The 144,179-nt window shown below is 32.3% G+C and overlaps 3 protein-coding genes across 10 annotated transcripts; 1 reads left to right on the top strand and 2 right to left on the bottom strand.

The window, feature by feature from the left end:
* Positions 1-26,194: 26,194 nt before the first annotated feature.
* On the bottom strand, positions 26,195-92,204 carry LOC143079636 (uncharacterized). 8 transcript variants are annotated; one of them, XM_076255076.1, is made up of 4 exons: positions 92,146-92,204; positions 90,173-90,264; positions 31,141-32,375; positions 26,195-27,638 (listed from the first exon to the last, which is right to left on the bottom strand). In XM_076255076.1, exons 2-4 carry the CDS (start codon positions 90,180-90,182, stop codon positions 27,345-27,347), a joined length of 1,539 nt encoding a protein of 512 aa, XP_076111191.1. In that variant the 5' UTR covers positions 90,183-90,264; positions 92,146-92,204; the 3' UTR covers positions 26,195-27,344. The 8 variants fall into 8 exon arrangements, with proteins under 8 accessions (XP_076111191.1, XP_076111198.1, XP_076111192.1 ...); XM_076255083.1 differs by lacking the exons at positions 90,173-90,264; positions 92,146-92,204 and adding an exon at positions 66,431-66,565; XM_076255077.1 differs by lacking the exons at positions 90,173-90,264; positions 92,146-92,204 and adding an exon at positions 66,361-66,560.
* Positions 92,205-92,296: 92 nt separating this feature from the next.
* LOC143079637 (translocon-associated protein subunit alpha-like) lies at positions 92,297-106,011 on the top strand. Its single transcript, XM_076255085.1, has 9 exons — positions 92,297-92,480; positions 93,035-93,162; positions 93,790-93,883; positions 100,188-100,315; positions 101,222-101,353; positions 101,882-101,961; positions 102,299-102,377; positions 102,851-102,944; positions 104,108-106,011. Exons 1-9 carry the CDS (start codon positions 92,405-92,407, stop codon positions 104,185-104,187), a joined length of 891 nt encoding a protein of 296 aa, XP_076111200.1. The 5' UTR covers positions 92,297-92,404; the 3' UTR covers positions 104,188-106,011.
* An 11,773-nt stretch (positions 106,012-117,784) lies between these two features.
* Positions 117,785-120,076, bottom strand: LOC143078597 (apolipoprotein L3-like). Its single transcript, XM_076253453.1, has 2 exons — positions 120,067-120,076; positions 117,785-118,518 (listed from the first exon to the last, which is right to left on the bottom strand). The coding sequence occupies exons 1-2, from the start codon at positions 120,074-120,076 to the stop codon at positions 117,785-117,787; spliced, it is 744 nt and encodes a 247-aa protein (XP_076109568.1).
* Between the last annotated feature and the right edge of the window lie 24,103 nt (positions 120,077-144,179).

A 144,179-nucleotide genomic window follows, 5' to 3' on the forward strand; every position in this document is an offset into this window, starting at 1 on the left:
TAGATATAATTTAATTTTGGATGTAACACGTCTTCTGATTGGCTGACGTTATTTTGTTATCAGCCCATAGACATAATTTAGTCATGTGATCGTGACGTCATCAACGTTTTTCGTGGTTTTCTACGGTTTAAAATGGAATTTAGAATTAAATTTTAAGAAATGACTGTAATATTTTTCTGTCTTCGAAATAACATAAAAAATGTGGTGAACACTGTTAAATAACCCGCTATGCGCGTTATTCAGTGTGCACCAAATTTTTTATGTTATTTCTTCAGTCATTCCTTAAATAAAATATAAAAATATTTTGGTCTCACAAAATTGCATTATTTATTTACAAACACATATGTATCATTTATCACTGGTGTTAAACTAATAATGGTAACTATAATTACGACGCTCTCAATATGGCGACAGCAGAAATTGGTTTAATCAGTTCAGTCATTTTTTTGTCGAGCCTGCAACTTTTGTTGCAGAAAGCTCGACATAGGGATAGTGATCCGGCGGCGGCGGCGGCGGTGTTAGCTCACTTCTTAAAAGCTTTATATTTTAGAAGGTGGAAGACCTGGATGCTTCATACTTTGTATATAGATGCTTCATGTTACGAAGTTTCCGTCAGCCACATGTCCAATGTCCTTGACCTCATTTTCATGGTTCAGTGACCACTTGAAAAAAAAGTTCAGATTTTTTGTAATGTTGAATTCTCTCTTATTATAAGTAATAGGATAATTATATTTGATATGTGCGTACCTTGCAAGGTCCTCATGTCTGTCAGACAGTTTTCACTTGACCTCGACCTCATTTCATGGATCAGTGAACAAGGTTAAGTTTTGGTGGTCAAGTCCATATCTCAGATACTATAAGCAATAGGGCTAGTATATTCGGTGTATGGAAGGACTGTAAGGTGTACATGTCCAACTGGCAGGTGTCACCTGACCTTGACCTCATTTTCATGGTTCAGTGGTTAATAGTTAATTTTTTGTGTTTTGGTCTATTTTTCTCATACTATATGCAATAGGTCTACTATATTTGTTGTATGGAATGATTGTAAGGTGTACATGTCTAGCGGGCAGATGTCATGTGACCTTGACCTCATTTTCATGGTTCAGTGGTCAAAGTTAAGTTTTTGAGTTTCGGTCTTTTTATCTAATACTGTATGCCATAGGTCAACTATATTTGGTGTATGGCAATATTTTATGATCTTTATGTCAGTTGCACAGGTTTTATTTGACCGTGACCTCATTTTCACGGTTCATTACACAGTGTTAAGTTTTTGTGTTTTGGTCTATTTTTCTTAAAATATAAGTAATGGGTCAACTATATATGTTGTATAGAAGCATTGTTAGCTGTACATGTCTGCCTGGCTTGGTTCATCTGACCTTGACCTCATTTTCAAGGTTCATTGGTCTTTGTTTAGTTATCTTGGTTAATGTTAAGTTTATATGACAGTTACTTAGAACTATCAACATAATATCAATGATTAGTATAGAAGGCGAGACATTTCAGTGTGTGCAGTCTTGTCTCAAGTATAGCCTGTAAGCCTGTTGTTGGCAAAAGTTACTCAGCAGCAAGGTTTTTCTTTACCAATACCATCATATTTGAATCCTAACGGTGCACTATAATTGTCTGAGCGCTTAGAAAATTGAAAAAGGAAGCTGGAGAGTAAATTTAAACAGTGAAAGCCTAAGCCATTCAAAATCGACTAAATAAGAGAATTTAGTGATGATTAGTATTCTTGTCTACAATATTGGTGAGTGTCCATTGCTGCAAATGCACTACAGACTCTACAGACTCTTTACGGCCTCAAAGCAAAGAAGATATGATCAGACCATTTTTTGGCCCCTTTAATTCCATAATTAAAAAGTATTATATATCTCCTAGATAACATTCTTTATATATGGATAAGACATTAGTCTGTTTATTGTTATTTTGAGGGGTGGATCTAGCCAATTTTTAAAAGGGGGTTCCAACCATATGTCCCCATTCAGAAGCACAGATCATTAAAAAAGGAGGGTTACAACCCCTCTCCTGGATCTGCCACTGATTTTCGATTAGTCTTACAATTTGGCATAAGGGCTTCAAACATTTTACATTTAGTGCAACTCCGTAAAATGGCCTCATTTTGAGATCTTGTCATTAATATTTAAATATATGTAGTCGACAGCGTTATCCAAAATGCTATGAGTATGTAATGTGTGGTCATTAATGATGAATTTGCTGAAATAGGTCACTTTTTGAACCTAATGATATATGATAACGTTGGAAAAATAGGATGAAATGTATGACCAGATCATTGCTGACTGAATCAAAAGTGTCTGAAACTAATCAGGTGTTGCTTTTTTCAAAGATGCTAATAACATAGTCGTAAAATGCCACATGATTTGTCATATTTATTTATCTCTCCATGATATACCGTGTACCGTACTTTGACCTATAATGGTTTATTTTTACAAATTGTGACTTGGCTGAGAGTTGGCACTCATACCACATCTTCTTATATCTAAGCATGATAGCTATTGGTATATTTGTTTTGTTGAAAAATAGAAGTAAAAGTATGTATTTCTGCTATTCAGGATCGCAATATCAAATATTACATTCATATTTCGAAACAAGATAAAGTAATGGACTTGGGAACACTATGATATTACAAATGTGATGATTTCAGTTTTCCAATAGTAAATTTCCCTATTCGGAATAGAAATATACTTCTTATTGACAAGTGTAAGTCTATTATGCAATTCCAAACAATCTTGACGGAATTAAATATTTACCAGTTACAAATCGTATTACATTATACCAAGTATAATGTACCAATAATGAAACACCAATGACTTCATAATGATGGACATTAAATTGACATATATGTCTTTTAAATTGCATGGCTTATTTGACCTTCCTTATTTAATCAAAATTCCAGAAAAAAATACACAACAAACGTCTGCATCAGAAATGAACTTGAGAAGACATTTATTCTTTCACATTAAATTAACAAGCCAGTATTGGCAACCCAAATGTCATGATACACTTTGATTAATGTTGGCATTGTATTTCCTTATTTTGAAAGTCTAATTACTTTTAAATGATTTCGTCTAACGGTCGGTTTGTCTAATTGTTCTATTTTATAACGAGGCCAGTTTTCAGTTGATGGCAAAACCTTTCCAGTTTTTTTTTTTAATGACTTATATTATCTTCTTGTCCTGAATATGTTTGGAATATTTGCTGCTGAACTTTAAGCAATCAACAATAACTAAACAATTATTTATTTTACAAGTCTAACTTGCTACCGTTTTGATGATTTCGTTTACGGTTTGTCTTATTGTTCTTTTTGTAACGAGACAAGTTTTCAGATGTTTTCAAAACCTTTCCATTTATTGGTATTAATATCTACTCGTCCTGAATATATTTGGTATATTTGCTGCTGAACTTTAAGCAATCGGCAATAACAAAGCAATAATTTATTAAGTCTAACTTCCTTTGACGATACTTATATCACTCGTCCTGAATATGTGTGAAATATTTGCTGCTGAACTTTAAGTAATCAACAATAACAAAGCAATAATTTATTTAATATTTCTTTTATTAAGGGAGTTATAAGTACAGTCTCGAGCTGTAAGCAGCTTGCCATCAAATATAGTAAGGTTGACATACATCAATATTGATCTAACGATTAATCCAAAAACTATGTCACCTTAAAATGTTACGCAAATTCTTGTAGATATGCAACATAATTGAATGATTTCATAGTAAGAAAATTCCTGCGTCTGTGAAGAAGTATTTCGGCAGACGGCCAGTTGCAAGTGCCAAATCCTAAAATAACGGCACAGATTAAGTCATTCATTCGATTGGCTTCGACTTCAATTGTTGTGATTCATGAATACTGCATCTGCAGAATGCATATCTTACAGGTTGTTAGGTAAATGTCAAGGTCAGTGATACAATCTTGTGAAATTTCAGATATTCCTGTCGATATAAGTCATACGGTAACTAATTTTATTTCGTATTACAAAATTTGTGAGAAAGTGCGTTTGAACACAGGATTTTTAATAGATTCAGGTGTATTTCATTCTTGGTGCACCTGTTTAAACAGGTGAGAAATTTGTATACAAATGTAAAAATGACTAAGCTTTGCTGTTTTCTACCATGCCAACAATTTGTTAAATTCCTGTTGCTTGCAGTGTTTGTTTCTATTGTAATGCTTTATCACAGCGTTAAGACATTTCTCTCATAGATTCAGTTCCTTGTAATTTTCGGTTTACTTTATTGGTATTTTCTTAGGCACTTGCACGAGGCCAGCTTTTGTCAGAAGCGAATTATTCCGTATGCCTTCAGAATATACAAACATTGTCAAACTTGTCAATAAACGAATGAAAATCTGCTGTACACGATTGTAAGATCCATAGATATTGCAATTACAATTGTAAACACAGACACTTATCTGTTTCAGACTAAATCTAAAACAATAGCAATCGAAACACAAAACCTTTTGCATCTGCCATGTCGATGAGGGTTTGATTATATTCATATGAAAGTACCCCAAAAAATATAAATACAGTTCGTACGACGTCAAGGGTTAAACACGTTGGCGGTCATTGGCAATTGGGCTTTTGATCAACAAGAGATAAAGAAAATTTTCCGCTCTTTTTCAACTTTACCAAGACAACAAACATGGCTAGAACATCAATAGCTGAACGACATTTTTAAAAAAAATACCGTGGAACTAAAATAAGTCAAAGGAAACTATTGAACAGTTCTTAGTTAAACATATTGAACAAGCTGTTGTAAGCCGATGTCACTTTAGGTGTCAAACGTATATTCGATAAGTTTACATGATACATATGTTTACCACCCTGGGTCCTAGCTCTCGTAGTTGGAACATTACTGACCTCATTACTCAGTTCTTGGAGTAAAAAGCTTGAAATATCAAATCCGGTTTTTTGATTGTTTGAATTAGTCTGAAAATGAAAACTGTCACGCTCGAAATTTTATGACAGCAAGGCATGAACTCCCATGCATATTCTTTCGTGCATTAGAAACTCAGCTAACAAAATGTACCTGCAATTCTCACTTCACCGTTTTTATTCTTTTATTTGTTTGCTGATCAAGAAAACATCAATGAAGATAGATCATGCATTCATCTATATAAAAATAAGGAGATGTGGTATAATGGCCGATGAGACAACTATCCACGAAAGTTCCAATGAAGCAGCCTACTTATGTAACCTTGGGACATATATCTGTTGTTACCAATGCCGTGTTGTGGCGATAGGAAGTTCGTACATATAGATCTTTAAAGAACTGCAATTACAAGAAAATAGGAAAAGACAGGAAATCCTTATATTTACTTATATTTATGGTAATTGGACAGTCGAAGAACATAATTACGAACTTCGTCATTCAAATTATTGTGTTTCATAGTACGTTTGATTTCTGCATTGTGATTTAATCTGTAATGCTGGATTTACGTAAATGACATAGAAATTAAAAAAATAGACCAAATATACCAAAGGGACATTCAAAATCTTTGAAACGACGAGAAACTGACAACGCCAAGGCAAAAAATAATAAATAGAAAGACGACAATAAATGGAAAATTTTAACGACCTTAAGGTGGTACCTAACACTTTAACTAAAATTAATTTGGCTCGTTTAATTTTCTTAAAATTTTGAAAAAGTATTTACTTTGACCCCTTGACAAAAATATAAAAAATTTAAAAATTTTGAACCAACCGTTTAATCAGAAAAATTACACTGGTTACATAGCAGTTTGACAAACACTCATTTTGATCATTGAGAAGCTTAATATCCCTTTAACAAACCATCGTTATTAAAACGTTTAGCTGATTTTACAGAGTTATCTCCCTGTAGTGTTAGGTACCACCTTAACTGGCTATACAAACCTTTCCAGGTCGATTAGGAAGCCGACAAGTTAGATGAAGTTTATATATACCGCCATATTGGACTGTAAAATAGTAGTACACAATTGTTCTAGCTCTTTGCTTAATTCTGCAATTTTTTAGACAGATTGACAATTACTATTTAAGACTGTTAATTTGAATAAAGAATGATAAGTGATCTATTCCATTATTTAAACTGTTAAGATAAATAAAATATCAAATAATTGTTTGTTCGAATCAATGTTTTAACTTACCCATTTAAGGGGATATAACCCTTATTGTAATATTGTTTTTGAATGAATGTTAAAGAAATTTTCCGATTTTATAACAACTTTATTTGCGAAACCAAAAAAAAATGGTCAAAACAAATACATAGACAAAACAAGCCTTCGAAAAACACGACAATAACAGCTAGTATATACATGTTAAAAACTGTTATTTCCATGGATATAATTAGTGTCTTGTGTTGTTATGTTATGAGAAGTTATACCGTTGTTCTAGTATACTTATTTATACTTTCGATTGATAAGACCCTTGGACACTTTCATACAATGTATCTATACGGAACTCGTTCATTGCAAGTCTTCAAATGAGTAGCTGGCCACGGGAAAATAAAGAGATTTGGTATAATTGCCAATTACACAACTATTCATGAGAGTTCAACTAAAATGAAAGTGATATGTCAACTGTTTTCTCGGGTGGTTAGGTTCCAAAGAAAATGTACGTATGTAGTTTGGTTGTCAAAATTATCACAGAATGTATACCAATAAAGCTAACCCAGTCCAAAATTGCGTTTACTGACGGAGTTTCATAGTATGGATATCTGAGACCTTGTGAGTTCTAAAGTACCATGCTATTTTTGAAATTGAAATTTTAGTCAATATAATGACAGGTTTTATATACTGAATTCTGGGACGTCTTGTCATATATATCTCAACAACTGTGCAAGGGCTAACTGTATACGGCCAGTCAAGGTCGTTAAAACTTCGATCGTCGAACACTTTATACACAGTTTATAAAAAAAACCAGGTTACTGGTACGATCAGATAAATAAGCAGTTAAACGTATGCAATATGGAAATGATGCACCACAGACAAAGAAATCAGCCAAGTCCGAACTAAGTACAAAACGCCAGGATACTACAGAAATTCTTATTGAGATGCAAATACTGACATTCTGTGCGGGTATGAATAGTGCATCATTCAGAATCCAAACAAATCAGCAAACATTCTCTATGTAGGTGAAATAGTTTCTCTGGTTTGTTTTCGTAATCAGCTGAGATCGTGGGAGTTTGTAAATACCTGACGGAGCGATCATCTGAACTGTTAATTGATATAATTACCAGTGTACATTTCATACATATGATTCACGGTAATCACTTTCAGGAAAAGTCATTAATTGCAGAAATAGACGTCAAAAGCAACAACAATAGAGATAATGAAATAAACAGCTTGTAGTAGTGAATGTCTGTAGTAGAAGTGAATAACTTCAGACGTGGATTAAATGTCATCTAGAAAGCAGACTAACATCAGAAGGTATCCAAAATATAGGCAATAAATAAACTCATCATAGATATCAGGATTAAATTTTGTACGTCAAACGCGCATTTCGTCTACAAAGGACTCGTCAGTGACGCTCGAATAAAAAATGTCTAAATGGCTAAAGAAAAGTACGAAGTTGAAGAGCATATGGTACGTCTGCGAAGATGTACTTATCTTGTGACAAGATTTATTGAAAGAAAAAAATCATTTACTTTATTCTGTGTTATGAATACGTTTTCTCAAATACATTTTTTTTTTAATTTATGTACATTTTTTAAATGTTTGCTTTAAGGAGGGATAACTTGGATAATGTAATTTCATTGATATGAAAATAGAGAGATGTGGTATGCGTGACAATTAGACAGTTTTCCATCAGAGACGTAATAACGGGAATGTAAACAACAAAAGGACATTGTACAGCGTTCAGCAATACGAAAAAACAATTCGACTAGTAAAAACTCATCAAAGATATATAATAAAACGGAGTCCCCTACACGACAAACATGCGTAATATGAATTAATTAAAAGAGAAAAATCAACTACCTTATTCATATTATATAGATAAAAGGAGCCTTTCAGAATAATATATTCGAATGATCAAATTAGAGTTAACAAAGATCGTATTTACAGTTACGAGTTGAATTAACAACATCAATGTAAAAGGTACGATGCATTACCTGTTTGAAATGAGATTTCTGCAGTTGTAGCCACACTTTCAAAACAAAACAAACCCTTGTAAATATGAACGAATTTGGTGCAGGTTTTAAGTTGTTTTGGGTAGCAAATCCCTGACTTTATAAATAACCAATAATAATACAAAGATTACGTCCATAATTGATTTCTAAAACTCACTACAGTTCCTAAAGACACGAGAATAGCGAACGAATTGGGGGGAAAATTCACACCGTAAGATAGGTTCAAAGGGACATCTCTGTCAAAACAAAAGAAGAAAATCGACTCTAGGAATAAATAAATCTTCTTTTTTAGTCGTTTATTTTAGCAAGTCATGAAAATGGCAGTTGTCATCTTATATTTCGTTTTTGTGTGTGTTGCATTATCGTTTGTTTTTTGTTCATTTCAGTGTTTCTGTTGTTTCCACCTCAGGAATAGTAAGTAAGTAAGTAAGTATATCATTTATTATAGTGACATGTGTAGTATATATAATATTACATAATAAGAATACAATAGTTAAATAAATTTACACCCGGCCCGTTGGACCTATAAGTCACTTTAAACCTGATGTTCGAATTTGCATTTCGCAATGTGATTGTTACTTATAAAGAAGTTCCTTTCTTTTACAGAAATTGACTATTTAGCAGTTCGTCTTTGATGAAGTGTCATTAAATTAGCAAATGTTCTATTATCAATAAAATGTCTATCAAGGTTCACTGATTCAAATAACAATTGTCTTAAATTATGGTAAGCTTTACAGTACAAAAAGAAATGTTTTTCATCTTCAACAGATCCGTTATCGCAGAAAGTGCAAAATCGTTCATCAGGAGCCTCATTTCTAAATCGTCCAGTTTCAATGCGTAAGGGTAGAACAGAATACCACAGCGAAATTGTGCCATAACTGATCGTTCTTGTTTCTTAATGTTCATTTTGACGTAAAGGTCAGTCTCGTACTTCTGTTTAATAGAATGGAATAGATTACCTTAGCTGGATTTGACAAAACTTTTCGGAATTTTTGGTCCTCAATGCTCTTCAACTTTGTACTCTATTTTGCCTTTTAAACATTTTTTGATTCGAGCGTCACTAGTGAGTCTGTTTTAGACGAAACGCGCGTCTGGCGTAAAAATATAAAATTTATATTCTGGTGTCTATGGTGAGTTTTTTCGTTGTTTTCCTCTTATGATCTCTTAAAGTTGATGTGTTTCCCTCGATTTTAGTTTGGAACCCGGATTTGTTTTCGTCTCAATCGACTTTCAATAAACAGCGGTATATTACTGTTACCTTTATTTAGAATAGAGTTCCCGTGTTGTCAACTAGAAAGTGAATAGTTCCATTAAGTGTATTTACCAGTTTACCATTTTCATTATAAGAGAACGCTATTAAAATTTTGCAATGACATTTGTCAAAGAAGCATTTAATTGGAAAAGCTTCTGTTTGATAAGCTTTTGACTGGGAAATGCAATTTAAAGTCGAAAAGTCATAACTGTCAGCCGAATTGAAACGAGACCACCAATAGTACGTACATTTACTTAAAATATCCTACATTTTTTTTACATTAGGAAAATAATTAATTCCATTATTAACATATACTTCATTACAAAAATACATTAATAGTAGTCAGGGAACTAGTTAACTTTTTTAATGTATTTTAGGTAGCCAATACAAAGTAAGTACTTCCAACTGTTCAGCTATAGGAAGGGATAATACTATTGTTTTGACTTGTTAAGTGGAGCATTGCTTTGAAAGACTTTATAAAATTGTTAGCTGCTTTGTCGGCCAGTGCGATAACAAATTTAGCGTCATTTGAGTAATCCCAGCAAATGGTGTAATACTAATTATTAATTAACTACACTGTTATTGGACTTAATATGATGAAAACTGCCTATGCAATATAATGTGTAAACTAGGCCAATACAGAATAACTCGGCCAATACAGATTTTTTTTCTGTATTGGCCGAGTTATTTTATATTGGCCGAGTTGACACAAGTGCAGGAATTCGGAACGTCTCTGGATTTTACATCGAAAGTCACGATAAACAGAAACTGAAAGTAAACAGTTGTTTTGAAGACGCAGTTGTCATTTAGTTATCTTAAACATGCTGAAAATGTCAGTATGGCATACATTTCAGGCGAAAGACGGTCACATTCATTTAAAAGGTATTTTAAAAGCAGACGATAGAACTATTTCAGATTTAGGGAACGAGTAGATTATCACAAAGTTCATTTCTTGACGACCTCATAATTTCACGATTGTACACATCGATTTAAATTAGTTTCTGCATAACACATGCAAATTATAGCAGTACCTTTCCAATTACTATTTATGTGTTGCGTCTAAATTTAAGTTGTAACACTTTATAGTGACTGAAAAGGGTAGAAAAATTCATCAGATGAGAAAATGCTGAAGACACCTGGAAACAGCACCAGCTCTTTATGTATTGCATCTAATACAAAGAAACAAACTGAGATTTGGATAGTTCCACTTCAAGGTAAAAATATTTATCTCTTGAAATGATATTAAAAAAATATTGTAACACTGTAGTTAATTAATAAAGATATTATTACGTGTATTTCTGTATTGGCCTTGTTATTGGTCCTCGGCCAGCTGTATTGGCCTTCGGCTTCGCCTCAGGCCAATACAGCAAGCCTCGGACCAATAACGAGGCCAATACAGAAATACTTACGTAATAATATCATATTATTTTATTTGTATCTAAAAAATTTCGAAATGTGATATTCGAATATCCACACTTTTTTTTTATATAATATCAATAATAGACACAGTTTGGTTCTTTTTCAGAAAGTTCACAACTTCTCGGGCTTAAGCGATGTCATCATGTCAGTAAGGTCCCCTCTCGTTTAAGAGAACTATTTCTTGGATCGGTGATCAAGGTGGTGACGTTTTTGTGGGAAAGTTCATAACCTCACGATTTTAAACAAGTTTAAGGTTCCAGATAATGCACAGTTTCGTTACAGATGAGATTTTTTCTTGGATCATTGATCAACGTATTTTTTTTGGTGGTCAAGTCCGTATCTCAAATAATTTCAGCAATCGTCAACTAGAACCTCAGTGGCCGAGTGATCTAAGTGGTTTACCACTGTATCGCTAGCCTGTCAATACACAAGTTGTGTCTTTGAATCCCGGATTTGGCAGGTGTATTCAACTCTAATCTTATTTGATTATGATTGTCACTGTTACTACATGTTGTTGATGATTCTCTCTAGGCACTCCGGCTTCCTCCACCAATAATAACTTACCGTCACGAAAAAGACCATAGCCCTGAAAGTGGCGTTCAACACACATTTATCAATCAATAAATAGGACAACTATGTTCAGTGTATGGAATGATTGTAAGGTGTACATGTCGGATGCTTGGTAGGATTCATCGGATCTTGACCTTATTTTCATGAATCATTGGTAATTTATGCTTTAGTCCGTTTCTCAAATAATAAAAGCAATTTTATCAGCTGTAGCTGTATTGAAGTATGGTATGATTGCAAGGTGTTCGTGTCTGTCTGGCATGCTTCATTTTACCTTGACATCATTTTCATGGTTTATTAAGCAATGTTATGATGCTGTAGTTTGACCCTTTTCACAGATACTATAAGCAATTTAAATTTGATGTATGGAATGAATGTAAGGTGAACACGCTCGACTTGTTGATTCATTTGACATTGACCACATTTCCATGGTTCATTGGTCAATGCACATTTTTCAAGGTTATGTTTTTCTCTCTTTCTTTGATATTGTTAGCAATAGATCAATTCTATTCGGTGTATTGAATGGGTGCAGGGAGGCAGGGTCCATCTGGTCTAAAACTAATTTTATGATTCGTTGGCCAATATTCAGTTTTTCTTATTATAGTTCTGTTTCTCGGATGCTAACAAGCAATAGGCTAAATGTCTACGGTATTTGACATGATTTGTTGCTGTAATGGCGATATTTTTAAGTGACCAAGTGTCAATCATAGTTATAAAAGTGCCAAGACTTGTCCACTCTGAACTGAATAATGTGTCTATGAAGGTGATGTGTCTTCTTGTGGACTGTTACATAGTGAACCAACACGTTAAAAGCCGGTTCAGCGTTTCAGTCTGTATACAATGCAGGGTTCATATGCATATACCATTAACATGTTCAAGTCCTGTTACATATGTAATATTTGTAGCTGGACGTTAAACACGGCGTTAAACACCAAATCACCTATCTACCTTTGCAGTTGGGCGTTAAAACACTCTGTTTTTTGTCAATATACCTTTTGTATTTCTATTAATTAATACCTCGTTCACACTTTCATTTTATTCGAATTACGGGTGAATGCCGCATAAGAAAAGCTGGAGCACTTAGAAACCAGTTTTAACCTATCAAATGTAAACACGCCTGTCCCAACTCAGAAAAAGTCGTTTGTGATCTTACAGTGGTGTGTACTTTAGAGACGTAACTGTTAACGACAGATTTGTGAAAGTAAATATTAAATCTATTGAAGACTAGTCTAGACTAAGGATGATTTAAAGCTTGACATATGATATAAATACTGTCTATTGTTGAAGACCATACGTTAACTTTTGAGATTTCTGATTCGTTTTTTATTGTGTTGTTAGAGTGCTGTTGCATTGACATATATTTCAAGGCTTTCAATCATATTGACATTTAACACTGGATTAGAACGTGGAATAACTCTACAAATTGAGTATGAAGCTATACAAACGAGACTGCGACCAAACTACCGAGGAAGGCAAATGGAAAAGTTATTTTGAGGCTGAATTCTTTAAATTTTAAATATAACTTATGTTGAATTTATTACATAATGTTTATATCCAATGTTTATTCTTAACAATGCACTGGGACATATCCAAATAATTTAAATCTAAATTCTTAGCAGCCCTCTAATTAATCTATCATTTCATTAAATTGTAATGCCAAATACTCTGATAAATATTTAGTTTACGAGCAATTTTAAAATTACATGCTGAAAAACGAGCTCGAAAGATTAACAAGATTGCACTTAAATTCTATTTTTATTAAGTGTCTAGGTATTTATTCGTTTGTATATATATATGGTCTGTCCATCGTTGCCTTTCTTCTTGAGATTTATATGAGACCATATCATAATATCGTCTATCGGTTAGAAAGTTATAATAAGGTTAAATGCTAATTTTTAAATTCATAAAATACAAGAGCAGGTGACCATCACATTTTACATGAAGTGTTTCTTGCTAAAAATGTGATATCTTTTCTATTCTTATATTTGCATATTTTCGAAACGTAAACAAATGCATGCATATGCAATTTCATTTTGAATCTAAAAGTTAAATACAAACTTCTACAGAAATTTTAAAATGAAATCAGTATCTGATACCTGCCAACTATTCAAAATCTCCATGGTGGATTTTAAGAGCCAGAATGCATAAAATAATGCTCCTCTAATATTATCATACCTGTTTTAATCGACTATATTTCCATGAAATCATTCCACGTAAAATACGTCATATAGCCGAATTTGACGCTCTAGTTTCAAAGTAGATAGCTCGACATCTGATATGTCTTCTTCATATACAAACTAAATTCCTGTATATTCTTCATATGGGTTCATCTCTAAAACCACGACGTATACGCAAGATGGCAACTTTGCATGTATAAGTTTTATAAGTTTATAGTATAAGTTTTATTAGGATATGTTTATTTGTGTATTTCTCTGTCCGTAATGTTCTTGCATCTATTTGTACTGTAGTTCTGTCATGTAATGTTATCATTTTAGTGTTATATTTAACAATAACATAAAAGCGGGAGGTTTGGCTAGCCAAAAACTAGTTTCAACCCACCATTTTGTTCTTAAAATGTCCTGTACCAAGTCAGAAAAATGGAACGATTCATGGATTTGAATAGTAAGATGCTACTATACAAATCCTTGTTTTTTTTGTTGCACTTCAGTGTTTCTGTTGTTTCGTTGTTTTCCTCTTATGGTTGATGTTTTAACCTCAGTTTTAGTACATGCAACCCGGATTTGTTTTTCTCTCGATCGATTTATGACTTTCGAACAGCGGTATACTACTGTTACCTTTATTTATCGTCGAAAAAAAGCTATTGAGAGCTTGCATTTTCTATATAACTAGTTATTTTTTACAAACCCGACTTTAATCAAATCAAATGTATCGTATTTGATTTATCTTGTCGAAGACATAGCCAACAACATGGCTAAACTAGAGGCTCTAAAAAGCCTGTGTCGCTCACCTTGGTTTATGTGCATAAAGGACACAGGTGGATTCGTGACAAAATTGTGTTTTGGTGATGATGATATGTTTATAGATCTTACTTTACTGAACATTCTTGCTGCTTGTACACAATTATCTCTATCAATAATGAACTTGGCCCAATAGTTACAGAGGAAAATATTTTGTAAAAATTTACAAAATTTATGAAAATATTTAAAAATTGACTATAAAGGACAATAACTCCTTAAGGGGTCAATTGCAAATTTTGGTCATGTTGACTTATATTTTTAGGTTTTACTTTAGTTGACACAACACAGGTTTCTGACACATAATGAATGTGGTCTAAGAACTTAAACTAAAAAACTTTAAATTTTAAATTGGACATTACCTATTATGGTCCAATATATAAATACATGGTTAGATTCAGCATATCAAAGAACCCCAAGAATTCAATTTTTGATGAAATCAAATAAAGTTCAATTTTGGACCCTTTAGACCTCAATGTGGACCAATTTGATAACCGGGCCCAAACATCAAAACTCTAAATACATGGTTAGATTAAGCATATATCAAAGAACCCCATATATACAATTTTTGTTGAAATCAAACAAAGTTTAATTTTGGACCGCAATTTGGACCAACTTGAAAACTGGGCCTATAATAAAAAATCTAAACTCATGTACATGTTTAGATACAGCATATCAAAGAACCCCAAGGATTCAATTTTTGTTGATATCAAACAAAGTTTAATTTTGGACCCCGATTTGGACCAACTTGAAAACTGGGCCCATAGTAAAAAATCTAAGTACATGTTTAGATTCAGCATATCAAAGAACCCCACGAATTCAATTTTTGTTGAAATCAAACAAAGTTTAATTTTGGACCCCGATTTAGACCAACTTGAAAACTGGGCCAATAATCAAAAATCTAAGAACATGTTTAGATTCAGCATATCAAAGAACCCCAAGAATTCAATTTTTGTTAAAATCAAACTTAGTTTAATTTTGGACCCTTTGGACCTTAATGTAGACCAATTTGAAAACGGGACCAAAAATTAAGAATCTACATACACAGTTAGATTCGGTATATCAAAAAGTAAAATCACAAAAATACTGAACTCAGAGGAAAATCAATTCGGAAAGTCCATAATCACATGGCAAAATCAAATAACAAAACGCAACAAAAACGAATGGACGAGAACTGTCATATTCCTGACTTGGTACAGGCATTTTCAAATGTAGAAAATGGTGGATTGAACCTGGTTTTATAGCTAGCTAAACCTCTCACTTGTATGACAGTTGTATCACATTCCATTACATTGTCACCGATGCTTGAACAAAACAAAAAGACACAATAGTTAAAAATGTCAAAAATAGGGGTACAGCAGTCAACATTGTGTTATCATATTAATCACTATAAAAACAACAAATGTAACGAAGAAGCACACATCAAATTAACATCCTCATTTTGATTATATTATACGATTTTATTTGTCTATGTAAAATGCACCCATCAAGGAAGGAGGGTGTTGAGTACTAGTGTAAAATTGCGCGTTTGAAATTCGCACATGTAGACATGAAATGATTTTGTCGTTCAAAGTATGACGGGATGCATAAATACAGTCACGCAAAATAGATATAACAAAAACTGATCAAACAGTATAAAGTAATAATAAATAAAATAATAGTGTGGTTCAAAGTATGACGGGATACATAAGTACAGAGTCAGGTCAAATGTATATCCCAAAAAAGTGGGTTAACAGTAAAAGTACTATTAATAATTATCGGACCACAGATGAATTATCACGTTGTGATTGGTTAAATGCCGTCACGTGGTGACCCCTATGAGACCATATGGGGTTAGTAAGTTTCATATGGGGTTCATGACGCGTTAATGGCGACGTCATCTATTAATGTTGTTGTGTTTCATTGTTTATTTTTCAACAAAACGCCGCAGAAAAAGTCCAGCGTCCGATAATTTCGTTATACGGTTAACTACTGACCCCTACGGATCCATAGAGGGTGAATAAAATTCATAGGGGACTCGGCCTCCGGCCTCACCCCCTATGGATTTTACTAACCCTCTATGGATCCGTAGGGGGTCAGTAGCGAACCATATAACTTATATTATTGGACCACAGATGAATTATCACGTTGTGATTGGTTAAATGCCGTCACGTGGTGACCCCCTATGAGACCGTATGGGGTTAGTAAGTTTCATATGGGGTTCATGACGCGTTAATGGCGACGTCATCTATTAATGTTGTTGTGTTTCATTGTTTATTTTTCAACAAAACGCCGCACAAAAAGACCAGCGTCCGATAAATTCGTTATACGGTTAACTACTGACCCCCTACGGATCCATAGAGGGTGAATAAAATTCATAGGGGACTCGGCCTCCGGCCTCACCCCCTGTGGATTTTACTAAGCCTCTATGGATCCGTAGGGGGTCAGTAGCGAACCATATAACTTATAATAAAATAATTTTGTCATTCAAAGTATGACAAGATACATAGGTACAGAGTCACATCATAAAATAATTTTGTCGTTCAAAGTATGATGGGATACATAAGCACAGGGTTAAGTCAAAAAGGATATCTAAAAAAAAAAAAAAAACAGACTTAACAGTAAAAGTAATATTAATAAAGACAAATAAAAGAATAATATAACACGTTATTAAGATGATAAACAACGTCAGTACGCAAAATCTATACTTCAAGACAAAGACCCCAATTATTCAATTTTTGATGAAATCAAACAAAGTTTAATTTTGGACCGTTTGGGCCCCTTATTCCTAAACTGTTGGGACCAAAACTCCCAAAATCAATCCCAAACCTTCCTTTTATGGTCATAAACCTTGTGTTAAAATTTCATAGATTTCTATTCACTTATACTAAAGTTATAGTGCGAAAACCAAATGTCTTCGGACGACGACGACGCCAACGTGATACCAATATACGACCAAAAAAATTTTAATTTTTGCGTTCGTATAAAAACGGCATTTTACCCTATGCACTAGTTTTAGCCATGTCGGCAATCTTGGTTGGTTGGCCGGGTCACCGGACACATTTTTTAAACAAGATACCCAATGATGATTGTGGCAAAGTTTAAATTTGGCCCAGTAGTTTCAGGGGATAAGATTTTTGTAAAAAGTAACGACGACGGACGCAAAGTGATGAGAAAAGCTCAATTGGCCCTTCGGGCCAGGTGAGCTAAAAAGGAAAAAAATTACCTAACACTATAATCATGTCAGAAGTGAGAGCCTATTTAGTAACAGCTGGACAGCGCCGGTTTATTATCCCATCCGGCAGATACAGATAGATCTAAAAGATTTACATCTATTTTGCAAAGACCATATTTTTTTCATGTTTTCCATTTGTGGAACTTAATAATTTTGAACTGACTATGCGGTATGGGTTTATCTCATTGTTGAAAGCCTTACGGTGACTTATAGTTGTTAATTTCTGTCATTTGGTCTCTTGTGCATGGAGAGTTGTCTCATTGGCAATCAAACCACATCTTCTTTCTTTTACATGAAGACTTCCTTTTGAACCCCCCTTTGTTGACGGAATAATAATTGACTTATATAAATAAGGTTTAATTGGAAGTCTAGCCGTCATTATTGCCAATGAATGCTACAAAGAGTATATAGTTTTTGTAAGCTGTAACTCAAAGAGTAACGAATAATTAACTTATTAAATGGTAGTTATTGATGAAGTAAAATAAATGATAATCTCGTCTTCTGTTCTTTAGAATGAAAGAAATTGCTGCGTTTCTGAAAATCACCATATAAAACTAATCGAGTTACACGCTCAACGACATATAAATCAGTATTGCTATAATTGTTTTATGTTTAGCTTAAGTGCTTTAAAGTCTAAACAGTTGATATAAGTCTCATAATTTTCTAAACTACCATCGGAGCTACTGTTGCAATTGATGAAATTCTTGCAGAGGAAAATGTTCCAATCTATATGCCAGACACAAGAGGGCCTTCACGAAAACAGCACAATGCGACACAATATTGGTCTTGTTTAATGTTTTTTGTTAAACCAACTTGACCATAAAGAGAACAGTTACATATAAGCATCGTTGTTTCCGTGTTTTCGTGTCTTTAAACAGTTCCAATTTTCATATTGTCTGAAACCGTTAAACGTATCACTAGCCCAATATGCTGGTATGAATTGAGACTGTTATTATGTGTAATAGACGTATCAGACAGGAGTGATGACAGAGAGACCATGTAAACTGAATCTTCAATTAAAGATGATGAGACTGATAAATGTTAGTTAATCTAGGTTAAAGAAGACACGTTTTTCATGATAAATCAAGATTATATCATCCTCCGTATACACTAAATAGTTCATGAGACTGTTATACGTCACGGTAATCAAGGTCTCTTGATTTTACATTTTTTAGGGGTTCTATCTATAAACACGGATTACCTGTTTTAAAAAACTAATTCCGTCGAAAAGATACCTGCTTTTGATGGTTTAAAGGGGCATTAGCATACGAAATATAAACAAAAGATATGATTTTTTTTGTTCAATCAGTAATGACAGTGAAATAGTGAAATTGTTATTCTCTTTTAGTAGCCAGTTAGCTTCAATTTTGTAAAAATAAGCAAAGACACGTCGTTAATCAATTATTAATTCGCCATTGAATAGTTCGATTTCATTGAATCGGCATTGATGTGAGCTCTAATCAAACCCCTTAGCTAGAGATGGGCTACGCATAAAGTAGGCATGTTCAGCTATTAAAATCATGGGGAAACCATTTGGTTGACTTCGATCCGCAAAAACTCATTCTTATACAAGTAAAATGATGACAAACATATTTCAATTTTCATTGCTTCTTCTATAAACGATCATAAACAGATGCATTATGTAATAAAATTTGGTTTAGGTTGGGCATTAAACTGAAGATAACATCCGGAAACGTGGCCAAATATTGTCCCCATGGAACAATTTTAAGCCAGTTTTGTGAAGATGTTCTTCAAAGGTCCTAATTTTTGTCTGTAATCTGGACAGTCTGACGCATTTCAGATAGAATCCAACTTTGGCAAATAATGGCTAGAAAGATTTCACAATTGATTAACTATCATGATTGAATCAAAGTTGAAAACTATTATCAAAGATTCGTGTAAATGAGGTGAAGGTCAGATGAACCGTACCAGACGGACATGCAACGTGACCAAATATATCTCACCTTTTGCTTGTACATTTGTAACATCTAAAAAATAAACCAAACCCTGAAAAACTGGACATTGGCCAATGAACCATGAAAATGTCGCTAAGGTTAGATGTACACTGCCAGACATACACGAACACCATGTAATAATTCCATACACCATATATGATTGACATATTGCTTCAAGAATCAGCATTTACAACTGAATTATGCAAATATAGTCAAGGTCAGATGAAACCTGCCAGATAATTAAATATACACCCACAAACCAACTATAACTGACCTATAGGTTGTAATATCTTATAGACAGACCAAACCAAGAAAACTTAACAAATGAACCAAGGAAAAAAGGTCAAGGTCAAATGACACTTATCACACGAAGACATATACACCTTACAATCATTCTTATCATCTAAATACAGTTGCTTAACTGCTTATAGTATCTTAGAAACACACCAAAGCACAAACTGAATATTGAACAATAAACCATCAAAATGAGGTCAAGGTCAGATGAAACCTGCCAGATAATTAAATATACACCCACACACCAACTATAACCGACCTATTGGTTGTAATATCTTACAGACAGACCAAACCAAGAAAACTTAACAAATGAACCAAGGAAAAAAGGTCAAGGTCAAATGACACATCACACGAAGACATATACACCTTACAATCATTCTTAACATCTAAATACAGTTGCTTAACTGCTTATAGTATCTCAGAAACACACCAAAGCACAAACTGAATATTGAACAATAAACCATCAAAATGAGGTCAAGGTCAGATGAAACCTGCCAGATAATTAAATATACACCCACACACCCAACTATAACTGACCTATTGGTTGTAATATCTTATAGACAGACCAAACCAAGAAAACTTAACAAATGAACCAAGGAAAAGAGGTCAAGGTCAAATGACACTTATCAGACATAGACATATACACCTTACAATCATTCTTAACATCTAAATACAGTTGTTTAACTGCTTATAGTATCTTAGAAACACACCAAAGCACAAACTGAATATTGAACAATAAACCATCAAAATGAGGTCAAGGTCAGATAAAACCTGCCTGTCAGAAATTAACTTTACAATACTTTCATAAACTATACATAGCTAACCTCTTGGTATAGAATCTGAGATGGATACTTATCTATGAAAAAGGCCCCTCCCCCCTCCCCCCTTTGTGGGAAAAATTTGGTTGATTAATTAGGGAATCACTTAATCATGCACTCTCTTGGGCAGTCAGTGGGCCCTCCATTATGAAAATTTCTGGATCAACACAAATGCCCCCCAGGCAAGTGTTGCAATTTTCCAAGTTAAAAAGAGTTTTTAATATAGAAAGGTAAGTGACTCAATGCCCAAATTACACTCAAGTATGCAAGTATTGGTTCTTAGTATTGTTTACAAATTTTATAAAATTTGGACGAAGAAAACTTAAGTTAGAGTGTGGTTACAAAAACTAAACAAGTGGAAGGATGGTCAACAGCCTCCATTACCTAAGGAGGGGTCTTCAAAAAACTATAGCGACAGTTGCTGAACCATAAAAATAAGGTAAAGAACAATGGACATATAAAGGACAAAACTTTGTAAATTAAGGCATCGGTGTATGTACAATGTATACAATGATAAAACATATAGGTGTATCTATCTACTGAAATATAAAGCTTTATACAAATAATTAAAGTCCCCATCAAATTAACATCTCTTTGCTGTGCATTCTGTAACCTTTTTTGCAAGTGGACAAATAAGAACTGTTGTCTGGTTTATGAAATTTGTTGGAACAGGGGGCATTCGAACAAATAAAGACAAATTGTGATAAAAATCTTTTTTTTTATTTTGACACAACTACATTTATGAAATACTTTGTAAGTATTTCAAAAGTATTGAAGGTTTTAACCCTTCAACAAATCCATTACATATCATGGTTCAACGAAGTCAACAAATAACAACAATCTAATAATAGCACTTATGTAATACCCAGGAAATGATTCCAGGCTAACAATATAGTAGTAAAACAAAGAGATCTACGGGTAAGTTCATTGCGTACACCGGCTATATTCACTTTCCTCTAACCAGTCTGTGAATTATAACGTCTGCCCCATGAATAAAATACACTCATACAGGGTCTTTTTTATCATCTGTCATATAGTAAAACAGTTTACAAATAACATAAAAGAATGATTTAAAACTATACATTGGATAAAATTTCACTGTTTTGTAAGTCACACATCAGAAAATATCTTGCCTTCTGTATCTTAATGACAAATCTTTAAAATACAAATTTCAACTTTGGGGAAAATCCATTTTTATTTTTGTAACGTCAGCAACTTTTCACTGTGTGACCTGTAATACTTTGTAACATTTAAAAAAAATTAAGATAAATGATTTAATCTAGGATGTGAAAACAATATAAATGTATTTTGGTTACAAAATAAAAGAACTGATCCTTATAAAATTGCTAGTTTATGAGTGAAAATAAAATCATCTTCTGACTTCAAAGGATAAGTACAGTGAGTCATGTGACCAAAGTTTAATTCGATAGACTCTCAATTGATCGACATATAATTGCAATCCTATTAACACGCAATATGTGTTACATAACAATATATTTATGTTTTCAATCTATTTTTAAAAACTCATTGGGGACTTTTAAATTTATTCACACATACTTGATCATTAATCTATTCGCATTTCTCTAATAGTGGATGGCCATGCAATAGTTTATTTATATTCTCCTTGAAATCTAACACTTCTGAAGGATGCATGGTTAACTTTTTTGAAACAAATCTCATGATAAGAAAGCAACATTTAAAAAAAAAATCCAAATTAATGACAGTTGAAATAGAATTGATAAATCATTTAGACATCTTTAAAAAAAAATATTGAATGCAAATGTCAAATTTTTTTCTCTTTCTCGAAATGATGGTCTACCCAAAGGCACTTAAAGTAAAGGTTAATCATATGTTTTATTGATACAACCTCAAACCAAAACCAGCACACAGGGGAAAATTTCTATGCGTTTTAGAATAATTATTCCTGTAGCACTGAAAAACCACAAATCAGTGGATATAATATTCTACCACTTGACTTTCATCATCAAATTTTTACAGTATTTCAATGAAAGCATTGTGAAAAAATATTCAATAAAAAGTTCACCATGAGACCTAATTTTTGCATCTATAACCAAACAATTTTTATGTTGTCTTCAAATTTTTAAATTGCATTTAAATAAACTGTTAATTAAGGCTGGGAAGAGCTAACATATCATGTTCCAGATTAAGGCAACTTTTCTTTGTAAATGACAATTATATGTACAGTTCCCTGATTTGTAATGATAACATCAATGAAAAAAGGGAGATAACTTAAGCTATTGTCAAGGAAATGTCTAGTACTTATTCTACCTGATTTTGACATAGAAAAAATAGGTAAGTAACGGAGAAACATTCTACTAAAAAAATACCACTATAATTTACTGTTCAGTATCAATATGTTATATGTTTGGATGGAGATATTTATTATACAATAAGAAAGCAGTTACACATGTTACTTTTCCCTGAACAGAATGTCCCTCAATTACAAAGCAGATTATCCTATGCCAGGTCATATCAATGAAGTTATTATCATAAAAAAGATACTTTCTAGCCCAACAGCTAGTATACAAAATTTGTCTTACTGAAATTAAGATGAAACTATTCAATATTTTTTTTAGACTTAATAATCTGATATACAAGATGACAATTAAACACAAGTATTATAACAATTATAGTACCGTATATAAACAAGTTCATAAACCATTATTTTACAATCGTTGATTTGTGTAAGTCTTTAAAAGGTACATGTGTATGCAGATTGTTTGTTGATTTTATATTCAGGTAATTTGAATTTATTCTCTTTTATGATGTGCATGAAATAAATGAGTATAATATGTTGCAAAGAAATGCACAATTCTGATGTGATCGAAAACATTAAAAAATATTTTTTTTTATGTATTAATTTAATTTTCTAAGCTGCAAGAAATAAAACTTATAACTAAAGAGTTTATTATAAATTTCAAGCAAATTGATTTGTATTGAGTTTCTTCCCATTAACATAAAATCCCAGACCATAAGCATACCATGTACCAAAAGACCTTGATTATGTTTAAGCAAATACTTTGATATTTTGATTTCTTGAACACCCATGGGACTATCAAAAACTGTTTTAAATTAAGTTGTGTTCTAAATATTAAGTATTCAATAGTTTTTCATACACTTACTAAAAAAATTGTTTTAAAACAATGCATTGGTGTTCTTGTTATCAAAGCTAAAAGTTGTTTGTAATCACAGTTCCTATTACAATATCAAAACTTTAAAATAAAACTTTTTTTAATTTTAACAAAATTATATTGTAACCACTCCATCAAATAAAATACATATAACTGTTACAACTTAAAAGGCGGTCTCACTAATTAGCGACAACAAGAATTTTAGCGACAACAAGCGTCAACAAGCGACAACAAGCGACAACAAGAATTATTTTAGCGACAACAAGCGACAAGAAACTATTTAGCGACAAGAACACATTTTTTTTTAATTAAAATTAATTATTGTAATAAATATTAAAAGAACATTCGAAAGAAAATAATTTTAGCGACAAGAAAGTTAAAATTGATAGAATAAAATTAAACATTATTTACATAATTTTTTATCATCTATTATGAATAACAGCCAGTATTACGTTTAATTATTGTATTATGAGATTACTTTTCCTTGTGTTTTAGAACATATTATTTATCTTATAATTTGTTTTTTTAAAACTCTTTTCGTGCAATATGTATTAAGCTCGCAAAATGAATTACTTGTACATCATTGTCCTGAAAATATTGACACAAATTGTGAAATACAAAGAACTGAAACCAAACAGGAGGAAAAGAAAATTGAAATGTGAATGTTTTCATCTTTTTATTTATTTATTGCCTCATTAAACGATATTTATCATGTTTATGCATATTGATTGAAGATGAAAGGACATTAATGACAATCTTGAGTTTTCAACAGGTGTTCACTATTTACAATGATTGTATATTCTGGCGCGTGTAATTGTATAGTCTGACGCGTGTACAAAGTTGAAGGTGTTAATTGGATGTTATTGTAGCAATAAAACAGGGGACACGCGACTCGTTAATCTCATTTGATGTTCCACATTGTGTGTACTGTTATTACCTTAGGGCGAAGCTACATCTAATGTTGTTCCTATCAAGAACAATGAATTATACTGTTAGAAAGGAAATTATATTTCATGTTTTTGTTTCAATAAATCCTTCAAAGGAAAGTTGACTTTTTTTTTGTTTTTGTTTCAATTTTATAGCGTGTGCATTTCCTTTACTCTACCAAGCTGACTGAAGCCATTCAACTTTTATGTTTAGTATAAAGTAAATTGTCAGCATTTCAGTATTATTCTCGCAAAAGTACGTGCTCTGTATATGGTCCCCAAGGTAGAACCACGTCCTCGTCGTGGTGTCTGGAAACACGCTTAAATAATAAAGATGGCAAAACGTGACTGAGAGTTCTACAAATAAAGCAAGCATCGAATTGACATAACAAGAGTACACTTAGAGCATAGTATTAAGCAAATGAATCAAAATATTATATTCCATTATGCCCGCTCCATATATATCTCCATTCGTTTATTCATACTTTGACTTTGATGAAAACAGATACATACATTATCTTATACATATTCTTCATATTTAAAAATTTTAAAAAAGAAGCTCAATCTCTTTCTTTTTCACAAATGTTAAATTTCTTCATCTACCAATATATACTAATATAAACTTCACAATCTCTTTCTTTCTCACAAATCTTTCATTTCTTCGTCTATCTATATAATAAAACGTTTTAATTAGACATATCTGCTCGTATATTTAAAAAAATACATTAAATACAAATTTCTTTATATCTAATAAAAAAAAAAAGTTTTCTTGTCGCTAAATAGTCTTCTTGTCGCTTGTTGTCGCTAAAATATTTTTTGTTGTCGCTTCTTGTCGCTTGTTGACGCTTGTTGTCGCTTCTTGACGCTTGTTGTCGCTAATTAGTGAGACCCTTAAAAGGTGATTGTTACCATGACAATGAAAAACAGGTAACCATGACAACATCTTTTACAGAAAATATCTATAAATATCACAATATGATTACCACTATATAACAACACTGTCTTCTAATTCGATATCAGAAAAAAAGCTTTCAATTATTTTGTTCTTTCCAAATCAGTTTTAAAGGTTTCACAGATCTCTGAATTACAAATATCATTTTGTAGAAAAAACATATTTCACTTATTTTAATGCAACTGAAAAAAAAAATTAACTGCATACAATAACAAAATTTGAATGAAATATCATAAAAGCTTTCTAAAAACGTGATTTGCCATTTACAAATGAAAACAAGCTAAAATCAATTTGTAAACTTAACTTAAAATCTCATATCCTTCATATTAACAAACTTAACAAGCAAAAGATAGCCTTAAACAGTAAATAAAATAACAAATCTAAAAGTCTTGAGCACTTAATAGCAGTCTTTTTTTATGAATTTATGTTCAACTAAAACTTAATAAGAATATTCACGATTTTTTAGCTACTTTTTTTCATAAAAACAGTGAATAGTAGAAAATATGTATTCAGTGTATATTTTTAGTGTTTAGATTTTGTTAGTTGTTCATAATGTTTAATTGTTCTATCATTAACAGTCATTATTACCAATTTCAAATTTTGGGTTGTCTCCCTTAAAATCCATAACAAGTTGTTTAAAATCAAGTTGGTTTTGGAGCTTATCAATCCAGAAACCACTATGGTGACTTTTACATGTCTGCTGGTAAACATGAGCTGTTTTGAGTTGCTGTGTCTCACACGCCTTTACTTCTTTCTACCCATAGTAAAATTTCAAACTCCAAAAGCAGCAAAGTGACAATTTCGGAAAAATACATTTTTGAAAAGAAAAAATCTTAACACTGTCTAAGGCACTGTATTTTATAATTTTCTGAAAAGGCATTTCCATTTCAATAACTTTTAATTTTCACAAAGTATTTTGATTTGTTTTGTTTTCAGGTTTTCTACAATTTTTGATATTAAAATTGTCTGATGTAACATATCTTTAGAAACTTTGATTTGAATGCACATGCTTTGACGAAACCTGATGATAAAATTTCAAATCTTCCTTTCCTACCTAACCTCCTGTGAAATATAAAAAAAGATTTGTTCAAGGAATTCAGACAAGTATGGCAGCTATGTCATAAATTGTTTAAATACATGTACAAATGGAAACTATGAAAGATTGCAGTGTTAGAAATTCAATCAAATCAAAATACACTATATGCAGATCTGACTAAACCAAGATGCAGCTAATGACAGCCATTTTGTGCAAATGTGTGCATTTATATAAGACTGTATCTTTAAAACAGAAGATAACAATGAACCAATGTGTTTAGAAATGTTGATTATTATACATTTTGTATAAAAATTATATCCATAAGACCTATGTTAATACTAGTTATACTATTTTTTCCCTGCAAAGGGGTCGTATATTAAAAATGAATCAGCATATATGTCTTAATCATGTTAAAAATATATTTCGACATTCAGAGATTCATATTCTGATATAGTTTTAAGGTCTACATTGTGACCAAATAGGCCAGTAACAGTTTTTAAGGTCTGACAAAATGACCATATATGGTCAACCATACAGCATTTAGGGTCTATATAATGACCATATACGGTCAAAAGTATATATATTTTAAGGTCTGCAAAACGACCATGAAAGGTCTATTCAATCCAAAATATCAACATTTGTAAGGCTTGACCATTCTTATCTGTGTTGAGACCTGTTCAGGTCCAAGCCCTGGGTTGATATCCCTGATTTATTGCCCGAGACAGTTTCACCAAAACTATAAGCTGGATTATCACCAAGTTGTTGTTGCTGTTGTAAAAGTTCAGCAGCACGGTCCGCCACTTCCTTATGAGTCAGTGATATACATCTATCGCCGACAGAGAGTTTATGGCAATCAAGTCCATATCGTTGGAGTGTACGTTGTGGATCACAAGATGACCATCCTTGATGGAAAACAAAAAATGGATGTTCAACAGAAGCTTCAACAGTCACCTGAAAATAAAATGCAAAATAACTGATTAGCCTGTATATATAGGTATTGTTTTTGGTAATATTAGAAAGAATTAATAAGATTCAAATTATAGCATACTGACAGAGAATTTCTGTTGTCCAAAATATATTTATTGATGTTGTATTTTCTTTTATAATAATGGTGTTGTTTTGTACACTTTTTAAGCGTATGTTGAATCAGAATACAACATCCATGCTTTTTTTTCTCACCATAAAACCTATTCTTATGTTGGTACAGTCTCCAAATTAGAGACTAGAGGTGATCTTTTATCAGATGTTTATATAACTTTTCTTTTTTTCGATTTTTTATTTGAATTTGGAGTTGACAACTAAATAATTATCTTCGTAAATGTCATAGACCCAACAACACATGTAAAACCGTTGTCTACAGTTTATATAACAACAGAAGGACTCCAGACCTATATAACAGCAGCCTCTATATATGGCCCTGTAATATTTCCTATCCATAACAATGTAACAAGCTTACTTTGCATTTAGTTCAAGAGCATTTGCCTTTCAAAAGCGTATTTAAGGCGAAAGTTTACAGGGAATTTTGAAATAAAATTGAGAATGGAAATGGGGAATGTGTCAGAGACAACAACCCGACCATAGAGCTGACAACAGCAGAAGGTCACCAACAGGTCTTCAATGCAACGAGAAATGCTCGCACCCGGAGGCGTTCTTCAGCTGGCCCCATAACAAATATATACTATTGAAATGTATTTTAAAAAGGCATCGTTTACTGCAGGGACAAAAATTAAAGATTAAAATAGAATTTGTGAGTGGTAAACAAATAAATTCTGTAATGTGGTAAATATTTGTATGTTTTTTGTTTAGCTATAACACTTTCAAGGTTTTCACTAGTGTCACAAAATCTAGTGTTATTATGTAACACGTTTATTGAATAATGACTTGAATTAGAATAAAACTGAAGAATTAAAATTAAATTAAGGTTAATGTTCGAATAATAAGAGTTCATATATTGTTCTTAAATTATTTCATAACAATTGATGTACTTTTGCAAATTGTGTAACATGTTTCGATATTTCCTCATTTACTTTTAAAATACCAACACAAATGCTGAAAGCCAAAAGAATCCATGAATGTGTAATTTAGTGACGTGAAAACTCAGACAAATGCCTTTAAAAAAACTGTGAAAATTGTCAACATCAAATATATAACACAGTTTATTTAATACTATGAATCAATATAATGGGATATTATTGTCTGTGGTATCCCACAATGCAATGTTATTAGTACAGTTGTACTATCAATATCTATAAATTAAATTGTTATGTCACAACTTCACCAATGTTAAAACATCAACATCTTCTTCAAAAGAATTAAAAAAGAATATCATTTGTGATCATAAGAATTATTCTCTACTTTTCAACTGCTAAATACAGAACAAACTTCCAATTAAATGTGTGCAATATCATAATAGCCCATTTAGTCATGTAAATTGCAAGCAGCAATTTGGCTAACAAGCCTCTCTGATTTAATAAAACTAGCTGTACTAATTGTCCTTATTAAATTTCAACAGAGCGTGTAAAATTTGGTATCATGACAAAATGTATAATGTTACAACAACATCTTCATTTACAACCTAAATGAGAAGTCATAGAAGTCACGACTGACATTTTACATTGATTTGTATAAGTAAACTTAACATTCCACACCGGAAAGTTGGTAAATTTTTACATATACATGTATGTGCTATAAACAAGTAAAAATATTTACAACAGCATTTAATGCAGTCACCTAGAAAACAAATAAGACAAGGAATTTAAAGCATTTGCTAGTACTTTATGACAAGATAGATATAAATACACAAAACAATCTAAACCAATCTTAACTTACAAATTATATTATCCATGGTTTAGTCTTTTACAAATTGTTACTTAGATGAAAAGTTGTCTCATTGGCACTCATACCACATCTTTTTATATCTAATCAGGGTTATTTCAGATTGTGCCATGCAGGGTAGACAATTGTTCACCCTTTCAGTCTATACAATTAACTTCAGATGACTATTGAAAGTAGTGTTGGGATGCTGTCTCATTGACATTTAACCTACAACTACCTTGTAGTTCTTTGGTCTTGTTTTCTAGCAGTGAATAATTGACGTCAATGAATGAAACAAATCAAATAATTTGAAACCTGAAAAACACTGATGTGTTAATTAAACACTGTTGTTAATTATCACCTAAGCAGGTTTTTCTACTGTATTTTTACAACTTTTTCCAATTATTTACGTTTTCTGAGATTATTTTTCACAGAACGTATGGACAAATTTAACATGTAGGATTTTAACTGACACTAACACGTATCTACACTCCTTTGGATCAACTTACAGAAAAATGATTGATATTTCAACTTCAATGACGTAACATAAAACCTTTAAGATAATTTAAAACTAGACAAATAGCAATGAACCAGTGAAAATGAGTGATTATTTCACAGAGCTACCGTATTCACTGAGAAACCAATCTATAGCATAGAAACTTGAAACATTATAGACTGGCATGTACACCCTACAATACTCTTAAAATAATACTTTGTCTTTAGGCCAAATAAAAATATATGTGTGGTTCCAGTAACCCTACCTTCCCTACTTTTTTTGCCTCAAAAATAGCCTACCCTAAAGATTTTCATTAAGCACTGTAAAAGTCAGAATGTTGCTCCCATAGACTCAATGTAAAAAAAAAAACATAAAATAAAAAAAAATCCCTACCTACCTACCCTAACTTTTTTTCAAATGTAACTGGAACCACACATACTTTTTTATTTGGCCTTATGTGAGTTGTTTTTTGTGCTTTTTGACAATATAATGAGTCAAGTCATTTTCAAATGATTTTTACATTTTTTTTATGTTGTGTTGTTGCACCACTGTTCCATGTTAAAGGGAGGGTTGAGCGCTCACAATAACGTTTATTGCCACCACTTGTCCCAAATCAGGAGCTTGTTATTCATCGGTTGTTGTCTGTCTTATTTGTTTTTGGTTTATTGTTTTTGTCATTCATTAGGACTTGGATTTCTAGTTCCTAACAACATTTCAAATGATTTGGTGGATGCTAATAATCATCACTTTTTTGTGGTATCCATAAAATTGGCTTCTTTCCTATGAAATCCACCAAATTTTTTTGTTTTATAGAAGTCCCTAACAAACCAAATATCAAAAGTGTTGATAAATGTTTTCTCAGAGTAGCATCCAGACACCAATAACCAGAACATGCATACAAGTGAGAAACTATGCCCTTGTTGTCTCCAACTTAGACCTCTAAATCTATGGTCAACATCAGTATTGATAAATGTATATCAGAATATGGATTAACAATGTTATTACCTGTTAGTTTTACATATCTGCATGTTTATTTCAAGCAGATGATTATTTACTACCAAAATTTATGTATAAATGAATAATTCTTACATAACTACAACATATGTAATTTTATATAGATTTTTAATCAAACAATAACCATACCTGAACTTTATGTTCTCCAACAACAAATCCAAGGACTGCCGTCCCTCGCTCGTTATTTTCATCAATGCGTACAACAGAACTAGAGTCAATTTTGAGATCATTACTTATTTCAGCACTATGTACAAAATCTGCTGTTTGCAGATCCTCAACACGTTTCAATTCACCATTTGTGAGTTGTATTATAGAACCCTTCATAAAATGTGGCGGGAAATGTAAATTTGCAGAAGATCCATTATCTTCTTGGTGATTTGATGTGGAAACATTAAGAGGATCATATCTTGTTCTTTTGGCAGAAGGTTCACCATAATGTACATCCACCACAGAACTCTCGGGAGTACTGTCTGATGGGCGGGTCAAGATTCGATGTTTTAAACTTCCTTCTTTACCACTAGGCACTTTATAGTTCATATCTTTACTGTTTATTAATTCCCTCCTTGGAGGCGGGTCTTTGAAAGATACAGTTTTTGAACTGGATATTTCTACTGATGAAAGACTATGTGTACGTTCCTCTTTACCATAATTGTGTGGTATATTAGAGTCTATATCTCTTTCTGACGTATCTCCCGGGCTACGCCGGGATGACACATGCTGTCCCTGCCCTGAGGCAGACACAGACATTGATCGTTGATGTGGGCTATTCAGCATGGAGTACTGAGACCCATAGGTATTGCACGGCATTTGGGTTTGTGCTGCATGACTTCCCATGCTTTGTAGAACTGCAGAATAAGAATAAGAATCAACTTGTGGATAGTTTCGTGGAGGATATCCATATTGTGTAAAATAACTGTATGGTGACACAGGTCCTCCAGATGGTATCATTGAATAAGGCATTCCGGCTGATATAAGCCTTTGGTCAGCCACTGTCATTGGGGGTTTGAAGACACCAGCAGGACTACTGGCTAACATCATTGAATTTCGGGTGCTATTTATACCTTCAGATTGACGGGAAACATTGTTCGATTGCCAGTTTTCAGTTGTAGTACTACTTCCAGTCAGACTTTCTTTATCACCACCATTATTATTATTATTCATTAAACTGTTCGTAAAATCTACATTCCCTCTCACGTCAACTATCTTGCAAATGTTATTGTTTTGCTCGTCCTGCTCCCATGCATTGCGGTCACTGGAATGAGGTTCAGTTTTGATTGGCACTTTACATAATGACTTAACATGGGAATCGTAAGTCAATTTACCACTCTCGGTTAATCTGAAGGACGAATCATAGTCACCATCTTCTGAAATAATAGAAAGAAAAAGATAATTAAACAGATATTCTGTTCAAATGAAGTCCTTCAAAAGTCTTAAAAATCAATATATTCTATTAGCAGTTTCCTTAAATAATTCATGTGTAAAAAACAAACTAATAATACTTACTTGTGGTATTCATATTATATAAAAAAAAAAGAATTTGACATTTTCCAATGCTTAGTTCATTCACAAATTGCCAAGGCTATTTTTGATTTGGAGTTTGACATGCGTACCATAGTCAGGTATATGTTATTTAAGTGCCTTGTATGTGGTCTTTTATTGTTAGGTTGATGTCTCTCAGATATTTACCCTACTTTTAAATATATTCAGAGTTAATGGTAATGGTAACTTCTCATTTTTCTGCAGCTTTTTTTATTGTTCCACATGAAAGGAGGCTTCATGGTCATGGTAAATGAACTACTATACAAATATACATTTTTAAATTTGCCTGTGTGGACCTTAAACGATGAGTAATCAATGAATTATTTTATCGTCCAGATCTATTGTAAGTAACGTACCATATCAATAAACTATTATGAATTAAAAATTATTTTAATCAATATATATGTCTTGTTTTAATGTTTTACTGATTTTTGCCACAGTTGAGACTTTATTACACAAAGGCAAATTAATTCAATAATTCATGTGTTAGTTGAATTTCGTCCAATTTATTAATTTTTCATTCAAATTTTAATGCCAACAAACATTATACAGACCTATTAATAAAATTCAAAATAATCATCGATAAATTTTACAAAAATTGACTTAAATCACCTATAATAATGTGATCACAATCAAATATGTTGATTTTTGCTCCATAGAAATAAACAAGAGTGCAAGTAGGAATGCATATAAGAATTGTTAAAAAAATATTCTAGTACTGTTTTACATGAACAGCTGTGCATTCAGTCTTTTTTAAAAACATTATTTTTCTCTTATTTCTAAACCAATTTTTATGATGTCTTTTTTCTATTTGTATATTATTTCTGGTATTTGATTTTGTTGTTTGGTTGTTAGGTTGCCGTTCTTGGTGTTGGACAAAACACTATTTTTATTTATACTACATCGAGTCCTATATTCTCACACCTGATATTTAATGCAGCCAAAAATAAACTGTTTAGGTGCAAATCTAAAAGAAAGAATATGATAATATGCATAATAGTTTCTATTATCACAAATGCACCTAATAATAGGATTTAATGTAAAAATACATGAATTAAAAAAAATTATTTCAGGAACGATCACTTTTCACCAGATGAAATTACAATCATCATATATAACAATCAAAAGTGTTGTTTTTCCAATTAATTGCATGAAATTAGACATTAATTACTGATCCAGTCAATAAAGATATATGTAAAATGGAAAAGGAATAATAACTTGTGAACACCCACACTAAGTAATTACGTGTGACAGGTTACAATACAAAAGTGTGGGTGGAATATATTTGCTGATGTCCAGAAATTGATGGTCAAACAAGTAATACTAGTACTGAATTGATTTAGGGGGACAAATTCTGATAAATTTTTCGTATTCAAATCTAAAATGGTCAACTTGTTTTTCTCTGTCTGAAAGATAGAAGAAAAAAGTTTATTGCCAACAGTCTTGACACTGAGGCTACCCCTCCTCCCTTACATTAAAAAAATATTAAATTGGGAATGTGTCAATGCCAATGGGACACAGGTGATGCTCCTTCTTGTATACAATGTTATGAAGGGACATAACTCAGTGGCAGATCCAGGGGGGTGTTCCGGGGGTTGGAACCCCCCCTTTTTTGGCCGATCAATGCATTTGAATGGGAGCATATAGTTGGAACCCCTCCTTTACTCTGTGTTGGGACCCCCCCTTTTTAAAATGGCTGGATCCGCCACTGTAACTCAAGAAGCATGAAAGTGACGTAACCCAAATTTTTAATAATCTTTGTGTTTAAGTTTCATAACATTTGGTTGGGGCAAACTCAAGTTAGAGAACAGAAACTCAGCAATTTTTCCGTTTGTAAAAGACAAAACTCTAGAACAGTAAAAAAGACGCCACCAAAATCCCTACTGTTAACAGTCTAAGTAAATTCTTTTTCCGTTCAGCTTACTTTGAATTTCATACAGAAATCCCAACTCCATTAATTTACTGTTACTCAAAATATATCAAAATACTACATTTGTACATCATGTGGACTGAAAATACAACTTTTACTATAATTCATTCACAAGATTATAGTCTCGTCTGAGTTGCCATTCACAACAAAACCAATCTTGCTCCCTTCTAAACACCCCATTTTCTCTATAACCATTCTTAAGGTTTTTCCATTAATGTTCCAGACACAACATATTGATCAGAATTCCGGAACTAATATCTGCTATTGCTAATTCACCAGCTGAATTGACATCTTTGGTCAGAATACTATAATGGGCAATTCATCTCCCAATTTAATCAACTTGTAATACAGGAAAATTAAAGTCACAACAAATGATTCTCAATATTGCAGGCACGTAGCATTGGCCTAGAAATTGGTAAAGAAGTTGATTTTCTGATCAGCTGATATATATGGGAAGGGGGCAAGGTAGGTCCTGAACCTGAAATCCTGGGCTTAAAAACACAAAATCCTGAGGTCCCGAATTTTGATAAATTTACATCCTGACATCCCTTAATTTGACAATAAATAATCCCGGATCCCGAAAGGGTCAATCCAGAAACCCTGAGCCTAAAAACACCTGACCCCAGATTCCCTATCCCCCCTCATATATGCCGGTGTGCACTACTTCTATTTTTACAGAGGAGGATAGCGGTTTAAATTTAGGACGTTCATCTAAAAATTTGTTTTTTTTTTGTTTGAGTATCTTAAAGAATTCTCTTTTTCTCTATATATAAGTTGGTCCAATTTTTTTTTGCTATCAATTTTTTTTATTAGAACACTGGAAGGTATAAAAACAACTGAAGTGTATCCAATTCCAAGTAAAATTTATTCCATCTAATAATTAAGTTTGTCTGTAGTAGAATATATGCTCTATTTTGTGGTTTTATATTTCTTTCAAACAGAAAACTTGACACTAAAACGTAAACTTAATTACGTAAATGTTATAGAAACAAGTATATTGAAAAGGCAAATCAATTTAGCGGTTTCTACTCACAGCTCAACTGGAATATAATATGATTTGACTATCTTTCATAAACCTAATTGTCCATTTATAAAATGGATTTTTACTCTTTGCTAAGTACCAATTTATAATTTCAACCCTAATTTTCAAAAACTGAAGATTTTTCACTCGTTTTTCAGACTTTAAATTTAATATAATATTCCCACAATGATAAAAGTGCATGTAAAAACATTTGTCAAGAGAAAAAAAAAATCATTTTTTTTTAATATAAGTAAATTTAAATCTACATTTATACAATGTACCATATATTTTTCCTTGCTTTTGTGATCAGATATACAAACAAATACCTTTGTTTATGGCTAACAAATAATGATTTGGCAAATATTTTGCAGAGAAAAAAATGCTGTTTACCTTTTAAAACATTTGAAGAACGGGAAAAATATATCAATGGATTGTGTTCAAATTGGGTTGGCAAGGTAAAGATGTAACAAAACTTCAAGGAATATTATGTCCATATATAGGAGTAAGTTTTGAGAAAATGTTAATAGTTGATCAACAGGAAATAATTAATTATCGACTTTGTACAAGCACTTTAAAGTGAAAGTGGTGTGTTAATCATGTTTTACTGTTAGATAAAGAGAAAGGAAACAGGGAATGTGTGAAAAAAACAACAACCTGACCATAGAGAAGAAAATAGCGCAAGCCTGAAGGCCAACAATGGGTCTTCAACCCAGTAAAAAAATCCAGCACCCTTAGATGGACTTCAGCTAATTTCCCATATGTATGACAGTCATTTAAGAAAACAACAGCTACAATCTTGTGGTACCTACCGTAGTTATGCCCCTTAAGAGTATAGATCCCCCGCCAGGTCAAACAATAGATGGACAGATGGATATGTGTACAACATCCAGTGTAAAATTTTTACATGCAGAACAGGACAAGTCACATGTTGATATTATAAGAATATGCTTTGTACTTGACCATCTTGCGGAGCGACCATCTTGCGGAGCCACAAACTTGCTTAAGATCACAATGTTTGCAGGAAGAGAGACAGTCATTAATTAATATTTTTTGGGGTAAAAGTAGTTGGCAACCTAATGAGAAAAAAGTAAAATCACAAAAATACTGAACTTAGAGGAAAATCAATTTCGGAAAGTCCATAATCACATGGCAAAATCAAATAACAAAACGCATCAAAAACGAATGGACAAGAACTGTCATATTCCTGACTTAATTGGTACAGGCATTTTCAAATGTAGAAAATGGTGGATTAAACCTGGTTTTATAGCACTAACCCTCTCACTTTGATGACAGTCTCATCAAATTCCGTTATATTTACCTTGAGAGTTTCATCCGATCAGTCTCAATAACAAACAAGTTGAACACTGGAGTTGATAGGAGAGATCTATGGATCTGATAATTCAAGATTTACTATTTCCCAATCTCTGTTGGAGTGAATTTCAAAATAAGTGAGGTAATTTGTGCATCAGATTAAGGTTTTAAGAATAGTTTTTACCATGACCTCTTATACCATCAAGCTAAATAACTTTCAATTCAAATAATTTATCTGATTTTGTAGAAAAGTACAAACATGTCAAATGTGTTTTGAATATGAGATACACAAACCGAGACAAAAGTTAATCAGTAACATAGGGCTCATAAAAAGATGAAAAAGAAAATGAATCTGTCAAAAAAAAGATAAACACTGAACTGGTATTTTATCATGTTCAAGTTTTTCTTACTAGGTGGACAACTGACATTCAGTAGATTTCGCGAAGGCTGCTGATAGGTCAAAATAAGGAACATTCAATTCAAATACTGTGATTTCATTATTATTTGTGGGATACCACTTTTCGTGGTTTATGCGAGTACAGGTAAACCACAAACTTCAATAGTTAATGAAGTACAAATTTTCTATACACTTGTATGCAGACGTTTGCTAAACAACCAACGAAATAAAATATCCACAAAAAAATGCATGAAAATAAATGAATCCATAGTTTACTTCAAAGGAAAATAATCAGTTAATGATTTGTTGTCATAAATTTTAACCCTCATCCCATTCCATTTATAAGTAATGTAAATTTCTTAAAATGGCAACATTTTATAAATATATGAACACTTTTCCAACAGAATTTGCAGAATTTTCAATAAATGGAACAGACAAAACAAATATTAATAATCTTACCTAATTCTAAAAGGCATAAAATCCTTTGTTGTAATTTTAACACTGCTGAGAAAATGGAATTCTATCTAACTGTGACCCTACCTATATCTAGTGACATACCTGACATTTTAAATACCTATGTTATACCTATGTCTGTACTTGTTACAATCAATGGCTCATTCATGGTGTCTTGTGTATTGGATTTGTGTTCACTGTTGCATGCCCAAGATTAATAATAAAATTGTGTATTGAAGTTAACAGACTACCATGCAATTTGTATTATAACATAAATGAAATAAGGGTGGAGTAGATTAAAAAGGGGGGAAATCACATTTGAAATTACGTTGCTATTTGTATTTTACTCATTTGCCCCCTTTTAACCTTTGTTAAAATGTAAATAACATTATGGATGTTTAGTATTTTAAATGAAAAACCAATTTCGATCCATTAAAAGGGAAGAGAAGAATTAGTGTTATCCAAAATCTTTTAACATATTTTAGAGAAATCATGTTTGACTATTCTACAATACCAATGTGACTGATTGATAGTTCTTTGCTATATGTTCAGTGGCAAATATTTCATGTGTATGTTTATAACAAGAAAGAAATTAAAATGTGAACTCATAAAAATCTTATAACCCCCATTCCAAGAGGCACATGGACAGACACCCACAGTGATTCCTGTATACATTTACAGGGCCACTACACCATTATCTTAAGACATGTGAGTTCGACTTGTTTCCAGGGGAACTCCTGCTCAAAGCAGAACAAATAAACGCTGACCCCACTATCAAGACATGTGATATAAAGACTTGTTTTTTTTTCTTCAAAAGTTATCATGAATCTGATGTTATCAAAAATGTCACGATATTTGACCTGAACTTCCTCAATATTGATCAAACATCCAATTGGCAGCTGTTATCAGAAATAGGAGGAAAAAATAATTTTGTTGACTGTAGGACGTAACAGCAAGCCATTGCAACCCATTTATTTGATAAAATAAACACAGAGAAAATCTTACTGAACAGCTTGTTTTAAATGAATGAGTAAATGAAAATCAACAACCCAACTTCCTTCTAATATGGTTCATGTTTACCATAAAGTACACTATTGATACAGGACGGATATGATCATGCACTGCTGTTGTCGTATTACGCAAGGAAATTCATTTTACGTTTTCCGTTTTCATTTCTTCACTATTTGGATGAACTTATTAGGTAGTTAAATGTGTCAGCATAAAAAAGTAGAAAGAAACCCAAAATAAAATGTGTAATAAATGCAAACAATGGTTTGATCGATTGATAATTTGATTTGTAATTCCACTTTCGGCACAATGGTTATTTATAGTGCTGGCCTGAGAGTGCTTATCGGTGAAGAAGCCAGAGTGACAGAAAATAACCGGTGACCTATCAAAAGGGAATCCTAGTCAATTAAGACTGGTGTTGAATGGACCTGTCATGTGCATGTCTTTTTAAAATAGATGTGCAATGGTGATCAAATTTTCAATTTTGAATTTTCTGCCCTTTATTCTAACTCACTTTTGAACAGGGTCTATTATTTCTCCTACAATGTGCAAAAAAAATTGATGTCTCATAAAAACTGGCCTAGGAATAAAACTACCAATGAGACTTACTAACCCCAAAATAAGTCTATACAACTCAAAACTCTTCAAAACAAAAAGTCTACCAGCACTAGTTTTTTACCTTTTTGTCAAGTTTCATTTATTTGCACCGAATATAATCTAACCTCCCACACTTTTCAATACACATTAAACCCACTGTCATGACAAAAAAATTCACAATAGAATTTCCCAGGAGATCTATACATCAAAGTTAGACATCAAATTCTAATAATAGAGAAAATAGTATGCCTGAAATACTCAAAATTCCACAAACACTGCAACATCAGAACTATAAATCAAAATAAGAAATTAAAAAAAAAAGTTGATTCTGAAGGCAAAGAGATATATTATAGAAGAAATAGACATCTCTTAACCACAATCTGATGCAGTTCTATGCACTGAACTTGTTTGAATATTATGTGACAAATGTACTAACTCACAATCTACAATATTAGAATTTTTGTCTACCGATTCCTATGCTACAGATTTTTGATCTAAGATAATCTATGGTTAAGCTTTTCCAATTAGAATGCAACTTGAAAGTCTTATACCAGCGACCATATAAAATTATGATTTGCACATCCCTTTTGAATTCTGGGACTGAAATTAAGAAAGTAAATACCTTATAATACCTTTTTATCATTATTGGTATTTGGGTTGATAAGTATCCCCTCCCCCCCCCCCCCCCCCCCCCCAAGGACAAATTTGTTAAAACCTTCATTTTGACAAATTGATTAAAACAGTCTTGAATACAACCCACACAACAACTCTTCCAATGAATGAACTGAGCAAAGAATGACACTATGAATTAACTTTATTTAGCCTAAAACAAAAGTATGTAAGGTACATTCCCTGTACATATTTAACAAGAGTGCACACGCTGAAATGTCTCGCCTTCTTTATTAATCATTGATATTATGTTGATAGTCCTAAGTATAAAGCTTTATTACAACTGTCACATAAACTAAACATTAACCAAGATAACTAAATAAAGACCGATGAACCATGAGAATGAGGTCAAGGTCAGATGAACCATGCCAGGCAGACATATACAGCTAACAATGCTTCCATACAACAATTATAGTTGACCTATTACTTATAGTTTAAGAAAAATAGACCAAAACACAAAAACTTAACACTGATCAATGAACCGTGTAAGGAGGTCAAGGTCAAATAAAACCTGCGCCACTGACATTTAGATCATAAAATATTTCTATACACCAAATATAGTTGACCTATGGCTTATAGTATTAGATAAAGAGACCAAAACTCAAAAACTTAACTTTGACCACTGAACCATGAAAATGAGGTCAAGGTCAGATGACCTTTGCCCGCTAGACATGTACACCTTACAATCATTCCATACAACAAATATAGTAGACCTATTGCATAAAGTATGAGAAAAACAGACCAAAACACAAAAACTTAACTATAACCACTGAACCATGAAAATGAGGTCAAGGTCAGATGACACCTGCCAGCTGGACATGTACACCTTACAGTCCTTCCATACACCAAATATACCAGCCCTATTGCTTATAGTATCTGAGATATGGACTTGACCACCAAAACTTAACCTTGTTCACTGATCCATGAAATGAGGTCGAGGTCAAGTGAAAACTGTCTGACAGGCATGAGGACCTTGCAAGGTACGCACATACCAAATATAATTATCTTATTACTTATAATAAGAGAGAATTCAACATTACAAAAAATCTGAACTTTTTTTTCAAGTGGTCACTGAACCAAGAAAATGAGGTCAAGGACATTGGACATGTGACTGACGGAAACTTCGTAACATGAGGCATCTATATACAAAGTATGAAGCATCCAGGTCTTGCACCTTCTAAAATATAAAGCTTTTAAGAAGTTAGCTAACGCCGCCGCCGTAGCCGCCGCCGCCGCCGTAGCCGCCGCCGCCGCCGGATCACTATCCCTATGTCGAGCTTTCTGCAACAAAAGTTGCAGGCTCGACAATAACCTTGTTCGCTTGTCACAAGCAATTTTATACTACTGTCATGACAAATTAATCATCCATGTTGAAATTCTTTTCACAAGTTCTTAGTTTTTTTTTCAATTGTTTCACAGATATTTAGTAACACTTCATACTCGAATTCAATTCAAATACAAATATTTCTCGTTGACAAACTTTAAAAGTACATTTGGATCATAGTTCAAATTTAACATGGCAATAAAATCAAAATTGCTTCATGAAACAGAAGAACAAACAGTTCACTATAACATCTGTATGTTTTCCTATTTAACTTGAATTTCAGCGCTGAATGCATTTATATGTGATCTCCGCACCAAGTGAACTCAAATCACAGTTTTATTTACTACTTTTGTGGCATTCCTGGGGTTTCCCATGATGCCAGTACTTTTATAGTACTTTTCTAAAAATGTACTGAGTGTCCTTGTCAACTATGAGTTGGGTCATTATGATGTGTCACACCGGAGCTTTTGATGTTGGGTCATTATTTAGCCTGTGGTAAATCATTATTTGTACATGTATACCCAGTTACCCTTAAGTAGGCATAATCAACACTTCACCGCAAATAAACAACACCATGAAACTTCTTGTAAATGTTCACTCAACCTTGGTATCCGTTACAAGTACTCCAAAACATCCAAATATTTACATCATTTTCACTTTATCTGAGATTTCATGACTCATATTTTACTTATCTACCCCTCTTTCAATAACATTTTTTTTCCAATACCTACCATCTGCTTACAGAAATTTTCATCATCTTTCAAAGAAGTATATATAATATTAATTAGTTATAAAAATATAATATATCAATATGTGTAAAAATTAATAATGCTTTGTCACATGTTGTATACACAAAGCCTACAGTCTGACCTACTGTCCAAGGGGTCAAATTGTAATAGCAATATTATTACTATTAAATAAGCTTGTATAGTATATATTTGTTTAGGGGCCAGCTGAAGGACGCCTCCGGGTGCGGGAATTTCTCGCTACATTGAAGACCTGTTGGTGACCTTCTGCTGTTGTGTTTTTTTCTATGGTCGGGTTGTTGTCTCTTTGGCACATTCCCCATTTCCATTCTCAATTTTATTGGTCAATATAGATAGATAAAAGTTTTTAAAAGGACATTAGAATGCATGAATGTCATAGTAGCATTTTTACGAATTTGAGGTAAACTTCATAATCTTCACCCACCACCCTGGGGGATGCATACATTTCCATTTTCATCCAATAATGTTTAAAACCTACATTTATTGAATGAATCTTGCAAGTCAAATATTTAAAGGTTATAATAGACCTAAATTGGTTTTATTCAAGCTCTGACTGATTCAACAATTCAATTATAAAACTTAGAAAAACTTACTTATATATGACCTGGCATCTAAACTCTTGATGTGTGGACATGACCCAACCAGAACGATATAACTTCTACAAGTTTTGAACTAAGATCAGAATGAATTCCCTAGTGAATTTTTGAAAATGATGTTACCTCCACAAAATAGTATGCGTAATCCTTTAATATAGAAAAAAATACCCACACTGGAAACAAGTAGCAAAGGATAAAATAGCAAGCAGTCCAAAAATTCAAAATCAATCATAAAATTTCCAAAAAATGATTTTATAAATAGTACCACATAAAAAACTGCAATGAATAATAAATGTGCAAAATTTAGTACAAAGCCCCCAAGTCAGCAAAAAGTATGTTTAATTCCATCACGATTTTTGAAGTAGGGTCACAGAAAATGGGACAAAATTATAAAAATAAATTTTTAGGTATGTGGCTAAATTAAATAAATTAATGTTAATGCATCAAATCTGACAATTTTATCTTCAATGTGTTTTAATAAAATACATAAATCCTAAAAACTGCATTTCAATTTAATCTGAAATATTTGAATCAATATTATTTTTGACAGATACTTTTAGGTTTATAAAAGGATCTACAGCAATAATTCCTTTGAAACTAGTCTGTATCTTCCAGATCCAACTACACAAGCATAAAAAATTAACAAAACTTGAGCCTTACTACAAAGCTTGGCTGCTGATCAAAGATGTTGAGCAGTCAAGGCCATATTTTAAGGCTATTCACTGGTTCCTACTGTTTCCTGCTACTTTCTATCCTACTTTTATACTTCTAGCATATCTATACTTTACTATACTATACAAGATGGGTGCCACATGTGGAGCAGGATCTGCTCACTCTTCAAGAACACCTGGGATCAGTACCCCCAGTTTTTGGTGGGGTTCATGTTGTTAAGTCTTAATTTTTTATAATGTTGCGTTGTGAGTAAATAAACCATGGTGTTGTCAGTTTATTTAATTTCGATTAATGTGTTTGAATGTCCCTCTCTATCTTAAACACTTCTTTAAGCAATAACACTACTCAACTTCCTTAAATCTATGTATAGGTCAGGACCAAATTTTTTCCAATTCAATATAACTTTTTCAAAATCAATTCTCCCTCCCCAATTTTAGCTGAGTAAGAGACACTCTTTACTGCAAAAGCATAAATAAACTGGGTTTCAGTACTTTAATGTCAAAAAGCATTAATAAAAAAAATCCTATCTCTAATCTTTTAATTATGTATTACATCTAACATTGTTTTCACGGACAGAGTTGAAATAAGTCTTTAAGTAGTACACCAGTAACACCCTGTGATAACTTCATTATGTAAAAGCTGATTTAGAGGATTTAAATTTCAAAGTATTCATTGCCTATCTCTCCTTGATCTACGATCATCAATCTTTTTTTCTATTTCCAAATCTTCAGATATGGTCGTGACAATGCAAAAATCATTTGGTTAACAAAAGGTAAAATACTTGGGCAAAATGTCACGACTAAAATAGTATCAATGGTCAGTTAATTTTAGGTGTACACCCCTCATAGTTTGTATTGTAAAAATTCTGAATACGATTTTGGCTGTATTGTTCAGCATTATTGTTCCGTTAATGATGGGTTGAAAAAATCTGACAGGTCAGACATCTTTGGAGCACTTAGCTCAAGTGTTAAAAAATGCCCCGATGATTTAAAACATTGTAAATAGAATCAAAAGAATCAAAAGAATTACATACACCATAATTTGTAAGACAAGAGAACTAAATTAGCTTAAGAATAAGTGTATATAGATATAAGAAGATGTGGTATGAGTGCCTTTGAGACAGCTCTCCATCCAAGCCATTATTTGTAAAAGAAAAACCATTATAGATCAAAGTACGGTCTTCAACACAGAGCCTTGGCTCACACTGAACAGCAAGCTATAAAAGGCCCCCAAAAAACATCACAGAGCCTTGGCTCACACTGAACATCAAGCTATAAAAGGCCCCCAAAAAACATCACAGAGCCTTGGCTCACACTGAACATCAAGCTATAAAAGGTCCCCAAAAAACATCCAAACTATTCAAACCATATTATTTCAACATCTTTTTATATTTTGCTTCCAATTTAACAAACTTTTTACTTGGAGCAACACAAGTTTACAAGTTTTATTTGTTCTATTTATCAATTTAATTGTTTTTCTCATCTTAAATATTAAGGGCATACGATACAGTTACAGGGAAGGTAATGACGTTCCTAACGTAAAATGTTATTTTCGCGACGTCAAACTATGACATATCGGGAAAAGAGGCATTTTTCGACTGATTTTTATCATTCAAACTGATTTAATTTGAAAACGAGTGCATGGACCCCTATTTTTTAAAACAGCAATTTGTTTCATTTTGCAAGGAGATTATGTGACCCAAATTTTATAAAACTGTAAATAGCGCAATTTTTTAAATTTTGATAAACATGCAGCAAAAAATGACGTGTTTTCCTCTATTCATGAACATTTGATAAATATAGTTATTTCGGAATAAAATTGCATAATTTTTAATGATACTTATAAAATACAAAAATTACCGATTATTTAACAAAAAACAATTTGTGTTTATCTTTTACTGTGCTTATCCAGTGACCTTTGGGGTTTCACAATAGCAATGGCTCAAACAGTTTACCAAATTGCAGTTAGATTTCTTCTCCAACTAACTGATCAACTGGTAAAATATTTTAGCAGATTGCTCAAGTGAAATGTTGTTAGTATGAAGTGAGTGCTGTAAAATCAAAAGTAATACTTCCCATCCAGATCCAGTTACTTGATATCTTTGTCATTAGTTTCAAACACAAAAATGACTTACTATAATATGAGTCACTGAATAAGAAGGTCTAATTTTGACATGGAAACTTCTATCTTAAATAGATTTTATAAATAAATAGTTGAAAACATTGTTTTGTAAGTCTATAATTAATAGCTCCGTTTTCCAACAACAAGTTAGTGCATAATTGTAATTTGGATTTTTTTTTCTAAAGCAATTACTTATCTGCTACCATTAAAGGGAAATAATTTACATTACCGAAAATCAGCAAAATGTTGTCACAATTTTTGTCTGACAAATATCAACTTTCCTCATTTAATTTGTTTGTAACATTACTTTTATGATTATTAAACTTTTATCCTCTGTTTTGAAAAGAAACAATGAAATTTATTTTTAAGATGATTAAAATTTTGAAAAAATTGTAGGCAAAATCAGAAGCCAGGTATCATAGATTAATTTTTTAGTGTACAATAACTCAATAAAAATTATTTCCCTTTAATGCAAGCAGATCAGTAATTTGTATAGAAAATATTATACGAATCATAATTACACAAAAACTTTGTCTTAGAAGACAAAGCTATAAAATATACATCTACAAAATAATGGTTTGAACTATTTATTTATAAAGTCTATTTATGATAGAAGTTTCCATGTCAAAATTAGACCTTCTTATTCAGTGACTCATACTATAGTAAGTCATTTTTGTGTTTGAAACAAATGACAAAGATATCAACTAACTGGATCTGGATGGTAAGTATTACTTTTGATTTCACAGCACTCACTTCATACTAACAACATTTCACTTGAGCAATCTGCTAAAACATTTTACCAGTTGATCAGTTAGTTGGAGAAGAAATCTAACTGCAATTTGGTAAACTGTTTTGGTCATTGCTATTGTGATACCCCAAAGGTCACTGGATAAGCACTGTAAAACAAAAAAGTTATGTCTTTCTTTCGAAAAAGAAAATACAGACACAAATCTGAATTTTGAGCAAATATACAAAATTTCGACCTCATTTTACTCAAAAAGTAGCACATGAAGGTATATTTTTTATTACATATTTGATTTAATCAGGTAAAAAATATCCTATATGCAAATTTTCAGCAACTTGTAAATACAGGTTCAAAACTGTATCGTATGCCCTTAAAAGGACAAATTCAGACTTGATATCTTTGAACCCCTTACATTTAAACAAATATACAAACACAATTACTGTTTGAAAGTAAAGATATCTGTTTTTTTTATATCAACTCTTTCCCTTTGCCAAAAAACATGCAATGACGCCATAAAAATAAAATATTGAAATTTTATTCTTGTCTTACAAATTATTCTTTAGCAAACTCCAATCAATAGACAAATTGCATCTAAATGCAGTTGTGACAGAAATAACAAGATTGGCATGCTTTTATGTAGTTAAAGTAAAATAATTAAATTCGAAGACATCAAAAGTTTAGTAATTCACTTCATTTAATGACTGATTTATTGATTTTACTACAACTTTGAAAATAAAATTTGCATGTATCAATAATAGCACATCTATTTTTAATGCAATTACCTGCAAAGGTAAATCAAACATGTGAAAACCACATGCTTTGCTCCATTTGTGCCAATTTAACAATTTTACTATCATCTCCATATATGGTAGATTAACAAAGTCATGTGATCTCAGAAACTACAGTGGGTGAATGTGGCATGTTTGAAAGTCAAGGTTTCAGACCTCCAAAAAAGCAATTAAAATTTAATGATAGACTGCAAAATTTCACACCTGTCACATATTTTTTTCCCAAGCAAAACAATAGACATTTTTGTTTATCAAATTTAGGTAAAGATGAGTTAAGACTAAAAAAGAATACTGAAATATTCATAGTAAAGAAAGTTTACCTTGTAAGATGACAAAATAACACAAACATTTTTGTATATTTTCTGTGTAATTTATCTGTCAAATAGTTTAGAGTTCTAACCTGGAGGTAAATGCATGTTAAAATTACGTAATATATTAAGATACCATAGCCCCATTCTTTACATGTAAATGAATTAACAAGTATGTCATAAAGACCTAGACACTGCACGGCACAAACTGTTTAAAACATGTAGTTGATATTTCATAGTGCATGAATGAGTCTCAGCATGGGGTTTTTTGATTATGTGAATACTTGTGAATAAAAGAAACATGTATGGGATATAAAGTCAATGAGACAGCAACTTCACAAGACAGGAAAACATGAACAATATCTAAAGTTCAACATAAAATCTTGAATAACATAAAATTGTCTTTACCATTTGTCCAGGTGTGAATAAACATTAACAGAGAATAGCATACACTGCCAACATATCAAAATCTTTATGTATAAAAAAGGGATTGAATTTACTAGGGGTAGGGTGTTTCCCATCAAAACCATTGGTTACCCACAAGAGAGAGGAGATATAAACAATATAAATTAATTATTAGTTTATTAAATAACATCCTTAAATTCTAATAGTTCCTTTAAGTTACATAAAGTTCTAATCCTTTTTGATTACTTTTTGTATATCTCTGTCATATGAAGCTCCAATTCCTAGGCTATATGTTTGGCCCTTTTCCATTACATTAGCTCTTCAACGTTTTTGAACTTTCAATAATTTTGGACTTATTTGAAGCATAACTGATGAGACATTAATTTTTTGAAATGTGCATCTGATGGAAAAAATTGAGAGACATTTTTACTGTTACCTATGCACTATTTATGACGAAATTACAAAATATGTGTACATTGCACTTTATATTTTGAGATAAAATGATTACCATGACCCCTTTGTAACAGGCCTCATGAATGCAACGTTTCATTATATTAAAATGAACACCTATCGTACCACCGTGATGGGTTATAACAAGGCTTATAATTTTAAAACTACAAGATTTAATCTTTGAAAAAAATTACACAACTTCATTTGTTTTATTCTTTGTATGAAATCCTGCTGAATCATCATTATTTAAAGCAGATATAACCCCTTCACTTCAATACTATTATTCAAGAGACTGTTCAAATGACTTTTGAATTTTGACATTTTTACAATGTCATCACAGGGTTGTAACAATGAAAAAGACCAAATTTCAACATGAAATTCTTAAAATAATTATCCTACCTGAACTATTAAATCACTATGCGAAAATTCCACAACTAATAATTCCGAATCATATCTCGTACGAACAAAGTTTTCCCTCTTTTTTACCATCTGTTAAGTTAAAATTCAGGTCATGTCATTGTTGACATGAACAACCCGTGAGGTAAACACATTCCAAGGTGGGAAGATAATCCGAAAAAAGCTTATTTCCCCGACCAAATCTCCAGGTAACTTATAACACAGTGAAGAATCTTATGCAAACCCAACCTTACAATTTTATTACAAGGCGATAATTCCTAAGGTCAATAAGTACACCTTTAAATCATATGGACAGGTAGAAATAACAGGTAAAACTCCAATACACATCCCTAAGGTAAACTTGATATAACATGAGAAAAGACTGAAGGGTGGACATTTCATTAATGTTACATATTTTCATTCATAAAAATCTCCTAATTTATGACCTCATTGTTGTCTACATTGTGGGATCCAATCTTAATATTAACTCTATTATCTAGGCTGGGAAAAATTAGCCATATATCACATTATTTCAATTGTAACATTCAACTACAACTGTTTACATAAAAACATCATGTCAAGTTGTTTAATTAAAAAAGATATTAATACAGTCAGAACGGTACAACCACAAGAACATTAGATTTATTGATTGATGTTTGTTGAAAGTCAAGTGGCAAATATTACATTTTCACTGAACTAGTTCACATTTATGTTAAGGGTCCAGCTGAAGCCCACCTCTGCGTGATGGATAATCTTGCTGTGTTCAAAACCAATTGTTGGCCTTCAGCTGTCTTCTGCCCTTTGGTCTTTTTGACACATTCCGCATTTCCATTCTCAATCTTATTGTAGGATTAGAACAAATTATACAATAAATCCAATAAGTACTAGTTAAAGTACTAAGTGAGTTGGCCAAGATGAAGGAGGCTCCCGCCGGGTCAAAAACGACCTGCAACCTCTGGGCTTTTTAGAGGCGACTTCCGACCTGAGGGCCTTCTAAAAACGACCTGCGACCTGTAAAATTATTCAATAGGAGGAGAGATAGTGTCAAAGAGATTAGCTTTCCCAGAATGGTTTCTATGAATAGGAGGAGAGATAGTGTCAAAGAGATTAGCTTTCCCAGAATGGTTTGTATTCAATAGGAGAGATAGTGTCAAAGAGATTAGCTTTCCCAGAATGGTTTCTATGAATAGGAGGAGAGATAGTGTCAAAGAGATTAGCTTTCCCAGAATGGTTTCTATGAATAGGAGGAGAGATAGTGTCAAAGAGATTAGCTTTCCCAGAATGGTTTCTATGAATAGGAGGAGAGATAGTGTCAATGAGATTAGCTTTCCCAGAATGGTTTGTATTCAATAGGATGAGAGATAGTGTCAAAGAGATTAGCTTTCCCAGAATGGTTTGTATTCAATAGGAGGAGAGATAGTGTCAAAGAGATTAGCTTTACCAGAATGGTTTCTATGAATAGGAGGAAAGATAGTGTCAATGAGATTAGCTTTCCCAGAATGGTTTCTATGAATAGGAGGAGAGATAGTGTCAAAGAGATTAGCTTTCCCAGAATGGTTTCTATGAATAGGAGGAGAGATAGTGTCAAAGAGATTAGCTTTCCCAGAATGGTTTCTATGAATAGGAGGAGAGATAGTGTCAAAGAGATTAGCTTTCCCAGAATGGTTTCTATGAATAGGAGGAGAGATAGTGTCAATGAGATTAGCTTTCCCAGAATGGTTTGTATTCAATAGGATGAGAGATAGTGTCAAAGAGATTAGCTTTCCCAGAATGGTTTGTATTCAATAGGAGGAGAGATAGTGTCAAAGAGATTAGCTTTCCCAGAATGGTTTGTATGAATATGAGGAGAGATAGTGTCAAAGAGATTAGCTTTCCCAGAATGGTTTGTATTCAATAGGAGAGATAGTGTCAAAGAGATTAGCTTTCCCAGAATGGTTTCTATGAATAGGAGGAGAGATAGTGTCAAAGAGATTAGCTTTCCCAGAATGGTTTCTATGAATAGGAGGAGAGATAGTGTCAAAGAGATTAGCTTTCCCAGAATTGTTTCTATCAATAGGAGGAGAGATAGTGTCAATGAGATTAGCTTTCCCAGAATGGTTTGTATTCAATAGGATGAGAGATAGTGTCAAAGAGATTAGCTTTCCCAGACTGGTTTGTATTCAATAGGAGGAGAGATAGTGTCAAAGAGATTAGCTTTCCCAGAATGGTTTGTATTCAATAGGAGAGATAGTGTCAATGCGATTAGCTTTACCAGAATGGTTTATATGAATAGGAGGAGAGATAGTGTCAATGAGATTAGTTTTCCCAGAATGGTTTGTATTCAATAGGATGAGAGATAGTGTCAAAGAGATTAGCTTTCCCAGAATGGTTTGTATTCAATAGGATGAGAGATAGTGTCAAAGAGATTAGCTTTCCCAGAATGGTTTGTATTCAATAGGAGGAGAGATAGTGTCAAAGAGATTAGCTTTCCCAGAATGGTTTCTATGAATATGAGGAGAGATAGTGTCAAAGAGATTAGCTTTCCCAGAATGGTTTGTATGAATAGGAGGAGAGATAGTGTTAAAGAGGAAGCAACAACTAACACAATAAAACCAAAGAAATCAGTCACAGGACAAAATGTATCAAGACAAGTTAAACCTAAACAACAAACATGTTCACCTTATGTTACCATTCTATATATCAAATAAAGTTGACCTATTGCTTATATCGACATTATAATGAGACCTTGAACCTTGAAAATTAGGTCAATTCCAGATGAACTCTGTCAGTCTCATATGTACACCTGACAATCTGATCACAGATTCCTTTAAAGAGGTCTGCAATGTCATGTCAAACCTGTCTGATGGATTTTATACCTTGCAAAGATTATAAATACCATAGTTAATTGTCCCATTAATTATAATTACTGAAAAAAACCACTTAACTAGAGTTTTTTCAAGCAGTTCCTAAACAATAAAAGTAAGGTCAAGGACAACAGACATTTGCCAGAAGAAACTTATGAACATATTTATTTACAAGATATAATGTATCAAGTTCTTCTATGTTCCATTATATAAAGCTACATGCAATAATATTACTTTATTCCCTTAAGCCAAAAACAGCTTATAGGATTTACATAGTATAAATATTTGATAGATAATACGGAAAGAGCTAATATCAAGGCTGGATTAGCATCGCTTTGTCTCACAGGCCAGACAACTTTTTTAGAGTTGACATACCTACTCATCAAAATATTAGTTGTCTAGCATTTAACTTTATTAATCAAATAAATGTTTAGCCAATTATGAAGAAATTTTACCAATACATTTTGTACTAATTTCCCTTAAATGGTTTTATACTATTATTTGCAATTTCACTAAAATCCATTAGAAGTTTTCATGATGATTACAATTAGAGGCTCTCAAGAGCCTGTATCGCTCACCTGACTCTACTTGGGTTTTTGAAATCATATAAAAAAGATAAAATTTCGCTACAAAGTAACAACACTTGGCCAGCACCTCATAAGGAAAGGAACATTCATGCTATGTTTGATCTCATTCCATTCAGTGGTTCTTTAAAAGAAGTCATTTGTATGTATTTCCCATAGGGACCTATGTTAAACTAAGTCCCCTTGCTGGCGGCCATCTTGGATGTTGGATCGGCGACAATGTAACAACACTTGGTCAGCATCTCATAAGGAACATTCATGCTATGTTTGATTTCATTCCGTTCAGTGGTTCTCTAAAAGAAGTCATTTGTATATATTTCCCATTGGGTCCTATGTTAAACTAAATCCCCCGCTGGCGGCCATCTTGGAAGATAGATCAGCTACAAAGTAACAACACTTGGTCAGCACCTCATAAGAAACATTCATGCCATGTTTTGTTTTATTCCATTCAGTGTTTCTCTAAAAGAAGTCATTTGTATGCATTTCCCATAGGGTCCCATGTTAAAATAAGTCCCCCGCTGGCGGCCATCTTGGAAGATAGATCAGCTACAAAGTAACAACACTTGGTCAGCACCTCATAAGGAGCATTCATGCCATGTTTGGTTTTATTCCATTCAGTGGTTCTCTAGAAAAAGTTCAAAATGTAAAAAGTTAACGACCACAACAACGGACGCCAGACGACGGACGCCAAGTGATGAGAAAAGCTCACTTGGCCCTGTGGGCCAGGTGAGCTAAAAAATGGACCAGTCGTAAATGTCTGCTCATCCATTCACTGTTAGTTGAAAAGGTTCCTTCAGGGTTTGAATTTATTTCAGTTCATCTGTATTTTTTTTCATAAAAATTAAAAACAATGTCCATTATATAGATTAAAAGTAAACTTGACCTGTCTGATTTTTTTTTATCAAGCTCAAAACAAATATATGTAATTCTTTACTCTAAAATAACATATTTTTAAAGTTTGCTTTAAATGGATTTCAAGACTCAATTTCAAGAAAAATTTCAAAGTCCAGTCAATCAAAAATCAGAGTAGCATGCATGTTTACTTTTCAGACCCAAAGTAAATAGCATTACATTTCTGTCTATTTTGGTCTTATTCTGCTCAGAACTCTTCAAGAAGATCAAAATGTGAAATGTCATCGATGAGTGAAAATTGTCAACAGACAGGCACGCACTGATGGCAGTAGGTCATCTTGGGTTCTCTTCACAAAAAATCTTACAACAAAAGTGATCATATGATATACTAAAATGTAATTGACTAACCACTATTTTTTTTTATAGGATTTTTCGTATAAAGAGACCCTGGCCTTTGCATCACTATCACATTTTCAACATTATATGTTGCAAGATTAAAAATAGTAATTGTTTTTATTTCAATTGTTGGAAAGAGTCTCTGCTTTATGTTTTTAGGGACTCTTTTAACATGTACCTGGTATTATTGTAAACTGGGTACACAAATATGCATGCACTAGACATCTTCCGTCATCATTAAAATGCTGACTGATATGACATTCCTTACTCCTACAAATGCAAATTTGTTAAAAAAAAAATCTCCAATGGAAATTTTACCCTATTCAATATGTGGGAAATCTGGTACCCTAACAAAGCAGCATAAAATTTCTGACAGATGACATTGGAGATAGGAGATGCTTTCTATATCCAACTTTTCACCACCGAACAATCATTTTAGAATTACAATACTACAAAGAAATAAAATGCAAATTAAATGAATATTAAATACTAAAGTTATGTAATACTAAAATTCATCTCGAAAATATAATAAATTGGACCGTTTCAATGGATCTTTTCTCTGAAAATCAATTTAAGTTGTCCTAGCCTAGTACACAGTTACACCTTGTACTACAAAATTCTTAAGAACACATCAGCGCACAATTTATATATTGGAAAGGTTAGAAGACAGACGATTTATCAAACTTTAAAGGTGCAACACAGGTAAAATCATGACTCAACAGATCAGTTAGGTGACATCAATGCATCTCTCAAGAGTAATATTGCCAATGATTGAACCAAAAAGTTATCAAAAATGACCTTTGCAAGTACAGGAAAGTCATTTGAAGAATGCAATTTTTTCCCTGAATTTGCTTCAGCCAAATTATTATTTGCTAAAATGTTAGGATATATATATATTTTTTTTTAATTTGCATAGCAGATCACTTTACATGATCTTCAGATTATTCGTTATTTTTTATTGACCTCAAAGACTAAAGTTAATATTTCTTACTGTCAACAGAAAGGTTGTTGTAACTAATTTTTTTCAATGTCACAGTCAGGGCGGATCCATGATTTTTGAAAGGGTCATAATTCCTGATAATTGAATAGAAAAAAATAATAATTAAACAATATACATGTATACATGTACTTAAAATCTATATTCATGAAAAATGTGATTTTTTAAATTTTTTGGCAATAAAAAAAAAGGGATCTAGAGTGTTAATCCCCATTTTATTGACAGCTACATGTGTAAATCATCAGAATCTTTACCTCAACGATATACTTCTTAGTCCCTCTGTTATGTTACATATGTTACTATTAGGTACACATAAACGGCAGTATATAGTAATAACTTTTCAGAAATTATTCCACAGGTGTAGGTTTAATATGAAACTCATTATTTCATTTCATTATGTCAAATAATAAGGCTACTATTTATACTACAACTTTCAAGTAACTTTATCCAGGTGTAGACATTTGAGTATTAAAAAATACAGGTAACAATAGAAAAATATGACCTTGACCCAATAATTCACAGTCTTCTGATCTTTTTGAAAACCTAATTAGAATTGCTGAACACCTTTAACAAAAACTAAGATGACGCTGGAGTTTTGACATGAAAGCCCCTTTAGACTAATGTGTGAAAACCGTGTCCTATTGACTGTAGTATCGCGATGTAAAATCGTGTCCTATTGACTGGAGTATCGCAATGTAAAATCTTACTACAGATGTGCGTTAATTAACATGTCAATAACGACAGGTGAAAGGTCAAATGATAATTGGACGAAAAGATATCAATGCCTTCTACCATGTACTTTAAAAAGAGAATAATCTCCTCTTTTCAATAAAAGAAGATGTTGTTCAAATATGATGTACTTGAAAGCATATTATTAAATTTGAAGGCAGGCGAGTGATTTGCATACTATTGTAATAGCGAAAGGCTTAGCAAAAAAAACTTAAACAAGAAACAAGTAACCAGAGCACTACATGTACCTTGCTTCAAAAATCCAGCACCAACTCAGCCATTTTTTTGCTGTTTTTTTTCTTCTTTTTCTTGTTTCCATAGCAGCAGATGTTTATTTGACCTTTCCATCACGCACATAGTAGTTAGTGTAAAAATCAAGCTATATATGTACTGACATTATAAATTAACTTATTTGACTAAGATTGTGGCAACATTATAAACTTTTATTTCATTCCATTATTACTATGAGTTCTGTATTAAGTTGATATTAGAAGTTGTCGAAGTGTCAATTAATGGTATGTTCAAAACAAACTGTCATAAATACTCTTGGTTTATTGCTCACTCAAAGTCAGATGACCTTTGTCAATGAATCAAAACATCTCCATTCATTGAATTAAAAATACGTCAGAACCTTTATTCTTAAAGGTTAAGGGATGTTAAATTGGCAAACAAGGTTTTCTTTTGAAATTTGTGAAAAACAATAACAATACTGAAAAAAACAAATACTTATAATACAAGGTCATTTCACAAATCTGAAACAAAATGATTTAAACATCCTATCAATAAAGATTACCTACTACTGCATGTTGTGCAGAAAAAATTCTGGAAAATCCAAAGAAATAATTTTACAAAATTCATCCAAAATGCAGTTTTTCTCTTAAACAAAGTGAAAACGATCAAGAAAACTTCAATATCAAAGCCTCCATTATGGTCCTTCGATGGCTTATTTCCTCGTCATGAGAGAACACTAAAACGTGGAGTGTTTACAAGTTAAAGTGTGTGTTTACAATGTGTAAAGGGCCACACTTCCTGACGTATACAATATTCTGAAGTATTATTACTTGTTAATTGGCCATGTTAAAGAGGACAAACTCAATTTCCTTCGATTAATTAACAGAAACTGTGAAGATACACTGCTTGCTCTAGTAATTTCAATATAAAACTCCTTAGTTACTGGGATATTTAGTTTTGAATACTGTGACATAAAAGCATCACAGCTTAGATGGTCAATGTTAAAAAAAATGGCTGCTATATGACATAATGTTTCCAAGAGGTGCTTTACATGTCTTTTTTTAATTTCATGTTGAAACACACACAAATTGTCTTCATTGAATCCATTGTTTTAACTTGTCCAGAAACTGGACAAATTAATTTTACCAGACAGATGTAAGCATATTAACAAGCATGGACAAGAAAAAAGTCATATCAATTTAATGAACTTATATTTTATTTCTAATTTAATTAATTAATATTGTACTTGATACAAAACAATTCATAAATGCTTTTATTTGGTGGCATTGACCTTTTTTTCGCTCTATGGTTGGGTTGTTGTCTCTTCAACACTTTCTCCATTTTATTTATTTTCAAATTTAGACAAAATCGATTATTTCAAATTAAATATTAAACTACTGAATGCTGAAATGTCTAAGGACATAACAGATATACATTAATGATTCCGTACTACAAAAGTCAACGACATATTTATATCTATTTGTACTCTATAAACTGTAACGGGAACAGTAGAATATAAATTTGAAAAGTGTAAATTCGATGCTTTATTACTACAGGTTCACATAGTTATATAATTCCAATGAGTGGTTGTCATAATACTAGACACTTAAATATGCACTGCTTACTTTTACAGAGTATTATAACAACAACATACATCATACAGATGCCCCAAAAAGTCAAAACAATCAATATTTCATGTCTGATCCAAAACTAGTAATTACATTCACAAATTTGTATGTAATTATATACCAGAATAATTATCCTCCAGGGATAATCAGGTTATATATGGAATCAAAGATAATGAAATAAAGTGAGCTTATTACGTGACAATAATAAACGTATTAATAAGCCACTAAAGAGAGGAATTATACTCTAAAAGCATACCGTAAGCTTCTATTGTAACACCTGTTTTATTACCAAATAATACATAGTATTTACAATTTCTCTACTATATATACTATTTCTATACTACGAGCTTCCTCCTGCAGTACTACATATTCAAATATAAATAGGTCATGATAGACTTGCAGAGGTCAGGGTACTATAAAGTTTGCTGATAAATATTTATATCTTCCTGCTTTCATTTTAACAATTTTAACTATATATTTATTTAAAAGATGTTAAGGAGGCTCGCGGGTACAAGATTTTCAGAAAAAAATTAAACATTATTTTTTCATTACAAATTTTATTCATTGCCTTAAGTAGTTGTTACTTTATCATAAAGTCCAAAAATCATTCCAAAAAATCAATTCGTGTTGGCCCCAGGTGACTTTTTAAATGTAGATATCAATTGAAAAAGCTCCAAATTATCTCCCTTTGGTGCAAAAATGCCATTTTTTGGCATTAAAATTGAAATATCTTTTTTAACTCATCGGTGACCTATACTTTTTTTTGTTGTTTTCGAATAAGCTGTACATAAACTAACAAAATGTAAAATTTAAGCGATTCCTGTAATTTAGTTCTTTTTTATTTCGATATTACCGATATTTCTCCTATTAGTTCAACAGAAAAAAAGGACATTAACAAAAATGTATGCTTCTTTCGAAGGCAGATTGTGAGCGTAAATGAACGGTGACCCCATTTTTTTTATTTCATTTTTCTATTAAGTATAAGATAAAGTTCATTTATAGAAAAATATAGAGAAATCCTATATTGAATAAAAAAAATAATTTAGACCCGCGAGCCCCCTTAAATTGCAATAAAGTATCTAAATTAAGATTTAAGTAGTAAACATGAAGGGTTAACTCTATCTTTAGAATTTCAATAGTGGGTCAATTATACCAAGATATATATGTGTTTTGGTAATGTAGTTAACTGTGGATCATTATTAATTGTTGGATAACATTTTTTGTGTGGATTTCCTGGAAAACAAGCAAAGTGCTAATTAAGATATTCAAAGTACAAATATTCTATACTGTATGCAGACCTTTTGCAAAACCATGAAAAAAAAAAAAAAAAAAAGAAATCAAATATGCACGATTTCAAAATGCAATTTTTCCTCGATTTGTAAATATTTTGCCTTACAGGTCACATTTTTTTGTACGATAAAGATAACTTACGATAATAAGCAGTATCCCAGTCAGAATGAATTATCTAACCAGATTAACTAGGAAGTAAATCCCTTTGTCACCACAATTTTAAGATTCTGAGTATCCTAATAAATTTTGTGTGATGAGTTAACCACTAATTATGATGAAATAATCAATTTTATACATCTTCATCCTGATTGAAAATTTAACACTATACATGTATGTACTTTTGACATGCTTTAATTCCACTTTTATTGATTAAATACAGTAGAACTAGATCTTTCAATTGTTTACATGAGGTGGGGTAGTAGGGGTCAAGATCCTGAAATCCCTGGATTCCCAGGCTTAAAAAAATGAAATCCCTAGGTCCCGAATTTAAATCCCGACATCCAGAAATCCCCAGCTTAAAAACACTCCATCACGAGGTCCCGATAAAGGCCCTATCCCCCTCTTACTTATACATGCCTCATGTATCGTAAAAGATTCTGGTAGTAAGAGATAGATCCTATAAATGTATGAATGTCTTACTTAAAGCAACGATTTTCTTTTCTATCCCTAGGGCGGGTATAAAACACTGCCTTCAAATCTGCCTTGTGATGAATAATGATCTTTTTAAATTGCTGACAATTTATCATTTTTGTCTTGAAATTTGCTAGCCTCCAAAAGTTTGGAAATCATTTTATAGTAAAGGGATGTATCTATCAGATTCCTTTTCTGAATTTAGCCTCACATTTGGTCCTCAGCAATTCAACATTTGTATAAGGTTTTGGACTAGAAAATAAATGTATTTGGTGCAGTTAAACTGGTACCTTAAATTTTTTTGCAGTCGCAAATAGAAAATATCAATTACAAGACACTTTTAAAGAAATAATTTCTATTTATGCTTTCATTTGCAAATATACAACTTCAAAAAAAATTCCAGCTTCCATATTCTTGCAATTAAGAGAATAAAATCTGATCGAAATAATGATTTTATACTTTGCATGCAACACATGTCTTCATATACCACAAACTCAGATATCGCTAATGAGCGATAAAATTAAATGTATGAAACGGAATGCACTTACTTTCTCTGGCTTTGCTATAAATCCTATAATCTTGTACTCAATCCTCTTAATGTAACTTACTTCCTTGTTCAAGATTTTTGCATTGAACAAATTTCGAACAGTATAGACGGAATCTTAACAGTAAATACTGAAGAAATTCTCCTTAATTAAACTCCTTTAAATTCATGATATCAATTGCCAAAAGGACTGACGCCCAATGATCAACTGCAGAACAGAAGCTTCTGTTTATTGTCAAGGTGTAAAAATCCTTGTAAATTTCTCAACTTTCACTTTCACGCCCAACAAACTTGCAATCACATCACATGTTAAATATTGAATAGTGATAATATAAATTTGACGATATGGAAACTGCGAAAACAAGAAATTTACCAACTGGTGCTTTACATAAGACTATTTATGTTATATTGATCTAAACCAGATTAAATTGACTGTCCTTTTGTGTTTACTACAAGTGATTCATATATACACATAGATAAAACATGACTTGTATGATTCACGTCAGTTGTATTTAGGATAATATTTACCCACATGGTGTCTGTAGTAGTAGAAGTTGTAGTTGCCAAAAATAAATCTGATGATAAAATCATCTGTAGTAACTCGAGATAGGGCAATGTAACTATACTGTGACTTTACCTATTGTAAGTGTCCACAAATACTGAATTTATAAATGTCCCAAAGTTATTTAGCGATGTATTAAAAAAGTATTCAAAAAAATTGACAATTTTAATATCTTTAAAGGTACATTTTTGTACTTTATTCTTTTGTTTCACCTGTTAACTTTTTGACTGATTTTAAAGACTGTAAGCTCTCCTAAAATTCATGTAATTTGCAACATAACATCTAGCACTTAAACACAAACACACAACCAACATCTGTGTAAAAATTCATTTGATGTTTGATATTTTTTTGAAATTCATAACTTTTATAAAATCTCAGACTTTTGAGTTTCTATGGTAACAGGTTTTTCTTTATTTGTAAATATTTTAAACCTATGTACAAATAACCAACATGATCGTCAAAGAGGTCAAACCAGAAAGGTTGCTAAATAGTTAGGGGCACAAAAAAAGTACTTACTTTCAAGTAAGGATCTGAACTCCCAGCCCCTTTCTCCCAAAATATATAGCTTTATTTTCAAAATTTATGAGATTTATTCAATTGAAACCCCTATATCTGTTTGACCTTTTTTTTTCTGAAAGTGCAAACTCCGCCCCATTCTTTAATAAGTTATTCTGATGGGGTAACGTGTTTGAATGCCTTGCTTAACTTTATTAATGCAAAATAACTTCATTCTAATACTATGTTAGCTATTTGCGTAAATATAGGGTATGATTATGAATGGAACCCGATGAATAATATATTATCAAATAAATCTTTTTTATAACTTAAAACTTATCTTATTGATTGTATCAATATAAAATTTTGCTGCAGAATTTAGATTAAATTGCATTTTTACTGCATTTTTCAGTCATATCAGAATTATATCAGCAGCTAAATATAAAGTTTTAAATCTGGTGCTTGATAAAATTAGAACTGAAATATGCTAAAAACACCTGGATTGCTGAGAGTATGAATGAAAATAACATGCAAAAAGATTAAAATCAATAAATCTATTCTCAACACAAATTGAATTCCTGAAAATTGATAACCAGCATGTGAAAAGAATGATTACTTTGTAGGAAGTTTGAGGTGCAAGAAGGCATGTTCAGCTCCAACTCTTTTTAAGTCAGAAAAAAGGGTCAATACGTATTCTGACCTTTATTACTCTAAATAAACTCTCTCAGTTAAAGGGAAACCTTACATCTTGAACTCCTTTACTTTACATTGAAAGTTTGACGCCTATTCATTTTTTATGGATCGTGCAAGGGCTTTATAGCCAGTCCAGGTCGTTAAACCTCCTTCCCCCACCCCAATCATATTTTTTTAACTTGAAGTACATGTTCAATTTTGTACATGTATATACATGTACGTAGAGCAAGAACTCTAGAACTCTAGACCAACTCACAAATTTCTGAAACCTTGTTAACTTTACACTATAAAACAGCTCATTGTAAAATCCAACATATACCTGCATTTTATCAATAAAATTGGACAACATTATTCTCATATCAAAATTTACTGGGCTATTGTGATGCACACATTCTGGCAAGAATGTAAACAGGAACATATTTCTTTCATTCTTTCTTATTACTGTACCATTGAATATCAATGGGATAATACCTAATTATCTCATTCAACCTGACTGTGTATTCCATCTCAATAGGACACACATTCCAATGTTATCTATGTACTCTATGATCTTCCATTTAGTCGCCCAAAATATTTAGTCTATTACTATGTATTACTACGTATACAGACCCTAGACCTTGTGTTCACTATGAACTTTAATCGGCTGGCCTGCCTTAACCTGCATTTCATAATAAATGTATTATGCACTCTGTGCCTTAGGTAAAACATGGGTCTTTATAAAATTTAGGCTCTGGCATAAAATACCTTTGTTTGGCAAAAGTACGAATTTTGTTTTAGATCTCCCTGTGGTTTCGAACAAATAGATAGGAATCATGAAATACTGACGAATGAACAAAAGGTAAATTAAGTGTAAAGTGTCTGACTTCTCGTATTACTACAACTGAACCATGAAAAATGCATATCTCAGCATTTTACAATATTTCCTTAACTCTTCTGAGACGACAAAAGAATATTAATTTTTATCGTTTAAAATCACAACAAATATATTTAAAGAATTCAGTGCCTCTTGATACTACTTCTACAAGTTACTACAACTAACAAAACTGGTCTTTAACAGAATTTTAAATATATCTCTTTGTATACACAAACTGTGGAAGGCGTTTTATCGTAACACAATCTTGTATGTTTGTAAAGTACACAGCTATATGACATCAGACTCTTTAAAAAACTAACATGGTAAAATAGATTTAAACTTTATATATAAGCAGGATAAAGACAGCTTTCATCTTCACAAAGAAATCACAATCTAATTGACCTGTACTTATTCAGTAAAAGCTGTTTCCAATCACTTTTTTTTTAAGTCTAAAAAAACAATAGTGTTTTGATTTGGCTTGCTATTCTTACAATAGATTCACAATTTATCTTTATCACAAAAAACCTGATAAAACTTTTAAAGAAATTTTTTTCATATGAAAGGCCTTGTTGCCTTTACTTGGTTTATTACCAACCTAACATGATTTATCAGCTGGTTACTTTCATCAGAAAGTTTCTGACCAACATTTCTCTGTAAAAATAAAAAAAATAATAAAATGAATTCTGGAGTTGACCATTATAGACTCAGGTCTTTTAACGGTCAGAACGAGGTATCTTAAGTAAGGAGACAAATCATCCTGCAGACTGTTCCTGTGTGAGACTGCATGCTTGGTCATTTGCTATAGCACAGAAATAACCCCTGAAAGCCATCCAAATAAACAAGGCCATCAAAGGATATTTTTTACCAATGCCCTTATCCAACACAAAAATTACCTCCTCTTTTCAAACTGATAAATATTTTTATCTTTAATCTTGTCCCAGCAGACTAACAGTGTCCCTATGAAACTCTTTTTCAGTAAATTTGACACAGATTCTATGAGCAAAGTTGATCCTTAGTAACTATTTCTAGGATCATACGATCAATTCACCTTAGTGTGCAACACAATGATGGATTAACAAGTTAATTAAGTAAGATAAAAGAGAACAATAAAGATACAGTACTGCCATCAATTAGATACTTTTGTATACATTTCTGCCATAAATATTTCTTTGAAGTTGCACTATGCTACTATTGGCTTTAAAGTTCAAGCAGGACCCCCAAGATGTAATGCTTGACCAAATCTAATTTATAATAAATTGTGCATTCTGTAAACAGGTTCAATAACCATAGATTATCATGCACCCAAAAATAGCCCGTACTTACATGATAAATTAAACAGTGCAGAAAAGTCGGTTTTATATTTTTTTAGTGGAAGTGGGTACAAGACTGTCACTTTTTAAAGTTCCTTAAAGTCTAAAGACGTGGGGACTTGGTAGTATTCTCCAGGAAACAAATACAGTATACATCTTAGTATTTTGAAAGTTGACATTACTATTCAGGGATTCAAGTTAAAATTTGGCATAGTAATTTTGTAGCCAATATAAAGAGTTCTAGTCAAGAAAAGCAGACATTTAAGTAGCCCTAACCAAATTGTACAAGCCATATGGGTGAATGGTCGACTGCTACATGTATAAGCAACTAGATCATAGATGTATACTTCCTTAGTAAGCAAGGTGCTATGGTGGTCTTTCCTCAATACCTTCCTATACAAATCATTCCACATTTATATGAGCTCGAAGGCACAAGGGGTCTTGTTAAATAAAGAGACATACAGAAAATGCTATAGACTTAACCTACAAAATATGTATGATATGTTACACCGCAGACAACTTTTTTACTCGTTTTCAAGAGAATTTCTGTTATCAATGTTTAAGTTTGTTTTTGATTTAATCCGTGCAAACAACCAAGTACAATTATTTAAATAAGGCAGTAACACCCACCACCCCCACCTTTTAAACAGAATAGATATTACTGTTTTACTAAGCAACGACAGTCACGATAAACATTTATGTACCACTACCGCTACAACTTTATAAACTATCAGTGTTACAACTGCAATTTAATCAGGAAAAATGTCTGTATCTGTCCGTGTATTTGTATCCGTTCCAAATGATCACATTCCGATCGGTAATTCACAAATTTTTGTCTATTTGGCAGGATGTGGTAACTGACTTCAACATTCTGCTCCGGACTTGTTTATGACACTTCAAATAGAGGCTTTCCTAATTTATATGTACATGTAATACACATATACATGTAATACACATATAAGGAGTAAAATGAACATTCAAGTTCTATTGTTTCAGTTTGATTTCATGGCAATTGAAATGTTAATCTGCTCAGTTAATGATTGGTTTTGGCAGATATGGCCCATCATGTGGGTCCAGGATTATGAAAATGTTCCAATGGGCCTCTTAATTTTTTCAGCCAGTGCGTTTAACAAAAGAGCTTTTTCCCAACTTCAATTGCTATTTATAAGTTAAAGACCAATCACAAAATTTGTTTAGCAGTTATATACATGATATATTCAAATTGAGTACTCAAGAAAAACCTTAAAGCTCCAACATTAATTTATATCATATAATTACAAAAAATGTAAATTTTTATAAAATTGACAGTTATAGCCAATAAAATATTTGTAAATAAAAATAAGTAAACAATTTTCTCGGTTATTAATTATGTCAATCAAAAAGCCATAATGTTAAGACATTTTCTTATATGTATATGATTTATATTTGTTGTAAAATCATGAACGAACTTGTCAAAAACCTCTATCCTGACAGACAACATGATATGCCGCCCACATTTATACCAGTGCGACAATATAAATCAGTTTTTAAAATTAAATTAAATATAAATATGAATGTATGCAATGTATGCTTAAGGTGTACAATCAATGACAACACATTAAAAGGATATATATATATGGGAATGAAGCTTTCTACTACCCGGTATTCCTTTTACTAATCTGCTCCAATACAGGGTCACCTTTAACGACATGTATTGTCATGAACAGGGCTATACATTTGTTAAAAGTTACACTGAAGGTCATGGACAAGGTCAAAGTTTAGGAGTCACAAAAAAGCATCATCTCTGAAAACCATGTAAAATGGATTGTCTAGTATTTAATCTTAATCCAATGGAAAATAAAGGATCTAAAGAACTGGTACATGTATAAATAACTGGTAAATTGCATAATATTGCCAATGTCTTGATCAGATATCAACAAGTCCAAGGAAGGGCAAGTGAAGAGGGTAAAAAATGGAACCTAAAGGATTCCAGTACATAGCTAATGCATTGGGATTCTTCAAATAATTTGTTTCAGGTAAAACTATGTGAACCAGAACAAGAACATGGTAAGGTGACATGATTATGGACCTCACTTTGTACTAGATGGACACTCTGAGCCGATAAGCGCTAGTTACCACGGTAACAGCCCTCCACGAAGACATGTCACTTTATCCTAAGACATTATTTTGACATAGCTAGGGATCAAATCCATGAACCCCCTTTTCCCCTCTACAGTGTTGACTTTTTCATATGAGTGCCAACCAACATGGGTTGGCAGCATCATCAGCTAAGATTCTGACATCACACATCTTCAAATGACCATGGCAATGTTCAGTTCTAAGTGGCAAGGTGGTTCCAAAAGTTTACAATGTTTGATCTGTTTGGACAGGTCATGTTTTATTCAATTCCAGATAGCTCCAACAGGGCATGAAAAAGTTACAATCAACTGTCAAAACCAATGAACTTCTACAAAAACCAGGGTCGCAGACTGGGTAAACTTTGAAAAGGGCTACCACTATTGTACAGTTACACAAAAAGTTTATTACTTGTTTTTGCACATATTTCCTGAAGTAAACCAAAGTTTTAAAAAGACACCTAAAAACGGGCAAAGGAAATGAAATCAATAAGCTAATTGATTTAAAACTCATTAAAAATTCATTGCTGTAAAGGACTTAAAATAAATGTCATTCAAATGACTTTTTAGGACTTTAGAATTTAAACATTTCGGCTGGGAATAAAATGTGATATCTGTCAATTGTTATACCTTCGGAATAATTCAGTACCACCGATTCAAATTCTTTACACAATTCAAATATTAATGTCAACAATTTGATGTGTGTATGTGTGTCAGATTGCCGCAAATATTTACTCATAAATGTTGTAATTGCCATTTTAATATCATTTATTTACAAGCAGGTGATATTCAGTTACTAATTTGCATGATTATAAATGCTGAATTTATGGTTTTACAACTTTTCTAAAAATAACATCAGGTGACAGGTGTCTGAAATTGATTAGTATTGATAAGAAAAAACTATCAACTTAAATTCTCAATTCATTAAATATAAATCAATTTTTAGGAATAGGTTTCATATCTGAATCATACAACCTTATGTACCCCATGGATGACAACATGATATTTCTGAGCTAAAAATAAAACAAAGTTGTAAAATTTCATTTTCACTTAAAAAAAATTTTTTTATGAATATAACATAATAAAAATGAATTAACTTACTTGATTTGGTCACATATAATATGCTGTAATACCCAATATGATCATCCAATATGAAGTTATTTCACTTTACCTGGGGTGTTGACGAAACAGACATTTCACTACAACAGCTGTGTGAAAACTAGGCCACTATCTTATGTTTGTAGTAAACCAGAGATTGGTTGGCCACAAAAAATATGCCTACTCATCCATAGTATTGATCAGACAGTGTGAGGCACAGACAGGGAGTGTGAGAGATTGGCTTTCATCTTATCTTACTAAAGAAATAAATAAGGAAGAGGTGAAATTAGGGATCAGGAAAGTTGTGTTTGTTGTTTTAAGAGGTGAATATAGGGTCAAGTGTAACAGAAATGAGGTGCAAATGAGGGGAATTAATTTCTTTACATTTTTCTCATAGACTTTATGATCTTAAAATATAGGAAATTTCTTGTTGACACCACATTAGCTATCAAACATTAACAGGCAATTTTTTATTTATACCAGAAAAAAATCGTATTTAACTTACCCGTACTTTCTGACCACAAACAAATGGTAATTTGAGTTAGGGTTATGATAGTACAAATAACTGTACACAATATATATCTACACATTAAAGTCAAAACAAATTAATTAAACTTGGCCATTACTTGCTTTCTGGCATGGTAATATATATTCTTCATAATTTTGATGTACTGAGATATTTTCAGAAAGATAATAAACTAAAACAGACAGACAACCCACATACACAATACTAAATCTTCTCCATGACTTTATTGCACTGGTATATTTTCAGACAGACAACCCTGACAAAACTTTACTATTGGGATATTTTCAGACAAAAACACAACACATTACTAGATTTTCTTTGTGACTTTGCTGCATTTGAATATTTTCAGACAGACAAACCACACACCCATATCTTAATCTTCTCCACAACTTTCTTGCATTAGGGTATTTTCAGATAGGCAACCCATAAACATATTACTAAATCTTCTCCATAACTTTGTTGGGCTGAGGTATTTTCAGAAAAACAAGCCACAAACCTATTAATAGATCTCCCCCATGACTTCATTGCACTGGGATATTTTCAGACTAACAACCCAAAAACACCTTACTAGACCTTCTCAATGACTTTATAAATTGGCTGGGATATTTTCAGACAGACAATCAACAAAATATACATGTAGCAGAAGAGAAGGTCTAGAAATGTTTTTGTGGTTTGTCTATCTGAAAATTTGTAATGTTTTTGTTGATTGTCTATCTGAAAATAATTGCTGCAAAGTCTGCTAAAAAAGGGCTATACATGAAAAAAAAGTATCTGCGAAAAAAAATCTTTTTATATTACATAATTTTCATAGTACAATTGTCCGCTTTTCTTACAGGAGGACTTTAAACCCATATAAAAGTATTCAGAATTTACAGAATCATCTATAAATATATGGTTTAAGATTTCAAATCAAACTACTTGACTTGAAATTGATACAGCCTATAGAAATACAATAAATGATGATAAATTGTTGTTAATTAAGATACTTGGAAAGAAATTGGTTGAAGAAAAGCCAATAGTTTCTATTACTTTTGTGGTCTTCGTTTAAACTTCATAACACTGTATATATCCGATTCAACACATGGGTAAAAATAGTGTTATGTTGATTATGTTTACATTAATGAAGAAACTATAAATAATATAAAATTGAAAACAAAATGACCTGTTTAAAAGTGTTGACTAAAAAGATATAACCAGTTGTAGGCTCCATCTTCAACACTGAGTTGTATATCCATGTTGAAGGGATCATTGTGACTTTTAGATGAAGGACAGCAATGAAAAATCAATCCCTTTGCTTTTTTCTTGTGAACACAGTAATTTGTGTAATGGTTTGATACAACATATTCTTTCTTAAACCATTGTGGTGACGTCAGCCTATTCATTTACCGTGGATTCTTTTTCTAGAATCAACGCTTCCTAAATCTGTCACTGAAATGGGCTCACCATATTAGATTCTTTTGTTTCCTTTGTGTGCCTAATTTCATTAAGTTTGAATTGAGTCCGGGCTCATGGTTTCTTTTTCAAGAATCAACGCTTATCCATTGTATCTATATCACTTCTCCATTCAAAACATGGGATATATGACATATCTAATGACGAAATATTATTTCAGGGTATATTGTTCTTTCAGAGAAACTCATAAATGTTAAATTTCAAGTTACTTTTCTGGTAATTGCAAGTTTACACCAAAGAATTTCAAGTTATAACATTGTTTTCTGTTTCCATTTTCACTTGAAATTGGGGAAAATCTGAATAATTCAATTTTTGATTTAGCTTTGACAGTTTATTTGCAAGTTGTATGTTTGTCACATTTAAGAATCTACTAAATTGAAATCCATTGCTGCAAATTGTTTATTTGTCTCCATATTTCTAACCAAGCAAATTTGTTTTAAGTGCATAATTAGAAGTAAGAGTTAATTTCAGAACGTTTTAACCTTGAATTAGGATTTCAAATCTAATATATCCACCCCCACAAAACCACAAGAATACACAAGCTTATTACATGCCTTAATTGGGAGGAACAATTAAATAAAACACTCGGATCTGGATGCCTACGCATCACTAACAACACTGATCAACACTTAATACATTATTCATGGAAAATACTACAAAAATCCAAATTTGGAACATTTTCTGTAAAAAATACTCATCTTCATAAAAAATTCACAACAATGTTCAAATATAACAATTTGAAACAGGATTTTGCATTCTCTACATTTATAATTTATGAATGTTAACTAATAGCGACAGACAATTAACGAGTAGTGAATCAAACCAGTCAATTATCTTATTGTTTATACATTGTCTTTTATTCATAACACATTTTAACCAAATCCATATACAGCACTTACGTCAACGGAGCTTAAAACCATTTTCTAAGACGTAAGACTGCCTCATTTGCATTTACAAGTACATCCAATTATGCCAGAATAAAATGTCAAACGGGCATTGGCGTTAATGACTTTGGTTTATAGTAAATCATCTGGCGACGGAATCAATATCGAGTAATGATGCTGTAAACTAAACCGTACCGTCAAAGGGAGTTCAACCTCTATTGATCGGATCTGACCTAAATGCCAGTATTCACTCTGTCAATTACTGTTATAAATGACCTAATTTGTCACCGATAATCTCTATAATCAATAGTTTTTTGGCTCACAGCATTCAGTTCAATGTCTGTATCTTGTCACTTAGCAATTGTCATATGTCTTCCAGGAAGTTGTAAATCTGTTAATTTCACTTTAATTAAGGCAATAAATTGTAAGGATCTACAATATGAAGAGTTATTGGATAATCTACCTAATGAAATGAAATGCTTCATATGAACTGAAGGAACATAAAACTTCTTTACATAGACATTCAGACAAAAGACATCAGATAATTGAAAAATACAAAAAAAACTATTTTAACATAGAAATTCAGACAAAGGTTTAAAGATGAAAATTAAATGCAATTCCTTTGTAGACAGATAAAAATTTGAGAAAAGCACATAATCATACTTTATCATAATTGTGATACTCAGTCAATGAGGTTCTTGACCTTATAAACCAAAAGTAATGTCAGTCTTAACTATTTCTGTAGATAAAAAGACTAACAAGCTAATACAGACAAAATACCTTACAAGATTTACTTGACTGTTTGACACATCTGAGTTTGACACAGAAAGGTTCAACTGTAAATCTGATCTATCTTGCATTCATAAACAGTCATAGACTCATACTAAGGATTTGAGTAATTTTAATTCCCTTACTATTCAATAGTGCAGGTCTTTTTTTTTTCAAAATAAAGCTAAGAGAGTCTTCTTTACTGAAAAAAAATCATCTTAAAAATAGGTCATGAAATAAATTCTTGCACATAAAAGGCGTCTTTAAATAAATATTGGTAAAATTAAATCTAAATATTTTTTTTTCGTTTTCCCTCATAATAACTCTCATATTATTCAAAGTTCAAATGTCACCTACGAAACCTGGTACAATTTTATTCTACTATGTTTCAATCGCTATAAGAAATTGGATTTACAAAGGACAAAGCCAATCTGATAAACCCGCCTACTAGTTCCCAGTGGTGGTATAAAAACTAAGACTACTTTTTACTTATATCTAATATTCTTTGATGTTTATTTAGGTGGGTGTAAAGTAAATATTTGAAACCGGATTTTTAACAATGACATTAACATCTTTATATGCACTCAAACATAAATAGTTTGTAAATAGGATACAATATGTTAATTTATATGGTAAGTTTTATTTATTTGAGAAGATCAAGTCAACACTGAAAAATCATACAAAATAGGAAATTTAAAAGTTTTAAAGTCATTTGAATGATACCGTCGCTGGGCTTCCAAAATGTTGTAAATTACAAATTTTTCAAACAAAGAAATCTCACAAACAGGCTTTGAAAATTCGGTCGAAATGCATGTTACAAAAATGTCGTTTGTGAACTTGAACTTTTTTGTACAGTGAAACAAAAACTTAGAAATCCCTAGAATAAAAAAACTTTATTTATTTTCACATAAAATAAAGAAATGAACAAGTATTTGATTCCCTAAGCCATTATACAACAAATTTCAAGTTAACATACAACATTTTGGAAGCAAATTTTACTAACAGCTGAGATTGGCAATTTTGTAACATGTCTTATTTCAACCATTTTGATTGGTCTAACTGTATGCTATCTTGAAATATCAAAGATTTCCTCTTGCCATGACAAGTTTTGTCATAAAAAAGTTTTAGCCAAAAAAGTCATATACGACATTTTGGAAGCCCAGCTATGATACCAGTTGTATGTTTACTATTTTGTGTGCAAGGGGAAATAACTCCTATAATTAATTCAGTTATTTTGATAAATTCAGTCTATGTGTGTGAACAGTGATCTATACAAATTGTGTGATATCATTTCACACATTCAAAGAAGCTGTTGCACTATAATTCTTTGTGTTAATGAGTTTATCAATTTGCTGTCGTTTCCTGCTACCTAACAAAAACTTCACCCCTAATTTGAAATTTGGGTAATCATAAGTCTAAGCATGCAATGCTTTAAAAGTCTATGTAACTTTGTTGATATTCTATATAAAACTTCATATTTAAACTTCACCTTTTTTTAAACAATTCTCTCCTTTCACTTATACATGTATATAAAAAAAGTCCATTATGCCATTTTAATTTGCCAACAAATATTCCTTCCCCCCAGAGGAGAATGGACAATTTCAAAAATTAAAAAAAAACCTTGTAAAGTTTGTATTCCACAGAAACAATATAAAGTGCTATTTTCAAACTTGACCTCCATTTTGTCATTAGTTATACAATATAACATATTTAAATTCAAAACCATAGTGTGATGTTGCTTAAATATATGATGCTTAAATAAGTTGCATTTGGTGCATTTTTGTTGGCATAAATGACAGGGGTTTCATTATCTTTCATGTTGACTGGTACTTTCCACATTTCTAGGTGGTACTTTTCAATTTATTCCACGATTATCTTATATAAAAATTCCTACATTTAGGCGGTACTTGTCAATAGCATAGGAGGGTAAAAGTACCGGGTACCGCCTACTAATGAATGGCCTGAAATGAGGAATAAAGGGCAGTTCCACAAATAGAAAATTTACATGGTCATCTGTAATACAAATAGTACATACTAGTATACCAAATCATGCTGACATCTTTTAACTTTTGAAGAGATGACCTTAATTTTCAAAACTTTCTCTTTACAGCAACCGACAAAAGGGGAGGGTGGTGTTTCCAACCCCCTGACAAAGAGGTTCAAACCATAACTCTCCATTCAAAAGCATTGATCTCCAGAAACCCCCCTTTGATCAGCCACTGTGGACAACATCTGTTCATTGTTGAAACTGATAAAATGAATAACAGCAAAAAAAACTTATTTTCTTTGAAATCATTAGTTATAATACAAGCCATTGCATTCATTGGATGTTTGCCTCATGTGCAACAGACCCATTTTTATTTCATTTAAAAAAATTCAGACTGTGAAATCCCCAAAAGAACTTTTAAAAATTAAAAATACCAAATTGTTGTTTAGAAGTCCCAAGTAATTAATTACAATAACAATGACTCTATAAAAAAGAAGATGTGGTATGATTGCCAATGAGACAACTATCCACAAAAGACCAAAATGACACAGACATTAACAACTATAGGTCACCGTACGGCCTTCAACAATGAGCAAAGCCCATACCGCATAGTGAGCTATAAAAGGCCCCAATAAGATAATGTGTCTGTCTTTTCTATACTTGACTAACAGACATATATGCTTTAATTAGACCATCATAAATAATTCTTCAGCAATTATCAATTATTGATGTTTATTCCCATACATCCTAAAAATAAAAGGCAGCTGAAGATATTTTCAACATGAGAAAACACATTGATTTGACATAGATCAAGTAGCTACACTTTGATATTGGCAATCTATCAATACTTTTTCAGTAAAACTGGTAACGATGTTGTCATAACAGAACAATTGAGTATGATACATAATCACTTTAGAATAAACTAATTATACCATCTGTTATAGAGCAATGTTTATCATGGCGTCAGAGCCAACTTTGTTGATTCCGTCATTACTGGCATCCCGTAACTCTTCAGCCTCGTACATTTCTGAGATGCTTAACATTGCTATCACGTAAGATCAGAAAACCGCAAGTTACTATAATCGTAACACAGTCACATGGCAAAGATCTGACTTCCTATCAGGAACTTCCTCATGTGATGCAGGGTAATTCTTTGTTACCGATGATTTGCATGACAACGTTATGACTTATAAAAAAAAAAACATGTTGACAATTGTCACGGCAACCTGTCACATCTTTATTAAGTTACTGTTTTGGTTTCATTCTATCATTCAGTAATATCGATAAAATCTGTTTCAAAACCAAATGAAATTATTAAACCGCGATCCTTCAGCAATGAATGCAATTCAATAGAATTGTTACAACTTATTGTTCAATTCATCGTAACTCAATTCTTGCACACTTTCACAAATGGAAATCAAACTATTTTTACACAATTACATGTAAAGATAAATAATATAATTTTTCATAATGCCTGACAGATATACATTTAACATCCTTTCGGTTAATCAACTTTAAAATGGTGAAGGATGAATAAAAATCAAGAAGTTAGATAATGAATGTACTAGAATTTTTGTGTGTACTAGAATATTTTTTAAAATGTGAACAAAGAGCTCATGCATCAGATCTATTTAAATTAAATTCCTTATACCAATAAGCAACCTAACAAATCAGATTTAATTTTAGCTATTTTAATCACTGATTATACCATGTCAACCCAGATTGAACATTCTCAATAAAATATGTGACACAAACTTAATGTAAGTGCATTATATGCCATAACATTTGAAACTGATGCTAATCTGTTAATCGTAGCAACCAGGAAGCAGATCTTTATAGGGTCTGCATGCACATGTCACAAGGAATTAAGGGAGCTACCATTTGATTTTTATGGGGTGGCTAGGATGAAATTTGAAAAAAATAGGCAGGACAGGAGTTTTGAGTAAAAAAAAAAGGCAGGATGAGACACTTTGCAAAACAAAAGGCAGGATGACAATTTAGGTAAAAAAAGTCAGGATAAACTAATAAAAAAAAAGGCAAGACCGAATAGAGTGAAAAATAAAAAGGCAGGACAGAGATTACAACTAAAAAAAAATGCAGGACAAAATTTTTCATCCTAGCCCCCCCCATAAAAATCAAATGGTAGCTCCCTAATGTATGACCATATATCAAGAAGCTTAGACTTGGTGAAAAAAGGTGACAGAAATGTGTTACAGACTATGACAGCATCCCCCAAAAAAGAGAAAATAATTGTGTAGACTATAACAGCCCATCCAACACTTGCAAAAAAAATTGATAGAAATGTGTTAGACAGTAAGAGCTCCCCAATCCCCTTCTTCCCCAAAAAAGTGAATTAAAGAAATGTGTAACAGACCGTATCAGTCCCCCAACCAAAAAACCAGATGCTCTGCAGGGCGCAGCTTTATACGACCGCAGAGGTCAAACCCTGAACAGTTGGGGCAAGTATGGACACAACATTTAAGCTTGATACAGCTCTGAACTTGGATTGTGATTAAATAGTCAGTGATATTGTTGGCTTTTTTCGAAACTAACTCTACCCTTTTTTATTGGGAAAATATGCGTCCCATTTTCATCAAATTGGGAAATTTGAAATAAACCATGAATTTGACTGAAACTTCAATTTACAGACCCATTTTCAAGAGTCAAACCCTGCTTTAAAATAAGACACCATTTTGTCAGTGATGATACAACAATAGACCCTCAAATGTGCACATATAGACATTTAAGGCATGAAAAATGTTTAAATGAGTGTTTTTTTAGTTTGTATTCATGCACAATTACTACTGAGACTGCACTGTTTGGGAAAAAAAGTTGTCTTTTTGGGAATAATTTTAAGCCATTTTTTTTCAAATTGGGATTCTTCTCCAGGGGAAAAAGCCTTTATTCTCCACTAATTTAAGGCAAACAATATCACTGATAGTTGAAACAACATAGGTTTCTGACACAGAATGAATGTGGTCTAAGAACTTAAACTTAAAAACTTAAAAATTTTAAATTGTACATTTACCTATTATGGTCCAATATCCAAAATCTAAATACATGGTTAGATTCAGCATATCATAGAACCCCAAGAATTCAATTTTTGATGAAATCAAATAGTGTTCAATTTTAGACTCTTTAGACCTTTATGTGGACAATTTGATAACCAGGCCCAAATATTAAAAATCTAAATACATGGTTAGATTCAGCGTATTGAAGAACCCCATATATTCAATTTTTTGTTGAAATCAAACAAAGTTTAATTTTGGATCCCGATTTGGACCAACTTGAAAACTGGGCCCATAATCAAAAATCTAAGTACATGTTTAGATTCAGCATATCAAAGAACCTCAAGAATTCAATTTTTGTTAAAATCAAACTAAGTTTAATTTTGGACCCTTTGGACCTTAATGTAGACCAATTTGAAAACGGGACCAAAAATTAAGAATCTAAATACACAGTTAGATTTGGCATATCAAAGAACTTCAATAATTCATTTTTTGATGAAATCAAACAAAGTTTAATTTTGGACCCTTTTGGCCCCTAATTCCTAAACTGTTGGGACCAAAACTCCCAAAATCAATCCCAACCTTCCTTTTATGATCATAAACCTTGTGTTTAAATTTCATAGATTTCTATTTACTTATACTAAAGTTATGGTGCGAAAACCAAATGTCTTCGCAAGATGACGACGCCAACGTCATACCAATATACGACCAAAAGTTTTTTTAATTTTTGGGGTCGTATAAAAAAGGGATTGAAATGTGCTACAGACTATAACATTCTATGTTACAGACTATAACACACACACCCCAAACAAGTGATAGATATGTGCTAGATAGCAACATACTAAAAAAGAAAAACATAAAAGAACAACCCACCAACAACAAAAAAAGACTGAAATTTGTAGCCGACTATAACAGCCCCAACCCCAACCCAAAATAAATAAATAAAAATGTGTTAAAACTAAATGCACCCCTCCCCCCCAAAAAAAAATGCATCCCCCAAACCAAAAAAAAGTGACAGTCATGTATTACAGACCCCCTGGTTTTGGATTCATTATCATGTTTGAACACATAGTGCTGCTGAGAGCACAAGTACACCTGCCTGCTTGGCCAAGGACATCACTTATGTTTCAGTAAAATGTTAATGTCAAAACTTACACAGGTAAGTCGAAGATGGTACACATCAAAACTGAATGTTGAACCACATGACACAACATCTAGTCCAAGGGTCACCAAATCACTTATACCTATAAGGTCTATTTTCTTCTCTATTGTCACTGGTCCAATTGACTTGAAGATTGAAGGTGATGTATGTTATGGTGAAGACCTTAATTTTCAACGCAGCCTTTCTAACAAGCAATGTATATAGTTCATTGTGACCATCTTCTGTAATACATGTGCCTACAGAAATGTAGGTCACAGTGATCATATTGTGAAATAATTTGACAATATCTATCAACCTGTAGGTTAAAATAATCAAATTGTGGCATAGTAGATCATAGTATTACTACCTTAGGATAAGTTTTATTTACAGTCACTATACCATGTCGTGAATGGATAAAAAAATATAGTATTAATAATTCAACAGTCTAATAAAAAATGCAATTGTTATTGCAAGCTTAATATTTTTCTTAAGATATAAAATAAAAGATACTCACAATTGCCTCAGTTAGAGCCTGTCATTAACCGATCTAAACATTGTCGTAGAAAATTGGTTTGTCTTATACTATGGTAAAGACCTTGACATTAGGACCCACTGTGACATCATGATCGTTAGAATGATAGAGTAATAACCGCAGTTATGATGTTAACTAGTAATTTGCCCTGTGTAACTATACTTCATAGGTTTCTAGCTTTCAGTGATGAAAAAAAAATCAATATCCCCATGTTTGTAACACAAGCATCATTTAGACAGATGACAATGTAAGGAAGTTGAACAGATTTCTCTGAAAGGTTTCTTTGACTAACAAAACATCTTTATTTGAAAATTAATAAGATCATGCGGACTTTATGTTATTAGGTCAATTAGTTCATTTGCTTCAAGTCTTACGATATTTAACTAGGTCGTCTATAATTTTTGTAAAGATCGCTGGATTAATAAGGTAAATTGTGAGCATTTCATCTTGCAGTATATTTTTCTTCTTCTAATCTTAATTCCGTTATTATATACACAAATTTATTGTCTGTCATGGTAGGACAGTATCAACTTATTAATGATTAACACATAGTACAATTAATTCAAGTTTGAAAAAAAGTTATTAATTTCATTTCCAATTCATTGGTATTCTAACGGTCAACTACCTTGTTAATATATTTTAACTTGAAAGAAAAAGCCAGACACATAGATCAATATCTTTTTCATAAATTTGTTCAATGACATAATTTTTTTAATAATTTGAACCATTTTTTTCAAAAAAAAAGTTGAACATGTATATTAGACAATCTTGTCAACTTTTTAAAAGAACTATGGCCATGTCCTGTGTGATTTATGATAGATATTTTATACATCGGCTTTGATTGAAGAAATATGCAACCAGTTCATCATCTGCATGATATCTTTTTAAAGGACTAAACTGGTCCTTTTTAGAAAAAAGGCAAGGATACATGTATAAAGGTAGATAGGGGGTCTAAATTAAAATCCAGTAGTTTTTCAAAAATAAAAAAAAAGTATGGGTCACCATGCCGCAGGTGAAGCAAAATTGTCAGATTTTATAAAGATTATGCATGGAAAACCCAATTTTGTGTGACAAAAAGAAAACTACAATATAAAATTAAAAGATAAAATATGTGAAGATAGCTCGCATATGCTTTCAGATAAGAAAAGTAAACCAGATGCTCCACAGGGCGCAGCTTTGTACGACCGCAGAGGTTAAACCCTGAACGGTTGGGGCAAGTATGGACACAACATTCAAGCTGGATTCAGCTCTAAATTTGGATTGTGATTCAATAGTTGACACAGCATAGGTTTCTGACACAGAATGAATGTGGTCTAATGAACTTAAAATACTTTTTGTTCCTTTGAGCAATTCACTATGCTGTTGAATATTAATCCTCTCAAAAATATGTTTGAAGAAATTTTCTTTTTATTTATGAAATCTGAAATGAGAAAAATTTAACCCCCCCCCCATTTTTTTTTTCACATCCCCCTTTCCCTTTTTCCAAAACTGATCTCAATTCAAATTTCTAATGGAGTTTGCAACAATAACTACTCATTTAAATACATCATAAAATATTAAAATGTAACAAAAGGTGCTTGTTATCACTGAATGGTAAAGATTGTTTTAATTTATCAGTTGGTAGTAAAAGTGAATATACATTGTATATTGTATAAAACAATGATTTAAGTTGATTCAACTACTATTCTGGACAAAGAAAGATAACTCCAATCAATTGAAAATTTCTTGCTATTGCACAATATTGTGCAATTAGATATTTCTTGCTATTGCGCAATACTGTGCAATTGAAAATATTTGCTATTGCACAATACTGCGCAATTGAAGATTTCTTGCTATTGCGCAATACTGTGCAATTGAAAATTTCTTGCTATTGCACAATACTGTGCAATTGAAGATTTCTTGCTATTGCTGAATACTGTGCAACTGAAAATTTCTTGCTATTGCACAATACTTAATATAATAATTTTGGATCCTGATTTGAACCAACTTGAAAACTGGGCCCATAATCAAAAATCTAAGTACATGTTTAGATTCAGCATATCAAAAAAGCTCAAGAATTCAATTTTTGTTAAAATCAAACTTAGTTTAATTTTGGACCCTTTGGACTTTAATGTAGACCAATTTGAAAACGGGACTAAAAATTAAGAATCTACATACACAGTAAGATTTGGCATATCAAAGAACCCCAATTATTCAATTTTTGATGAAATCAAACAAAGTTTAATTTGGATCCGATTTGGACCAACTTGAAAACTGGGCCAATAATCAAAAATCTAAGTACATTTTAGATTCAGTATATCAAAGAACCCCAAGGATTCAAATTTTGTCAAAATCAAACTAAGTTTAATTTTGGACCCTTTGGACCTTAATGTAGACCAATTTGAAAACGGGACCAAAAATTAAGAATCTACATACACAGTTAGATTCGGCATATCAAAGAACCCCAATTATTCAATTTTTGATGAAATCAAACTAAGTTCAATTTTGGACCCTTTGGGCCCCTTATTCCTAAACTGTTGGGACCAAAACTCCCAAAATCAAACCCAACCTTCCTTTAGTGGTCATAAACCTTTTGTTTAAATTTCATAGATTTCTATTTACTTAAACTAAAGTTATGGTGCGAAAACCAAGAATAATGCTTACTTGGGCCCCTTTTTGGCCCTTATTCCTAAACTGTTCAGACCTCAACTCCCAAAATCAATACGAACCTTCCTTTTGTGGTCATAAACCTTGTGTTTAAATTTCATTGATTTCTATTTACTTAAACTAAAGTTATTGTGCGAAAACCAAGAATAATGCTTATTTGGGCCCTTTTTTGGCCCCTAATTCCTAAACTGTTAGAACCAAAACTCCCAAAATCAATCCCAACCTTCCTTTTGTGGTCATAAACCTTGTGTCAAAATTTCATAGATTTCTATTTACTTAAACTTAAGTTATTGTGCGAAAACCAAGAAAATGCTTATTTGGGCCCTTTTTGGCCCCTAATTCCTAAAATGTTGGGATCAAAACTCCCAAAATCAATCCCAACCTTCCTAATGTGGTCATAAACCTTGTGTTAAAATTTTATAGATTTCTTTTCACTTTTACTAAAGTTACAGTGCGTAAACTAAAAGTATTCGGACAACGACGACGACGCAGACGACAACGCCAACGTGATAGCAATATACGATGAAAAATTAAAATTTCTGCGGTCGTAAAAAAATTGGGTCACCAATATCATGCAATCTGTTTATTTGTTAGCGCTTGTAGACACAATAGTTATATATAGTAATAGTATGAACTATGAAGGTCATGCAAAAAGGTTCCAATGTCAATAATTGGACCTCACATCTTTCTTTCTGTACTACAAAATATAATCAGTACTGTTAATATCATTTTACTGGAAATTTGGTCCTATGAAAAATCCCTCGACCAAACCAATTTGAGAAACAAGAAACACCTATGAACCATACCAACGACAACTACTAAAGAACAGGCTCCTGACTTAGGTTTGTTTAACTATACCACAATTTTCATGTGCATGGTCCAAACTGGGAGCAACACATCTAGTCATTGATTGCTGTCTGCTATAGTTGTTTTTTTTTTAAATGGTTTAAGTTTAAACAGGCAATTTGTTTTATCTTTTAAATCCTGGCTCATTATATAGCTTATTTTACGAGTTGGGTTTTGCTCATAGCTGATGGCCATACATTAAGGGACCACTAGTTGTTTATATCTTTGACTTTTGGTCTTTGGCTGCAAGATGTCTAACATCAGCAATCAAAACCAGTGGCGGATACAGCAATTTTCATAAGTGGGGGCCCCACTGACTGACCTAAGAGGGGACCCGCTCCAGTCACGCTTCAGTGATTCCCTATATAAGCAACCAAATTTTTTCCAAAAAGGGGGGGCCCGGGCCCCCTGGCCCCTCCCCCCCCCCCCTAAATCCGCCTCTGAAAACAAATATTTTGACATGACTGACAAATAACAAGATTAGTTACTGTGATTTCAAGATAAGTTTAATGCAGATAAAGGTTTCAGATATCAGAATGTGAGTTCTTAATATTGTGATAATTTCTAAGTTGCATTTTATATTTGCATTAAAAAACCTCACTTCAAAAAATATATATATGAAGAGTTGTATTCTTTAATTTGTCTTAATCAAGATAAGAATAAGAATAAGAATAAGAATATTTTATTATTCCAATCAAAGGGCCCTTGATGGGCAGCATAACATGTACACATAGAACAATACATCATGATTTGTAACAGAAAAACATTTTTATATAATAAAATGAAACATTAAAAAAAAAGTTCAGACAGGTGTTATTATCTTCATTCTAAAAGCAAAAAATAAAACCGGATAAAAAATTACCCACTTTCCAGTCCTGTGTAGAGAAAGTTAAATAACGCTAAGATGTTTACGATAGCATTGTGTTATATAAATTATGCAAAATATTCTCTCAACTCCACTTGCCATTAATGTTGGAGAAGTTCAAGATCATGTGACTCAATGTTTGCTTCAATACTTGATGAAAGACAAATAGCTCCTAGTCCTTACAATAATTTGTTTAACTCAAATCAAAACCAACTCTTCAAGATCGTTCAATTTGTGTATTTTGCTCACAACTTCTGTGAAGATTTAATTAACTTTATTCTAGAAACACAAAATTTTATCAACCTGAATTATGGGAATGTAATGTCAAGTTCTCAAAATTGTGTAATCATATAAAAAGTTTCAACACATTTTTTCGGTTTAAACAAAGAAGAATAGGGTTTTAAGTGTCAAGCTTGGTATACTTATTGTTTGTTTTTTTCAATATTGATATTTGTTGTCTTAGTATGCATATCAATATCAATGGGTGGCTTAATACTGATGTTTGATTGATTGATTGTTGGTGATTAACATCACTTTCAGCAATGTTGGCTATATCGCTGCAGCCAAGTTTCCATGGTGCATGAGGAAGTCGGATTGCCCTGAGTGAACAATGGCCTTTTAATAGCAGGAAAATTAACAATCATCCAGGCTCCTAATTTTGATTAAGTAGGATTACAATAGTCAGTCATGTGTTAATATAAGCATGATATACTAGTAGTTAAGAGTAATTTTTTTGTCCTTGAAATTGCATAAAGTTGTAAAATTATTCAAGCCTTTCAAAATTATGTTAATTTTATTGAAAAATTAACAGGCTAATGTAAATTTTATTGATAAATGAGCAGGCTGATGTTAATTGTATTGATAAACGAAAGTACTGATGTAATGTTGACACTTTAGTGCAGAAGGTCATTTGCTTGCGATGTAGCTATGACATAACAACTAAGTCAAAAATACAGTTAAAATTGACATATTTGACCAAAAATTGGTTTCTGAGCCAAGCAAGACCTTACACAAAAAGATGTTTCAAACACATTTAAATCTTCATAAAATACAGTCTGGTAGCAAAATTATTTATGGCTCATATCTAAATATCAACAGTGGAAGGACTAAACATGAGCCAGTGAAGATAATTAAAACCCACCAAGTAGAATATCTAAATTCAGACAATATCTGAAAGGCTACTTTTGGACATTTTTACACTTTTGCACAAAATGCAAAACATTTGAAGTCCAGCAGTTGCTTATTAAATGAAGGCAAAATTCAAAATATAAAATCTGATGATTGACAACATCATTTGGTCTAATGAACATCGGTTTAATGTAGTTTGGCAGATTCTTAATAAAAAAAAAATCAAATTCAGCGGGACCAAATTAGTGGCATCATAATACATTTCCCATTCAATGAAACATGACTACATGAAGAATGAACTACTGGTATTGTTTTTTTTTCTTTCAAATACCTGGTACATGTTACAACCAGATGCTCCGCAGGGCATAGCTTTATACGACCGCAGAGGTTGAACCCTGAACGGTTGGGGCAAGTATGGACACAACATTCAAGCTGGATTCAGCTCTAAATTTGGATTGTGATTAAATAGTTGACACAGCATAGGTTTCTGACACAGAATGAATGTGTTCTAATGAACTTAAAATTTTTGTTTTCTCTTAGAGCAATTCACTATGCTGTTGAATATTAATCCTCTCAAAACAAGTGAAACTGCGAGCTACTGCTCACTGATGATACCCCCGCCGCAAGTGGATAATATTAATAGTGTAAAAATATGCAAGTGTTCGGTAAACAGGAAGTTGTCAAGTGATGAATCTGAAAACGCATCACACGGTATAGCTGACTTATATAAATCCTGAAACCAAATTTCAGAAATCCTTGTATTGTAGTTGCTGAGAAAAATGTGACGAAAATTTTCAACTTGGCTATCATGTGTAAAATCATACAAGTGTTCGGTAAACAGGAAGTTGTCAAGTGATGAATCTGAAAACGCATCACACGGTATGGCTAACATATATAAATGTTGATACCAAATTAAAGAAAGGGTGGATGTGTAGTTCCTGAGAAAAATGTGACGAAAGTTTCATGGGACGGACTGACTGACGGACTGATGGACGGACGGACTGATGGACGGACTGATGGACGGACTGACGGACGGACTGACGGACTGACAGACAGAGGTAAAACAGTATACCCCCCCTTTTTTAAAGCGGGGGTATAATAAAAATGTTTGAAGAAATTTTCTTTTTTATTTATGAAATTTCAAATGAGAAAAATTGAACCCAATTTTTTTAATCACATCCCCCTTTCCCTTATTCCAAAACTAATCTCAATTAAAATTTCTAATGGAGTTTGCAACAATAACTACTCATTTAAATACATCATAAAATATTAAGATGTAAAAAAACTGCTTGTTATCACTGAATGGTAAAGATTATTTTAATTTATCAGTTGGTAGTAAAAAGTGAATATACATTGTATATTGTATATAACAAAGATTTAAGTTGATTCTGGACAAAGAAAGATAACTCCAATTAAAAAAAAATCTTGCTATTGCACAATATTTTGCAATTAGATATTTCTTGCTTACTATTCTGGACAAAGAAAGATAACTCTAATTAAAAAAAAATTTGCTATTTCACAATATTGTGCAATTAGATATTTCTTGCCATTGCGCAATACTGTGCAATTGAAAAGACTTGCTATTGCACAATACTTAATATAATAATTTTAGATCCTGATTTGGACCAACTTGAAAACTGGGCCCATAATAAAAAATCTAAGTACATTTTTGGATTCAGCATATCAAAGAACCCCAAGATTTCAATTTTTGTTAAAATCAGACTAAGTTTAATTTTGGACCCTTTGGACTTTAGTGTAGACCAATTTGAAAACAGGACCAAAAATGAAGAATCTACATACACAGTTAGATTTGGTATATCAAAGAACCCCATTTATTCAATTTTTGATGAAATCAAACAAAGTTTAATTTTGGACCCCGATTTGGACCAACTTGAAAACTGGGCCAATAATCAAGAATCTAAGTACATTTTTATATTCAGCATATCAAAGAACCTAACTGATTCATTTTTTGTCAAAATCAAACTAAGTTTAATTTTGGACCCTTTGGACCTTAATGTAGACCAATTTGAAAACGGGACCAAAAGTTAAGAATCTACATACACAGTCATGACAGTTAGATTCGGCATATCAAAGAACCCCAATTATTCAATTTTGATGAAATCAAACAAAGTTTAATTTTGGACCCTTTGGGCCCCTTATTCTGTTGGGACCAAAACTCCCAAAATCAATACCAACCTTCCTTTTATGGTCATAAACCTTGTGTTTAAATTTCATAGATTTCTATTTACTTAAACTAAAGTTATTGTGCGAAAACCAAGAATAATGCTTATTTGGGCCCTTTTTTGGCCCCTAATTCCTAAACTGTTGAAACCAAAACTCCCAAAATCAATCCCAACCGTTCTTTTGTGGTCATAAACCTTGTGTCAAAATTTCATAGATTTCTATTAACTTAAACTAAAGTTATAGTGCGAAAACCAAGAAAATGCTTATTTGGGCCCTTTTTGGCCCCTAATTCCTAAAATGTTGGGACCAAAACTCCCAAAATCAATACCAACCTTCCTTTTGTGGTCATAAACCTTGTGTTAAAATTTCATAGATTTCCATTCACTTTTACTAAAGTTAGAGTGCGAAAACTAAAAGTATTCGGACGACGACGACGACGACGACGACGCAGACGACGACGCCAACGTGATAGCAATATACGACGAAAAATTTTTCAAATTTTGCGGTCGTATAAAAACTAAATACCAGGATAAAATCCTGCCTTCTTAAGGTTCAAGTGGTAAATAAAGTTTGACTACACAACTGAATGGCAATTACCTCAATTACTGTATGAATTTAAAAAGTAAAGAAAAAAATCTGCTGACATGGGAACTACATTTTATAATTTATAATTTATATTTTCTTCATTTTGAATACAGTAGAGGAGATGGATTATTCCAATAATGACAAAAAATAGTAGGGAAAACACTCCACAACGAAAGTTCTGATAAGAACAGAATGCTTAATGAGAACTAGAACCAATATAGGTAATGTCTAATTGAATATTCATGAGTATTAATTTCTGTCAATAGTAACTGGACCAGAATAAATGAATTCTTAAATGCATTAGTAAACTCCTAAGAGCCGGTCATAGACCTTTCATATAAGTAATCTTCAAGAAAACAGCATAATACAGGACTCAGAATTCAATCTTGATAAAGACCTTTATCTGCTGTAATATCCTTAGATCCAGAAGATCAAAGTAAAAAACGCATTTAATGTTGAGGACAAATAAACACATAAACTAACTATTCACCCGACCGACAGTGTGTAAACTCATCTTTCCAAGAAATTAACTACAGACAAATTATCAAAACAGAAAGAAAATCGGTAGAGGTCTACATAATCACGATTCTAATAAGATCATAAGATCATCAAGTCAATAAAAATACAATGTTACAATGGTTAAGCATGATATCAAGATAATCATACTTAACTAATTCTTAATGTTTCCTATTACCAAAGTATGTCAATGTAGTCAATTCAAACTCAAGTCTCAAAGCAGATTATATGTATCCAATGAGTACTAGTTACATTGATTCAATATCAGAAAAAGTCATGTAAACCATGTCATATATGTTCTCAATCGGATAGCTACATCATTCTATATATTAAATAGACTTTGAAAAAAAACACCTTCGTAATCATAAAAGTTATATGTAAGACATGTAAGATAGTAAATCTCTGGCTAATGTACTATCTCAAATTATAGTCAAAAGTGGTAAACATATTGAAAGAGGGGTGGGTCATCAGCCGTAAATTTAAGAATAAAACTATATCAAAGTAGCATTCACAATAGATCAGATCAATTAGCTATGCTTTTTTTACTGGAAATTGCTATTTGCAGGAACTTTTATATGATGCCAGGGTCAACTTTTACAATTTTAAATTGACTATAAGAGGACTAATATCTGGTGATTTCTACATATTGTGTACATGTAGAAAACCATACTGCAGAAAATATGATAAACGCTTTTGTTTTTTCTATTCATTGTCTGTTGCTAGACAACATCATCAGAAGATACAATTTTGAAAATATATATCAACCTAGGAATAATTGTGACCAAGATAAGTTAAATTAGTACAGCAAATATATAAAAAAGAAGATATGGGATGATTGCCAATGAGACAATTCTTAACAAGAGACCAAATGACAAGGAAATTAACAACTATAGGTCACCATGCAACGACCTGCAACAATGAGCATAGCCCAAATAGTTTACAAATAATGACAGATGGATGCGTCACATCAAGGACATCATATAACAGCAACAGCTTACAGTGGCTCAATTTTACAATAAAAATAATAAGCAAACTATAAAGTAAACAACTTGTCCATCTCATCACTTTTCCTTATAACTCCACCCCATACAGTGGTGGATACAGCCATTTTAAAAAGGGGGGTTCCCAACCCAGATTTAAGGGAGGGGGTTCCAACTATATGCTCCCATTCAAATGCATTGATCGGCCAAAAAAAACGGGGGGTTCCAACCCCCGGAACCCCCCCCCCCCCCCTGGATCTGCCAATGCCATATCTTATAAAATGAGACATTTTTGTTTACATTTACTCATTTTGAAACATTTCTTTTGACATGCTATATTTGTTTCAATATAAAATACATTTCATATGTAAGACAACTATAATGTTGCTACCAGTTTTTGTCAACTTGTCTGTCTGTAAATTACAATGAAAACTTGATTCTATAGATGTATTCAAATCAGAGAAGTCTCGCTGATGTTTGTTTATTTCTGTCACTTACAGCATGCTGAGGTTGACCAAGAAAATCAATCACAAGTGTACCTTCCTCGCCAACCTTACGTCTTTGCACTATGTAAATTAGTTTGAAGTAATATCTAATGCCTATCAAACTAGTTCTATACGATCTAAAACTCCAAGGACGTGTAAAATCCAATAATTAAGTCAAATTCTTTGGAAATCTATTTTGTTAAAACATGCGTTTAAATAGTGAATTTTCAAGAGTTAATTCAACAAGTGATTATAAAATTCCATGACAATATATTGTACTATTGTTAAATAATAAATTTAATTAACACTGGTACAAAAATGTACCACATTTCCTGCTTAAAATATAATTCATGCTAAAATCATAAGGAGAATGTAACAGAATTTGGATTATTATAGCAAAAAAATGATTTTATCATGGTTATACACTGTAATAAATGGGTGGAAGCAAAAGGGGGAGAAAGGTTACCCTGTTGAGGGTTCACTCACTGTTTCTGTTTCGGTTATATATTAAAATGTTTGGTGATGATCTATTAAGGGGATAATCATTTTATCCAAGGATTTGTATAGCGAGTCTCAATACGCAAATCCTTGCTTTATCTTTTTGGACTCATCTGGGTTTATCTTGGGTTTGCAAGGGAGCATTATAAATATATACCTGATGTCATTTGTCTTTACCTAAAGATATAGTAAGGCTGGGATAAGTGCTTAACTTTAGTAAAGGGACAAAGAATAGTAACTGAACAATCCAAGTTCATGATAAAACTCAGGTCCCTTATAGTACAAGACAGCCTTTCCAATATGGAAAATACACTCCAAAGGGATTTAACTCTTCAAACCATTTTGTTAGAAAAAAAAAAGAAATCTGCAAATCAACCCAATAAGGTTTGGTTAATGGATTCACAGGACATTTCTTCTCATCTTAAAACAAATTGATAATATTTCAACTATTTGTTTTTAAAAAAATATTGGTCTTGAAAAATATCAAATACAAGTTAACTTTTTCTTTTATTCTCTTTGCCTTTCAAGGAAATGACCTTCTGCTCACAAACAACTTCAACCAGGAAGCAGACGTAAGAGAAACCATTTGCAGTGTTTATATAACAAATTGTTGAAATGCACGGAACTATTTTCACAGTTTGAAGGCACAGAGCATCCTAACCAGCCGTAATTTTATACCAATATGACGTGGAGTAAATGTCAATTACCAAAGACTAAAAATGCTATTATTTTCCAATGACCTTTTAAAAGGACAGAGGAAACAATATTCATTTTCTAATAAGACAAGATTCAACAAATATTCTCTCTGATCAATCTAATAGCTTCTTAAGAAGCAGGGTTATTTGCACTGTTATAACATTTTAGCATTCTTCCAATAAACAGTTTTCGGTCAATAAATTCCTCAATAATCTTGTAAATGATTGCCTGTAAGATTGAAAGTGCTGTCATAACCTTATTTTGTCTAGATTACTGCCGCTCTAATGTACTTCTTACAATGATTTCCATAAATTTATTGGTCGTGTTTTTGATTTTACAGTATTTAGATACTGAGTTACTGTTTTATCGTATTCATTTACACAGTTAGAGTATCATGTATTCATTTACATATTAACAGCGTTACATAATTACATAAAACATATACTGTGTTAAAATGTTCATTTACAAAATTAGCATGATTAGAGTTTTAAACGTTAATATAAAAAAAAGAAGTTTGGGTTTGTACATGTTGAAGGGACATAAGCTGTTGAATTAATGTTTATTGATTAGACTCAAAGTCTCATTTTGATTTATAACATACTAAAAACATATTTCCAGATTACAAAATGTCCCCCGAAAAATCCTTATCTTTCATTTTTATGACTGAGCAAGCTTAGTACATGCACAAATCTCATCATTTAAGGATCAAATTGAATGTGGCCTCAATACAGTTTCAAATGAGGTTTAATTTTGACCTACAATTCAATAATACAGCAGCACTGTCTTTGAGTTTATTTTGACAATATCTAACCAAACCGACTGCTAAAAGCGATTTTTTTTCTTCATAATTTGAATTTTCTGTCCTTAAGATTTATTAAAAAATAAATGCTTAAAACCTCAAAAACAAATTGCATGAAACACCATTAGTCAGATTAAATCAGTTTCAAAGTTGTAATACTTTCTATATGGTATGGAAATTTTAGTGGGAACTCATGGAAGTACTTTGTAAACCATCTACATTACTTTGCAGAATAATTAATATTTTTTTTTAGCCTAACTTCCAGTGGCAAATATTTCATGCATGGTGACAGGTCTGGACGAGAACAAAACAATAACACATCTGATTGACAGTTTCTGCAAAGTGGGTCAACAAGGAAAAAGGGTAGGAATTTCAATTGTAACTGGAATATGAAGGGACAGAAATTTGCATGCAACAGGTCATCTATGAAATCTTTAAAAAGTTGTTGCAAGGGTTCTTGAACATGCATAGAACATGGCTCTCTTAGTAAACAACACATTTAATAGAACAACAGATATGTCTGTGAATTTATACATACTGCAGATGTAAATGGACTCCCAAGTCCCCTCTTACCCATAGGTTTTACTGCTTGAATGGAATATACCATGAAGTACCATATTTCTATACCTTATTCAACCCTAGGGCTTTTTATGAAGAAAATCATAGTAATGAATGTAACAAGAAGGAAACCACCAGAACGTTTGGTAGCATAATAATTTCAAATCTAAATAATTTCCTGGTCAATGGTGTCTATAGACTAAACATAATCAATTTTGTATACTACAACTTTCAGCCAATTATTTTGTTTATAATAAACAGTTAAAGGGAAACAACTCGAACTAGTTACTGTAAATGCTACACTGTTTGAAACTATCATTTATAAATAAAAACATCAATATCCATTTAACCTTATTGTCCAAATAAATACCCATACAAAACAAATGAAGATCAAGGCTATATATGTGCCATTGGTTACTTTCTTGTTGATATACATGTATACCACACATCTTTGTTCGTGTACATTTTGTTTGTACTTTACTATATAATATTTGGAAGTGATTTTAGTGATCAAATTACACCAGGAACAACAAAAGCAACAAATTGTTTAGCAATTAGTATAGTGAAAGGACAAAGCCTTCAAAGCATGTAAAAAAACAGAACAAGACTTACATCTAAGTACATATACTAACTACAACAACCACTTATAAGGTTCCTGGATAAGCATGATAACATGCGGCAGGGTTGGTCTGAGTGTATTCATAGATATTCAAGACAATAGAATCACTTACCTTTTGTCATTTCTTTACTTATCTATACATATTTAGTGTCTTAAACTAGCTGCCAATGGATTTAAATTCTTCAGTCAAACTCTTAATTAATCCTGCAAAATAAAAAGTTTCTCATTGTATAGCTTTTTCAAATTGTTTATTTTCTTATATTTTAAAATTGATGACTTTTGCTCTGTTTACCTGTAAAGCAAAATATTTTCCTATGAAATATTGTCCACAAATAACATATTTAACCCAACCACATTCTGTACGTACATGTCCCTGATCTGGAGTATGTAATTTAGTGGTTGTAGTTGGTTGTTGCATCTGCCAAATTTGTTTTTCATTTATTATTTTGCAAAATTAGCAGTTGGTTTTTTTAAATGCTTCACATTTTGTCATGTCATGGCCTTTTATAAATTACTGTATGCTAGTATAGTATTGGTTTTGCTCATTGAAAAAGCTGATTGTCAGGGCAAGCTTCAAAAGAAGTCATCCAGCTTTGCCAATCATATTCCAAATTCTCAGTTGCCTGTACTTACAAAAAAAGCAGGTTGAAAAGATAGTTAAATATATCTTACAAGTCAGTAAAAAGGAAGGTGTCACAGCAGAAAATTAAAATAGCATATCAAGACGTGCAAGAACTGATAAATCACAAATATTTTGACTACACTTTAACATGATCAAGATGTCCCTTTTCAGATAAGGAACCGTGCTAACATGCATATGCCTTTCACCTTAAAACTGCGGCTGTGTCCTGGCAAATTGTCAACAAAAAACAGCACTACACCTTTTCAACAGAGTGTCTTTTTACCACAGAATACCACAGAACAATCAAAATTGGTTTATCTAATGAAATTTTGGTACTTTAATTGTTTCAGTGAACTTACTAGTGTCAGCATTAATTTTGGACTCAAAAATATAGAATCTATATATAAATGCTATATGTACCAATTTGTTTAAAATAAAGTTCCAGTTTAATGTGTTTTTTTCTGCATACAAAATTTGGTAAAAAAATCTGAAATATTGTCAAATGATTGGAGAAGATATACACACAATATAAGTATCCAAAAACTGTCATCGAACTTTAACTCTTTTACAATTAAAAAGACACCCTTATAATCAGATAATATTTATTAGTCAACTCAAATTTTACAGTCCTACAACAACTTCAGATATCTTTTTGAAAGTATCTGGTAGCCCTTAACACAGGATTGTTATATATTCTCTATGGAGAAAACTGTCTAGTACAAACATTAGCAAAGTATAAATAATAGATATCAGTTTAACAAATTACCAATATCTTATATTTATAGTCACTTTAATAAAAACAACTTTAATTAAATGTCCCATTAACCATTTGATAATTTATTGCAACAACTTTAAAAATAAAATTAAAAAAAAAGACCAAAAACTGATGAACAAAATAAATGTAAGAAATATATTTGCAATGCATCTAACATGTCTAAACATTTACAAAAATGAATTCAAAATTACAAAAAAAAAAGATTAAAATGTATCTAAAATATAAATGTCACAAACATAAATTATCTTTGAATGTTATTGTTTAAATAGCTAGGGAGTTTCTGTATGATCCAAATTATTGGTTATTCAGTTTAAGTCGACCCTGAATTAGTCAATCATTTGTCAATAGAAAAATTAAAATTATTTAAATAAATTATTAAATATCAAATTTTTAATAGAATGAAAAATAACAGGATAACAATGTCTGAAGTATAAATATTTCGAAGTTCTGTAGTATATTTGGGGTACCCTTTGGTGTTCTGTGGTAAAAAGACCCTCCCCGTCTTCCAGTGCATGATTTATAAGACAAGGTACGAGTTATCATGGGACGAGATGACATAGTACGGGTAGACAATCGTACGAGTAAACTCGATAACGTATTTTCTTAGATAGAATAGAGGAGTTATGCCTTCATACAAATGCATAGAATATGATAGAAAATCGTAAGTTTGGTGACACGTTATCATTACATGTTTTTGAAATGAATACAGATGTAGTTTTCAGAATTTTCCCGCAGGGCACTTCATTTTTACATGTTGCTTCCGGTTACATTTATTGTCAGAAGATATCCTATTGGTGCAGATTTTGTAAAAGTTTTGTAACAACCAATCAAATTATTTATTACAACTACGTCCATTAACTATACCGGTAGCCGTAGAAAGAAAAGAAGAGGCTGTGGAAAATCAGTAATCATCCATCTCACTGTTTATTATCGTAAACAAATTAACAATGAAAAGTTTTCTTGGGAAGTTTTTGTTTCTTTTGTTGTTGGTTTTACCAACAACATTGATGATATTTGAATCTGGTAAGTACTTTCTCTTTCGGGATGTCAAACTTCACTTCTGATACGTGGCACTTTTGTGCCACAGAGTTGTACAAGAATCCCACTTTACCGCACCAGCATGATGCAGTATTTAATCTAATCCTGTTGCAAAAATAGTTGACCTGTTTTGCAGGCTAAGTTTTTAAAGTTTACGAATGACCCGTTATATTTAAAACAAGAGTCCATACGTGGCATCTGAAAAATGCAAACAGTTTTGTTTATGTATAGAGCTTTTCCTTCTAGTCATAACTAATATGATTGGAGACAATTTGTATCAAGATTCATCATGTCAAATGATTGTAGGTGCATTAAATATGGACTTTAGTTATTATAGCTTATAATTTTAAATATTAAAACAATAAACATGTATATACCAAATTATTATGTTGACCTACATGTTCCATATTTTTGAGTTCACTGAACTTGATGTGATAGTTTTTACTCACAAGAGTGGAACACTTTATGCAGTGAATGTGTCTTATTTAAATATTTATTGGTTCAAATCCTTTTTACACGTATATATGTGTTCATTTTAGGAAAGTCTATAGCTTTCGCCGCAGAAGATGGAGGAGGTGATGCTATGGAAGGTGAGGATGAAGATGTTAATGTAGAGACTGAGGGTGGAGAAGAAGAACCTGAAGCTGCTGTCACCGAAACAGAAAAGGTATTGGCTCTTGAACATGTATAAAAATGCATGTATTGTTAGGGAGGTTTTCTAAGTTTAATGAACACAAGCACATGTATATTGCTTATTTAAAAACATAATGAAACCTACTCTAGAAGGTGTATTATTTATTTTCACTGCTCCAATTTGACCGAGATTAAAATTTTGAAAATTCTAAAAACTAAGTGATATTTTATTAAACAGGTAAAAAAAAGACCATGTTCTGTGACAACAGAAATCATTTGAATACTAATCCTTTCACTGAAAATGTACAAAGTTGTACAATGAACCTGAAGAATTGATTGATCACAAAAGTGACATGAAAGAACAGCAGATAGTCCATTATGACTAATATATGTTTACTACATATACAGTACATTTTTACTTAATTATGACAAACATTGATTATTCATCTCCCAGAATCTAAATTTTACAATTTATTTGATTTAAAGTAATTGAGTTGCAAAATTTGCCCATAATATACCATTGCTTTCAAATAATACTGTCTTTGGACCTCGGATTAATCATATTTGAATGAACATTTAAACTAAATAAATTATATACACGAGTGTATAGTTTACATTTATACCGTACATACAATATTCAATGCTTTGCTTACATTTCTAGGGGGAGGGAGAAGAAGAAGAAGAGACGACACAATTAAAACCTTCTGAAGATGCTGACGTTATCACACTTTTCACCAAGCCCACTGGAACAACAGGTAATTAAAGTGCTATTCCAAAAAAGTAATTAAATATATCATATATAGCCTAAGTAACAAGTATGAAAATGAAAAAAAAAAAAAAAATGAATAATATAGTCAGTGATCTAGAAATGAGGATTCATACTTGGAGTTTAAATTTTCTAAAGTGTTTATGATTAGTTTAAACATATTTATTTATAGTGGATTGGGATACAAGTTTTTATACGACCGCAAAAATTTTAATTTTTTGGTCGTATATTGCTATCACGTTGGCGTCGTCGTTGTCTGAATAATTTTAGTTTTCGCACTCTAACTTCAGTAAAAGTGAATAGAAATCAATGAAATTTTAACACAAGGTTTATGACCACAAAAGGAAGGTTGGGATTGATTTTGGGAGTTTTGGTCCCAACATTTTAGGAATTAGGGGCCAAAAAGGGCCCAAATAAGCATTTTCTTGGTTTTCGCACTATAACTTTAGTTTAAGTGAATAGAAATCTGTGAAATTTTGACACAAGGTTTATGACCACAAAAGGAAGGTTGGGATTGATTTTGGGAGTTTTGGTTCCAACAGTTTAGGAATTAAGGGCCAAAATAGGGCCCAAATAAGCATTATTCTTGGTTTTCGCACAATAACTTTAGTATAAGTAAATAGAAATCAATGAAATTTTAACACAAGGTTTATGACCATAAAAGGAAGGTTGGGTTTGATTTTGGGAGTTTTGGTCCCAACAGTTTAGGAATAAGGGGCCCAAAGGGTCCAAAATTGAACTTTGTGTGATTTCATCAAAAATTGAATAATTGGGGTTCTTTGATATGCCGAATCTAACTATGTATGTAGATTCTTAATTTCTGGTCCCGTTTTCAAATTGGTCTACATTAAGGTCCAAAGGGTCCAAAATTAAACTTAGTTTGATTTTAACAAAAATTAAATCCTTGGGGTTCTTTGATATGCTGAATTTAAAAATGTACTTAGATTTTTATACATTGGCCTAGTTTTCAAGTTGGTCCAAATGGGGGTCCAAAATTAAACTTTGTTTGATTTCATCAAAAATTGAAAAATTGAATAAATGGGTTCTTTGATATGCCAAATCTAACTGTGTATGTAGATTCTTAATTTTTGGTCCAGTTTTCAAATTGGTCTACATTAAGGTCCAAAGGGTCCAAAATTAAACTAAGTTTGATTTTAACAAAAATTAAATTCTTGGGCTTATTTGATATGCTTTATCTAAATATGTACTTTGATTTTTGATTATGGGCCCAGTTTTCAAGTTGGTCCAAATTAGGATTCCATATCAAGTATTGTGCAATAGCAAGAAATTTTCAATTGCACAGTATTGCACAATATTGTGCAATAGCAATTAATTTTCAATTGGAGTTCTCTTTCTTTGTATAGAATAGTAGTTGATAATATATGTTGGAAATTTGCCAGACATGACTATGATGTCATTTTCTATTTTTATTTGCCAATAACTTTATGTAAATAACTTCATTGGAAATTTGCCAATATAAAATGTTGCTGATGAAGCTTTTTTTCCTTATCTTATCTAAAATGTTTTTAGATAATGTATGTTGGACATTTGCCAGACATGACTATGATGTCATTTTCTATTTTTATTATACGACCGCAAAATTTGAAAAAATTTTCGTCGTATATTGCTATCACGTTGGCGTCGTCGTCGTCCGAATACTTTTAGTTTTCGCACTCTAACTTAAGTAAAAGTGAATGGAAATCTATGAAATTTTAACACAAGGTTTATGACCACAAAAGGAAGGTTGGTATTGATTTTGGGAGTTTTGGTCCCAACATTTTAGGAATTAGGGGCCAAAAAGGGCCCAAATAAGCATTTTCTTGGTTTTCGCACTATAACTTTAGTTTAAGTTAATAGAAATCTATGAAATTTTGACACAAGGTTTATGACCACAAAAGAACGGTTGGGATTGATTTTGGGAGTTTTGGTTTCAACAGTTTAGGAATTAGGGGCCAAAAAAGGGCCCAAATAAGCATAATTCTTGGTTTTCGCACAATAACTTTAAGTAGATAGAAATCAATGAAATTTAAACACAATGTTAATGACTACAAAAGAAAGGTTGGTATTGATTTTGGGAGTTTAGGTCCCAACAGTTTAGGAATTAGGGGCCAAAAAGGGACCCAAATAAGCATTTTTCTTGGTTTTCGCACCATAACGTTAGTATAAGTAAATAGAAATCTATGAAATTTAAACACAAGGTTTATGACCATAAAAGGAAGGTTGGTATTGATTTTGGGAGTTTTGGTCCCAACAGAATAAGGGGCCCAAAGGGTCCAAAATTAAACTTTGTTTGATTTCATCAAAATTGAATAATTGGGGTTCTTTGATATGCCGAATCTAACTGTCATGACTGTGTATGTAGATTCTTAACTTTTGGTCCCGTTTTCAAATTGGTCTACATTAAGGTCCAAAGGGTCCAAAATTAAACTTAGTTTGATTTTGACAAAAAATGAATCAGTTAGGTTCTTTGATATGCTGAATCTAAAAATGTACTTAGATTCTTGATTATTGGCCCAGTTTTCAAGTTGGTCCAAATCGGGGTCCAAAATTAAACTTTGTTTGATTTCATCAAAAATTGAATAAATGGGGTTCTTTGATATACCAAATCTAACTGTGTATGAAGATTCTTCATTTTTGGTCCTGTTTTCAAATTGGTCTACACTAAAGTCCAAAGGGTCCAAAATTAAACTTAGTCTGATTTTAACAAAAATTGAAATCTTGGGGTTCTTTGATATGCTGAATCCAAAAATGTACTTAGATTTTTTATTATGGGCCCAGTTTTCAAGTTGGTCCAAATCAGGATCTAAAATTATTATATTAAGTATTGTGCAATAGCAAGTCTTTTCAATTGCACAGTATTGCGCAATGGCAAGAAATATCTAATTGCACAATATTGTGAAATAGCAAATTTTTTTTTAATTAGAGTTATCTTTCTTTGTCCAGAATAGTAAGCAAGAAATATCTAATTGCAAAATATTGTGCAATAGCAAGATTTTTTTTAATTGGAGTTATCTTTCTTTGTCCAGAATCAACTTAAATCTTTGTTATATACAATACACAATGTATATTCACTTTTTACTACCAACTGATAAATTAAAATAATCTTTACCATTCAGTGATAACAAGCAGTTTTTATACGACCGCAAAAATTTTAATTTTTTGGTCGTATATTGCTATCACGTCGGCGTCGTCGTCGATCGAATACTTTTAGTTTTCGCACTCTAACTTTTGTAAAAGTGAATAGAAATCAATGAAATTTTAACACAAGGTTTATGACCACAAAAGGAAGGTTGGGATTGATTTTGGGAGTTTTGGTCCCAACATTTTAGGAATTAGGGGCCAAAAAGGGCCCAAATAAGCATTTTCTTGGTTTTCGCACTATAACTTTAGTTTAAGTGAATAGAAATCTATGAAATTTTGACACAAGGTTTATGACCACAAAAGGAAGGTTGGGATTGATTTTGGGAGTTTTGGTTCCAACAGTTTAGGAATTAAGGGCCAAAAAAGGGCCCAAATAAGCATTATTCTTGGTTTTCGCACAATAACTTTAGTACAAGTAAATAGAAATCAATGAAATTTTAACACAAGGTTTATGACCACAAAAGGAAGGTTGGGATTGATTTTGGGAGTTTTGGTCCTAACAGTTTAGGAATAAAGGGCCCAAAGGGTCCAAAATTGAACTTTGTGTGATTTCATCAAAAATTGAATAATTGGGGTTCTTTGATATGCCGAATCTAACTATGTATGTAGATTCTTAATTTTTGGTCCCGTTTTTCAAATTGGTCTACATTAAGGTCCAAAGGGTCCAAAATTAAACTTAGTTTGATTTTAACAAAAATTGAATCCTTGGGGTTCTTTGATATGCTGAATTTAAAAATGTACTTAGATTTTTAATTATTGGCCTAGTTTTCAAGTTGGTCCAAATGGGGGTCCAAAATTAAACTTTGTTTGATTTCATCAAAAATTGAATAAATGGGTTCTTTGATATTCCAAATCTAACTGTGTATGTAGATTCTTAATTTTTGGTCCAGTTTTCAAATTGGTCTACTTTAAGGTCCAAAGGGTCCAAAATTAAACTAAGTTTGATTTTAACAAAAATTAAATTCTTGGGCTTATTTGATATGCTTTATCTAAATATGTACTTTGATTTTTGATTATGGGCCCAGTTTTCAAGTTGGTCCAAATCAGGATTCCATATCAAGTATTGTGCAATAGCAAGAAATTTTCAATTGCACAGTATTGCACAATAGCAAGAAATATCTAATTGCACAATATTGTGCAACAGCAATTAATTTTCAATTGGAGTTATCTTTCTTTGTATAGAATAGTAGTTGATAATATATGTTGGAAATTTGCCAAACATGACTATGATGTCATTTTCTATTTTTATTTGCCAATAACTTTATGTAAATAACTTCATTGGAAATTTGCCAATATAAAATGTTGCTGATGAAGCTTTTTTTCCTTATCTTATCTAAAAATGTTTTTAGATAATGTATGTTGGACATTTGCCAGACATGACTATGATGTCATTTTCTATTTTTATTTGCCAATAACTTTATGTAAATAACTTCATTGGAAATTTGCCAATATAAAATGTTGCTGATGAAGTTTTTTTTATTGTTTTTTTTACAATAAACAATGTATATTCACTTTTACTACCAACCAATCTTTACCATTCAGTGATAACAAGCACTTTATTTTACATTTTAATATTTTATGATGTATTTAAAAGAGTAGTTATTGTTGCAAACTCCATTAGAAATTTGAATTGATATCAGTTTTGGAAAAAGGGAAACAGGGATGTGAAAAAAGGGGGGGTTTAAATTTTTCTCATTTCAGATTTCATAAATAAAAAGAAAATTTCTTCAAACATTTTTTTGAGAGGATTAATATTCAACAGCATAGTGAATTGTTCAAAGGCAAAAAAAAAACTTTTAAGTTCATTAGACCACATTCATTCTGTGTCAGAAACCTATGCTGTGTCAACTATTTAATTTTAGATTTAAAAAGTTTGAAGAAGAAATCTTTAATTGATTTGTAAAATCTTGACATTTGTTTTGTGTAAAAAAAACCATGTAATGTCAAAAATTTGATCACAATCCAAATTCAGAGCTGTATCACGCTTGAATGTTTTGTCCATACTTGCCCCAACTGTTCAGGGTTCGACCTCTGCGGTCGTATAAAGCTGCGCCCTGCGGAGCACCTGGTTTGCCAATAACTTTATGTAAATAACTTCATTGGAAATTTGCCAGATGAAGTTTTTTTTATTGTTTTATACAATAAACAATGTATATTCACTTTTACTACCAACCAATCTTTACCATTCAGTTATAACAAGCACTTTATTTTACATTTTGATATTTTATGATGTATTTAAAAGAGTAGTTATTGTTGCAAACTCCATTAGAAATTTGAATTGATATCAGTTTTGGAAAAAGGGAAACGGGGATGTGAAAAAAAAGGGGGGGTTAAATTTTTCTCATTTCAGATTTCATAAATAAAAAGAAAATTTCTTCAAACATTTTTTTGAGAGGATTAATATTCAACAGCATAGTGAATTGCTCAAAAGCAAAAAAAAAAACTTAAGTTCATTAGACCACATTCATTCTGTGTCAGAAACCTATGCTGTGTCAACTATTTAATTTTAGATTTAAAAAGTTTGAAGAAGAAATCTTTAATTGATTTGTAAAATCTTGACATTTGTTTTGTGTAAAAAAAAACCATGTAATGTCAAAAATTTGATCACAATCCAAATTCAGAGCTGTATCACGCTTGAATGTTTTGTCCATACTTTCCCCAACTGTTCAGGGTTCGACCTCTGCGGTCGTATAAAGCTGCGCCCTGCGGAGCACCTGGTTGCAACTTATATTAATCCCGTTCCAATATGCAGGAGTGCTGCCTTGTAGCTGCATTAGCCTACTCTTTTTTGAAATTTACAAGGGTGTCTTTTACGTGCAAGAGATATTACTCTCTCCTAGCACGGATCAGACATTTATCGTCCCTTTGCGACGGACTGTCATCGTTTTTGATTGATTTGTAATCTATGATGTCTATTGAAACATGTTCATTTCAATCTCAGCCAAATCTATGACGCCTATTGCCTTGAAAACTTTTTTTTATAATATAGACTTTAAAAACTACACTTTTTTTACAAGAGGCTTTATCCTCAATATCGAAGTCAAAACATTTATCATTGAATTCAATATTATAGGGAGTTATTTTTACATAATTGAACCAGTATGTAGTTTTATGTAGCTATTGCTCCAACTTTCTGTTTTGTTTTATTTCAGATTTGCCAGCCGGTAAACTAGTGAGATTTTTGGTAGGATTTACAAACAAAGGAGATAAGAAGTTCACCCTTGAATCATTGGGAGCATCATTCCGTTATCCACAGGACTACAACTTCTTCATCCAAAATGTATGTCATCTGATTAATATATGTAAATAATGTTTGTTTGTAGAATACTTTCACATCTCAAGCAAACAATTAGTCAAAAACATACTTCATTAAAATTTTGTACATTAGGTCTCTGTTATATCTGGTATGCAATAGTTATGTATGCTAGTAGTGAGAGTAGTTTAATGGGTCATATTGAGTGGCTTTGCAGTGATATTGTTTGCCTTAAATTCCCCTAGAGAAGAATCCCAATTTGAAATAAAAATGGCTTAAAATTATTCCCAAAAAGACAACATTTTTCCCGGTAGTAATTGTGCGTGAATACAAACTGAAAATACCCATTCAAACATTTTTCATGCCTAAAATGACTATATGTGTAGATTTTAGGGTCTATTTATGTATCATTACTGACAATGAGGGGTCTTATTTCATATGAGGGTTTACCTCTTGAAAGGGGGGTCTGCAAATTGAAGATCTAGCCAAATTCATGGTTAATAATAAATTTCCCTATTTGATAAAAATGACATATTTTCCCTTTAAAAAAGGGTAGAGGTAGTTTTGAAAAAAGCCAACAATATCACTGCTTTGATATTGATTGCTTTTTTGTTATGTAGAATGTTATCAAGTGTGTTGACAAACAACTTATCACTAATACTTATTGCAACGTTTTACTTTAAACCTATCTTTGTCATGAAAGGGTGTTTAATAAGATACAACGACTTTGAGATCTAATTCTTTGGTTTTTGGTTTGTATAAAAAAAATGTACCTGTTTTGTTTGTCTGCTTGAAAAATAGATAGCTGGCTATGGAAATACATTATAAAATGGACATATTAATAATAGTACAGTATACAAACATTCCATATAAGTAAATAGCTTTTAATTTATAAAAGAATGGGAAATTAATGTTTCTTTGTTCTTCTTTCAGTTCACTGCCGCCACTTACAACATGGAGGTTGAAGCCAAGCGTCAGGCTACTGTTGAATATGCATTCAGTCCACCAGAATCATTTGCTGCAAGACCATTTGGATTGACAATCCTTCTTGACTACAAAGATGAGGTGAGAATTTTAAGATAAAAAAAAAAGTTTGAAATAATTACCATTTTTACATCATGTTTTTTTTCCTGGAAATAATCGGTGCTCTTTAGACTAAAAGTATTAATTATTGGCAAGTTTTATCATCCCAAATATATTCAAGTTAATTTATCACTAGCTTTTAAGAACATCTAAAAGAATATAAATAGAAAGATTCTAAGGTTTTGTTCTTCAATAAAAAAAAATTTACATTATAATGTATTGTTTTAAAGGTGCACACATTATCATTTAAAACAATCCAGAAATTTTGCTGAGTGCTTGGAGCACAAAAATCATGCTAGAAACATGAAATCCAGCAATTTGATTGGTTGATTTTCAAGTCGCTGAGTACAAAAATCATGCTCGAAAGTTCATTGAGCATCATAGACATAAGCAGTTCTAATGCCTGACAAACGGAATAACCTGCTATAAATTAAAATTTTAGCGTGAATTCGCTTGTTTCAATAATATCTGTTAAATGTTTTACGAGATAATTTGTATGTTACTTTTTAGGATGGCAATTCATTCCAGAACGCTGTATTTAATGAGACAGTAAATATTATAGAACCTGATGAAGGATTAGATGGTGAAACGTAAGTAACCCAACTTAAACATTTCTGGATGCAGGAAAATTGATTGCAGTGAATATGGGAATTAAAAACCTATTTAGTGTGATTTTTGTCTTAAATATAAACATAGAATTCAACAGAATTGAGTTATATGTAGCAATTCTGAAAACTTCATTTGTCAACTCAATTTGTACAAGCCTGTCAGTACCCTCAGTGATACAGGATTTTTCATGATTTTTGAAACTATAACTAAATCTTATCTATGGTTTGTCAAAGTTGCAAGCTGTGATTATGTGGGTTACAGGTTCAAAATGTAGAAAGACCAGCAGTCTAAAATAATAAACTGCATTTTTTCTTTCAGATTTTTCTTGTACGTATTTTTGGCAGCATTAGCAGTATTACTTATGGTAGGAGCACAACAATTCCTTGGAACTTTCAGCGTAAGTAATGCTTCACTCTAAAACTATCATCCTCCTAGCAAATTGTGATACATTCATTTGTATATCATTTATAGTATACAAACCAATTATTTCTGTAAAAGTATAATGTTTTTGGTGATTGAATTAACCTGGCAACAAACCAATTTTGATGTGATTTGCTTTTATGTATGTTTTTATGAACAACCTAGCACATATTAAGACTATTTATTTCAAGTAAACCAACACATAAGTTGTAAAAGCTGTAAGAAATGTCAATTTTAAAGTGAATCTCTAATTCTTGTTAGAAATTTCTATAAGTCAAACTTTATACTAGTGAATCTTGTGCAAGTGTAAATAAAAAATACTCCAAATAATTTAATCTCACAATGTTCTTAGTTGTTTTCACAATTCAGGATTTGTTAGTTAGGCTGTATGCAAGAGGTAAATGTGTGATCTGATTTCAATTGTATGAATTTTTTATTGTTTTATTTTAGAGAAAACATCTGTCTAAACCAAAACCAAAGGTAGAAATGGGAACACAGAACTCAGACATTGATTATGACTGGATCCCAAAGGAAGCCCTTCAAAGTAAGAATTGGGTTTATCAATGCGATAAATATAAATGGGGTGATAACATTATTCTTTGAGCCTTTCAGCAGACTGAATAAATAATTAACTGTGTTAAAATTCTGTCTTTTCTAGGTGTGTACAAATTATGATAACAAGCATTCTAGTATCAAGAAAAAACCACTTTACAAATATGTAGAAATACTGATATGAAATTTCTTGGGTTGCAAGTTCCAGCAAGTGATAGATTATACAATATCTTTCAACTTTCTTGAGACTTGCTATAATAAGATTGAGGATGTTTGACTTTCATAATCTCTTGGTGGGTTATGGAGGGTTAGGAATTCTCTAACATAATCATGATATTGCTTAAATGTCTATTTTTTAACTCATCTGATTGTGCACTGTTCATCTCTGTCTGCAAAATTACTTTATCTAAAAAAAATCTTGTGTTGCAAGTTCCAGCAAGTGATAGATAAACAATATCTTTCAACTTTCTTGAGACTTGCTATAATAAGATTGAGGATGTTTGACTTTCATAATCTCTTGGTGGGTTATGGAGGGTTAGAATTCTCTAACATATGCTAAATAAAATCAATTTTGTAACTCATCTGATTGTGCAGTGTTCATCACGCTCTGCAAAATTACTTTATCTAAAAAAAAAATCTTGTGTTGCAAGTTCCAGCAAGTGATAGATATACAATATCTTTCAACTTTCTTGAGACTTGCTATAATAAGATTGAGGATGTTTGACTTTCATAATCTCTTGGTGGGTTATGGAGGGTTAGGAATTCTCTAACATATGCTAAATAAAATCAATTTTGTAACTCATCTGATTGTGCAGTGTTCATCACGCTCTGCAAAATTACTTTATCTAAAAGAAAAAATCTTTGGGCGCAAGTTCCAGCAAGTGATAGATTATACAGTATCTTTCAACTTTCTTGAGACTTGCTAAAATAAGATTGAGGATGTTTGACCTTCATAACCTCTTAGTGGGTTATGGAGGGTTAGGAATTCTCCTACATTTTCTAAACAATTATCAATTATATTATCATTGATTGGATTTCTATTTGTAAATTACTAAATACCTGTAAGTACAAAGTACTGTTTGTATATTTTCTTAAAGTTGAACTAATGCAAACACATGCTACACAGATAGTTAATTATTGTTTTTTATTTTTCAGAAAACTCCCCTGGCCGCTCTCCGAAACAATCGCCGAGACAGAGGAGGAGCAAGAGAGCCACAAGTTCAGGCGAAGAATAATTCTAGAGTTGCTGTGTATCATACAAATGTCAATTAAGCTCAACCTATTAATCCCTTTTCAGCGAAAGTATAGTAGTTACATAGACTGCAAGGCTATTATTAAATTGTTCACACGAAATCATGTTATTCTCTAACTTGGCATGCTGTTATTTAGTTCGTTTTAAATTATTCCGCAACTCAGAAAGATATATTGCATTTAAAAATATTTGTTTTGATAAAATATGTTGTTTAAGATTTTAAGCCAACTTATTGTATTAAATACATTTTATTGTTGTGTCTCATGATGGAAAAGTTGACCAATCATATCATCCAAAAAATGCTAGCTTTATGTGTTAAATTTTGACACTTTTTTTTAATCAGATCATAAGTTTGGCTATAATAGAAGAGCTAATCTATCATATCATTGTTGTAAGATGGTGTAAAATTTAAAGTTTAAAATTTTATCAAAACAAGTACTTTTATTGAGTGAGAGATGATTGAAAGTATTATGCAATTGTGATTTTGTAAAATTTGTGATAGTTATTATGAGCGGCATGACAACATTTGACTTGGTAAAACCACCTTATCTGTATGATGATATACTTATTGTGAATGTAATCTATTTAGTGCCAGTATTAAGAAAAGTAAAACTACTTTAAACAGACTGTTTTTACTTGGAGTTACTTAGGACTTTCATAAATTAAATGCATGGAAGGCACTTTTAAAAGTCCCCTACCACCTAGAAAAAGAAAAGGAAATCTTCATTTTAAAAGTACTAAAAATTGAACTATTGAAAAGATATATTCCATATATGGCAGCTTAGAAAAGAATAAATGATTTAGGTGTTTGAAAATTAAATGTAATTACTTTACTGCAGACTACATCAAAATTTCATACATGCTTTAATAACCAGTGCAAGTTTCAAATGATAAAAATACATATTGTGTGATCATATCGTGCACAAAATGAATGAATTGATTACAGGTTATTGTATGTATGGTGTATGATTGGATTCAGGTTGTGAATATGTTCTGGGTGATGGTACATTCCAAAATTCTTTTTCTAGTCATGCCTTTCTGTTAAATGATTAATTTTGATATCTGTTTAATTAATAGTAGTTATTATTCTGTGCAAACTTCTTTAAGATCAGCTTTCACTGTAAAACTAAAAAGGGAATATCAAAATGCACAAGCTTTAATTTATTTCTTGCTTATTTGTGTTGATATACAATTTGTGTGTCTTAAGAATTAGTACAGTTATATGAATTTATGTAGAGTTTGACTAATTTAAAACTTGTCTGAAATAAGATATCAACCTTAAGAAGGAATAGTTGTGTTGAAGCAGGTTTTATGAGACTTTAACGACCATTACCTGCAATATAAGTGTCTTAAAATCTATATATCTTAATTTACAAACTTGAGAATAGTTGTGCTCTTTGTTTATTCATATTTCTTTCCAAATTGATACACATGTTAAAAAAAAAAATATTGTACCAACTTAATTTCAACCAAACTATCCTATGCAACATTTTTTTTTTAATTATTATTTTGGCATTGAAGATGTAAATGATGACATGTTATTAGCACAGGAAATAAGTCTTGTCAAACTAAGGGTCTAATGTTTGAAACTGATATTTGGTGCTGAGCTTCACCAGTTACTTATGTGATATTTATGCCTAGCTGAAAGGAAGTTCTAAATGAATGCTATATTATTTTATGACTCGGCAAGATTAATGACAGTTGTCAATTGTGAGTTTGTTGCATAGTATCATTTGTATAAATGACGAGTTATTATGGTCTCAAAACGATTTTTACATTAAAACAATAAAAATATCTCTATAAGTTATGATTGTGTTGTTTTCATTCTGACAATATATTTATTGCATTTAATCACTTTGACCCATGTGAAATTTTTGCTTTAATCATTTTAGACTTTTCAAATAAATGTCTTCTGTGAAACCACTGGATAAATGTTGTACTGAATATGTTGCTTTTTAAAATATGGTATCTAGCAAATAGTTTGTTTTGTGTGGATTTTTTTCTTATAAAAAAAAAAATCACTTTATAAAAGAGGGGGTTACGATACCCATCGTAACCCAAGAGTCATTCAGACTTTAAAATTTAGACAACCAACAGTACAGAAAACTTAACAACTGAGCGACACCAACTCCACCAAAAAAACAGGATGAACTCTGGTGCATGGTAGGGTAAGCAGGTCCTGCTCTACTTAAGACACTGGTCGAGTTGCTCATGACAATTGAAGTGCTTATTCATATAAAAAAGGACAAAATTGTGGTTATTACTTTTCGAACATCAGTTGTCATATTCCATAATGGTCGATCAACTGGTGAAGGCAGATATTGCAATCTGGTAACAAGTTACTTTTACATTTTTGCTTAGCTGTATGACTATGCATCAAGAACATCAAGTGTTGGTTCAGTACATTTAACTGAATGACCACCGTCGGGTTGATTATTTGTATGGGGTGTGTGCCCATGCATAATTTTATAAACACAAAAATACAAGGTGCTTGACATATTTATGATCAAGGGTTAAAAACAGTCAGTCTTGTATGATTCAAGGCTACTTGCAGATTTCACTAAGTGGGGTAAAATTTAACAACCCCTAATTGAAATTTAGTAGAACGATTCTTTCCTAGTGGTGTTACATGATGGTATCTGCCACTCTGGAAAAAAAAATGAGCCATATTACTGGAGTTTCTTTCTGGTGATACATGTTTATGGCTAATGTTTACTTCTTAATTGTTGAGGTTATTTATCATGGTGAGACGTGCTTTTTATGTCCCGCCATAGCCGAGGGGGCATTAAGTTTTACCCTTGTCTGTACATAAGTCCCAAATATAAAAAAAGATGTGGTATGATTGCAAATGAGACAACTGTCCACATGAGACCAAAATGACACAGAAATTAACCAGTATAGGTCACCGTACTGCCTTCAAAGTTGGGTTCCATTCATTAACTTTTGTTTGCCTCAACCAAATGTTGAAAGTTATACACAATGCAAAGATCAAATTTGAATTTTGGTTGCATCACTTTAATCGGTCGAGATATGCCTCTTTGCAATTTAAAAAATGCTGAATTTTCGTTTCCGTTCTCTTACTTTTGTTTGCCTCAACCAAATGTTATGTAAATTTGGTCAAAAATGAAACTGGCCGCATCCGTGTTCATCCTCAACCTTTATATATGTTATGTATTATCATCAAATACAACTAACATTTCAATATTAAGGATGAACACGAATGCGGCCACTTTCGTTTTACAAAAACCGTCTAAAATTTAACTAAAATGCTAGAATAGTGAAGATTTCAGTAATTTAGCATGACTTAACAGTGCTAGTACCCGATATATGTGCATTGTATTGTCAAAAACATTGGCCATATTTATGTAGCAGAAGCATTCTACTGTCCAATTGATAACTAAAAGTTTACATTTTAACGATTTTGTAAAACTGCTATATTTTGCGGCCAAAAAGGGATCTTACTGGACCTACTCCTTTACAGATCTAACATTGTTGGGTTGATGTTTAGACGAGTTGTATATACAGAATGTACACAGCCATGTATCACCATCACTGCTGGTGATTCGATGGATAAATCTGTTGCAGAGTTGTCACTGGTTCAGACAAATATAATTATTTCTGTGACTGTATCTAACATTAATTTGAAGGATCCTTTACTATAGATAATTTAGCTGATCTGTAAAAATAACATCTTCATGCCTTATACATCATGTACTGTAGTACGACGCTAGATTAAAACTGATGTGGAAAGGTAACACCCGGCCACCGAAAGCTTCATTTTTATGAAGCCCAGGTGGTCGTGTGGTCTAGTGCACCGGTTACAGTGCAGGCGATTGGTGTCACGATATCTCAGTAGCATGGGTTCAAATCTCGTCGAGGGAAGAAAAAAAAAATTGCGAAAGCAAATTTACAGATCTAATATTGTTGGCTTGATGTTTAGACGAGTTATATATATATACAACTCGTCTAAACATCAACCTTTACTATATATATATATATATATATATATATATATATATATATATCAAACGTCTGAATAATAGTCAACGATTTTTCCCACGTGGGAGCTGGATCGTTACAAGTAACGATACATGTACACAATAAAATAAATTATATAAACGCCTAAAAAGTGTACATAACAACACCAATGATATAAAAAGAAACTATAAATGTAATTATTTATAAATATTTCGGATAACAGATATCCTTCGTCAGTCAGATTCTGATGTTAAATGAATCATCTTTAAGTCTTCTTAGATTAAACATTTACTAAATCTTGAAATTTATACAATAAAAAAGGCAAACCGAACATCAGTTAAGACGCTTGCACCATTCTAAAAATTTGTTGAATATGACATAGGTTATATGACTAATTACATCAGACAGTTCACATATATGCTTTAAATAAAAATAATAATGTGCGATGTGAACTAGCACAATTTTAAAGCTTTAACGGTGTCGATATTATGTTGTTACAAGAAAGATTGCGTCAATAAGAATTCCAAATAAACAGCACTGAACGGTCTAAATTTCTAAATATTTCAGATTTGACAACTGTAGTGTAGTTACATTAGAGTCTGCGATGTTTAAAACAAACGGCCGTTAAAATATAATAACAAATTTTGACTAAAGTAAAATAGTTGGACGTGGCTTGGTACTTATACATCCCTCAAAACATTAAGCAATTTAAATTGTTAAGTTCAACAGATTTATTTTAGAGATGAGTAAGGTAAAGAAATAGAAACGGAGACTGTAATAATAAGTAATATAACCCAGATGTGAAGCACTGCATGGTTTCGAACTACATCTTTTCATTTATCCCATTTGGTGCCAAAGTTGTTAATTTTCTAATCCAAAATCTTTCCCGAGTAAGTCTATCCTCCCTAGACCAAGCAGAGTTGTGGTCAATGATAGTAATGGTCAGTCGATTGAGATCTGCCTTAGTGTGGCCAGGGGATCTCAAATGTCGACTAAGAGGGAGGTCTGGCTTGCATTGGTAGTCGCTACGATGACCGTTCATTCGTTTGTGAAACGGCTGTTCTGACTCGCCTACATACTGTTTTCCACATTTACACTGTAGGAGATACACAACATTTGTAGTCTTGCAATTAACATTGCAAAATATGGTGTATTCTGTACCAGTGGAGTGACTGTTAAAAGTCTGGGTATCCAGTATTTGTTTGCAAGTCAGACATCGTTTGTTTCCACAACCCTTACAAGAGCCCACTGACGAAGAGCCTGCTTGAGAGGATAACTCAGCTCTCACCAGCAAGTCTTTAAGGCTTTTGGGCCTGCGGAAAGCCAGTACAGGTGGCTCGGGAAAGATCTTGGATAGTTTAGGATGATTTTCGATATCTTTCCAACTTTCGCGGATAAGGTGAGACAAGTTGTCAAATTTTGGATTGTAAGTCAACACAAAAGGCACCCTCCTGTTGACCTTTTTGACTTTATATTGTAAAAGTTCATCTCGGCTGATGTTGCTAGCACGAGAAAAACCTTTATCAATGTCTTTCCTTTTGTAGCCTCGATGTTTTAGGTGACCGCGAAGTTCTTGTAGTCGTTTTTTGGCAACATCGTTGGTGGAGCAAATCCTTTTTATTCGTATGGCCTGGCTGTAGGGAATGCTCTTGGTGCAATGTTTAGGGTGACAACTTGAAGGAGACAGATATTGATGTTTGTCTGTGGGCTTGCAATACAGATCTGTAAATATGTTTCCATCCCTCACTTGCGTTGTAGTGTCAAGAAATGTGATCTTAGAGTCAGAGATTTCATATGTGAATTTTATTGAGGGATGGGCATCGTTGGCATGTTGAATAAACAAATCTAGTTCTTGTTCAGTATTATTCCACTTCATGTCAATATCGTCAATAAATCGGAACCAAGAGAGGGGTTGATAAAGAAAAGAATTGAGAATTCTCTGTTCTAATTTCCCCATAAAAATATTGGCATAAGACGGGGCCATCTTTGTTCCCATTGCTGTTCCATTAACTTGGAGAAAGTGTTCACCATTGAATGTGAAGTTATTGCATTTTAAAACCAAAGTTAGAAGCTGGATGAGACATTCAGTTGGTGGATTTAAGGTGTTACGAGAGTTCCAGACTTCCCTACAGGCTTCAATACCATCATCATGGGGGATATTAGTATAGAGGGAGGTAACATCAAGCGAGACAAGGATCGTTTCAGGTGGGAGAGGGTTCAAAGATTCCATTTTTTTAAGATAATGTGTTGTGTCTTGTATATATGATGGTAAATTTTCTACGTGTGGTCGGAGATGAAAGTCAATAAATTCTGATATTTTCTCTGTAGGGTGGTCATTGGCGGAAACAATTGGTCTACCTGGATTATTGACTTTATGTATTTTGGGCAGAAGATAGAAACGCCCCGGCTTTGATTTTTCCGGTTTTAGATATTTAAATGTGGTTTCATCAATATGTCCCTGTTCACACATGTTTTTCAGGTTTGTGGTGATCTCTTTGTTAAATTGAGGGGTGGGGTCAGAGTCTAATTTCTTATAGAATCTCTCATCAGAGAGTTGACGTTCCGCCTCTTGAATGTAGTCACATCTGTCCATGACGACAACAGCGCTACCTTTATCTGCTGGTTTAATTATAATGTCGTCTCTATTTTTAAGTAACCGCACAGCTTCGTTTTCTTCAGAAGATAAATTGTTGAATGTTTGGGAAGTAGCAGTGGACAGATGTGTTACGTCGGATATAATTTTGTCAATAATATGTTCTAAAGTAGCACATTTACTGGGTTTAGGAATCCATGAACTTTTTTTCATCAGCCGAGATGAACTTTTACAATATAAAGTCAAAAAGGTCAACAGGAGGGTGCCTTTTGTGTTGACTTACAATCCAAAATTTGACAACTTGTCTCACCTTATCCGCGAAAGTTGGAAAGATATCGAAAATCATCCTAAACTATCCAAGATCTTTCCCGAGCCACCTGTACTGGCTTTCCGCAGGCCCAAAAGCCTTAAAGACTTGCTGGTGAGAGCTGAGTTATCCTCTCAAGCAGGCTCTTCGTCAGTGGGCTCTTGTAAGGGTTGTGGAAACAAACGATGTCTGACTTGCAAACAAATACTGGATACCCAGACTTTTAACAGTCACTCCACTGGTACAGAATACACCATATTTTGCAATGTTAATTGCAAGACTACAAATGTTGTGTATCTCCTACAGTGTAAATGTGGAAAACAGTATGTAGGCGAGTCAGAACAGCCGTTTCACAAACGAATGAACGGTCATCGTAGCGACTACCAATGCAAGCCAGACCTCCCTCTTAGTCGACATTTGAGATCCCCTGGCCACACTAAGGCAGATCTCAATCGACTGACCATTACTATCATTGACCACAACTCTGCTTGGTCTAGGGAGGATAGACTTACTCGGGAAAGATTTTGGATTAGAAAATTAACAACTTTGGCACCAAATGGGATAAATGAAAAGATGTAGTTCGAAACCATGCAGTGCTTCACATCTGGGTTATATTACTTATTATTACAGTCTCCGTTTCTATTTCTTTACCTTACTCATCTCTAAAATAAATCTGTTGAACTTAACAATTTAAATTGCTTAATGTTTTGAGGGATGTATAAGTACCAAGCCACGTCCAACTATTTTACTTTAGTCAAAATTTGTTATTATATTTTAACGGCCGTTTGTTTTAAACATCGCAGACTCTAATGTAACTACACTACAGTTGTCAAATCTGAAATATTTAGAAATTTAGACCGTTCAGTGCTGTTTATTTGGAATTCTTATTGACGCAATCTTTCTTGTAACAACATAATATCGACACCGTTAAAGCTTTAAAATTGTGCTAGTTCACATCGCACATTATTATTTTTATTTAAAGCATATATGTGAACTGTCTGATGTAATTAGTCATATAACCTATGTCATATTCAACAAATTTTTAGAATGGTGCAAGCGTCTTAACTGATGTTCGGTTTGCCTTTTTTATTGTATAAATTTCAAGATTTAGTAAATGTTTAATCTAAGAAGACTTAAAGATGATTCATTTAACATCAGAATCTGACTGACGAAGGATATCTGTTATCCGAAATATTTATAAATAATTACATTTATAGTTTCTTTTTATATCATTGGTGTTGTTATGTACACTTTTTAGGCGTTTATATATATATATATATATATATATATATATATATATATATATATATATAGAACGTATATATATTGAACGTAGGTTTCAATTTAGACTCGTTTATATATATATATATATATATATACAACTCGTCTAAACATCAACCCAACAATGATAGATCTGTAAATTTGCTTTCGCAAATTTTTGGTTCTTCCCTCTCCGGGATTCGAACCCATGCTACTGTGATATCGTGCCAAATCGCCTGCACTGCAGCCGTCCCGCTAGACCACACGACCACCTGGGCTCTACAATAATAGAGCTTTCGCTGGACTATATATATTATACATCTTTCGCTGGACTATATATATTATACATCTATCTACACCTTCGGTCCTTATAAATCCTTGTCTTCAAGTATTTGGCTTTATGCGGGCCTGATGGTAAATCCAGAAAAGCGCTTCGGACACATGAAAATTTTACGAGTTGCTTGCATCTTCTTTTTTTATAGAAGACACCATTTGCTATTTTGTATTTGTATTGGTGGTTTGTTTTTGTATTTTGAGATGACCCTTTGGTTTTGTCACCTGTAATCGTAAGTTTAAAGTGTAATTCTAGGTATAGACCTAGTTTCCGCAAATATCTAATAGTAAGCATGTACATGATATTTGGTATGGAGTTATATTAACATTTTGTATTAATTGCATGTAGGAAAGACATGTCTCTGTGTTAACATTTTATTTGTTCAACTTAATCAAATCAATTAAATAATTGAAATTTTCTATTAAATGAATATTCTTGATTCTTAAATTAATTTCATGTAGCCTATATGTAGCTAAATACATTCAACAGTAAACACACCATGCATTGATATACAAAATATTTAAGTATAAGATAAAGTTAGGATTTTATAAAAGTCAAAATACAAAAATAGGTCTGTATTTTTACCGATCAATGGACAAGTGATTTGTAGTCTGGGTCACTTTTCACGGTTTTCAGCTCATCCTTTAAAGCATCGACAATCTTTCTGATGTCGCTTGCTGCGGCATTTACTGATCCGTTACTCGTATCAATTGCTGTTGATACGACATCTGCGATATCAAAAGGTAAAAATACAACTGACAAAACGGGACCGGCAAATTTTGCAACTTTCCCTAATGCTGAAACCGTTTTCAACGCATTTACAGCAGTGTATCCTCCCCTTGTTAAAGCTTTCTTTCCAATAACAGTTGCAATTCTTCCAATAAATGCTACACCTTTTGATGTCCCACCCACAACTTTCCCCGCCTTGATGACTTCATCCAAGTGCAACCTTTCGTAGAACGTTTTAGTGTTCTCTCTGTCAATCTTCAAAGCTTGTTCCGCCTCTTTGACATACGCATTTTCATTTACACTCTTTATAACATCTGCTATAACCAAGGTCGTACCTCCTGCCAAACCTGTTCCAGCACAGGCAAGTGATCCCAAAAAAGATAGTCCTCCAGTAAGTGGAATCGCAACTAGACACGCTAATCCAATCAGTCCACTTGAAATGGCAACCCCTCCGCCGGCCAACTTTGCAACATTAGTACTACTGCTAAGCCCATCTAAATACTCTGCTAATTTTTCCAATGTGTCTATTGTTTCTTGTCGAACTACGGTGAATTTTTTAATTGCCTTTCTTACTTCAGCATCGGTAACTTTTACTATAAAATAAGCACACGAAATTATAAAATGGTAAGTATAAAAATCATTTCTTTAAAATTAATATATGATACTGTCGTTTTAATATGTTGATTATTTACAACTTGTTAAATAAAAAAGTACAATAAAACAACAGCAAGCACATTAATATTGCTGTAGACATTTCAAAATGACACGAAGAGATGAATCAGTAAACTAAAATATATGAATAAAGGCAGATCCAAGTTATAAATCAATGAGACAGTCACATAACAGCAGAAAACTGAAAGCAGTGAGAAAAGCTTAAAATCACATCGAGTGATATGGAAAAGACATATTTTAACGCAATATTGTCCCACATTATAGTTGTCTTTTTGACATTGTTTTACATATTGTATTTATATTTTGTCATATATAAAATTTATTCGTTCAGTGTATGTTTACTTGGTTTGTTAATATTTCTTTTTAATCGAGTTAAGCCATTTCAATCTATATTTTATAGTGCGTCCTTCTATACTATAATGTTAAAATACTGTTTCAGGTTAGAATGAAGGTTGGTGTCTGTTAAATGTTTTAACCCGCTGCATTTGTTTGCATCTATCTTTCGTCAGGAACCTGTTGTTTGTTGCTGCTCGTTTGTTGATCTTGTTCATAAGTGTTTCTCGTTTCTCGTTTTTTATATAGATGAGACCATTGGTTTTCCTGTTTGTATGGTTTGAAACTTGTCAATTTGGGCACTTCATAGCTTGCTTAGTCAAGGCTCCGTGTTGAATGCCTTACTTTGACGTATAACAGTTTAATTTTTACAAATTGTGACTTGGACACAGAGTTGTCGCATTGTCACTCATACGACATAATTATTTATTTTAATTTATTTTTATCTGACTTCAACTTTACTTTAATACATCAAAACAAGTTTACGTACGATGTCTGCATATTGATAATCGATTTCTGAGATTTTATTTGGGTATTTGCATTATGGAAATAAGTGAGCTCTTGGGATTTTATTGGTGTCTCGGGTTGATACGAATGTGTTATTGAAAAAGGCATGTAATATGCTCTATGTATATTATTGCAAACGTTGAACATAATTGTTTTTAACAGTTTGTGATTGATTTGCATCTATAAAGCTAGAAAACTAGTCATACGAAATATGCTTTTTTAAAACCAATAGTTCTTTAGTTTCAAATAAATTTGTTTATTCACGAGGTTTTCTAAAATCGATAGTTTATAATTTCTTAATACTTAATAGTGGTATCTTCTTGACTTAAAATCTATTTTGACAGTTTTTCAGAGATCATTTGCTAAAATTGACATTTGTGTATATCTTACTAAATTAATTTTAATTATTCATATATCATTTCAGTAGTCATTTATTCGCCATTGTTGTTATATTTAACAAGCTCTTCTGAAATGTATCGATATACAATATTGAAATACACATAATTTACTAATAAGTAAAATAATTTTTTTTTACTGAACTCCGAGGAAAATTCAAAACGGAAAGTCCCTAATCAAATGGCAAAATCAAATAATACAACATGTCAAACGAATGGACAACTGTCCTATATAATTCATACTTACGGTCTGACATTATGCTCTATAAATCACCCCGTTTTGTTTACAAGAATAGTCGCAGACTAATAATTTGTCTCTTCTGAAGCAGCTTTTATAGCAAACAACAAGCGTTAAATTATTAAACATGACCTTGAATGTACAACATTTCAGGTAGTCTTTTGAATTTCGTTACAATTACCCAAATATGGCCATAACATTACTTTTGAAAGATTGTTTGGGTAGCCTTTCTCGAAATTTTTATTTGATTTTTCTCTTTTCTAAGAAACGTGCTGTTTGTGAACTTCAACTAGTTTTTAGACATTACCAAGTATTTACAACAATTTATTTTTTTCCAGTTTCTAGAAGCAAAAGCTTGTGATCATGTGTGAAGGAATTTAATTTACTTCATTATGTAGACGTGGGTGTTTACCGTCCTACAAATTCTGATTGAGTTGTGTTGAAGCAGGTTTTATGAGACTTTAACGACCATTACCTGCAATATAAGTGTCTTAAAATCTATATATCTTAATTTACAAACTTGAGAATAGTTGTGCTCTTTGTTTATTCATATTTCTTTCCAAATTGATACACATGTTAAAAAAAAAATATTGTACCAACTTAATTTCAACCAAACTATCCTATGCAACATTTTTTTTTTAATTATTATTTTGGCATTGAAGATGTAAATGATGACATGTTATTAGCACAGGAAATAAGTCTTGTCAAACTAAGGGTCTAATGTTTGAAACTGATATTTGATGCTGAGCTTCACCAGTTACTTATGTGATATTTATGCCTAGCTGAAAGGAAGTTCTAAATGAATGCTATATTATTTTATGACTCGGCAAGATTAATGACAGTTGTCAATTGTGAGTTTGTTGCATAGTATCATTTGTATAAATGACGAGTTATTATGGTCTCAAAACGATTTTTACATTAAAACAATAAAAATATCTCTACAAGTTATGATTGTGTTGTTTTCATTCTGACAATATATTTATTGCATTTAATCACTTTGACCCATGTGAAATTTTTGCTTTAATCATTTTAGACTTTTCAAATAAATGTCTTCTGTGAAACCACTGGATAAATGTTGTACTGAATATGTTGCTTTAATATGGTATCTAGCAAATAGTTTGTTTTGTGTGGGTTTTTTTTCTTATAAAAAAAAAATCACTTTATAAAAGAGGGGGTTACGATACCCATCGTAACCCAAGAGTCATTCAGACTTGAAAATTTAGACAACCAACAGTACAGAAAACTTAACAACTGAGCGACACAAACTCCACCAAAAAAACAGGATGAACTCTGGTGCATGGTAGGGTAAGCAGATCCTGCTCTACTTAAGACACTGGTCGAGTTGCTCATGACAATTGAAGTGCTTATTCATAAAAAAGGACAAAATTGTGGTTATTACTTTTCGAACATCATACAACTCGTCTAAACATCAACCCAACAATGATAGATCTGTAAATTTGCTTTCGCAAATTTTTGGTTCTTCCCTCTCCGGGATTCGAACCCATGCTACTGTGATATCGTGACACCAAATCGCCTGCACTGCAGCCGTCTTGCTAGACCACACGACCACCTGGGCTCTACAATAATAGAGCTTTCGCTGGACTATATATATTATACATCTTTCGCTGGACTATATATATTATACATCTATCTACACCTTCGGTCCTTATAAATCCTTGTCTTCAAGTATTTGGCTTTATGCGGGCCTGATGGTAAATCCAGAAAAGCGCTTCGGACACATGAAAATTTTAACGAGTTGCTTGCATCTTCTTTTTTTATAGAAGACACCATTTGCTATTTTGTATTTGTATTGGTGGTTTGTTTTTGTATTTTGAGATGACCCTTTGGTTTTGTCACCTGTAATCGTAAGTTTAAAGTGTAATTCTAGGTATAGACCTAGTTTCCGCAAATATCTAATAGTAAGCATGTACATGATATTTGTACATGATATTTGGTATGGAGTTATATTAACATTTTGTATTAATTGCATGTAGGAAAGACATGTCTCTGTGTTAACATTTTATTTGTTCAACTTAATCAAATCAATTAAATAATTGAAATTTGCTATTAAATGAATATTCTTGATTCTTAAATTAATTTCATGTAGCCTATATGTATCTAAATACATTCAACAGTAAACACACCATGCATTGATATACAAAATATTTAAGTATAAGATAAAGTTAGGATTTTATAAAAGTCAAAATACAAAAATAGGTCTGTATTTTTACCGATCAATGGACAAGTGATTTGTAGTCTGGGTCACTTTTCACGGTTTTCAGCTCATCCTTTAAAGCATCGACAATCTTTCTGATGTCGCTTGCTGCGGCATTTACTGATCCGTTACTCGTATCAATTGCTGTTGATACGACATCTGCGATATCAAAAGGTAAAAATACAACTGACAAAACGGGACCGGCAAATTTTGCAACTTTCCCTAATGCTGAAACCGTTTTCAACGCATTTACAGCAGTGTATCCTCCCCTTGTTAAAGCTTTCTTTCCAATAACAGTTGCAATTCTTCCAATAAATGCTACACCTTTTGATGTCCCACCCACAACTTTCCCCGCCTTGATGACTTCATCCAAGTGCAACCTTTCGTAGAACGTTTTAGTGTTCTCTCTGTCAATCTTCAAAGCTTGTTCCGCCTCTTTGACATACGCATTTTCATTTACACTCTTTATAACATCTGCTATAACCAAGGTCGTACCTCCTGCCAAACCTGTTCCAGCACAGGCAAGTGATCCCAAAAAAGATAGTCCTCCAGTAAATGGAATCGCAACTAGACACGCTAATCCAATCAGTCCACTTGAAATGGCAACCCCTCCGCCGGCCAACTTTGCAACATTAGTACTACTGCTAAGCCCATCTAAATACTCTGCTAATTTTTCCAATGTGTCTATTGTTTCTTGTCGAACTACGGTGAATTTTTTAATTGCCTTTCTTACTTCAGCATCGGTAACTTTTACTATAAAATAAGCACACGAAATTATAAAATGATAAGTATAAAAATCATTTCTTTAAAATTAATATATGATACTGTCGTTTTAATATGTTGATTATTTACAACTTGTTAAATAAAAAAGTACAATAAAACAACAGCAAGCACATTAATATTGCTGTAGACATTTCAAAATGACACGAAGAGATGAATCAGTAAACTAAAATATATGAATAAAGGCAGATCCAAGTTATAAATCAATGAGACAGTCACATAACAGCAGAAAACTGAAAGCAGTGAGAAAAGCTTAAAATCACATCGAGTGATATGGAAAAGACATATTTTAACGCAATATTGTCCCACATTATAGTTGTCTTTTTGACATTGTTTTACATATTGTATTTATATTTTGTCATATATAAAATTTATTCGTTCAGTGTATGTTTACTTGGTTTGTTAATATTTCTTTTTAATCGAGTTAAGCCATTTCAATCTATATTTTATAGTGCGTCCTTCTATACTATAATGTTAAAATACTGTTTCAGGTTAGAATGAAGGTTGGTGTCTGTTAAATGTTTTAACCCGCTGCATTTGTTTGCATCTATCTTTCGTCAGGAACCTGTTGTTTGTTGCTGCTCGTTTGTTGATCTTGTTCATAAGTGTTTCTCGTTTCTCGTTTTTTATATAGATGAGACCATTGGTTTTCCTGTTTGTATGGTTTGAAACTTGTCAATTTGGGCACTTCATAGCTTGCTTAGTCAAGGCTCCGTGTTGAATGCCTTACTTTGACGTATAACAGTTTAATTTTTACAAATTGTGACTTGGACACAGAGTTGTCGCAATGTCACTCATACGACATAATTATTTATTTTAATTTATTTTTATCTGACTAATACATCAAAACAAGTTTACGTACGATGTCTGCATATCGATAATCGATTTCTGAGATTTTATTTGGGTATTTGCATTATGGAAATAAGTGAGCTCTTGGGATTTTATTGGTGTCTCGGGTTGATACGAATGTGTTATTGAAAAAGGCATGTAATATGCTCTATGTATATTATTGCAAACGTTGATCATAATTGTTTGTAACAGTTTGTGATTGATTTGCATCTATAAAGCTAGAAAACTAGTCATACGAAATATGCTTTTTTAAAACCAATAGTTCTTTAGTTTCAAATAAATTTGTTTATTCACGAGGTTTTCTAAAATCGATAGTTTATAATTTCTTAATACTTAATAGTGGTATCTTCTTGACTTAAAATCTATTTTGACAGTTTTTCAGAGATCATTTGCTAAAATTGACATTTGTGTATATCTTACTAAATTAATTTTAATTATTCATATATCATTTCAGTAGTCATTTATTCGCCATTGTTGTTATATTTAACAAGCTCTTCTGAAATGTATCGATATACAATATTGAAATACACATAATTTACTAATAAGTAAAATAATTTTTTTTTACTGAACTCCGAGGAAAATTCAAAACGGAAAGTCCCTAATCAAATGGCAAAATCAAATAATACAACATGTCAAACGAATGGACAACTGTCCTATATAATTCATACTTACGGTCTGACATTATGCTCTATAAATCACCCCGTTTTGTTTACAAGAATAGTCGCAGACTAATAATTTGTCTCTTCTGAAGCAGCTTTTATAGCAAACAACAAGCGTTAAATTATTAAACATGACCTTGAATGTACAACATTTCAGGTAGTCTTTTGAATTTCGTTACAATTACCCAAATATGGCCATAACATTACTTTTGAAAGATTGTTTGGGTAGCCTTTCTCGAAATTTTTATTTGATTTTTCTCTTTTCTAAGAAACGTGCTGTTTGTGAACTTCAACTAGTTTTTAGACATTACCAAGTATTTACAACAATTTATTTTTTTCCAGTTTCTAGAAGCAAAAGCTTGTGATCATGTGTGAAGGAATTTAATTTACTTCATTATGTAGACGTGGGTGTTTACCGTCCTACAAATTCTGATTGAACTCTTTCTATAGACAATTCGACAATCCTTAATAGTCTATCGAATTTCTGCGAACAAGACAACTAGATTCAAAGTTAACTAATGTTGATTAAAGTTTTGTTCCATATTCCTAACATTTTTTGAACCATAAAATTGTATAACAATTCAATTTGCTATCACATTTCTTTTTTTATTTAAATCTAATTGACAAATGTTTCTTAAATATTGTATTCTTTTGTTCCGTTTATTAATTTGGGTTTTCTTCCTGATAAGATTTATAAAACTGGTAGTTTATATTTCCCATTCGGTAATATAATATGATGTACATTGTAGAGTGACTAGACACGTTTTAACATCTACGACCCCTGCCTCATGTATTTTCAATGTTTATTTGTTGTGCTTTTACAGAATTAATTTCTCCTATCCTTATCAATCGCAATTTACAAAAGAACAAAGTGCACGAACAAGTATAGCGTGATTTGTAACATGCTTTTTATTTTTCATCATGGCTTAATATGTAAAGATAAAAAAAAAATGGATTAATATATGAAAAACTGTGTTGATCAAATATAATGCTGGATAACAAAATGTGAAGATTAAATTTATCTTGTACACTATATAAACTTATTTTTCATCATTTTCATGTGAATTAAACATCTAGAAGTTAAACAGAAGTAATGTGTCCTGGGTTTTTTTTTCCGAGCCAGTGACTTTTTTTCCGCAAAAGTGAGACATAGCGATCCTACATTATGTCGTTAATAAGTTATAAGCCAGAAGTAAATTTTGTAAAATAAAAATCCTTTTTATCCGTATTTTACCTAAAAATGGACCTATTTTTTTGCCAGTTAACATATCATACTGTTTGCAGTTATTTTTTACGAGAAAGGTCATCCTGAGTTCACTGCATACGATACATATCGGCGAATTGTTTACTGGAAGCAAACAATTAAAAACATAAAAATGTCTTCTTAATTTGGACAAATCATGTATTTTTCTTGAGAAAAAAGTATGTGTACATAAGTTTTATAAAAAAAACTAGCCATTTAGTTATAAAAACCATATTCATCATTTTTTTTAATTTGAAGTTTCATATGACTTTAAGGAACAAACAACACCTTTCATTCAATATTTTTACAGATACAGTGAACTGACAAATTTGCAGACCGCCAAGAAAGTCAACAAGAAATTTCGCAGAAAGAAACGGCCAAAATGGAAGAAACTCTGACCGATTATTATACTTTTCAGAGGAAAGGCAACGAAAATCAATTCAAGTATGGTGTGAAGTTTTTAACAGAACTGAAAGAGGCGAAGCCAAGCTCAGAAGTTCAAGATTTGACGAGAGCGACCGTACAAATAGTTATTAAAGATACCAAGATTATGATTAAGTACGCCAGACAAGCGTTTAGTCTACATTAGACCCATCAGTGACGCTCAGATCAAAATAATAATAAAGCCAAACAAGTACAAAGTTGAAGAACATTGAGGACCCAAAATTCCAAAAAGTTGTGCCAAATACGGCTAAGGTAATCTATTCCTGGGATAAGAAAATCCTTAGTTTTTCGAAAATTCAAAGTTTTGAAACAGGAAGTTTATAAAAATGACCATAGAATTGATATTCATGTCAACACCGAAGTGCTGACTACTGGGTTGGTAAAACCCTCGTGGACGAAACTTCCACCAGCAGTGGCGTTGACCCAGTGGTGTTAATCGTTACCAAAGGTACCAGGATTATTATCTAGTTCGCCAGACGCGCGTTTCGTCTACATAAGACTCACCAGTGACCCCCAGATCAAAATAGTTATATTCCTGGGATAAGAAAATCCTATTTTTTTTTTCGAAAAGTTTAAAGTTTTGAAACAGGAAATTTATAAAAATGACCAAACGCTAAATCCAGGATTTCAGAAGGTATTGACATTGTTCAAAAGAGACAAAAGTTGATTCTTCACAAATCTGATAGAAAGTGGCAAATGAGTATATTGCCAACCGAATAGTAGAAGATTCCGAAGATGAGAGAAACATGGTAAGAGCTCAATTTAGAGCAGAGCGTAAGAGTAAAGCAGAGAAAACCAAGAAAAACATCAAACCTAGACAAGTTCCTTATGCCAGGAATGCAGCAAAAGATGATTCATTTAAGCCAGTAAGATGTTTCAGTTACGGAAAAAATGGTACTGGGCAGAAATTTGTCCTGATAAGAAACAAAATATAATTAATTCAAACGTAGATAGTTCAAGGTAATTTTGCAGCTCAGATGCTTATTTCTATTGCAATAATTTAAAATAATAAGATACGCCAATGAGACGCTTTTCATTATAATTGATTGTAAACAACCTGTTGGTCTTGTTACTAATGTTGAAAAACTGGTAAGTCAAATAGGTAGATTGAAAAATGCTATCGATTAATGGAGATTAATTACAGATAATACGTTTATAATGGATGTATTACAAAACGGGTATAACAAACCTTTCAACTGATTCAAACAAAATATTCTCTGAAACTGACATTATCAAGATGCTTGATTTCTTGATTGACAACATATTTGTTACGCTTGAAGGTCGTGTTTTTCAACAGACTGTCGGCATTCCAATATGAACCAATTGTGCCCCTCTTCTTGCCGACTTGTTTCTATATTATTATGAGGCTGCCTTCATACAGGAATTTCTTAGGATGAAAAATAAGAAGTTAGCAATATCCTTTTAATTAACTTTCCGCTATATAGATTATGTTCTCTCACTAAAGAATTCAAAATTTGGTGACTATGTTATACGCATCTATTCCATCGAACTAGAGATAAAGGATACATCAGATACATTTAAGTCGGCCTCATATCTTGACTTACAGCTAGAAATTGACAATGAGGGTCGGTTGAAAATAAAATATTACGACAAACGAGGAACAGGTGATTTCAGCTTGCCAATTGTGAACTTTTCATTTCTATGTAGCAACATTCCAGCAGCGCCAGCATACGGAGTATATATCTCTCTATTGATACGCGCTTTTATTTCCTCGATAGTGGATTGCTGATCACAAGGAAGCTATTAAACCGAGAGTTCCAAATGGTCAAGTTGAAATCATCCCTCCGTATATTTTACGGACGCCATCACGAGTTGGTTGACCGTTATGGAATAATTAGTTATCAAAGGTACCAGGATTATAATTTAGTACGCCAGACGCGGAATAACCGTTTCACAGATGATATTGGATATTTTTCTTACGTCGTAACTACAATTCCTTTCCTTTTCATGACTGTGACCTACCGAATAAGATTATTTACCGGATTTGTAACAACACGACGGGTGGCACATGTTGAGTCGGATCTTATTACCTTTCCAGAACACCTGAGGTCACCCCCAGTTTTTTGTGGAGCTCGTGTTGCTCAGTCTTTATTTATCTATGTTTTTTTCTTGTGTACTATTATTTGTCTGTTTGTCTTTTTCATTTTTTGGCCATGGAGTTGTTAGTTTATTTTCGATTTATGAGTTTGACTGTTCCTCTGGTATTTTTTGCTCCTCTTTCAAAACAGAACCAGAACATAAATTATTCGAAATAACAGATCATCTCTTGACAATGCAAGTTTTGTTAAGTTAGAAATTAAAACTTTGCTTTCAATAAGATGGATATCAGAAGTAAGTGAAATACCTTGTGTATTTAATCCTTTGACTGTTGCTTTTAACAAATCGAGCAAACCCAGGTTGGTATTGAATTTTAGACATATCAATCCTCATTTGTTTAAATTTAGATTTAAATATAAAGACACAAGGTTATAAATTGAAATTCTTCACCAACGTGATTTTCTAGATGGTTATGATTAAAAGAGTGCTTATCACCATATAGAGATTGTTGAATTGCACAGAGAGTATTTAGGTTTCGCATCGGAGATAGATGGCACAAACAGATATTTCGTTTTTAATGTCTTGCCATTCAAATTGGCTACAGCTGGTTACATATTTTCCAAAGTTCTTAGAGAAGTGACGTATCTGAGATCTAAAAGCACACAAATAAGTATGTTTTAGTTGAGGGTTTGGGAGGTGGCACAGATTTTAAATCTTGACTAAAAAGTAGTCAGTTTGTTAAAAAGGAGTCAAATAATTTAAAAAGTAAATTTAACTGTGAAATCTTTAAATTTTAGTTTGCACTTGTTGAGAATAACTTTTATAAACTATTTAAAGAAAATTGGGAAGACAAAACATACAAAAATGTTCCTAATATGAGAACTAATTGGATTTAAACACAACAGTCAACGAAAGAAGTGAACAACGATCTCTGTTCTAACCAGACTGGATTTTTAAATCCAATGCGTCCCTGTTTATGTTATTATGTAAGGATTAATCCATATGAAAATACCTGCATATAACCAATATTAATCACTACCTTTCTTGGAATTAAATCATCAACTTCAAAGATCGAATGGTGAAAGAAATATGGTACACTTACTGTTACTCAACATTATGATATTGTTACATTAAATAGCAAAGAATTCACTGTACTGTCAAAATAAAATCAATAAATTTATATAATTAAATAAAAACAGCAATACCTGTCCTTTCTATACTTAAATATTTCAGTTTGATATGGGAAACTCTACAAAATCAATTACTACTTCAGGGACAATTTTTCGTTCCCTATTGTAATTAACACCTTTTTGAACGGTGGTGTTCCTTTGACACTATCTTACGTTGTTTCTATATCCCGACGCGTTTGGATATTCCCGTGTCATTAGTGAAATCTGAATTTAATTAATGTCAAAGTCTGCTATTAAAGGGTCACAATTAGTGCCCATAGGGATACATACAACCCTTCGATAAACTTTGTTGCCGAAACGTACATAAATATTATCAAAGAGAAAATTAACAGCTTCAATCATCTCATCACACCTCCAGTAAGTATATATATCATATTTAACCTTTCTGATTAGAGAAGAGGGCTTTAAATGAGTTGCAGAAATATATTTGCATTCAGATTTACCAAACGACCATTGAATTAAATAGGAAAACTTTTGTTTGATAAGATAGTGTGGAAGTGTAGTGTACAGAGTAGAAAAATCAAAACTGTCGACAGAATCAAAAGGACCATTAAAAGCACGTAATTTATCTAAAACATCCAAAGATGTTTTCTATTCCAAAAATGGTTAATTCCACTATGTTCATATATTTTTTTACAATACTTTATGATAAGCTCTTTGATAGTAGTTAAGGAACTTTTAAAAAGCACCGAAAGATTAGTTGTAGAACACTTACTAAAGGCCGAGATGAAACGATATTTAAATGTTTTTTGGGTATACATAACAGGGACCTTCAAATATTCAGAAGAAACTTTAAGCTTTGATGTGGCTATGATATGTTTGTTTACTATATGACACTCTGTGGAGCGCATGGACTTGAATGTAGAAAAAAATCAAAATTTCATTCTTAGGAACGTCCGTGTAGTATTTACGGCATACCACCACCACATTGTTGGCTGCTTTGTCGGCCGAGATAAACACCAACCGCTTTGAAAGTTCTTGAAGTTCATTTCTTTTTCTGGAAATAGGCGTATTATGTACTCTTTTACTTCTCAATTATTTTCAAAATGTGATATTCTATTGTCTACAACATTCATACATTTATTTAAATAAGAATCAAGAGATTTTTTATGAGATTCTTCCCGTTTACACCAATTTTTACAAAACGAGGAAAGAGCTTCTTTGGTCACTTGACGACACTCTTTCCAATCTATTTAAGATGGAGGACGATTTTTCGGTCCTTTTTAAAAAAAGTTTTTAACCTCTCTGTCTTGGACGATATTGAGTTCCCCTGTGATAACATGGTCATAGGGAACATATCTTAACTTCGGCGATTCAGTTTCAAGTTAAGGAAGTATTGTTTTCTACATTGCCGTCTGGTGTTACCGACGTATAATTAAAAATTAAACTTCTGCTGGTTTTTTTTTTGTAAGTGTATTAAATAGTAGGTGGTTCTAATAATCAAAATAGGGAGGTTTAAAGTTTTGAATGGTAGAGTCATTAAATATACTAGGTAAGTTGATAAAATCAATACCTCTGCTAATATATCTAATTTTCAGAAAATGAAGTTTATGATCTTCAGGTTTGTCGACACGCGGGAACAGCCTATGGTGGCAAAAAGCTGTAATTATACGCAAATATTCATACAGTTGATTGAAGAAAGAGATGGTGTCACACTTCTTGAAAATATCGTGTAATTTACTAATAGGTATTTGACCCAGTTTACATAATAATTGATGCATACCATTGTTTTTTTATACATCGTTTACTCGTTTTGTAATACATCAACTATATGCGTATTATCTGTGATTAATCTCCATTCATCGATAGCATTTTTCAATCTACCTACTTGACTAAACAGTTTTCCAACATAAGTAACAAGATCAACAGTTTGTATGAAATCATGTGTTATTCAAACCGTCTCATTGACGTGTCTTATTTTTGAATTATTGCAATAAAAATATGCATCTGAGCTATGAACTATCTACGATTGACAAATACAAAGAATTAATTATCTCTTGTTTCTTATTAGTACAATTTTCTGCCCAGTGCCCCCTTTTTCCGCAACTGAAATATCTTCCTGGCTTAAAGGAATCATCTTTCTTTGCATTCCTGTCATAAGGACCTTGTCTAGGTTTGATGTTTTTCTTGAATTTCTCTACTTTACTCTTATGCTCTTCTCTAAAGTGGGCTCTTAACATGTTTCTCGCAACATCGGAGTCTTCTACTATTGGGTTGGCAACATACTCATTTACCGAGTTGTGAAGAATCCGCAGGTTTATCAATTTTTGTCTCTTGCACAATGTCAATACCTTCTGAAATCCTTGATTTACCGTTTTGTACGGTTTTGTATCGCCTCCGTCAGTTTTGTTAAAAAAACATGCACACCATACTTGAATTGATTTTCGTTGCCTTTCCTCTGAAAAGCATAATCATCGGTCAGAGTTTCTTTCGTTTTGGCCGTTACAGTCTGCAAAATGTCTTGTTGACTTTCTTGGAGATCTGCCAATTTGTCAGTTTCATACTGAACTATTAGTTCGGTCAAGAAAGACAACTCGTACTAAAAAAGGGGAGGCAACTCAATTTTCTTATAACGGGAAACGAGATTTTTGCACGCCAACTTGACTTTGTGTACATAAATAATTAAATATCGGATCACAACGGGTTTTGAATGTTTTACGAGCGATGTCCACGCTTAATTCCAATAGTATAATAATTTGTCATCTTAATAGAAAACCGAGTTTAGAACCAAATTAGGATTATTACGGTTTATATAATAATTTCAATTAGTTTTTATTATACGAGATGCGTAATTATTGTGTAATATACTTCTTTCTTATCTTTGAACACTTTTCTAAACATGCAAATTCTGTTAAGAAAATGAAAAGTATTTGATTTTATAAGACAAAAAAAGAAATAAATCTGCCCACCTAAAACATTGTATTTTGCAATGTCTGGTTGAAGGACTTCGTAAATATATTTTGAGTCTCATACAGACAATGCATTACATCGGTACAGAGAAAAATTCTAAACTCATATTAACTCAATTTAACTATTAACGAATTTGGTGAAAAGTTTGCTTCTTTTTTTCATCTTTGAACAGCAAATTTAGCAAGTTTAAAATAGAGAATGATTTAAAACAAAATCGATTGCACTTCTTCGATACATGAGGTAAAAATAAATAAAAAGTATTATGTAATCAAATTTTGTTGAATATCTATTTCCAGTTTACGATCTTTTACATGTTTTATATGTAAAGATAGTAAGGTAAACATAAATAAACAGAATTAACACCTTTATGTTACTGCTTCGTAAACGATGATGTCCTACTGATTTTATGGTCATCATACTGATACTTTATATATTCCTTAGTTTTAAGAAGACACCTTTAACCAATTAATTGAATGGTGTGTTATAACTTTGGATATTGATAAGGGTAAATACAGAAAAGCGCTTTGAACGCATCACAATCATTAAGTGATATTGTCAATGTTATATAAATACATTAATCCTAAAAGTTTTCATTCGGATTTTTTTTTTTTATAATTTCATTTAACATTTAGCAGACACGTACAAATTGATTCGAAAGACTGTGTCATGACTAAACAGCTGCGGAAATTATAGTCAGCTATAAAAAGCCCCGAAATGACAATGTAAAACAATTCAAACGAGAAACCTAACGGCCTGATTTATTTTAAAAAACTAGCTTGGTTAAAACAAAGCAACATGCATGTCGGTGAAAAGTGAACCATAATTATTTCTGATTTGTCGAATAAAGAGTTTTTTTTAAATGTGATTTGTCCGTTCTTCAAGCAAGACAGTTGTTTTAACTATGGACACTTAACAAAAGATTGAATTATAAGTCTACATTGTCTTTAAGTTTATAATGAGGAATACGTGTGTAAAGGGAAGAAAAGTCAATTTGTACTCCTTACAGAAGCTACAAAATGTATGTTTATTTTATCTCACTTGGGCCTTTTTTTATTTTATCTTTTAAATTAAATTATGATATTGCATAAAGTATAGTAGATTCTAAAAGAGAGATCCAATTTTTATAATCAAAACCAATCTATAGTGTCACTGTTTAAATATTGCAATTCTGGACATAATTTCATCATATTGTTTGTTATATTGGTCTCTTACAACATTTACTACTAGGGACACAAATTCGGCCCTGTTGACTTCAATTTGTTTGGTTAAACTCTTCCTGGTTTCAAATGTTAATATAACTTGATTTTCATGGTAAAACCTTTTAAAAGGTTGCATACATGTATCTTTTATTTGACACAATAGATGTAAACCTCCATGATGCGAGATTTTATGATTTTAGTCGTTGTGTATTCAAGTAACAATCCATTGTGTGATTTTTAAGAATTAAACTTTTCCAAATATATTACAGTTTTGAGTATTTTTTTAATTTATTTTCATATTCGTTTTAATGATTATTTCATAATAATGTTTATTTCTAAAGGAATATATGTAACAGATCTCAACTATGACAAAGTATTTAGTAAACATGTAGCTAACTTAGCCAAATCAAAAACTCGTCAAAGATAAAACTCTGAAAGTGTTCAACTTGAAATGATAAGAAAAGTGTGAAAAATTAATAATATTTATACACGCATCACTCCCTGTAGAGAACAATCAAAGATACTTGAATCACACAAATCAATATTGGTATCCCGAGGTGTGTAGGTTTATGCAGTACATGTAGTTGTTAAAAAGTTAATTAGTAAATATTTCTGTTAAAACATATTTCAAACTTTATCATACTACTGAGTATTGGGATGTTTAATATGTGGGTTTTTTTTCAGGGAAGATAAATCATTATTGTTAGCAGAGACATATACTACAGGAGACATTTACTACAATGTTGCTAGTTAACTTACGGTTATGGAAAAATTATGAAATAATAATTATTGAAATTTTAATAATTTAAAAATCATAGCCATTTTTTCTGTTAAAAATTATAACTGGTGCAACCAAAGAACCTTATCCAATTGATGTTTATGCATGGTCACGATTGAAGCTTATTCTTTTATTCAATTAAAATCCGAAGGAGGATTTTAATTTCGACATGCATCCGTTACACCAGTCTTTTGTCAAAGTTTTTCTCGGAAGCTTCCAGCAAATTATTTGTTTTGTCATTGTAATGAAAAATATATTGAGATTGTTAATTGTTGGAAGTTCACTTTTCAACATAATGATTCCTTTGTATACTTTATCCTCTATCCTGATTGAAAAGGGGAAAATACACAAAAAACGTATACCTTGTGTATTGCAAGTATTTCTACTTTAATGTCACATGTATAGTAAATAGGCGAGTGATATGAGAGCCAAATATACATTTTTAATGCACCTACCTAACACACGGCTAAATTATATATCAATGGAAAGCTAAGAATGTGTACTTTCCAAATATCCCGGTCGTCAAAAGAAATTATGGTGCAATTTTTTTTAAATCGGGGTCAAAGGTCATGGGTGCAATTTCAATTCTTTGGATACTTGCAGTAGAAAAATCGAGTTAAAACAACTGCGAAAACGAAACAATACTATAAGAATACAGTATTACTGCTGGGAAAAGATATTTCTATCATAGTATTAATTAACTTTGGTCGATTTTACCGGTAACGTATGTTACGTAACGTTTTCTCTCGGAGTTTTAAAAAGTCAACTATTAATTGTACAAATTCATCGGTAGTCGCCCTTGCATTATTTAAATCTTATAAGATCTCCATATCAACTGATTGCACGTATTTACAAACATATTTACTGCAAATTTGATATAAATAATCCGAGACAAAATATTTATAGCAAGGGGGAAATATTACTATGACGTATTTTCATTTTCATAGAAAGTCGTAAGATAAACTGTACATTACAATGGATAAAACGTGTGGTCTCCTGTTAGTTTGAAAGCCTACCAACCGCGTCAAGGTCAGAGAACCATATGGCAGGTTTTTTTTTTTTTTTTTTTTTTTTTTACTTATTTGTGCAATATGTTGACATACTGGATCATACTGCAATTTCATTTACATCACTTAATCAGATATGATGAGAGTACTAACTCGAATTTTATAAAATTTGCAACATTTTCAAATAGATCATTTTGATATAAAACATCACAAGAATACGATCACTCATTAAGGTCAAACTGTGTTTGATGTTACTGTTGTCGGCCGCCGTGTATCTTGAAATACCGATTTGATTAAACAACATTTGACGTTCGGCTACTTTGGCACTAATATACCAACTTGTTTTCATAACTTGCATCGCCGGTTCAAACAAGAACAAGGTCATCCTAATATTGAACCTTTTATTTAGATTTCTTATGTTAAAATATATACTTTTTAAAAGTATTCCGTTATCCTATAAATGATAGAGAGTTCGGACTATTGGGGTGTGGGACTAATGGGGTGTTAGACCAATGGGATGTCTGATTATTTAGGTGTTGGGCTTTTTAGGTGTAGAAATATTGGGGTATCGGGATATCAGAGCTGTATTTTAATTTGTAATTTCATCATTCTCATCGTCTAGACTTGGTTCATTTGTCAACATGTTCTTACAAAGATCACTTCCTTGGCAAGGGCATAACTCAGTGCAGCAGAGGTTTTGCTCAAAGCAGACACAAGATCTACTACAGATTGATTTACCTTTGCAGGAACAGATCAAATCTTGTAGAAAGTCGGATGACATCATACCAGTAAATAGAATTGGCATTGGACCGTTGCTGCCTTTTTGCCAACCAAAGTCATACGGAGAACCTATGTGGGGTTTTGCATCGTGTGAGGTCATCCATACTTTTACCTGAATGCACGCTCTCAAGACATGTTGCTTGAAAGACGCTTCGCTTGGTGGAAGGCGAACAAGAGCAGAGTCTTTGCTGGTCGCCAGTCTGACACGCAATTTATTTAAATTATTTTGACAAGATTTATACTTTCCCTTAGGATCATACAATCTTGCAACAAGCTTTCTTGAGGCGCTTATTGAAACATCAAGATCAGATTGAGCAAGCTGCATCAAATCTGATAGATCTTCTGACGATGTTTTCAAGAGCTTATACACCGATTTTTTCCCTATCCCAAAAATAGAAGATGTCGTATCACAACCAGTTAAAGCATGGGCTGATGGCAAAATTTTACAAGTGATATTCGACAGGGAACTGCATAAATCATGAACTGGGATATACCGCCTACCATCCTTTCCGCTTGTTACTGTTCCCATAAGAAGCCATAGCTGATCCGTGTGTTGCAGATGATGAAAATAATGGACACAAAGAACTAAAACGTCCGTATCTGAGCACCGTATAACTATTCTACCCCTTACATTCGAATTACCGAACTGCTTGTCAGCATGTAGGGCATGTAATATGATACGGGTATCTGCTTCTTCTTGTGTGCTGAACAAACACAAACAATCACTTATTGTATCGTTACGGATCTTTTTAACTGCCTCAGGATTATGGAATGCTCCGGCCAGATATAAAGTACGTCCATCAGCTAGGGCATTTTTTTCGCTGTAAAATTGTGTTGTAAATTCTCCAAGAAAAGTGATTAAGGCTTGCTTGTTTTTGCTGTTTGAAAGAAACTTTTTCCAGTCAGGGATACTGCTTCCCTCGTTTACCTGATAAATTCGATGGCTTGCAGATGTTAAAGACCTTCGTTCTCTTTCAGCAGATTTAATAGAATCTTTGACATCATATCTATCGAAGACGTCTGTAATAGTTGCTGCTGTCGAAAAATGTAGAGATTGTTGTTGAATGTAAAACATACCTAGCTCACCAAAACTTGAAAATTTCTTAGCGTCCATTGATTGAACCACACCCATACCATCTCTTATTAAGGCTGTGAGGGAAATGTCAAAAGGAGGAAGAGCAAAAGATGAACATATCTCATTTTCAAGTTCATGAGTGAGATCAGCCTTTGTACATTTTCTCATGGTACCGTCATCATGGAACAGAGAAGTCGGAATTGGTCCAATAGGGAAAGACAAAAGTTTTTCGACGGTTACATCATCTCTGCACTTTGTTAAGGCTAGAGCACGTCTAAAAATAAGTTCTGGGTTGATATTTCCCTTAATTATATCACCTGATCTGCACTTCAGTTTTGTCTTTTTGTTCATGTCAGTAAAAGTCTTTATGTTTGATCGTTGAATTGGATCATAGAAACTCCCTTTTTCGTTCGCAGACAAAGCTTTATCAACAAATTTTTTAAGCATTGAAGTGCCAGTGGTAACTGCTTTAAGTAAACAGTCTTGAACTTCTTTTGTTGCATGCAAGCCAGTTGATATATTGATTAATTCACGAGGATGATCTTTAGTGTCAAAAGGGTTAATCATTTTATCCTTCATGTGGCCAATTAAATCCTGCACTTGTTGTTCATCTCTTTTCATGGAAGATGGTCTACTTTCGTCGTGTTTGACATCATCTTCATGAAGTAGTCCGGATCTTGCTTTCATCTCTGCGGTGAAATGTCCTACAATATGCCTCGTTAGATTCCACCTGATGAGTGCAGACTTTTTTCTTGTTATACCAACAATACCTCCATTTCCCTTGCTGTCTTTTATTACTGTTTTTTCTGTTGCCATGTCACTCCACACCCCATTAAAAGTACCAGTTTTCTGACGAATAGCAAACAGACCAACACGAAAACTATTTTCAATTTCGGGAGGGAGATCAAGCATGTCAAGTATATATACTGGCAGCCATCGAGAGTAGTTGTTTCTGTTGGTCACAAAAAGAAAAGGAAGCATTGGACGAGCTGAACTTAAATGGAGTGACCACAAGCCATCTCTTTCCGCTCGAATATTTTCTAGCATGATTTCCATAGCTTGCAGAAACATATCCCAGTATTGAAATGTTGCAGAAACGGAACAACCCCAGTTTTTAAAATCTTCAAGAAGAGGTGACAGATATGTCTCAAATAAAGATCCAAATTTTGTGATATTCAGATTAAACGAAGGCGGGTCATCTGAAAAGCTACTATAGCATGTTTGGAGGCTATCCCAAAACTCATCTGGTATGTTCTCAAGATGGCTATTAGATCCACACCAATCAAAAAAAGATGAGAGCCAAAGAGACATAGTAGCCTCATACACTAAAGTGAGACCTCGAACCGACCTATTAAACTGTTTTCCAGATAACATTTGATCAACCGTACCTGCTGCATACACACCAGAATCAACAAACAGATCTGTGAGACCTCCGTCACCCCAGAGTTTTCCAACAGATGCTATGAAGCAAGATAAAGCATGGAAGCCACCTAGACGTATAATATGATCAGGAAATTCCAAAGGGTTTGCCCACTTTATTTGCTGAGCGATGGCATATAGCTGTTGGTCAAAGGTTTGGACAGAGAACTTTTGATCGGCTTTTTTACACATGTCAACACATCTTTTCATCGTAGTATAGACAGTTGCCATGTCACTTGGTTTTGCATCAACTATAGGTGCATATGCTACAGTACTGACAAATGGACAATGTTTTGAAATTGCTTTGTGATATCCGGTCCAAAATGGTATAATTTGTTGATCGGTGGAATTTGGGAATACTATTGGGAACTCTAAAGGGTTTCTAGATAAAAGTCTTAGAAATACCCACGAAAGGTTGGATATTTCTGCATTTAAAACATTGCAGGAAGTAATTTGCTTATACGCATTTTCACGCCGAGTAGGTTCTACTCTTTCTTTTGGTTTACTGAAAGGAAGACAACGAATAAGGGAAGATGTTTCCTCCGTAACAGGCAGTGAAAGTCCTGGGCCACGTGCTATCCTTATATCCGCAACTGGGGGATCTGTGGGTAATGTCACTACTTGAAACACAGCCCTAGCCATTGAATGGAATGTATCTTTCCCATCTATTGTTTCTGTATTCAGGTCGACATTGTCTGCACCTTCTTGGATAAGGTTTGACCCCCCAGAGGAAGATATAATACCATGCGGAACGTATGCCCCATCTTCAATTTTTCTTATCTCATGATCTGCCAAACTTGTTAAATATCGTCTTACTTCATTGTATGATGCGCAAAACCCATGACTGTTTAATGTATCTACAAGAGTTTTTGATCCATAGATATGGTGCATTTGTAATGCTAAACCTAAATGAAAAGGAGTAAAAGAATGTCTATTTATAGATACTATACATTCTGCTAAAGCCATACATTTACGAACCTTGTCAATAGGCATTTCGTACTCTTTGTTAACTGCCGCGTGTGCGCCATCATCCAAAAGACAATACATAAATGTTTTTAAAGCAGGCGGCATAATTGCAATTGAATGATCCAATGAAGTGTCTTTAGATAAAGGATACTCCTCACATTGGATAACAACTTCACTAATCTGCTTCCGTAAAATAGTAGCAGCTGCATGAAGTATTTGCTCTTCATTGCAAACAGTTTCACAATCAGTGCTAAGATCTTTAATTTGGACAGACTGTATGTCACATTTTAAACGGTTAGCTGTCTTTACGGCATCAGACAAGGTTATAGAGCTACTATACACAATATTGGACATACCTTGGCCTTGTTGAGGCTGTATGACTATCGACTGACCAAAATATGTTTTAAGCTTTTGATGAAGCCGATAGGTAGTGTAGCTTTCTCGGCAATCCTCGGGCAGAAATTGGGTAAATTTCTCAAGCAAAGTTGTTAACAAAAACACTTTCTTGTGTACAGTTAAGTCATCTTTAATTGTAGAAATAAATGTAATAAACGCTGTTTCATGTTCAGAATTAAATTGCTCTGTACTTTCTGATTTTAAATTTTTTAGCAAATATTTCATAATGCAAGCTCCATGGTATAAAGCTTGATCAGTAAAATTCTCGTGAGTTATTTTGTAAATCATATCATTGTCAGAGATATGTGTAGCAACACTCAATACAGCTTGAGTTCTCTCCTCAGAGGATACCTTATGAAGTTGTTTAACTTGCTTAAAGGCTTTACATTTACAAAATATACAAGCAGACCAATCAGTTGTAGATCTATTCGCCCTCGTTGATATATGAGTAGAGACTGGCTCAGTGGAATTAGTACTTGTAGTACAAAGACTTTGTCCAGACAAAACAGAAGACGATAAGTTATGCTTACTAGTGAAAGATTTGTAGCAACTCTTAAGTCCAATTTTTTTTGCTTGAACAAGATGTCGTAATTTAAAAAATTTCAAGTAATTTCTGAAATTAATGTTAATTTTACAAAAACTGCACCGTACGATTTTGTGACGACCGGGCAAAAATCAAAGTTAAATCATTATTCTTTCATTTAAAAAAAAAATTAGCCGTGTGTTAGGTGGGTGCATTAAAGTCGTTAACTAGACGTCTTTTTCAAATATTACACTCGCCTAAAACATGTATATCTTCAAAATTATATTGTATATCAGAATCTTAAAAGATATAATCATACTAATTCATAAAAGTATAAGTTTTTTTCCGATGACTTCGTATCCAAGCGTGTAAAATTCTCTTTTCCATGACAGTTAAACTTTTCAATTTTCAACCATAAAAAGACGGGAGAATTTCAAATGTTAATTTTTAGACAAAAATACCATTTTATTTCCCTGTCTTTGGAGATTATTAAAATATCCACGCGAAAATAAGAAAATAACGAATACTATTTTTTATTGAAGCAAACAGATGTCAGGGGTTCGCAAAACAATGCCTTCTCTGTATACATTAAAAGGGCTACTTTGCTATTTATGGTAGCAAATTTTAAATCAAAAGTGACGGATGTCTTATTTTCATAAAATTTACATCATTAAACAGTTCAAACCTTAAAGACGAGCTTAAAGAAACTATATTTAACCACGCAAAGAAGAAATTCAAATGTTAACATAAAGTAATACGGGTATAAACACTATTTGCCCATACAAATCTATAGTAAAAGTAATCGCTGTATATGGACAATTACTAGCGCATGCGCATTAAAGACCGAACGAATTCTTGTACATGACTGTCTTTTAACGTTTATACTGTTCAAGAAATCTTGTAGAGATGTTGATTTAAAATTTTAAACTTCTAACGAAATAGCATTTCATATTGGGGTGCTTAGCACACTAGTGTCCATCTTGACTGTATCAGTGTTGGGTACAGAGTGATTACTACACGGGAATATTTCCCACTCATTTATTACATGTACATGTAAACATGTGATTAATCACATGATGGTGTCACACCACCAATTACTCCCTCCAATTTAGAACGTATGCGAAAGTAGGCCTACTCGGACAAAAAAAGTGCATTTGATGTCATTTTTTACTTAAACTAACCAACAAATTGGCAGAAAGGAACCTTTTGGTGAAAGAGAAATATATTAAGACTATTTTAGCTTAAATTTACTAATTTATTAGTTTGCATTCGAAATTGAAGGATTAATGCACTCCATAGTATACTAATTTAAGATATCCAGAAAACCAGGGGTTATTTTTAGTGGTAACTCTATTCGGAAGACCTCTTCTTTTTTATATGATTTTAAACATCTGTTGAAAATTGTCATGTAGAAAGCTGATACATGTACGATTCAGGATATACCTGGTTTCTATGAAGTTAAATTTAAGATAAAATATTTAGAAAGCTGTGAAAATTGCAAAATTTGGTAGACAGATAGGGACTTTTAATTGTTGGTATGACACCTTTAAGGGAAATGCGGTGAAACATCAAAATCAGAAAACAATTTATTTTTGTTGTCTTAACTAATCATTTGAAATAAAAGTAGCCACATTTCAATCTTTTTGGGGGCAAAATGTCACATAAACTTGAGTTTGTGCGATTCTTAGCTTTTCTCACCCTGACAATATGTTTTTATATAAAAAATGTCCTAAATTGTTATAAATGCACAGAAAGTTGTTTCTGTGGTGTTAAATATTAAAACATAGGTTGTTTACCACCCCCAAACAAATTTTGTCATGCAGATTTAATGAAATTATTTGATTTTTACCTCTTATATCATTGCGTCATACTATGTACTTGGCAGATATCATAGCCTAATGTAAACACTGCAGAAACTCACAAATGAAATTTTTATATCTTAAATTTTATTAACTGATGTAAATAAAAACAGTTAAATTACCATGACTGCACTTTTGATCAATTTGTAGTACTTTACTGACACTTTTTTTTTATACTAAATTCATTGCAAAAATTGTGGAAAGTCTTCAAAGTAGTAGAACAAACAAGGAAAAATCAGAAAAAAACTGATCTTGATATTGAAAGTTGATGTTCCTGTAGCCCAAATTGAAATTTTCATGTATTTTCTATCAAAGTCATACATTACAGTCAGTTTAAATTGAGCTGTGAAATTTTTGATATAAGTCGCATTATTCTCAGATAGGCTGTTTTTAACTACAAATAGTCTAAGGATTAAGAATAAAGCAAAACGAAAGATTTCTAATCAACATTTTTGTCTCTTAATCATACGGAACGTCAGTACAATAATTTTCCTCTAAAATGCGAAACACGGAAAATTATAAATATCTTTATTTTAGTTAATCGGAATAGAAACATTATTTATCTGAGGTTCGTTGTAGAGGTTGTAGCTGAAAAATGAGGTCAGCCATATTTTCTTGATTAAAAAAAATAGAATAAAAGATGTTGTTTGTTCCTTAAAGTCATGTGAAGCTTAAAAAAATGATGCATATTGTTTTTAAAACTAAATGGCAATTGTTTTGTTATAAAACTTATGTACACATACTTTTCTCTCAAGAAAAGTAAATGATTTGTCCAAATTTAGAAGAAATTTAATTGTTTTTAATCGTTTGCTTCTAGTAAACAATACGCCGATATGTATCGTATGCGGTGACATTTCTCGTAAAAATCCGGTTATCGCAACACGCATTGATCTGTCACTGAAACAAACTATCATCTTGTTGTACATGTGCAATATACATGCTTCTTTGTTGATGGTTTACTACTAAGGTGACAAAAGATAAACTACGGCTTCAAATAAACTCATCATAGATACCAGAACAAAAATTCAAAACACGACAATTAATTAGCTGCCATATTTTCACATCATAACAAACCGAGAGAATTGTTCTTTGACGATTTCAAGATATGGATGCGTAAAAAAATATAAAATCGTGCACAGATGACTTAGCTTATTATATATAACTGCATTGGTTTAAGAATTGGATAAACATTATATTCAATAGTCACTCGTTTCATATGATTTTAAGAACTTCCTCTGGCAAAAAGTTATTAAGGGTTCCGCTGAACTCAGTGTATTGCCTACTTTTGCTGTTATCTATGGGGGAAAATTGTAATTTTTTGGTTGTAAGAAGCTTCTTTCCAAGTTTTATAAAAGAAAACCGGATGATTTATGAATCTAATATTTTCTTTTAAAAACTTTTTAGAGTGAATGTAATGTTAACTGACCAAAACAACTCAGTCCATTTATAAGTCAATTTATAAGTAAAATACGGATTAAAAGGATTTTTATTTAATATAATTTACTCCTGGATACTATCTTATGATCATAAACTAGCTTCTGTCGAAGTTTGGTACAAATCCAGGATAATTTAAGGAAGTTATTGAAACCTTAAAACTTTAACCACAGAGTGAATGTAATGTTAACTGGCCGAAAAACTAAGTCCATTTATAAGTAAAATACGGATACAAAAGGATTTTTATTTTACAAAATTTACTTCTGGCTAATAACTTATTAACGACATAATGTAGGATTGCTTTACTCGCTTTTGCGAAAAAATCGCAAGCTCGACAAAAGACAGGACACATTACTTCTGTTGAACTTCTAGATGTATAATTCACATGAAAATAATAAAAAATAAGTTTATATAATATACTAGACGAATTTAATCTTCAAATTTTGTCATCCAGCACTATATTTGATCAACACAGATTGCCATATATTAATCTATATGTTTTTTAATCTTTATATATTAAGCCATTATGATAAATAAAAAGCATGTAACAAATCCTTGTTCATGCACCTTGTTCTTTTGTAAATGGCGATTAATATGAAAAGGAGAAATGAATTCTGTAAAAGCACAACAAACTAGTATCTCAATTGTTTGTAAAACAATTGAAAGGTCTTTCCTGTAATAGTGATGTTTTCGTATTGTACTTTGTACGACCTTTCGTTTGATATACGACAAGCACACCTTCTGAAACTTTTCGCTTTTTACACTTAATGACCTCATCCGTCTACATTTTTGAGATCGGAATTATGATATATGGAACAGAGTAGATGAGCTTTCATTTGATATGCGACAACACCATGTTCTAGAAAGTTTGATTTTTGCACTTAATTACCCTAATCAACTAATTTTTGGAGGTCGGGAATTTGATATTTCAAATGTACACATCATGACCTTTCATTTGATATACAACAACCCTACCTTAAAAGAAAATTTATTTTTTGCACTCAATGACCCCATCCAACCCATTTGTGGGAGACGTCAATTTGAAATTTGAAATGTATGCTTTATGTTCTTTCATTTGATATGCAACAACCTTACCATCTGAGAAATTTGAATGTTTGCACTAAATGACCCCACCCGTCCCCCTGGGATGAAAAAGAGATTTAAAATTTTCATTTTTAAGTAGAGTTTATTAAGACCTTTAATTTGATATATCAGATGACCCCATTTGACAAAGTGCCAAAAATGATGCAATATCAACGATATAAATAGAAGTTATGAAATTTACAAAGTCAATGCAAAACATGAAAATTTCAAAATGATTTTTTGGTGTTTTTTTAAATGGAATGTTTTTGGTATTTGGTCAAACATATAACTATGTTAACCTCTTCAATTTCTTAAACATTTTAAGTGGTAAGCTGTTGTTGATTCAGAAATACATGCCGCCGCTCGCAAAATTTCAAACTGCATTATCTCTAAAACGACAATAGATATCTCAAATCTGTTAAATGGTAAATGATCTACAGCTAAAGGACAACATTATAGAAAAAGAATTGGGACAATTTCAAAGTTCACCAAGGTCAAAATTAATCATCAAATATATGATGCAATACCAAACTTGAGAACCGGAAGTCGTAGAGACATGGGATTACCACCATTCAACTCAGGACCACTTAACCTTTCAAATATCACAAGGTCAAGGTCATAGTTTAATGTGAAGGTCAAGGTGAAATTTCATCATGACCTGACATTGACCTCAAATTGAAGGTCTTGAACTACTGATCATCTTTGCAGTTTATAGTAGATTGATATCTGTTACCTTTAAAAAGATATACACACAATACTATACTTTTAAGAATCATCCCGTCGTAACTTTTGAACAGACAGTCGGACAATTTTGAGCTTATTATATAAAATGTAGAGCTTGTCGAGAGGAATATTTTATACGCTGTATGTATGCAGCAAAGTCTTATTGTTTTCCTAATATGTAAGCTTAAAATTGCAGCGTAAATTTTTTTTGCACTCTGTGACCTTTGACCTTGGGTGTAAATTAAAGGTCACATGAACTTAAGATTATTGGTGTAGGTCCCAAGTCTCTACGACTTCTGGTTCTCGAAATACAATTTTTCTAAAATTATGTACAATTTTTCAAGGGGAATAACTCCTTATAAGGGTTAATAACAAAACGATTGTTCATGTTCATTTACATTGCCATCTGTTCTTGTACATGTTGCCGTTTTCAAATCGATTCTATCTCTTATACTTTTTGAGAAAAATGTAAAGAAAAGAAATTGTTTCAAGGGGATATAACTCTCATAGGAGACGATGAAATCCTATTCAGACTCACATGGTAATACATCATGATGAGATCTACATTATGTCCATTTAAGGTCATGATATCTTTAAAACCAACGAGGGGGGGCTATGTTGAAAAAAATCAATAAAAGGAAGATAACTCCTAAAGGGGATGATGAAATCCTTAACAGGGTCATTTGGTAATACATCTTGGTAAGGTCTAGCGATGGTCCATATTTGGTCATAATAACTTCAACAGAAACAAGAGGCGGGCATGTCAAACAAATGTTGGAAGAAAAAAAAAAAAAAAAAGAAAAAGAAAAAAAAAACATTAGAAAAACAATAAGGTCTTTCCCATGTAGGGGAAAGACCTTAATAATCATTGAAAATACATGAGTCAGGGGTCGTAGATGTTGAAACGTGTCTAGTCACTCTACAATGTACATCATGTTATATTACAGACCATGAAAATATAAATTACTAGTTTTATAAATCTTAGCAGGAAGAATAACCCAAATTAATAAACGGAACAAAAGAATATTATATTTAAGAAACATTTGTCAATTAGATTTAAATAAAAACAAATATGTGATAGCGAATTGGATAGTAATACAATTTTCTGGTTCATGAAGTGTTATGAATATGAAAGAAAAAAACTTTAGCCAAAACTGGTTAATTTTCAATCCAGTTGTCTCGTTCGCAGAAATTCGATAGACTATTACAGGTTGTCGAATTATCTATGAAAAGAATGTCAGTCAGATTGTGTAGGACGGTAAACACCCTCTTCTACATACAGAAGTAAATCAAATTCCTTCACACATGAGCACAGGATATTGTTTCTAGAAACGGGAAAAAAATGTTGTGATAACAATACTTGGTAATGTCTAAAAACTAGTTGAAGTTCACTTATAGCACGTTTCTTAGAAAAGAGAAGATCAAATCAAAATTTCGAGAAAGGCTACCCCAAAATCTGTCAGAAGATATGTGTTTGGCATATTTGGGCAGTTGTTACTAATTCTAAAGCCTTCCTGAAATGTTGTACATTCAAGGTCATATTTAGTAGTCTAACGCTTGTTGTTTGGTATAAAAGCTGCTTCAGGAGAGAACAAATATTAATCTGCGACCATTCTTGTAAACCAAGCGGGGCGATTTATTAAGCATCTTGTCAGAACTATATATAAAGTATAAATTATATATTATTTGATTTTGCCATTTGATTAGGGACTTTCTGTTTTGAATTTTCCTCGGAGTTCAATATTTTTGTGATATTTACTTTTTAGTAAATTATATATATTTCAATATTGTTTATCGATACGTTTCAGAAGCGCTTGTTAAATATAACGACTAAGGCGAAGAAATGACTACTGAACTGATGCATGAATAAATTAGTAAGATATGCATAAAATGTCAATTTTAGCAAATGATCTCTGAAAATTTGTCAAAATAGATGCTAAGTCAAGAAGATACTATTAAGAAATTATAAACTATCGATTTGATAAAAACAACGTGAATAAATAGATTTCTTTGAAACTAAAGAACACCAATATATTCTCAAGAGCTCACTCGTTTCGATGATGCAAATACCCAAATACAATCTGATAAATCGATTATCAATATGCAGACATCGTACGTATACTATTTTGGATGTATCAAAGTTAAGTTGACGTCAGATAATTTTTTTTAAATTAAATAATTATGTCACAATTTGTAAACTTGAAGTAAATTTTATACGTCAAACTACGGCCTTCAACACGTAGCCTCGGCTAACACAGAATAGCAAGCTATAAAGGGCCCCGAAATAACTAGTGTAAAACCATGCAAACAGGAAAACCAATGGTTCATCTATATAAAAAACGAGAAAACGAGAAGCACTCATAAACCACATCAACAAACGACAAGCACTGAGCAACAGGTTCCTGAGTGAAGATAGATGCAAACAAATGCAGCGGTTTTAAACGTTTTAACAGGCACCAACCTTCATCATAATCTGAAACAGTATTTCAACATTACAACATTAACAGACGCACTATAAAATATAAATTGAAATGGGTTAACTCGATTAAAAAGAAATATTACCAAACCAAGTAAACATACACTGAACGAATAAATTAGAACTATGGCAAAATATAAATACAATATCACTGGTGGTAAGCGGATGGTCGTAACTAAAAGTTACGACCATTCGAAGATGGGAGACAACTCTAGGTATAAGTTTTTCTTTTCCGATTTTCGTGCACTAAAAGGTTCATTTGAACCAAACCGCTTGTCTCGTACATACTAGTCGGCAGTCCGGTGATATTAAAACCAAATTTGATGCCTTAAAACATTCCAATTTTCGTAAAATAGTCATTCAAAAATTCAAGCATGATGGTCGTAACTTTAAATGTGTGATGGTCGTAACTTCAACTATAACATTTTGGATGATGGTCGTAACCGACACAAGATGGTCGTAACTTTGAAAGATGACCGTAACTCGAGTATTTAGACAAACTTTTATTAATGTATTTTAATTGTAAAGGTAATAGACTCAGATGTAATATATGATTTGCTACA

The sequence above is a fragment of the Mytilus galloprovincialis genome, chromosome 6, assembly GCF_965363235.1.
Source record: "Mytilus galloprovincialis chromosome 6, xbMytGall1.hap1.1, whole genome shotgun sequence".
In the NCBI taxonomy this organism is placed as follows: domain Eukaryota; kingdom Metazoa; phylum Mollusca; class Bivalvia; order Mytilida; family Mytilidae; genus Mytilus; species Mytilus galloprovincialis.

Bases quoted from the DNA above. Each gene is read 5' to 3' on its own strand.
- LOC143079637 (XM_076255085.1), top strand. From the start codon at position 92,405: ATGAAAAGTTTTCTTGGGAAGTTTTTGTTTCTTTTGTTGTTGGTTTTA. The intron at 93,884-100,187 runs GTAATTAAAGTG...GTTTTATTTCAG, and splicing joins CAAGCCCACTGGAACAACAG to ATTTGCCAGCCGGTAAACTA. The intron at 100,316-101,221 runs GTATGTCATCTG...TTCTTCTTTCAG, and splicing joins ACAACTTCTTCATCCAAAAT to TTCACTGCCGCCACTTACAA.
- LOC143079636 (XM_076255076.1), bottom strand. The intron at 27,639-31,140 runs GTATGGTTATTG...TTTTATTTTCAG, and splicing joins TTGGAGAACATAAAGTTCAG to GTGACTGTTGAAGCTTCTGT.